General features: G+C 41.5%; 1 protein-coding gene and 2 long non-coding RNA genes across 3 annotated transcripts; all 3 read right to left on the bottom strand.

Moving 5' to 3' along the window:
- Positions 1-17419: 17419 nt before the first annotated feature.
- On the bottom strand, positions 17420-25613 carry LOC138756133 (uncharacterized). The gene is made up of 3 exons (XR_011352783.1): positions 25489-25613; positions 23234-23367; positions 17420-17505 (listed from the first exon to the last, which is right to left on the bottom strand). It is a non-coding gene; the product is annotated as an uncharacterized lncRNA (long non-coding RNA).
- Positions 25614-56053: 30440 nt separating this feature from the next.
- LOC138757236 (uncharacterized) lies at positions 56054-95675 on the bottom strand. The gene is made up of 2 exons (XR_011353443.1): positions 95357-95675; positions 56054-56231 (listed from the first exon to the last, which is right to left on the bottom strand). It is a non-coding gene; the product is annotated as an uncharacterized lncRNA (long non-coding RNA).
- A 36584-nt stretch (positions 95676-132259) lies between these two features.
- Positions 132260-134299, bottom strand: LOC138757235 (C2 calcium-dependent domain-containing protein 4C-like). The gene is made up of 2 exons (XM_069924231.1): positions 133175-134299; positions 132260-132453 (listed from the first exon to the last, which is right to left on the bottom strand). Exon 1 carries the CDS (start codon positions 134197-134199, stop codon positions 133360-133362), a length of 840 nt encoding a protein of 279 aa, XP_069780332.1. The 5' UTR covers positions 134200-134299; the 3' UTR covers positions 132260-132453; positions 133175-133359.
- Between the last annotated feature and the right edge of the window lie 9880 nt (positions 134300-144179).

Genomic DNA, 144179 nt, shown 5'->3' with positions numbered 1-144179 from the left:
TTCTTTTTATGAAGTCCTTCCTCAAAACTTAATTCTTGTGATAATTTACTTTGAGCACCTCATAACACTAAGGTTTCTAATTGCATGTCAGTTCCAGTTAGCTTGGCTTCGCGGACGAAGATTTATGGAGGGGGTAAAAGTCCACGTCAGCTGCAGGCTCGTTTGTGGCTGACAAGTCCGATGCGGGACAGGTTGGTTGGGGTTGGTTGGTTGGTTGGGGTTGGGTGTTGGGTTTTTCCTCCTTTGCCTTTTGTCAGTGAGGTGGGATCTGCGGTCTTCTTCAAAGGAGGTTGCTGCCCGCCAAACTGTGAGGCGCCAAGATGCACGGTTTGAGGCGATATCAGCCCACTGGCGGTGGTCAATGTGGCAGGCACCAAGAGATTTCTTTAGGCAGTCCTTGTACCTTTTCTTTGGTGCACCTCTGTCACGGTGGCCAGTGGAGAGCTCGCCATATAACACGATCTTGGGAAGGCGATGGTCCTCCATTCTGGAGACGTGACCCACCCAGCGCAGCTGGATCTTCAGCAGCGTGGACTCGATGCTGTCGACCTCTGCCATCTCGAGTACTTCGACGTTAGGGATGAAAGCGCTCCAATGGATGTTGAGGATGGAGCAGAGACAACGCTGGTGGAAGCGTTCTAGGAGCCGTAGGTGATGCCGGTAGAGGACCCATGATTCGGAGCCGAACAGGAGTGTGGGTATGACAACGGCTCTGTATACGCTTATCTTTGTGAGGTTTTTCAGTTGGTTGTTTTTCCAGACTCTTTTGTGTAGTCTTCCAAATGCGCTATTTGCCTTGGCGAGTCTGTTGTCTATCTCATTGTCGATCCTTGCATCTGATGAAATGGTGCAGCCGAGATAGGTAAACTGGTTGATCGTTTTGAGTTTTGTGTGCCCGATGGAGATGTGGGGGTGCTGGTGGTCATGGTGGGGAGCTGGCTGATGGAGGACCTCAGTTTTCTTCAGGCTGACTTCCAGGCCAAACATTTTGGCAGTTTCCGCAAAGCAGGACGTCAAGCGCTGAAGAGCTGGCTCTGAATGGGCAACTAAAGCGGCATCGTCTGCAAAGAGTAGTTGCCCATTCAGAATTGCATCTGACCCGGCCTCATTAACAGCAATCTTTTTTCATCCAGTTCCTGTTGCTTTTTTTGCCTTTTTAGCTGCATTTCCTCTATTTTTGGCTGCTCCTCCTGTAGCTCATCTTCTCTTCGACACTGCACCCTCTGCAGCTCCTCTTCTCTTTGTCACTGCACACTCTGCAGCTCCTCTTCTCTTCATCACTGCACCTCCTGCAGCTCTTCTTCTCGTCATCACTGCACCCTCTGCAGCTCCTCTTTTCTTCGTCACTGCTCCTCCTGCAGCTTCTCTTCTCTGCATCACTGCTCCTCCTGCAGATCCACTTCTCTCCGTAACTGCTGCTCCTGCAGCTCCACTTCTCTTTGTCACTGCTCCTCCTGCAGCTCCTCTTCTCTTCGTCACTGCTCCTCCTGCAGCTCCTCTTCTCTTCATCACTGCTCCTCTTCCCTTCGTCACAGCTCCTCCTGCCGCTCCACTACTCTTCTTCACTGCACCTCCTGCAGCTCCTCTTCTCACTGTCACTGCTCCTCCTGCAGCTCCTTTTCTCTTCATCACTGCTCCTCCTGCAGCTCTTCTTCTCTTTGTCACTGCTCCTCCTGCAGCTCCTCTTCTCTTCATCACTGCTCCTCCTGTATCTCCTCTTCTCCGTCACTGCTCCTCTTCCCTTCGTCACAGCTCCTCCTGCCGCTCCACTACTCTTCTTCACTGCACCTCCTGCAGCTCCTCTTCTCACTGTCACTGCTCCTCCTGCAGCTCCTTTTCTCTTCATCACTGCTCCTCCTGCAGCTCTTCTTCTCTTTGTCACTGCTCCTCCTGCAGCTCCTCTTCTCTTCATCACTGCTCCTCCTGTATCTCCTCTTCTCCGTCACTGCTCCTCTTCCCTTCATCACAGCTCCTCCTGCCGCTCCACTACTCTTCTTCACTGCACCTCCTGCAGCTCCTCTTCTCACCTTCACTGCTCCTCCTGCAGCTCCTTTTCTCTTCATCACTGCACCTCCTGCAGCTGCTCTTCTCTCCATCACTGCTCCTCCTGCAACTCCTCTTCTCTTCATCACTACTCCTCCTGCAGCTCTTCTTCTCTTTGTCACTGCTCCTCCTGCAGCTCCTCTTCTCTTCATCACTGCTCCTCCTGTATCTCCTCTTCTCTTCGTCACTGCACTTCCTGCAGCTCCTCCACTTGGTCGCTGCTCCTTCTGCAGCTCCTCTTCTCTCAGTCATTGCTCCTCCTGCAGTTCCTCTTCTCTCAATCACTGCACCTCCTGCAGCTGCTCTTTTCTCCATCACTGCTCCTTCTGCAACTCCTCTTCTCTTCATCACTGCTCCTCCTGCAGCTCTTCTTCTCTTCATCACTGCTCCTCCTGTATCTTCTTCTCTTCATCACTGCTCCTCTTCCCTTGTCACAGCTCCTCCTGCCGCTCCACTACTCTTCTTCACTGCACCTCCTGCAGCTCCTCTTCTCACCATCACTGCACCTCCTGCAGCTGTTCTTCTCACCATCACTGCTCCTCCTGCAACTCCTCTTCTGTTCATCACTGCTCCTCCTGCAGCTCTTCTTCTCTTTGTCACTGCTTCTCCTGCAGCTCCTCTTCTCTTCATCACTGCTCCTCCTGTAACTCCTCTTCTCTTCGTCACTGCACCTCCTGCAGCTCCTCCACTTGGTCGCTGCTCCTCCTGCAGCTCTTCTTCTCTCAGTCATTGCTCCTCCTGCAGTTCCTCTTCTCTCAATCACTGCACCTCCTATAGCTCTTCTTCTCTCCATCACTGCTCCTCCTGCAGCTCCTTTTCTCTTCATCGCTGCTCCTCCTGCAGCTCCTCCACTTTGTCGTTGCTCCACCTGCAGCTCCTCTTCTCCTCATCGCTGCTCCTCCTGCAGCTCCTCTTCTCTTCCTCACTGCACCTCCTGCAACTCCTCATGTCTTCATCCACTGCACCTCCTGTAGCTCCTCTTCCTGTTGTTGCCCTCCTCCCGCATCATACTTACCCGCTCCTCCTTATCTTCTAAGTCATTACTTTTCCCACTTTAAGAGCTGCTGCATCTTTACACATGTGGATGTAGTACTCAAAACTCTAGAGGTTGATCTCAGACTTCTCTTACTTCACTTGCTTCCCGTATTCGACACATTAATTTAGGTCCTGTACATCACATGTTGCCTTAACTTCTGTCCCTTTCTCCATTTTGTGGTGTAGCTTCACCCATTATCTTGTGGCTGATCTCAGTTTCTATTAATGATTTTTGGGGTCATTCTGTTGGATGTGCATCCCTAACAACTGTAATTTCTTCTTATCTAGATCCTCCCTCAATCTTGCTTGAAGAGTCGCTTTGTTCCTATTTGTCTCTAATTGCTGACTTTCCAATCCTTCGATAAGTTCCTTTTTCTTCATCTTGTCGGCACATAGCTCCTTAGCAGCTACAGCAGCTGCTTCTTCCATTCAGTCCATCGTCACACTCAGACACCAAACATGCACAATCATACCAAAGTTATAGCAGTCCTCAGAGGCCAAGTGGCAATTTCACCAAACTGTGTTCTAATTTGTAATAAATTTCCATCAAGGGTTTTTGCTTCTTCAGTGGCCTTGCTGTGGCTGATGTTTGTTCCTCTTTTATCAATCTGCTCTAAACAGACCCCAATCAATCTAGTTTTCTCTTCCAAATCCAATTTCTGACTTTATATGTCTGTAATTCCATTTTATATTGACTAACGAGTCAATAGTCCAAATTCTTTTCACTAAATTTTGTGACTATCTTCCTTTATAATCGCTCGAACTGCATGGAGACCCTGTTGTTTCGACTTATTGAATAAAAAGTCTGTTTTAAAGTAGCATTGAGTTTTTCCACTGTTTATTAGAACTTTATGTTTTAAGAACTTTAATGAAACAATTAAACTATACTTCAAACAGACAATAAAATGTTAATCCATTAATACATACAAAAGAACAGTCAAAATAATTATCTGGATCCTCTTCATGGCCCCTGGTTCTAAACAATAAATTTAAAACTAAAAGAAAATCTCTCTAAGATGATGGAAAACCCAGCTATAACCTTGGGTTGAAGTCTGTGACCATGGAAACACTCTTCGAGCATCCCAGAAACATAATCTGCTTGTAAGAAATTAACCCTTACAGATGGCATCAATATTAACCTCCAATTATTGATAAACCTCTCCCTAATCCCCTCCTACTCTAATATATTTTTTATTTTCCTTCTATTTCTCCTATCCATTATCCACACCTTCATTCCTCTAGCTCCTCTCCACTCCCCTTCCTACCATAATTTACAGAGCACCTTGCTCAGTCATTTGCTCCCGGCCCCTATCAGCGCCCTGCACCCTTCCTACCTTCCTCCACCCACCGGCATTCACGTATCACCTGTAATCCTATCCACTTACCCACTCACCTTCTTATACCAGTGTTTGCCCAATCTAAGGCAGATCTGAAGAAGGGCTCAGGCCTGAAAAATTGGCTGCCTATTGCTTTCCATGGATGCTACGTGACTTGCTGAGTTACCCCTGAACTTTTGTTTTGAACTCTGCAACTTCAGGTAACTTGATTTTTGCACTTTATCAGTCTCCCATCTCAGTCCTGCTGGGCATTTTGCAACTCCTACATGTTTTTGTCTCTGTTCTCCCATTCTACTTGGTCATTCCTGTGGCTTCCTCCCCTCCACCCTTTCTGCAGTTCAACAAGCTTCTTTGATCTCCTTTCCAGTTCTGACCAAACATCTCTGACCTAAACCACTAACTGTTTCCCTTTCTGCCAATGCAGCCTGACCAGCTGAATGTTCACTATATTTTTCACATTTTACTTTAGATTTCCAGTGTCTACAGCTTTTTAAAAAAAATTCTTGCTCTCCATCCTTCATAATATATTTCCACTAATTCAACAAAATTCTGTTTTATGAGATACTTATCAAAATCCTTCTGAAAATCCATGCACATTATATTACAATTTACTGGGTTGCACTTGTACCTTTAATGATGATTTCCTTGAATATTCTGCAAAATCATAGCACAACATTCATTTCCAGAATTCTCCTGCATTTCCCTGATAAGAGTTTAGCCATGTAAATAGATATACAGAAGGTAACATATTTAATAAGATTTCAAGCTTCCTGGCTGTTACAAAAGTAAGGCTAATGGGCCTAAAATCGCCTGATATTGCCTTATCAACTTCCTTAAAAATTAGTACTATGTCAGCATCTTCTCTATCAAAGAGAACTGTTCTCAAATACAGTCAGCTTTTATTGAAACAAGCAGAGAACTTGTACAGCTGCTTCCATCCCCTGAAGGCTCCTCAATAGGCTACCATCTGGAGAGACCCACTGATGACATTAAGTTAGTTTAGCTTTTCTCATGTGATTTCATCATATCATTGGACCTCACAGTCTCGGTGCACATTTATCATAGCGGTTAGTGCAATGCAGTTACAGTGCCAGTGATCGGAATGGGGGTTCTGTAAGGAGTTTGCACATTCTGCCCATGTCTGCGTGGAGTTTCCCCCGAGGCTCTGGTTTTCTCCCATCCTCCAAAATGTACTGGGTATTGTGTAATGTACTGGAGGTTAATTGGGTATAACTCTTCCACATGGGCTCAGGAGCCAAAATGGCCTGTTACCGTGCTCTATGTCTAAATTTTAAAAAAAATAATTCATCTCAACATCAGGCATGTGACACTGCCAGGTGAGCAAAGTCTTTGAGAATAAAGGCCAATGCATTTCACATTCCCATTCAACTTTGCAAATGCTAATGGTGTTATGTGACATAAGAAGAGGACCTCTATTTATCTTTTATTTCTTGCTCTGTTTAAGTTTATTTATCTAAATATCTAGTACAGTGAGAAGGCTTATTTTGCAATCAGGCTAAAAGAAGATTTATCTTTGAAATGTTTCCTGGACCTGTACTCACTTCATGCAACTTGTTATCAAAGAAAAGTCTGAACACATTTAGTAGTAATCCAGATATATTGCTTTTCACTACTAAACTCATCATTCTTGCAACAATTATAATAGCAAAAGATGCCTATAATTTTGAAAAGTCTCCCTTCAGATTTTAGTTTTCAGATTTATTATCAGAGAACTCTTACAAGCCCAGAGGCCCCCCAAAACCCAGCAGCAATACAAATTCACCAAGACAAGTGGTTACTTAAACAAAAATTGCTTTTAATTTTCTTTAAACATAAAAACAGGATCAAACTATAACTTATCACTATTAACTTATCTTAACCTAACATAACCCCCTTCTAATTCTAAGCACGTGTTTATATAATGTGCATATATCAGAAAAGTTCTCTGTTTCACAGTGCAATCATTCACTTCTCACTCTTCCAAGTTCACAGGTATCAGGCAATTCTCATACTGTGCACAGAATTTAATGTTTATGAATCTTCACCTGGCTCTGGTGCTTGAAGTTAAATGGTTACCACTCAGGAAGGTTCTTGTTGGTTTCAGCAAAAGAATTGTTGCTCGTTTGACACACACAAACTGATTTCCTCCAATCAGTCATTTCAGTATCTTGCCAAAGAAACTTGCCCCATTGTGGATTTTCCAAATGATAACCTATTCTTCCAGGTCAGAACCAAGTTCCTCTTGTTTCCCTTATTTCAGGAGAAACACTCTAACCAGTAATTTTCTCTTGTAAAGACTGTAAGGAGTTTGAACAGGCTGAACCCAGAACTTATAACCCATCTTCAAAATGGAGTTTCCAACAAGCCTGCCAGCTTGCCATGTTGTAGCCTCAAAATCTGTTACAGAACTGATTTCTCTCTCTCTCTCTCTCTCTCTCTCTCTCTCTCTCTCTCTCTCTCTCTCTCAGAGAAATCCTGTTTGTTTATTTTCTCTCTCTTTCTGTGTAAAAACCAAAACTTCTTGCAGGGCTCCAAACTAATCTTTGAAGAATCTTATCAGCATCTGCCTGTACATTGTTCCATTTGCACCTACTTCTGAAGTTCCTTCCAAAGCAGTTACATTTTTTTTTTGCAAAGCCACTGGTGCCTGAATATCTGGCTTCTGCAAAGCTCTTGCATTTTAAATGAGATGTCAAATGTAAGTATCTGTTTATAAAGTGACCTACACTAAAGCCCCCACATACTATCTCTTTTAAAGACACATTGTAACAGTACACATATGGCATCATATGGAACCCTGAGATTCCTTTATCCTGTGCACACAGAAGAATTACCACTAATTGGTAGTGCAAAAAATAAATTCTACACAGTGTAAAACATGTAAACAAACAAAATAATTGTAAACAGATAACAAAAGTAAACAAACTGACAATAATACAGAGACAACAAAAAGAAAATCAATAAAATGCACAAGAGTCTTTAAATGAGACCCTGAATTTGTCGTTGTGGTGTCTGATGTTATTGTGGAGGGGTAGCAGCTGTTTTTGAACCTGCTGGTGTGAGTCTTGTGGCATCTATACACCTTTCCTGATGGCAGCAGTGCAGGTGTTTGATGAATCCTGTTGCTCTTCAATGACAGCATTCCCTATAGATGTACTCAAGAGTGGGGAGGGTTTTCCCTGTGGTGTCTTGGGCTGCGTCCACTCCCTTTTGGAGGGCTTTATGTACAGGGGTATTGGTGTTCTCATACCAGACCATGATGTAACTGGTTAGCACACTTTCCACCACACCTCTGTAGAAATTTGCCAGGGTTTCTGATGTCATACCAAACCTCTGCAAACTCCTGAGGAAGTAGAGACATTGACATGCTTTCTTCACCTTGCCTTTGGTGTGTTTGTTCCAGGAAAGATCCTCCAAGATACTGACCAAAGAACTTAAATTTTCTCACCCTTTCCACCTCTGATCGCCCAGTGATCATTTCATTGTATACCATTGGCTTTCCTTTCATTAAGTCAATATTCAGAAGCTTCTTAGTTTTGGTCACATTGAGTTCAACGTTGTTGTTGGTGCATCTTTCAGCCAAGGTTTCAATCTTCATCCTGCGTGATGACTCATCCCTTTCCTTCATACAACCCACGGCCATGGTTCATCAGCAAATTGGTAGATGGTGTTGTTGTTGTACCGAGCCACCCAGTCGTAGGAGTAATATGAATAGAGCATAAGGGCTAAGAATGCAGTCCTGTGGTGGTCCAGTACTGACAGAGTTTGTGGAGGAGAACTTCTTACCGATCCTCACTGATTGTGGTCTAGAGGTGAGAAAATCCATGAACCAATTACACTGTGGGATGTTAACTCCCAGGTCTTGCAGACTGCTGATCAGTCTTGAGGGGACGATGCTGTTAAATGCTGAACTGCAATCGATAAAGAGCATCCTGATGTATGCATCTTTGCTGTCCAGGTGTTCCAGGGCTTAGTGTAGGGCCAATGAGATGGCATCTGCTGTAGACCTGTTACTATGATAGACAAATTGGAATGTATCCATGTCACTGCACAGACAGGAGCTGATATGCTTCCACACCAGCCTTTCAAAACAATTCACCACTGTTGATGTTAGTGGTACTGGACAATAGTCAAGGGAGATTATTAAACTCCTCTTGGCAACTCATATAGGAACATAGGAACATAGGAAGTAGAAACAGGAGTAGGCCGAAAATGGCCCATCGAGCCTGCTCCGCCATTCAATACGATCATGGCTGATCTAATTTATGACCTAACTCCACCTACCTGCCTTCTCCCCATATCCCCTAATTCCTCTATCATGTAAAAATGTATCTAACCAAATTTTAAATATGTTTAATGAGGCAGCCTCAACCACTTCCCTTGTTAGAATATTCCAAACATTCACTACTCTCTGGGAAAAATTATTTTTCCTCATCTCTGTCCTAAATCTACTCCCCCGAATCTTGAGACTGTGTCCTCTCGTTTTAGTTTCCCCGGCCAGCTCAAAAAACCTTCCTACATCTATCCTATCCATACCCTTCATAATCCTATATGCTTCTATAAGATCTCCTCTCATTCTTCTGAACTCGAGCGAATACAATCCTAGACGATTTAATCTTTCATCATAAGTCAACCCCTTCATCCCAGGGATCAACCTAGTAAACCTCCTCTGGACCATCTCCAAAGCCAGTATATCCTTCCTCAAATATGGTGACCAGAACTGGACACAGTACTCCAGGTGCGGTCTCACCAGTACCTTATACAGTTGCAACATTACCTCCCTACTCCTGAATTCAATTCTTCTAGCGATGAAGGCCAACATTCCATTTGCCTTCTTAATTACCTGCTGCACCTGCAACCTAACTTTTTGCGATTCATGCACAAGCACTCCCAAGACCCTCTGCACAACAGTATGCTGTAGTTTTTCACCCTTTAAATAATATTCAGCTCTTTTATTTTTCTTGCCAAAGTGGATAACCGCAAACTTACTAACATTGTACTCCATCTGCCAGACCTTTGCCCACTCATCCAGCTTAACTATATCCCTCTGCAGACTTTCCACATCCTCATTACAATTTGCTCTTCCACTCAATTTGGTGTCATCCACAAGTCATCAATGTAAATGATGAACAGTTGTGGGCCTAATACTGACCCCTGCGTCACCCCACTTAACACACTCTGCCAACCTGAAAAACTCCCATTTATCCCAACTCTCTGCCTCCTGTCAGACAACCAATTTTCAATCCAGGTCAATATACTTCCCCGGACTCCACTTTCCTGTAATTTACTGAGAAGTCTCTTGTGCGGCACCTTATCAAACGCTTTCTGGAAATACAAATATACAACATCAACCTGTTCCCCTCTATCCAATGCACCCATTATATCCTCAAAGAATCCTAACAAGTTTGTCAAACAAGATCTTCCCTTTCTAAAACCATGCTGCGTCTGCCTGATTGAACCCTTATGTTCCAAAAGTTTCACTATTTCATCTTTAATGACGGCTTCAAGCATTTTTCCAACTACAGACGTCAAGCTAATTGGCCGATAATTTCCAGTCTTCTGCCTACATCCCTTCTTAAAAAGTGGCGTGACATTTGCTGTCTTCCAGTCTGCGGGGACATGCCCAGAATCCAAGGAATTTTGGTATATGACCACCAATGCATCAACTATAACTTCTGCCATTTCCTTCAGAACCCTTGGATGCATATCATCAGGACTAGTCCCATTAGTTTCTCCATCACTACTTCCTTTGTAACAACTATTTTATCAAGGCCCTCCCCAACATTCGCGCCCTTAACTACGCACTTGGGCATGCTGGATGTGTCTTCCACCGTGAAGACTGACACAAAATATTTGTTTAATGCCTTAGCCATTTCCTCATTTTTTTGCTACCAGTTTTCCTTTCTCATCCTCCAAGGGTCCTATGTTAACTCTGGCCACCCTCTTCCGTTTTATATACTTATAAAATTTTTTGCTCTCTGTTTTTATATTTTGTGCCAATTTACTTTCATAATCCTTTTTCCCATTTCTTATTACCCACTTTGTAACCCCTTGTTGTCTCTTAAAGTTTTCCCAATCTTCCAGTTTCCCACTGCTCTTTGCAGCTTTGCACTTGCGCCTTCAATTTTATACTCTCCTTTATTTCCTTTGTTAACCACGGTTGAGTTTTCCCTCTCTTGCTGCCCTTTTTCGTGACCGGAATATATTTTTGTTGAGCATTACAAAATATTTCTTTGAAAATCTTCCACTGTTCCTCAACTGCTTCCAGTCCAATCTGCCCACTTCCTCCCTCATCCTATGGTAGTCACCCCTGTTTAAGCATAATATATTAGTTTTAGATCTAATTATTTCCCCTTCCATCTGAATGAGAAATTCAATCATTCTATGATCGCTATTTCCCAGATGGTCTCTGACTATTACACCATTTACTCTACCTATCTCATTGCACAACACTAGATCCAGGAGAGCATTTTCTCTTGTGGGTTCCTTCACATGCTGCTCAAGAAAGCTATCGCGGATGCATTCTATGAAGTCCTCTTCCAGACACCCACGACCAACTTGATTTTCCCAATCTATGTGGAAGATAAAGTCCCCCATGACTACTGCCGTATCATTATTACATGCCTCACTTATCTCTATTTATTTCCTGTGCCACTAAACTATTGTTATTTGGTGGGCGATAGATAACACCCACCAATAATTTTTTCCCTTTGTTATTCTTTATCTCTACCCAAATGGACTCAACATTATGCTCTTTAGATCTTATATCATCCCTCACTACTGCCTGGAGCTCATCTTTGATTAAGAGTGCAACTCCACCTCCCTTACCATCCTGTCTATCTCTTTGCACCACCTGATACCCTTGAAAGTTTAATTCCCATTTAGGGTCACCTTGTAGCAATTTTTCCGTGATGGCTACCAAATCATAGGCATGGGTACCGATTTGCGCCTCAAGTTCACTAACCTTATTTCTAATACTGCGGGCATTCAGATAAAGTGCCCTTATGCTCTTTGTCCTTTTAATATCTAGTGACTTCTGTAACCTTTGTTTTTATTTTTCTGCCCACTATTTTTCTTTGTAATTTTCTTAAGACTATCATTGACCCAAGAACTCACTGCACCATCTGATTCTTTACTTTCTCCTCCCAACATTACTTTTCCTATTTTACTTTTCCTGGCCATTACTTTATCTTCCCTACCCTTTTCCCTATCACTCTGGTTCCCATACCCCTGCCAAATTAGTTTAAACCTTGCCTCACTGCTGTATCAAACATACTTGCCAAAATGTTGACACCTTTTGGATTTAGGTGCAACCCGTCACTCTTGTAAAGATCATGCCTTCCCCAAAAGAGATCCCAATGATCCAAGAAGCGAAATCCTTGCCTTGTACATCAGCACCTCAGCCATGCGTTCATTTTCCTTATCCTTACATTCTTTTCATCACTTGCATTTGGAACAGGTAGTAATCCCAAGATCACCACCCTAGCATTCCTGTCTTTCAGCTTTCGTCCCACCTCACTGTAATCCCTTTTCATTACCTCCTCCCTTTTCTTGTCAATGTCGTTTGTACCCACATGTACTAAGACATCAGGCTGCTCTCCCTCTCCTCTCAGAATATTTTGGACCCGATTTGTGATATCTCGTACCCTTGCACCAGGGAGGCAGCACACCATGCGGGTAAACTTATCTGGCTCACAGAACCTCCTGTCTGTACCCCTGACAATGGAGTCCCCAGTAACTACTGATTGACACCTGTTTGAAACAGGTGCATACCACGGCTTAATAGATTGAGATATTGATGATATCTGTGAATACCTTGGTAGGTGGTCAGCACAGATTTTTAATACTTGGCCATGTATTCCATCTGAGCCAGATGCTTTCTTCGGATTCACTCTCCTGAAGGCTGCACGCAATTCATCCTCAGATATGTACACGATGAGATCATCATGGGACATTGGGTGCGTAGGGGTGTGGAGGGGTTGTCAAATCGGGCAAAAATGGCATTGATTTCCTCTGGGAGAGAAGTTTTGCCGTCTGCTACTTTATCAGATTTGGTTTTATAACAAGTTGTGGTATTTAGGCCCAGATACAGCTGTCTGGTGTCCCTTATTGTTTTAATTTTCATCTGGAATCTCTACTTCACCTGGAAGATAGCTTTTTGCAAGTCATACCTGCTCTCAGGTATGGATTTGGCTCTCAGCAGGTTCTGGATTTAATTGTTCATTCAGGGCTTCTGGTTGGAGAAAACCCTGAATTATTTCATGGGGACACCCTCACCCACAGATGTTTTGATAAAATGAGTGACAGCCTCAGTGTAATCATTCAGATTCTTAGCAGATGCCATTAACACCGCCCAATCTGCTGAATCGAGGAAGTTCTGTAACCATTCTGTGACCACCTTCTAGCTGTCCTGACCTCTGGAGCCTTTCGTTTTTGGTTCTGTCTGTATGAAGGCAGAAGAAGCACAGCCAGATGATCAGACTTGCTAAAGGGAAGAATGGTAGGCCTTCCTTATCTTGGTGAAGCAGTAATCAAGTATACTTGGTTGTGGGAGTTAGGCCGAGTTTTCTTTACAAAGGCCTGGTTAAAGCTGCTGACTAAAATTTGTAATACATCGGGCTGGGCCATCTCTTGTTTCTTCTTCTTTCTTTGGCTTGGCTTCACGGACGAAGATTTATGGAGGGGTATGTCCATGTCTGCTGCAGGCTCGTTGGTGACTGACAAGTCCGATGCGGGACAGGCAGGCACGGTTGCAGCGGTTGCAAGGGAAAATTGGTTGGTTGGGATTGGGTGTTGGCTTTTTCCTCCTTTGTCTTTTGTCAGTGAGGTGGGCTCTGCGGTCTTCTTCAAAGGAGGTTGCAGCCCGCTGAACTGTGAGGCACCAAGATGCACGGTTGGAAGCCATATCAGCCCACTGGTGGTGGTCAATGTGGCAGGCACCAAGAGATTTCTTTAAGCAGTCCTTGTACCTCTTCTTTGGTGCACCTCTGTCTCACTATATATCACAATCTTGGGAAGGCGATGGTCCTCCATTCTGGAGACGTGACCCACCCAGCACAGTATGGTCTTCAGCAGCGTGGATTCGATGCTTGCGGATTCTGCCAGCTCGAGTACTTCGATGTTGGTGATGAAGTCATTCCAATGAATGTTGAGGATGGAGCGGAGACACTTTTGTTTACTGACTACATAATGCAGCTCCACAAGTACCTGCTGCTAATCAGCATCAGGATGGATGTAAACTCTGGTGAGAATCACTGATGAGAACTTTCGGGATAGATAATGTTTCAACCAAAGTCATATATAGATTGCTTTTATATTTTAGCACTGGTAATAAGTCACTTCTTCTTCATCCCCTTTTCCATTTTACCTTCTTTCTTTCCCAAATATTGTACCCAATCTGCCCTGAGAAACCAATATTTTACTAATTGACATGTGCAAGCAGAGTTACAAAACTGCAGATGCTTTTTAGACCAAATGCTGACCACTGTAATTGGAGATAGAAGTTGGAACTAGGCAACGTTAAGGACATCCTGTTCCACAATTATGGGCTAAATTGGTTTTTAAATGCACTGACATGACTGTAACGGCGCATGATTAACTTGCGCAATAAAATCTGCTCCAAATTTTATTTGCCAAATCTATTTTTATATTGTTTAGCAAACTTAACGAACATTGACTCACATTGACATAACATATGTTTGTTGTCTTTTGGTTTATATACTTAGTTCACTGGACATTATTAAGCTGCTTGTGTAACATTTTATCCTGAAAGGAAATGAATAATTTAAAGGGTACAGGCAGTTGATTTTCTGATTACCTAGCTCACACATTATATATTTATACAAATTCAGTCCTAATATTAATTAAAAAACTGTAATGATGTACATCAGCAAATTACAAAATTAAGCCTTGATTGCCATAGATGCTGCTTGTATCTTTTGCCCGATGACTCATATCTTTTATATATTATTGAAATTCTACTGAGATAGCAGCTATCAAACTTAGATTTTCCACCCAAACAGTAAAATCAAAAGGGAACTTCCCCTCCTACTATTCCACATGATCAAGACCATCAAAATTCATTAAATTCTCAGTAGAATTCTGGCAAGTACTTGACTGAAAGTCACTGTATAAAATACAAATTGTTGTTGTTGTTTTCTGGAACATTGTATAGTTATCTTTGTAAAAGGTGAACTGCTTGCTCTTCTGTCTCATTCTTTCAAGAGAAGCAAAGTTCTCTCACAAGCATCTGGACAAGTACTGTTATTTGACTTATTAAGGCATAGTCAGCTACTGAGCAGATGCTGTTAAATGGGATTAGTAAAGATGGGTATTTCATGTCGTAGTGGTGAGGGTTGAGATAACAGATTCAAAGGGTTCAAGTAATTACAACCCTGGACACGTGTTAGTACCAAAATGCGAATTTTATTTGCAACTAGAACAAACAAGGAACCAGAAGTAAAATCTCCATGCGCAAACTGATCTCACTGACATGCAAGTTCAGTCATCCACAAATATATCGAGAATGTATTTAGATTATTAAAGTTAGAACATTCAGCACCTGCCATCCTTCGATATACAGGCATGGCACATGGATTAAAGAAACTATCTGGCTACAGATTCAAATACACAATTTAAACTGCATGAACCACAGTGGTTTCCCACATGCATGCCACAATTGAGCCCTCAGCAATTACAATTAGTCCTTGAACTCTGCCCAGCAATCACAACCAGGAGCAGGGTCAGGGTATGATCAAGAACAGCAGGATTCATTAGATTCTCGCTACAACTCTGGCAGGGACTTGACTGAAAGACACTGTATAAAATTCAAATTGTAGTTGCTGATATCTGGAACATTTTATAGGATGACATGGTTGCCGTAGTGGTTAGGACTTGACCTGGGTTAAAATCCCACACTGTCTGTAAGGAGTTTGTACATTCTCTCCCTGTCTGCCTGGGTTTTCTCTGGGGGGGTTCCAGTTTCATCCCACCTTTCAAAAACTTACCAGAGGTGTATATTAATTGGGCTGCTGGACTCATAGGGCCGAATTGGTCTATTATACTGCTGTATATCATTTTTAAAATTAAACACAAAGAGAGAGTTAAATTTGTGCTGCTTTTTATTTTCCTGGGGCTAGAGGCTGGTACAGGTAATGAGTCAAGTGACTTCAGCTCAGGAGGTAACCAAATGGAAGGTGTCTTTTTCCGGGTCTGATTTTGATCAACAAGGAGAAATGACCTTCAACCAGTGAGGCATTTCCTGTTTGGCCATTGAGGTAATCTCCTGTATTACAGGTGTTTGACATGGTCTAGTGGGCTGAAGGGATTGTTTCAGTCATGAAGCCATGCAGCATTGAACAGTCCCTATGGCCCAACTTGTCAACATTGAGAAAGTTGGCATACTGAACTAGTCCAATCTGCTTACTTTTGGACCATTCCCTTCTGACCCCTTCCGACCTTATAGTATATGTCTCTAAAACCAAAGGGCTCTAAAACCAGAGGTTAGGCTGAGGACTCCTATTGTTTGAAGTTCAGATGTTCGACTCATTTGGTACCTTATGTTGAATTTGGATCTAATGTCATAAGAAGAATATTTCCATCTGCAGCATAGAAGAAGCTACAGAGAAGGAAGAATGGGCTGTACAGGACATCAAATGAAAATCACAAAATCTCTTGCATAATTAATCAAAACAATCTTCATTACTTAAACCCCATTACGTAATGAAGATGATTGAAGATTGCATGGGGTCTGAAAAAGGGAGCTGATGCCTCATAGCACCAGTGACCTGCATTTTATGCTGATAACTCAGGTGGAGTTTGCATGTTTTAATCATGATCTTTGGGTTTTCTCAGGGCATCCAGGTTTTCCTTCTCCTTCTAAAGACATGTAAGTTTGTTGGTTAATTGGCCCTGGTTTGCGGTTGAGTGATGGAATCTCAGGGGAAAGGTATTGCTAATTGATGGGAATCTGGATAAAATGGATTACAAGAGAATTAGTTGCAAAATAAAAATGGTCTGATGAGAGTTAGGAGGGATGCAATGGGCTGAATAGCATCCTTCCAAATGAAAAATATAAAATCTCTTCAAAAGGCATTCAGGAGTCATTTCTAAAATGTGCCTGGACAATTGACAAAATGGCAACTCTGAGAGTAGCAGCTTCATTGTACAGGCATGATCTCACAGGGACCTTCCTAATTCTGGTGGCGACAAAAACAGAGGTCACAGTGAGTGCAATCTCTGTTCAGATGTTCAGGTCGTGGGTTGTCAAATTTCACAATCTAATCTCATGTTAAACCATTTTTACACTATGTACAAAGTGTGACATATGCACATGACACAGTGAATTCCTATTGACTTGCTCTGTATGATGTTATAAGAATGATGAGATGCAGCCTTCCCTATCTCCTTCCTCCATTCTGATCACAGAACAAAGTGCTAATGCTCTTTTCTTTCTTCTTTGGCTTGGCTTCACGGACGAAGACATATGGAGGGGTAATGTCCACGTCAGCTGCAGGCTCGTTTGTGGCTGACAAGTCCGATGCGGGACAGGCAGGCACGGTTGCAGCGTTTGCAAGGGAAAATTGGTGGGTTGGGGTTGGGTGTTGGGTTTTTCCTCCTTTGTCTTTTGTCAGTGAGGTGGGCTCTGCGGTCTTCTTCAAAGGAGGTTGCTGCCCGCCGAACTGTGAGGCGCCAAGATGCATGGTTTGAGGCGATATCAGCCCACTGGTGGTGGTCAATGTGGCAGGCACCAAGAGATTTCTTTAGGCAGTCCTTGTACCTCTTCTTTGGTGCTCCTCTGTCTCGGTGGCCAGTGGAGAGCTCGCCATATAACACGATCTTGGGAAGGAGATGGTCCTCCATTCTGGAGACGTGACCTACCCAGCGCAGTTTGATCTTCAGCAGTGTGGATTCGATGCTGTCGGCCTCTGCCATCTCGAGTACTTCGATGTTGGAGATGAAGTCGCTCCAATGAATGTTGAGGATGGAGCAGAGACAATGCTGGTGGAAGCGTTCTAGGAGCCGTAGGTGATGCCGGTAGGGGATCCATGATTCGGAGCCAAACAGGAGTGTGGGTATGAAAACAATATTCCTACAAGATAAAAGCTCCATTAAACTAACAAGTAAAAGAAATATCTATATTTAACTATTTGGCAAAAAAATCCATTAAAATGTAAGAATATTACTGCAAATTAGCATAAGCAAATAGGTTGGCTCATTTAGCTGATTTAATATTGACCTTGCCATTTGGTAATGACAATGCCCATTCCATTCCTAGCTTAACTCATTTGCTAATGTTTCTTCTCCACATAATATTTCAAAGGATTATGGTTTGCATCTCTTACTGAGAAATGCAATGTTCTGAAAGGGATTGATAAAAGCAGATGCCAAGAGAATGCTTTCTCCACCTAGAGATACAAGAGCCAATGGCTCAGTATGGGGTCTGCTGAACAATGGACAGATCAAATGCACATTTGGTGACTGTACTGCAGACCATTTTCAATGAACAAGTACAAATCATTCCCTTCCAGTTAGATGTCATTTTAATTCTGAATGAATGGGCTTCATCAGTGTTCTAATGAAGCTTGAGTAATATCTTCTCATCTGTCATGTTATCAAGTATGCAGGCCTTCTGCAGTCAACATTATTTCAAACCATTTTCAGATAATCAGGTTTTAAAACCATAAGATATAGAAGCAGAAGTAAGCCATTCGGCCATTGATTTTGATCCGTCATTCCATCATGAGCTAATCCATTCTCCCACTCAGTCCCACTCCTCTGTATTCTTTTCATAGCCTTTGATGCCCTGATTATTCAGATACATAGAGATCCCAGCATTAAATACACCCAATGATTTGACCTTCAAAGTCATCTGTGTTAGCGAATTTCAAAGGTTCGCCACTTGCTGTCTGAAGAAATTCCTCTGCTTCTCTATTTTAAATGGACACCCTTCAATTCTGAAGTTGTGCCCACTTGTCCTAGACTCCCCTTCCATGGGAAACAAGTATGCCGCATCTACTCTGTCCAGTCCCTTTCAATATTCAAAATGCTTCTATGAGTTCCACCTCATTCTTCTGAACTCCATAGAATACAGTCCAAGTGGCCTCGTATGTGAATCCATTCATTCCAGGAATCATTCTTGTGAATATTCTATGAAACCTCTTAATTGCCAGCACATCCTTTCTTGCATAGAGCCAAAATCTGTACCCCATACTTTAAGTGAAGCCTCACCAGTACCTGATAAAACCTCAACATCACATCCCTGCTCTTATATTCTATTCCTCTAGATATAAATGTCAACATTGCATTCACCTTCTTCACCACTGACTCAACCTGGAGGTTAACCTTTAGGGTAGTGGTCCTTAACTTTTTTCTTTCCACTCACATACCACTTTAAGTATTCCCTCTGCCATAGGTATTCTGTGATTCTCAACCTTCCCTTCCCACTCACATACCATCTTCAGCACCCCTTACTAATCACAGAGCACCGATGACATCGGGCACACATGTCAACCTCAAGCCCGCGGGCCAAATTTGGCCCGTGATATAATTATATTTGGCCCGCAAGATCATATCAAATATGTATTAGAGCTGGCCCGCTGGCCGCCGTGCCAGTATAGCACATACACAACTAATACTACAAATCCCAGAATGCTTTGCAAATGCGTTGGCGCCGGCCCCTCAGCCCGCTAATCGCCCCCACCTCCTCTCTTTACTTTCATTAGCATCTGCGACCTGTCGCCCAACTCACACGTAATAAACCCCTTATGAAAAATGGCCAAACGAAAGACAGAAAACAGGACCTTTCAAGACAGGTGGGAGGCAGACTATATGTTCATCATTTTAAAAGTCAAACCTGTTTGTCATTGAAGCAAGTTGTTATTTTTTTGACTTGTTGGCTTGTGAAAAAAAATACATTTAAAAGGAGCTTAAAGGCTATAGAGAAATATTATTTATTGAATATTTTATTTCTCATTTGTTAATGCTTCTTCTGGAAAGAGTTTAACCAAAACTATTATTAAACATTTATTTTAATAAGAAAAAGTTTAACATTACATATGTTGAAAGAAGAGAAAACATGCAGATGCTGTTGAAAATTTTCAATAAATATTTAGTTTGGCCCACGACTTAGTCCAAGTTTTTAATTTTGGCCCTCTGTGAATTTGAGTTTGACACCCCTGACATAGGGATTACTTGCAGTGCTATGTGAGTGGAAATAAAAAGTTGGATAACCACTGCTTTAGGGTATCCTGCATGATGACTCCCTGTGCTTCTCCAAATTTTGAAATTTCTCTCCATTATAGTCTGCCCTTTTATTCCTTCTTCCAAAGTGCATGACCATACACTTTCCAACATTGTATTTGACTTGCCACTCCTTTGCCTATTCTCCTAATCTATCTATATCTCACTGCAGCCTTTTTGTTTCCTCATCACCATCCTACCCTTCACCTTACTTTGTGTTATCTGCAATCTTAGCCACAAAGCCATTTATTCTGCAATCCGAGCCATTAACATACAATGTAATAAGAAGTGACCCTAATATCGACCCCTGCAGAACACCACTGAGAGCCAATGAGAATAACATCACTTTATTCCCTCTCTGTTTCATGCTTATCAGCCAATGGTCGACCCATGCTGGAATCTTCCCTGTAATTCCACGGGCTTTCACCTTAATAAGTAGCCTCATGTGCGGCACCTTGTCAAACATTTTGAAAATTCAAATATATGACATCAGCTGTATTTCCCTTATCTAGCCTGCTTGTGGTTCCCTCAAAAAATTGCAGTAGGCTTATCAGGCAAGATTTTCTCTTAAAGAAACCATGCTGACTTTGGTCTGTGTTGTTATACACCTCCATGTACTCCATAAAATCATCCTTTTTTTAATATTATTTTATTTTTCACACTATGAACCATATTAACCAAAATACACACAAACATTTCCCTCTTGAATATACACAGTGTCATTTTCTCCCCTTTTTAGGTATGTTGCTTTTTGTGATTTTATTTAATACCTGATTTAGATCTTCCCAAAACTTTTCCACTTTCTCACAAGCCCAAATTGCATGTACTGTTGTTCCCCTTTCCTTCTTACAGCAAAAACATCTATCTGATACTGTTGGGTCCCATTTATTTAACTTTTGGGGCATGATGTTTAGCCTGTGTAACCAATTATATTTTATCATGCGTAACCTTGTGTTTATTGTATTTCTCATAGTTCCGGAGCATAGCTTTTCCCATATTTCATTTTTTATCTTTATGTTTATAACTTGTTCCCACTTTTGTTTGGGTTTACAGCTTATTTCATCATTCTCTTTCTCTTGCAGCTTGATGTACATGTTTGTTATAAATCTTTTTATTATCGTTGTTTCTGTAATCACATATTCTGGTAAGCGCAGCCTGCTTCCCAATTTGTCCTTTAAGTAGGTTTTCAGTTGGTGGTATGCAAACATTGTACCGTGAGTTATTCCATATTTGTACTTCATTTGTTCAAAAGGTAATAAATTATTTCCCAAAAAACAATTTTCTATTCTTTTAATCCATTTTCTCTCCTATTCTCAAATTCATCCTTAATAATTGACTCAACAACTTCCCAACCACCAACGTTGGGCTAACGGGTCGATCATTTCCTTTCTGCTGCCTCCTTTTCTAAAGACCAGATGGACTTTTCCAATTTTCCTGTCCCCCAGAAGCATGAGCCTTGAAAGATAATTACTAATGCCTTCACAATCTCCACAGCTATTTTTTTGGCAAATAAATGATGCATTCTATCTAGTCCGGGAGACTTCTCTACCCTTATACCTTTCAGTTTCCCAAGCACCTTCTCTCTGTTGATCATGACTGCATTCAACACACTTCCCGGACACCCTTGAAAGTCAGGTATACTAATAATGTCTAATGTCTTCTCCAATGAAGACTCATGCAAAATACTCATACAGTTCCTCTTCCATCTCCTTGTCTCCCAATTTCTCCAGCATCATTTTCTATTTGTCCTACATCTACTCATGCCTCTTCTTTACTCTGAATGGATAAAAACATAATCAGCAGAATCTTCATTGTCTAAATTCAATTTTACTGAAAACCCGAACAACCGGCAAAAAAAATTATCAAGGAAATAAATAAATATTAGATTTTAGAATAAGAATAAATAAAATTTAAATTAAAAATTTTTAAATTATAAAAGTAAATATTTTCCGAACCAGCATGCAACATCTTGGTGAAGATGGGAGCACACATTGAGCCAGCGGAGGGCCCCAGTCTTGCCCCACCAGCAGGAGCTGTTAGAATAAAGTTTGAATAAAGTTGCGACTCTACCAAAGTTTCTCCCTATCCCTACCTAATATCAATCTTTATCTTTATTAGGAAGACTTTCTCTGTAAACTTGGAGGAGGGTGGGTTAATTATGATCATGGCACAGTTAGTGTGGCGGCTAGTGTAACATTGTTAAAGTGTCAGCACTTGGGATTGAACTTAAATTTTGTAAGTTATGGGAATTACCTGATTAATGTACATAATTAAATACTACAATACTGTTTTTTTTTTACAAATTGCTTTACATTTTTAACTGTCTTTTGTCTTTTAAACTGTGATTTCTTAAGGCAAGTGCATTTGTTAGGCATTGTAAAAGTATGTTTTGGTCAAGTGGAAAATTTGCAAATGTAGCATCTGCGATACCTGTAAATACCAGATAATGGAGATTCTACTGTACTTAAAAAAAAAAGCTTTATGTATCCAGCTATCCAGTTCTTGTTAGTGGAAATAGTAGTTTTTCTGGTCAACACTGATGCTCCTGATGTCCTGAGTACTTCTGGCTTTTTCTGCTTCCTTTCCCGAACCTCAAACATAATTTTTCTATAAGGAACTGGCCATGAATGAGTATAAATTTCCTTATCTAGGATGTAGATAGTTGGATTGTCTACCTCAGATGGCATGAATGCTCAATCACTGAATGAACAGGTTTTTTTTGGACTGAGAGAATCACAGAATATTGAGATCAGTTGGAAAAGAGGAATTAAGGGGTCTGCATCAACCATAATATTGAATAGCAGAGTTGATTATGGCCATTTCCTCTTCCAAAATCTCCTTAACAATTGTTTTTGACTAATGTATTCTAATATTTCCACAAATATTTAACTGCACTGCATTTCTAGCTAAGATTTGCACTTGAGTCTCTGGGTTAAAATATAAAGCATCAAGTCACTGGGTCAAAGAGAGGGGTGCTACTGACTGAATCATGAATGAGAAAGCCGAACATACTTATGCAAGGACAGATATGGCTACTGGAAACATACACCATATGCTAGGTGCTGAATAAATGTTGGTAAACCAGAAAATTGGCAGATGCTGGGGTTCAATGTTGTACACAAAAGTACTGAAGAAACTCAGTAGTTCAAGCAGCAGCATCTATAGAAAGTTAAAGGCAGTCAATGTTTCAGGCCTGAGATCTTCATCAGGAATGCTGAAAATCTGGCAAAGCTTGAATAAAAATGGTGTGGGAGGTTGGAGGGTCAGGAAGGGGCAGGAGCATTAGCGAGCGAGGTAAGGGTTAATGGATGAACACCGTGCTCCTCCCTGTTTCCTCTTTAACCGCCCCCCACCCCCATGCTTTTATATTCAGGCATCTCCCTGATTTTCAATATTCCTGATAAAGGCTCGAAACATCGACTACCTTTTACTTCCTGTGGATGCTGCGTGACCTGCTGAGTTTCTCCAGCACCTTGCACTTCTGTGCACTGCTGAATAAATGTTGAGTGGAACCAATAAATAAGAAGAGAATTCTCTTTGGCTGGATTCTCCTCTTTCATGTTCATTTATGTAATTACCTGGCTCAGTGAACTTCTTGGATAGTTATTCGATGGGAAAAGAGCTTGGTGCAGGTCATTGATGCATGAAGTAGGGACAAGATCCAAGACATCTATTGATACTCTCTGACATGATTGTATCCAAGGTCTGCACACTATGGTCGAAACACATTTGTTACAATTGGTATTTCATGCAGTCTTTCCATTTAAGAAGATATCCTCATACATCAACACATTCCTATTTGAGCTGGTATCTTTCATTTTCTTAGCAAGCATTTACAGTGTGATTGTAAGCCCTATAGTACTTTGTTGGTTTTCTTATGCACCTCCAGCAATGAATGCTGGTAAAACCCAAAAAAGTACATAGTGGGGGTGGCTCTGAGAATAGAGTTGAATTGGAAAGCCTTTAACTTTGCCTCAGAATGTTTTATCTAATCTGGTCTATTGCAATGACTGTACATTTGGCAGGTGGTCAAGTTTCGTATTCACTTGCCCTTAGGCAAGATAGACAATGTCACGAACACTAATAACTGTAATCAATATTAGTGTGGTGTTTAACTGCTAGGAGAGACTGTTTTCATCCTTTGTTTTCCACCAAGCTTATATTAAAATATATGCTCTTTGTAGTACCCATAATTCATGAATATGTAAACTTCAATAATTTTAAATATTTAAACATATTTTAATATTCAGATGGATCAGTGCAGAACATATGAAAAGGTACATTTATATCATAGTTTACTCATATAAGTAACGTACTGTGGGAGAAAAGTCAAATTATTTGTTATAATTTTGGATATCTTTAAACTTAATGGACCTATTCATATTCAGCTTTTGTTTTGCCTGTGGTCCATGAGATGAAAAAAGAGTTTATTATCATATACATAAATACCATCTATTGATGCAATGCCATTCTTGCTTGCTGCAGCAACCCAGGACTGGGTATCACACAAATGATAAGTTTAAATTAAATTTAACAGAATGCACCAGAGGAGAAAATATTGTAACAGGTCTAAGGATAGATAAATATCCAGAGTTGCTGTAGTTCAAAAAACAGGGATATTGCAGGATCTTTGACTGTCCTGGAATAATATTATGGTTGGGGTCATATAGTGATGTTCAAGCCTAATAGCAGATGGAACTAAAACTGTTCTTGAACCTAAAGGAGTCGGACTTCAGGCTTTTGCAGCTTTGTATAGAAGTCACAGTGAGAAGAGGTTGTGACCAGGGTGATGGGGGTCAATAATGATGTTGGCTGCCTTCTTGAGGCAGTACTTCACGTGGAGAACCATTAGCAAAATGTACTATGCTGAGGTGAGAGATGCACCCCTCCGCACCAACTATGACTGGTGTATGTAGTGCAAACCAATTGTTTTGAAAGACTTTGACTAAAAAGATAGGTAATTTATTTTTCTTTTAACTAATTGATAGAATTTCCAAATGTTTTAGGACATTTTTTTTCAATTCTTAAACCTATTTGAATTATTTTAAAACATCTATTTAAGAAATATACAAAGAGTTCCAAGCTTTCAAATGACCATAAGGGAGTTCCATTTGTAGGGGATCTGAATCTGATTCCTAAGGTCTAGCTTGCTGTTTGCAACAAGTTCCATCTCACTGGAGCAAGCTTCAACCAGATGTTCAGTTCACAAAGTCTCATACATCTGAAGAGAGTATGAACATGGGAATGTGAATGAAATCATATTATGAAAACATACAAAATTATGAAAGGAATAGATATGATTGAAGGGGGAACATTATTTCCTCTGGTAGGTGAGACTAGTCACTAGGTCTAGGGGACATAGCCTAAAGATTCAGAAGAGTAGATTTAAGACAGAGATAATGAGGAATGGCATCTCCCAATGAAAGGGGGGGGGGGGGGGTAAATGGAACTGAGATCAGTCATGATCTTATTGAATGGTCGAGCAGACTCAATGGGCCAAATGGCCTCCTCCTCCTCCTATTTCTTTTGGTCTTATTATAATTGATGCAGCCCTGTTGATCATTTAATGCATTTCCGTTTCATGTAATTTTTGTCACTGAAAGCAGAAATAGAAAATTCTGGTATATTCTCCCCTTTGTAATTTTCCATTCAAACAATTACCAGGTGCTTTTAGACATTGAAAAACTCCATTTGAAATTTATCAACCCTATGTTGCCCAAAAATGTTAGAGTTAGTGAGCAAATAAGAGCATGATGTTGACAATCTTCACAATTAATAGAAAATCTTTGAGACCCATACCATCAATACACGTTTACAAAATGACCTTGAATACCTTTTAATTTTACATGCTTGTCTCCATTGCTTCATAGTTTCAGATATGTCAATACATTACAGCACACATCCTTTTTCTTGTCATTAAACACCTTTAAGTGATTCAATGTAGATATCTTGCACTTTCCTTTTGTACAGTTCTAAAAATATAATGCAGCACTTGAAATGTAAATACATTTAGTCTTCAGTTTCAATGTCCATGTCCACTAAGAACTATTAAAACAAATGGAAAATTCAATCAGCACTTATTCTCTCTAATCTAAATGCATGAGTCAGAATATTTCTTTACAATAGACTACATTACTTTCTACTTTCTCATTGCAGCCATGCACTATTTACTTCCAGTATCTAATCATAAGGTCATAGGAGCATTGTTGCCAGTACAAGGGCTGGAGCATGAAAAAAGAATCTAGTCCACAAGACCTTCAATATAGGGAAATAAGATATAAATTGTACATGTGCTCATTTAAATTTAATTTAAACAAAGTATTTGAGGAAATTTTACATTTGGATAACCTCCCACCATTTTATAAATGAAAATCTTTGGGAAAAAGAACATCTCCAATCATTTTTTTTCTCAGGAATCTGACATTCTCTCCCTTAAAGGGCTCAGCCAGTTAAGATATCCAGAGTGACAGGACCATTTGTTTTCTTAGTTAAAGATATGAAGAGTGTAGAGAAAAGGTGGGTAAAATGCTGCCAAATATGTTTATCCCCAAACTCCAGGAATTTGGCCTTAGCACTTCCCTATGCGATTAGATCCACAACTTCCCATCCTGCAGCCGCAATCAGTGATGTTTCATGACAACATATCCTCCGCCATCATTCTCAACACCAGGGCATGACAAGGCTATGTACTCAGCCCTCTATTATACTCCCGTGACTGTGTGGCTAAACACCATTCCAACTTATCTATAAATTTGTGGATGACACTACAATTGTACAAAAGATCTCAAACAACTACAAATTGAAATGTAAAAGAGAAATGGAACTAGTGTATTGTTGTCAGATCAACAATCTTTCCCTCAGTGTAAGCAAGATTAAGAAGATGGTCATAAACATCCAGGAGAGGAGTGGATCTCACTCACCAGTCCACATCCATGGTGCTGAGGTGAAGATAGTAGGCAGCTTTAAGTTTAAGGACCAAATATCACCAGTGACCTGTTCTGGTCCCAGCACATTGATGCAATGGCTAAGAAAATGCATTGGCACCTCTTCTTCCTCAGAAACCTGCAGAAGTTTGGTTTTCACATGCATGTCATTTTAACAACCTCTACAGTTGCACCATTAAAAGTATCCTGTCAGGGTGCATCACTGCATGGTCCAGGAGCTGCTCTGCCTAAGTTCGCACAAAGGTGCAATGAGTTGTGAATGCAGCTCAAACCATCACTCATATACCCATCCCCTCCAGCAACTCCATCTGCACTTCCCACTACCTTTTAAAAACAACCAACATATTTAAAAGACTCAATCCACCCTGATCTCACTCTCTTTTCCCTCAACCCACAAGAGTGAGATTAAATTAGCCAGGTTTCAAGGACAGATTTTTTCTTGCTGCTATCTGACGATTAAATAAAACTCACAGCAGTAAATTATATGGCATTTGCTCTCCATGAACTAATTTCTGTCTGGGAGGAGTCACGTGATGGAGTAGTGGCCGGACGGAGAACTCCAGCCCTCTCCAGAAAAGTCGGGAAAAACAAGAGAAAATACAAAGGCACAGAAATAAAAGTTAAAGAAAAGTGAGTATAAAGGTGGAAAGAAGATGGAGACAAAAGAAGAAAAATCAAAATCAACGGTAAGAAGAGAGGAAGAGAAGACAACGGAGGAAAAAGGTGAAGGCCTTACCTGTCCGAAGAGGCCCGCTGTGGAGAGAGGAGCCCGCTACCTCAGGTCGGTAGAAAAAGAACTACAACAATGGCTCACAGAGCCGAGTAAAAGTGCGCAACCGCGCATGAAAAAAAACACACCGACGGGAGGGGGGACCAGCTGGGGAGTCGATCTCCACAGCCGGCAACGACAGCTGCAGAACACCTGCAGCAAGAAGAGACCACAGAAGACAATAGAAACAAAAAAGAAGAGAAGGAAAGGGCAACAAAGAAACAACAGATGGCCAACCCAGAGGAAGAAGAAGAGGAAGAATACAGTGAAATAGATGAAGGGAAAGGCAAGGTAAAGGATATACTTGCTCTTGTTAGAGGATACATGGAGTCATTTAAAGAATGGCAAACACAGGAATTCAATGATTTAAGAAGAAGAATAAACAACACAGAAGAGAAAGTGAATAAAATAGATATGACCTTAACAGAAATGGGGAAAAAAAATGGACAAGATGGAAGAACGGGCAGTAGCAGCAGAAATGGAGGTAGAAGACTTAAAAAAGAAATTGGAGGAATCTAATAAAAAAACTAAAGAGACACAAGAACTACTAGCTCAAAAAATAGATATAATGGAAAATTATAACAGAAGAAATAACATAAAGATAGTGGGCCTTAAGGAAGATGAAGAAGGCAAGAATATGAGGGAGTTTATAAAAGAGTGGATCCCTAAGACCCTAGGATGTCCAGAACTACAGCAAGAAATGGAAATAGAAAGGGCACATAGAGCATTGGCCTCTAAACCACAACCACAACAAAAACCAAGATCTATTGTAGTAAAATTCCTAAGATATACTACAAGAGAAAAGGTACTGGAGAAGACAATGGAAAAAGTAAGAGAGGGCAACAAACCACTGGAGTATAAAGGGCAAAAAATCTTCATTTATCCAGATATAAGTTTTGAACTCCGAAAGAAGAGAAAAGAGTTCAATACAGCAAAGGCGATTTTATGGAAGAAAGGGTATAAATTTATACTGAAGCATCCTGCGGTATTGAAAATATTTATTCCAGGACAACAAAACAGACTGTTCTCGGATCCAGAAGAAGCACGAAAATTTGCAGATCAATTACAAAAATAGACTGAGGGATGAAGACGGGTAATGAGGGTAAAAATGACCACGATTGATATGTATGCGGGTAAAGAGGTATAAGAGTGAATAGAGATAATGGGCATACGTGAAAGTATCTGTAATTAGAGGAAAACATAGATAGTATAGACAAGAATTAATAAGGGAAGGTAATGGAATAGAGAGAATAAGGAGGGAATTAAAAGAGTGACCTTTGTGACATATGAAAAGTGAAATCTTTTCTGGGGGGTCTGGGTGGGGGAAAAGAGCGGTCACTGCAAAATCAGTTGACGCTTGCGAGTGGATTCGCAAATCCAATTGGAGAGGGGAGATGTGGTTGTCCGACAAGGGATAAAGGACAACTCAGGAGGGGAAGGGGAGATTGGGGAGAAAGAAGATAGAAATAGGAGAATAAGGAAAATGTTGGATGTTGTAGGAATGTTGTCTTGTAAAGAGTTGAAAATAAGAAAACAGAAATGGAAAAGGAGGAAAGGTAATGATGGAAAAATGGAAAGAGAAGATAAACAAAATATAAAATGGCTACGCTGAACTATATGACTTTAAATATTAATGGAATACATAACCAAATTAAAAGGAAGAAACTACTAAATTTACTGAAAAAGGAAAAAATAGATATAGCATTTGTCCAAGAAACACACTTAACTGAATTGGAGCACAAGAAATTAAAGAGAGATTGGGTAGGACATGTAACAGCAGCATCGTATAATTCAAAAGCAAGAGGAGTGGCTATATTAATTAGCAAAAATGTGCCATTTAAAATAGAAGAGGAAATAATAGATCCAGCAGGGAGATATGTTATGATAAAATGTCAGATATATTCGGAGCTTTGGAATCTACTTAATATATATTCACCTAACGAAGAAGATCAAAAGTTTATGCAAGATATCTTTTTGAAGGTAGCTAATACACAAGGGAACATACTAATAGGAGGGGATTTCAATCTGAATTTGGATCCAAATATGGATAAAACGGGGAAAAAAATTAACAGGAAGAACAAAGTAACCAAATTTATAATTAAATCAATGCAAGAAATGAAACTTGTGGACATATGGAGGAAACAAAACCCAAAAGAAAAGGAATACTCATACTACTCGACTAGACATAAAACATACTCAAGAACAGACCTATTTTTGTTATCAGCTAGTATGCAGGATAGAGTAAGAAAAACAGAATATAAAGCGAGAATGCTATCGGACCATTCACCCTTAATACTGACAGTTAAGCTAGAGGACATCCCTCCAAGAATGTATAGATGGAGATTAAACCCCATGCTACTTAAAAGACAGGATTTTAGAGAATTTATTGAAAAACAATTAAAAATGTATTTTGAAGTAAATACGGAATCAGCGGAAGATAAGTTTATACTATGGGACGCAATGAAAGCATTCATTAGAGGGCAAATAATAAGTTATGCAACCAAGATGAAGAAGGACTATAATCAGGAAACAGAGCAGTTGGAAAGGGAAATAGTAAACATAGAAAAAAAATTAGCAATAAAGGAAGATACAACCAAAAGAAGAGAATTGGCGGATAAAAAAATAAAATATGAAACATTACAAACATATAAGGTGGAGAAGAATATAATGAAGACAAAACAGAAATATTATGAACTAGGTGAAAAAACACACAAAATCTTAGCGTGGCAGCTTAAGACAGAGCAAACTAAGAAAATGGTATTGGCAACAAGGAAAAAAGACAAACAAATTACATATAATCCAAAAGAAATTAAGGAAAACTTCAGAGAATTCTATGAACAATTATACCGAACTGAAAACGAAGGGAAAGAAGAGAAAATAGATGAATTTTTGACTAAAATTGAACTACCAAAACTACAAATAGAGGAACAAAATAAATTAACAGAACCATTTGGAACAGTAGAAATACAAGAGATAATAAAAAAATTACCAAATAATAAGACACCAGGAGAGGATGGACTCCCAATAGAATTCTACAAAACATTTAAAGACCTATTAATACCGCCCCTCCTGGAGGTAATCAACCAGATTGATGAGACACAAAACTTACCAGATTCATGTAAAACAGCAATAATTACAGTGATACTAAAACAAGGGAAAGATCCACTCTCACCAGCGTCATATAGACCAATATCTTTGCTAAACACAGATTATAAGATAATAGCTAAACTATTAGCAAACAGATTAGCAGAACAGGTACCGAAAATGGTAAATTTAGACCAAACTGGATTTATCAAAAAAAGACGCACAACAGACAATATTTGTAAATTTATTAACTTAATTCATGCAGTAGAAGGAAATAAAGCACCTGCAGTAGCAGTTGCTTTAGACGCAGAGAAGGCCTTCGACAGAGTAGAATGGAATTATTTGTTCAAAGTATTGCAAAAATTCAGTTTACCGGAGAAGTATATTAATTGGATTAAAGCATTATATAAGGGACCGTTAGCGAAAGTGACAGTAAATGGACATGTATCAAAGCAATTTAACTTAAGCAGGTCAACGCGGCAGGGATGCCCACTATCACCATTATTGTTTGCGCTAGCTATAGAACCACTAGCAGAATTGATAAGAATAGATAATAATATAAAAGGAATAAAAATAAAAGACAGGGAATATAAAATCAGTCTATTTGCGGATGATGTGATAGTGTACTTAACAGAACCAGAACTATCAATAAAAGAACTATATAAGAAATTGAAGGAATATGGAGAAGTGTCGGGATACAAGATAAACGTAAATAAAAGTGAAGCAATGCCTATGAATAACGCGGATTTCTCAAAATTTAAGAAGGAATCCCCATTCAGATGGCAAATGCAGGCAATAAGATACCTAGGTGTACAAATAAACAAAAATCTAGGCCAATTATATAAACTCAATTACAATCCACTAATGAAAAAATTACAGGACGATTTAGAGCATTGGAAAGAGCTACCACTAACACTGATAGGAAGGATAAACTGTATTAAAATGAACATTTTCCAAGGATACTATACTTATTTCAGGCATTGCCAATACAACTGACAGAAAAATTCTTCAAAGAGTTAAAGAAAATAATAAGGAAATTTTTATGGAGAGGGGGGAAACCGAGGATAGCACTAGATAAATTAACAGAATGGTATAAACAAGGAGGCTTACAATTGCCAAACTTCAAAAATTATTATAGAGCCGCACAATTAAGGTACATATCAGATTTTTATCAAACAAGGGAAAAACCAGACTGGACGAGATTAGAATTAGATAAAATAGGGGAAAAGATACCTGAACACATATTATATAAATGGGACAAAAAATTGGTACAACATAGAACTTCTCCAGTATTACACCATCTCCTCAATACATGGAAGAAGATTCATTTAGAAAGAAATAAAACAAATTATCAATTACCAAAACTAATATTGACACAAAATAAGCTACTCCCTTTTACAATAGACAACCTTTCCTTTAGAAAATGGCAAAAAAAAGGGATTAAAAGAATAGAAAATTGTTTTTCAGGAAGTAGATTCTTATCCTCTGAACAAATGAGAGATAAGTACAATATAACTGGAGATACAGCGCTGGCAGTTGGATAATCATGTTGAGGAACTTTGGGGGACATCCGATGCGCTCTAGTATTTGCCTCAACATGATTATCCAACTGCACGAAAACCAACAAGGTCGGGTCAGATACAGCAATGAGCTCTCTGAACCCTTCTTCATTAACAATGGCGTGAAGCAAGGCTGTGTTCTCGCACCAACCCTCTTTTCAATCTTCTTCAGCATGATGCTGAACCAAGCCATGAAAGACCCCAACAATGAAGACGCTGTTTACATCCGGTACCGCACAGATAGCAGTCTCTTCAATCTGAGGCGCCTGCAAGCTCACACCAAGACACAAGAGAAACTTGTCCGTGAACTACTCTTTGCAGATGATGCCGCTTTAGTTGCCCATTCAGAGCCAGCTCTTCAGCGCTTGACGTCCTGCTTTGCGGAAACTGCCAAAATGTTTGGCCTGGAAGTCAGCCTGAAGAAAACTGAGGTCCTCCATCAGCCAGCTCCCCACCATGACTACCAGCCCCCCCACATCTCCATCGGGCACACAAAACTCAAAACGGTCAACCAGTTTACCTATCTCGGCTGCACCATTTCATCAGATGCAAGGATCGACAATGAGATAGACAACAGACTCGCCAAGGCAAATAGCGCCTTTGGAAGACTACACAAAAGAGTCTGGAAAAACAACCAACTGAAAAACCTCACAAAGATAAGCGTATACAGAGCCGTTGTCATACCCACACTCCTGTTCGGCTCCGAATCATGGGTCCTCTACCGGCACCACCTACGGCTCCTAGAACGCTTCCACCAGCGTTGTCTCCGCTCCATCCTCAACATCCATTGGAGCGCTTACACCCCTAACGTCGAAGTACTCGAGATGGCAGAGGTCGACAGCATCGAGTCCACGCTTATGAAGATCCAGCTGCGCTGGATGGGTCACGTCTCCAGAATGGAGGACCATCGCCTTCCCAAGATCGTATTATATGGCGAGCTCTCCACTGGCCACCGTGACAGAGGTGCACCAAAGAAAAGGTACAAGGACTGCCTAAAGAAATCTCTTGGTGCCTGCCACATTGACCACCGCCAGTGGGCTGATAACGCCTCAAACCGTGCATCTTGGTGCCTCACAGTTTGGCGGGCAGCAACCTCCTTTGAAGAAGACTGCAGAGCCCACCTCACTGACAAAAGGCAAAGGAGGAAAAACCCAACACCCAACCCCAACCAACCAATTTTCCCTTGCAACCGCTGCAATCGTGTCTGCCTGTCCCGCATCGGACTTGTCAGCCACAAACGAGCCTGCAGCTGACGTGGACTTTTTATCCCCTCCATAAATCTTCGTCCGCGAAGCCAAGCCAAAGAAGACAGCGCTGGCATATTACCAACTGAGATCCTACTTGAAAGATAAATTAGGAAGCAATTTGAGTTTACCAGAGGGAAGTAACCTTGAATATGTGATTACAGATACAATGTTAATCAAAAGATTTATAACAAATATGTATATTAAACTGCAAGAAAATGAGAATGAGGAAACAAATGGTAAAACTAAACAAAAATGGGAACAAGATTTAAATATAAAGATAAAAAAGGAAACATGGGAGAAATTATGTTCTGGAACGATGAGAAATACAATAAATACGAGGCTGCGTATGATACAATATAATTGGTTACACAGACTATACATTACACCGCAAAAGTTAAATAAATGGGACCCAACAGTATCTGATAGATGTTTTCGATGTAAAAAAGAAAGGGGAACAACAATTCATGCAATCTGGACATGTGAGAGAGTAGAAAAATTTTGGGATGATCTCAATCAGATATTAAATAAAATAACAGAAAACAATATACCAAAGAATCCAGAGATCTTTCTCCTAAGTAACATAAAAAATAAAGAATTTGGAATTGACTTGGAAGATGCACAAAAAAGATTTGTTAAGATAGCACTAGCCGTAGCAAAAAAATGTATTATGTCAACCTGGAAATTGGAAGATAATTTGAAAATACAACATTGGTATATAGAAATGAATAAATGTATTCCATTAGAAAAAATAACATATAGTTTAAGAAATAATATTGAAATATTCGAACAAGTATGGGAGCCTTACATTAAATACAATAGCGAAAACCTACCGGGAACAAACATTACCTAAGTTGATGGAAGGAGAAGAAAAGAAAAGAATGGACTCAGTAGAATTTCTGGTGTATTTTTGTTGAATGACAACATTGTCTGACTGGCTTAATGCAACCTAGATTGTATACCTAAAATGGATGAGAGGGGGGGGGGTGGGGGGGTGGCTTGGGAGGAGGGAGGGGGGGGGAGAAAAAGTCACTGTATATGTGTGAAAAAGAAAAAGTGTATATCATGGCTAACGTGATTTATGGTGTGAAAAATAAAAAATTAAAAAAAAACTAATTTCTGTCTGTAACTCTCCACGTTTTATGATGTAAACGGAGACTAGCTAGACTGCTTGCAAAACAAACATTCTCACTGCATCTCAAAACAACAAACTTGAACAAATGCATCAGACTGTGTGGAGCAGGGGTGGGCAACCTATGACCTGCGGGCCAAATCAGCCTGGGATCCAAATTTATCTGACCCGGTGTGTGGCTGCCCACCATGGTGTGAGTGTCCCACAACACAACCACCCCCCCCCCCACCCTTTGCGTGGTTCCCACCTCCGGTGCACAACTACCCAGCTCTCAGCGCATGGCTCCAAGCTCTCTGTACACAATGCATGGCTCCCCCACCCTCTGTGCATTGGAGACCCCCCCACCCTCTGTTGTCGATACAACCCCCTTCCCATCTCGTGCACAAGGCTTCCCCCCATCCTCAGAGGTAGAGAGTCCTTTCTCTCTGCACAAGACCTACCCCCATGATGTTCTCCCCACTCTCACAGAATCGTTCGCCCTTCCCTCACAGTGTTGTTCTCACCCCTCTCACGATGTTGTTCTCCCCCCCATAGTGTTGTTCTCCCCTTCACATAGTCTTTCTGAGAACCTTCTCCTCTGTGTGAGACCCATCTCTTCTGTGAGAGACCCGTGTCTGTGAGAATCCACCTCTCACTCTCTCTCTGCAACACTACCTCTTTTTGTAATGCTCTTTCAACTTAACTCTGTGTGGCATCCCTCTCTCACTCTCTCTCTCTCTTTCTCTGTCTCTCTCTCTCTCACTCCCCAGTTCTGCATGTGAGACTTTTTCTGTATGTGTATCTCTCAGTGTGACTTCTCACCTCCCTGCAATCATCTGCCTCTCTGTGTTGGACTCCTTCTCAGAGTGTTGCACCTCCTCTCCTGAGATTGGACTCCCAACCCCCTCTCACTGTGCGTGGCTCCCCCTATCTATGCATAAATCCCTCTTTTTCTGTCAATTCTTCTCTCTGTGCATGACTCATCCTCTCTCTGTGACACATCCTCTCTTTGTGAGAGGTTCACCTCTTTGTCTAACAATCTCCTCCTCCACTATCACGTTCACCCCCTCTCACTTCTGTCTGTTTTGGGGTTAGTTATTTTGTTATCATTGTAACTCATTTTTCTCCTTTTCGACCTTATATTTATTGTGTTAGTTGAGTGACTAACTCATGATTTTTAGGACATTTCCAGATTTGAAGATGCCTTCTCTGACCTGAAATGGATCATCGTATTCAACTCATTTATCTATTTATTTATGGTAAAAAAAAGTGCAGCCTGCCATTCAACCACTGACATCCAGCCCACACATGGTAAAAGGTTGTCCACCCCCCGGTGTAGAGCACCAGATTTCCTGTCTTCTGTGCGTGTTGTGAATGGTGAGCAGAGTCGAAAGCTTGATCTAACTACAGGTTACATATTATAATCCATCCTTGGCCCCTGAATTGCAGATTCACACTCAATTCTACTACTTTTATTTGAAAAAGACCATCTACAGCAGGCACAAATAGAACTTAATGCCTTTAACATCAGAATGCTTCATGGCCCATGTATTTTTTAAACTTGGTGAAAGGGCTCAAGGAAACATTATTGTCCACTGGAAAGTGGTCTGGAAACACAGTCATAGTTTCCATGATGTACAGGGTATTTGTATTTTGTCATTGAACAAATAGGTAAAATAAAATTCATAAGTGGAATTTGCACTTCCAAATACACATACCTTATGGTCTGAAATCAATTCACTGCCCTCTGTTCATGGAGCTGCTGAGGACACAGCCATGATGTTAAATTGCATGTAATACACATTCATCATTACTGCTGCATCAATGAAATGTGAATAATCTGAAAAAAAGAATACGTGAGCAATACTGTAAAGCAATGACATAGGCAGGAGTGGGATAGAGGTCCTGCAAAGTATGTTTAGGGAGTTTGGAAAGAGATTGAAAAGAAGAACCTGCAAGGTGGTAATTTCTGCATTACACCTGGTGCCAAGAGCCAGGGAAGGTTACAACAGGAAGATGGTTCAGACAAATGAGTGGTGGATTAGATGGTGCAGAGTTTCAAGTTTTTGGACCATTTGAAACTTTTCTAGGGAAGGAGTGATGGGTTGCATCTGAATTGGAGGGAAATTAATATTCTGGCAGAGTGGTTTGCTGTGGGGGTTGGGTTTAAACTAGATTGGCAAAGGGCTGGGAACAAAAGTGGTTGGTGCTCAAGTAGAGGCAGCTGGTAGGGAGATTGTGATAGTACAGATTCTATCACCAATGTGTATATGTCCTGCTTTGCGGAAACTGCCAAAATGTTTGGCCTGGAAGTCAGCCTGAAGAAAACTGAGGTCCTCCATCAGCCAGCTCCCCACCATGACTACCAGCCCCCCCACATCTCCATCGGGCACACAAAACTCAAAACGGTCAACCAGTTTACCTATCTCGGCTGCACCATTTCATCAGATGCAAGGATCGACAATGAGATAGACAACAGACTCGCCAAGGCAAATAGCGCATTTGGAAGACTACACAAAAGAGTCTGGAAAAACAACCAACTGAAAAACCTCACAAAGATAAGCGTATACAGAGCCGTTGTCATACCCACACTCCTGTTCGGCTCCGAATCATGGGTCCTCTACCGGCATCACCTACGGCTCCTAGAACGCTTCCACCAGCGTTGTCTCTGCTCCATCCTCAATATCCATTGGAGCGCTTTCATCCCTAACGTCGAAGTACTCGAGATGGCAGAGGTCGACAGCATCGAGTCCACGCTGCTGAAGATCCAGCTGCGCTGGATGGGTCACGTCTCCAGAATGGAGGACCATCGCCTTCCCAAGATCGTGTTATATGGCGAGCTCTCCACTGGCCACCGTGACAGAGGTACACCAAAGAAAAGGTACAAGGACTGCCTAAAGAAATCTCTTGGTGCCTGCCACATTGACCACCGCCAGTGGGCTGATATCGCCTCAAACCGTGCATCTTGGCACCTCACAGTTTGGCGGGCAGCAACCTCCTTTGAAGAAGACCACAGAGCCCACCTCACTGACAAAAGGCAAAGGAGGAAAAACCCAACACCCAACCCCAACCAACCAATTTTCCCCTGCAGCCGCTGCAACCGTGTCTGCCTGTCCCGCATCAGACTTGTCAGCCACAAACGAGCCTGCAGCTGACGTGGACTTTTACCCCCTCCATAAATCTTCGTCCGCGAAGCCAAGCCAAAGAAGTGTAGGATGACGGTGATTGGCTGAGAGTGTAGCCACACCTACTGGCAAGTCTTAAAGGATTGCTCCAAGCCAGAACAGGTCATTCTGGACTGGTCGACCTACTTGTGATATGCTCCCGTCTTTTAGTTAATAAAAGCCTTGGTTTGGATCAACAAGTCTCTGGTTCTTTCAACGCGCACTGGAATGACTGGCAGGTAGTACAAAATTGCATCAATGGGGATGAGTTGCAATGCAACAAGGACACACTCAAAGAAGTAGCACATACAGGGCTAAAGGGATTGTATTTAAATTTATGTAGCATAAGAAATAAAGTGGGTGATCTTCTAGTACAGATACATATTGACAGGTATGATGTGACCATCATGGAGGGTTGACTAAAGGATGGATGTCATTGGGAGCTGAATGTCCAAGGATACACAGTATATGGAAGGCATAGGCAGATAAGCAGAATGGTGTGGAATAAAAGGAACTAAAGAGGTTTGAGAAAAGAACTGGCAAAATTAACTGGAAAGGCATGCTAGCAGACCAGCAATGGCTGGATTTCAGATTTATTGTCAGAGTACATACATGACCATCTCATAAAACCCTGAGATTCTTTATTTTCTCTGCAGGCAAGGAAAAATTACAACTTTTTGAATATGCAAAAAAAAAAACATGGTGTATACATATAAACAAATAAAGAACTGTAAACAAATGTAAACAAACTGCAATACAGAGAGAATAAAAAAATCAATAAAGTGCACAAGTAAGAGTCCTTAAATGAGACCCTAATTGAGTTTGTTGCTGAAGGTATAGCTGTTCCTGAACCTGGTGATATGAGTCTTGTGGCACTCGTAACTCTTTCCTGATGGCAGCAACAAGAATGGAGCATTTGGTGGGTAGTGTGGATCCTTGATGATTGTTGCCACTCTCTGATGGTAGCATTCCATGTAGATGTTCTCGATAGTGCAGAGGGTTTTGCCTGTGATGTCCTGGGATGTGTTCATTACCTTTTGCAAGGCTTTATGCTCAGAGGCATTGGTGGCCCCATTCCAGACCATGATGCAGCTGGTCAGCACACTTTCTACCATAAGTCTGTAGAAATTTGCCAGGGTTTCTGGTGTCATACCAATCCAAGTAAAGTGCAGGACAGGTATAGTCCAAAAAAGAAGAAATATTTGAATGGTAAAATGACACAACTGTGGATGACAAGAGAAGTTAAAGCCAAGGTAATGGCAAAAGAAAAGGACAAACAAGGAAGTATAAAATAGTGGGAAGATAGAGGACTGAAAAGCTTTAAAAGCATACAGAAGGCAACTAAGAAGGTCATTAAGAAGCAAAAGAATAGCTTTATTAATAATGAAAAATGCTTTTCTAAGTATATTAAGAGGCAAGAGTAGATATAGGATGGATAGAAAATGATGCTGGAGAAATTATAATTGGAGACAAAGAAATGGCTGAGGAACTGAATGAATATTTTACACCAGTCTTCACTATGGAAGACATTAGCAGTATACTGAACTTTTAAGGCTGTTATAGAAAAGTGGTGAGTTCAGTCACAATCACCAGAAAGTAGGGTTTTGGGAAGCTGAAAGGTCTAAGGGTAGATGCCTCCCAGACCCAGATGGAATGCACCCTAGGGTGGTGAAAGAAAGGTACAACTACACAAGCCAAAGAGGCATTAGAGATGATCTTCCAAGAAGCAGAGGACTGGAACTTTGCAATGGTTACTCTGCTATTTAAAAAGGGAGGGAGGCAGCAGAAAGGAAATAATAGACATATTAGCCTAGCCTAACATTGGTGGTTGGAAAGTTGTTTGAGTCAATTCTCAAGGAGATGGGGGTTACTGAGTACCTGGAGGTTCATGACAAGATTGGCCAAAGTCAACATGGTTTCTTTAAGGGAAAATCTTGCTGGACAAACTTACTGTCATTTTTGAGGTAACTACAAGCAGGCTGGACAAAGGACATGCAGTGGATGTTGTATATTTGGACTTTCAGAAGGCCTTTGACAATGTACCACACATTAGACTGGTGTGAGTTGCCCATTCAGAGCCAGCTCTTCAGCGCTTGACGTCCTGCTTTGCGGAAACTGCCAAAATGTTTGGCCTGGAAGTCAGCCTGAAGAAAACTGAGGTCCTCCATCAGCCAGCTCCCCACCATGACTATCAGCCCCCCCACATCTCCATCGGGCACACAAAACTCAAAACGGTCAACCAGTTTACCTATCTCGGCTGCACCATTTCATCAGATGCAAGGATCGACAATGAGATAGACAACAGACTCGCCAAGGCAAATAGCGCCTTTGGAAGACTACACAAAAGAGTCTGGAAAAACAACCAACTGAAAAACCTCACAAAGATAAGCGTATACAGATCCGTTGTCATACCCACACTCCTGTTCGGCTCCGAATCATGGGTCCTCTACCGGCACCACCTACGGCTCCTAGAACGCTTCCACCAGCGTTGTCTCCGCTCCATCCTCAACATCCATTGGAGCGCTTTCATCCCTAACGTCGAAGTACTCGAGATGGCAGAGGTCGACAGCATTGAGTCCACGCTGCTGAAGATCCAGCTGCGCTGGATGGGTCACGTCTCCAGAATGGAGGACCATCGCCTTCCCAAGATCGTGTTATTTGGCGAGCTCTCCACTGGCCACCGTGACAGAGGTGCACCAAAGAAAAGGTACAAGGACTGCCTAAAGAAATCTCTTGGTGCCTGCCACATTGACCACCGCCAGTGGGCTGATAACGCCTCAAACCGTGCATCTTGGCGCCTCACAGTTTGGCGGGCAGCAACCTCCTTTGAAGAAGACCGCAGAGCCCACCTCACTGACAAAAGGCAAAGGAGGAAAAACCCAACACCCAAGCCCAACCAACCAATTTTCCCCTGCAACCGCTGCAACCGTGTCTGCCTGTCCCACATCGGACTTGTCAGCCACAAACGAGCCTGCAGCTGACGTGGACTTTTTACCCCCTCCATAAATCTTCGTCCGTGAAGCCAAGCCAAAGAAAAAACACATTAGACTGCTTCACAAAATAAGAACCCATAGAAATACAGAAAAGACACTAGCATGGTTAGAGCCAAGGCTGATCGGCAGGAAAGAGAGAGTGGAAATAAAGGGATCCTATTTCTGGTTGGTTAACAGTTGTTAGTAGTGTACTGCAGGGATCAGTGTTGAGGCCATTTCTTTAGATGTTTTATGTTCATGATTTGGATTGTGGAACAAATAGTTTTGTGACTAATTTTGCAGATGATTCAAAGATAGGTGGTGTGGCAGGTAGTGTGGAGGAAATAATGAGGCTGGAGAGAGATGTGATACATTCGGAGAATGGCCAAATAAATGGCATATTAAATACAATGTTGTAAAATGTACAGTCATACACTTTGGTAGAAGGAATAAAAGGACAGACTATTATTTGGATGTGCAGAAACTCAAAATTCAGAGATGCAAAGGAAATTAGGAGTCCTCATGCAGGATACCCCAAAGATTAACCTCCAGATTGAGTTAGTGGTGAAAAAAGCAAATGCAATATTGGCATTCATATCTAGAGGAATAGGATATATGAGCAGGGATGTGATGCTGAGGTTTTACAAGGCACTGGTGAAGCCTCACTTTGAGTACATGGTACAGTTTGGGGCTCCTTATTTAAGAAAGGATGTGCTGGCATTGGAGATGGTTCAGATAAGATTTACAAGATTGATTCCTAGATAAAGGAAGATGTGAAGATGTGAAGATTATTTGATTAGTTTTGGACTATTCCTTGGAATTCAGAAGAATGAGTAGGACCTCATAGAAGCATTTCAAATGTTGAAATGGCTGGGCAGAGTAGATGTGGCAAAGTTGTTTGCCAAGGTAGGGGAATCAAAGACAAGAGGAGACAACTTCAAGACTGAAGGGCACTGTGTTAAAACAGAGATGTGGAGGAATTTCTTTAGCCACTGAATGGTGAATATCTGGAATTTGCTGCCACAGTTGGCTGTAGAGGCCAAATTGTTGGGTGTATTTAGGGCAGACATTGATAAGTATCTGAATAGTCAGGCTATCAAAGGTTATGGGGAGAATGCAGGGGAGTGGGGCTGAGTGGGAGAATGGATCAGTTCATGATGGAATGGTGGAGTGGACTCGATGGGCCAAATAGCTTACTTCTGCTCCCACATCTTAGATTCTAATGGTCTAAATCTTAAAAGGAAGATGAAAATCTGGTGTAGTCTGTGTTAAAGGGCTTAACTGCTGCTGTCGGGGAATCTGCCCCAGAAAACATCCATCATATTTTCATCAAAAGGACTGGAGGCTCAAAATGTTTCCTTTTTATTCCTTCTTCATCAGGTTTGAAACATTTTGTTTCTTTCTTTCTTGGTAGCATTTATTTGCTAAGCATTTGCAACATTTTCTTCATTGTATTATGTGAATCATTTTCTGAGTATAATATGGAGAAGATGTGCTGAGCACTCTTGGTTCAAGGGTTCTTCTGTAGGCAATATCAAATTTTAAAATTCCATGTTTTTCTTCCCACAAAGAATACGTGTATTGTCAGCTATTCATTGTTCTTTGTAGTAATTAAGCTTAAAATATAGGATTTGGGTAAAATTTGCTCAAAATTAGCTCTCTTCAAAATGCTGAAGCAAATGACACATTAACAGCCAGAGAGAAATAGCTGTTACATGATACAATAATCTGTCTGTTCATCTGCTTTATGTTCTGACCTCAGAGAAGCGTTTCATTCTACATGAATTTGCAGGCGCTGTCTGTGATAATCCCCAGTGGGGTAACCTTAGAAACCATTTAATTTACAAACAGTAAGTAATAGATCAGCTATTGGAAATATTAAACAATCAAAATCAAAAGTCATTGACAATAAAAGAATATGACAAGCAGGAAATGAGAGAAAAGCAATCCAGAAATGAAGACAAGTTAATCACAAATAAGAGACGACACGGTTACAGTCACAGTTAGTGCAATGCCAGAGACCTGGGTTTGAATCCGGCAGTGACTGTAAGAGGTTTGTTATCTTCTCCCTGTGACCATGTGGGATTCCTCTGGGCTTCATAAAGGAGAGATGATGCAAACTGGAAGAATAACACATTAATTTCCAACAATGTAGTCTAAGATCAAATGATAATGCTGTAAAACACTATAATTCATCATAAACTCAATTTCCTTTCATTGATGATTACTCTATATGCAAATCTGCTGTGGTTTGGCCAATCTACTCACTAATTTATAGAATAAAATATTCAAATTTTAAAACCTGAAATAAGGGCCGCTAAAATGAAAGCATGTAAAATGAACATAATTAGATTTGTGGGATTACAAAGGAAGGGCTGATTAATAATAATTGCTGCTTTTCGAGTGGGTGTATTTTCATAAGGCTTCTGTAAATTAGTGCGAAATGTCAGAGAAAACCAAAGATTGCAGGTCAGTATAGTGCCACAGGTGTGAGAGAAGGGTTATTATTCAATGGATCTCATGCATGCTAGTTCCTTTACATCAATATATAAATAAAACACAGCTCACTTTCCAAATAATGCTGACAGTTTCATGTTTGCAGAACAGCTAAAACCTGTATTCCAGTCTCTGTTTTAAAAGGGCCCTGAAATAATGGGGAAACCGATAAAGATCAGCATCAAGAAAAAATGGAGCCTGAAATATTTAAACAATAAATTTATCACAAATGAATTTATTACATGAAAAATATAATTTTCAAAGCATTGTTGATGTGTCTGGAAAGAAGTCCAATGTGATCTTCTAGTCCACAAAATTTGCTGAAGGTGCTACATAATGGAGTGATAGTTGTGGAAGCTATTAACATGCTACATTGGCGAAGTTGTTCCTTTTTCATTTTTACTGTCCTTCAAATGCTTGCCAGCAATGTAACTATGATTGATGAAAATTCAGTGATGCATTGTGTTGAATTAAGGGAGCAATACTAATGATCTTGGCCTATTACAGAATAATAATTCTCCCTAATATTTCTGATCTGTTTAGAATGAGCCCTGCTCAGATTGAATTTCTGAGACTGATGTGAATTAACATATTGATGTGAATTAAAGTGTTAATTCACAAAGCATTTCCAACATCAACACTCTAGAGTTATAAAATTAGTATAGCTTAGAAAATGGCCCTTCTTCCTACCACATATATGCCAACATTTTTACCCATCAATATGAATCCCATTTTCTTCAATAGGCACCATAACCCTCTACACTTTCCATACTGAAGTTTTTGTCCAAATGCCTTCTCAACATGATATCAGATTCCTTCAACATCTTTGGCAACACAATCTAGATATAGATATTAACCAATCCCTTTTACATTTTTGATACCTTACCATGGGGATAATATGCTGTCAACCTAGCCCATCAATGTCTCTCATAATATGATACACTTCTACCAGGTCATCCTTCAGCCTCCTTTGATCCAGGGAAAATGTGATGATTTCTCCCTATAACCAAAATCCTCCAATACAAGCCACATTCTGGTGATACTCCTCTGCACCTTCTTCATGGCATGGTGACCACAAGTGCACACGTTATTCAAAGTGAGCTGAAAAAAAAACATTTGTAAACTTGTAATATAAAATTCTACCTCTTAAGGGTGCTATAAGTTGCTCTTATTGTAGCATTAGGGAAGCCAGGGACAGCACATTTATTCCTGATGACTACACCTGAAAAAGGTGCATCTGGCTACAGCTCCTGACAAACCAAGTTAGGGAACTAAACCTGGAGCTGGATCAACTTTGGATCTTAGAGGAGGCAGAGGAAGTGATAGACAGGAGTTTCAGTGAGGCAGTCACCCCTAAAAGTCAGGAGACAGATAACTGGGTGACTGACAAGAGAGGGAAGGGGAAGAGGCAGAAAGAGCAAGGCACCCCTGTGGCCATTCCCATCAACAATAGGTATGCCATTTTGGATACTGATGGTGTGGACCACCTACCAGGGACAAGTTGTAATTGTCACATCTCTGGCTCAGCTCAGAAAGGAAGGAGGGAAAAGAGGAGAGCAGTAGTGATAGGTGATTCCTCAGTTAGAGGGACAGTTAAGAGGTTCTCTGGGAGAGATTGAGAATCCTGGATGGTCTGTTCTTCCCTGGTGCCAGGGACTCCTATATCTCGTATTGAGTTCTCCCTATTCTTTGGAAGAAGAGTGAGCAGCCAGATGTTGTGGTCCATGTAAGCACTAATGATGTGGGAAGGAAGGGTGAGGAGGTCCTGCAAGGAAAGTTTAGGGGGTTAGGTGCAAAGTTGAAGGACAGGACCTCCAGGGTTGTGAGCTCAGGATTACTACCCATACCACATGCTAGTGAGGCTAGAAATAGAAAGAAAATGCAGCTAAATACGTGGCTAAGGAAATGGTACAGGAGGGAGGGCTTTATGTTTCTGGAAAATTAAGATCTGTTCCAGGGAAGTGGGGACCTGTTCAAATAGGATGGTTTCCACTTGCACTGGAGGAGAACTAATATCCCTTTTGGTAAGATTTGCTAGTACTGCTCTGGGGGGTTTAAATTAGATTTTCAGCAAGAGGGGAACCAGAGTGTTAGAGCAGATAGTGAGGTAGGGGAGGATAAGAGTCATGCGAGGACTACATATATATAGACAGAAATCAGAGGTTTATACATGATACAAATATTCTCAGGTGCATCTATTTCAATGCAAGAAGTATTGTTGGTAAGGCAGATGAGCTTAGGGCATGGGCTGGCAGTAAAATTATGGCATTATTGCTATAAATGAGACTTGGTTGCAGAAGGGCACGGCTGGAAGCTCATTGTTCTGGGGTTCTGTTGTTTCAGACTTGATAGAAGTGAAGGGATAAAAGAGGGAGGAGTGGCATTGCTAGTCAGGAAAAATATTATAGCTGTGCATAGACAGGAAGCCTGGAGGGCTCATCTATAGAGGCTATATGAGTGGAGCTGAGGAACGGGAAAGGTGTGACCACACTGATAGGGTTGTATTATAGACCGCTCACTAGTCAGAGAGAATTGTAAGAGAAAATCTGCAGAGAGATAGCAGACCAATGTAATAAACGGAAAGTTGTAATAGTAAAAGATTTTAACTTTCCACATATTGACTGGAACTCCCATATTGTAAAAGGGTTGGATGGCTTGGAGTTTGTCAAATGTGTTCAGGAAAGTTTTCTAAATCAATATGTCGAGGTACTAATAAGAGAGGATACAATTCTTGATCTCCGATTAGGGATCAAGACAAGTCCTGTGACAGAAGTATGTGTAGGTGAGCATTTTGGGTCCAGTGACCATAATGTAATTAGCTTCAAGTTACTTATGGATAAGGATAGGTCTGGTGCTCGAGCTGAGGTTCTAAATTGGAGAAAGGCCAATTTGTGGAAATGGGAAAGGATCTAGGAAAAGCATATTGGAATAAGTTGTTTTCTGTCAAGAATGTGACCGGCAAGTGGGAGACCTTCAAAGACAAAATATTGAGGGTGCAAAGTTTGCATGTTCCTATCACGATTAAAGGCAAAAATAACAGACATAGGGAACCTTGGATTTCAAGGGATATTAAGGATCTGGTTAAGAAGAAGAGAGACATGTATAATAGGTATAGGCAACAAAGAACAAATGAAGTACTTGTAGAGTATAGAAATATAATAAAATACTAAAGAAGGAAATCAGGAAGGCAAAAAGGAGAGATGAGATGTCTTTGGCAGATAATGTGAAGGTAAATCTGAAGGGTTTCTACAGGTATATTAAGAGTAAAAGGATAGTAAAGGATAAAATTGGTCCCCTAGAGGACTGGACTGGTCAACTGTGTGTGGAGCCTTATGAAAATGGGGAGATCTTTAACAATGTTTTTTTGCATCAGTATTTACTCAAGAAATTGACATTGTGCATAGTGAAGGAAGGGAAACAAACAGAAGTGTCATGGAACATATGGAAATTAAGAAGGAGGAAGTTCTTGCTGCCTTATAGTGAATAAAAGTAGACAAATCCCACAGGCTGGATATGATATTTTCTTGGACATTGAGGGATAAATTGCAGGGCCCTGGCAGATACACTCAAAATATCCTTAGCCACAAGTGAAGTGCTGGAGGATTAGAGGGTAGGTAGATCATGTTGTCCCATTGTTTAAAAAAGGATCCAAAAGTAAACCAAGTAATTATAGGCTGATGAGCCTGACATCAGTAATAGTAAATTATTGGAAGGAGAACTGAGAGATAGGATATATAGGTATTTGGTCAGTGGTGGGCTGATTAAGAACAGTTAACATGGCTTTGTGCATGGTAGGTCATACTTAATGAATTTTGTCGAGTTTTTTTTGTGGAAGGTAGATGAAGGAAAGGCTGTGGATGTTGTCAGCATGGACTTAAGTAAGGTGTTTGACAAGAGCCCATGTTCAGAAGGTTATGACAGAATGAGGGGAGATTTGATCGAAGTTTACACGATTATGAGAGGTATGGACAGAATGGATATGAGTAGGTTTTTTCCACTTAGATTGGGGGAGAGGACATGGTTTTAGGGTGAAAGGGGAAAGGTTTGGGGGAATATGAAGGGGAAATTCATCACTCAGAATGGTGGGAGTGTGGAATGGGCTGCCATCTGATATGGTGAATGTGGGCTTGATCTTAAGTTTTAAGAATAAATTGGATACATACATGGATGGGAGAGGTTTGGAGGTCATTGGGGTTAGTAGAATAATAGTCACACAAATCAGGCAATTTTGACTCAGGATGGGTTTGATCACATTTCTATGTGCAAATGTTTCCATTTAGAAAGGTTTTCAAACGTTACTATATGTAGTTCATCAGCAGTTAATTGAAAATTAAGTCTGATTTTCTTTCCAGTGAGACATGAGGTCGGTAGAACTAGGCAAAAAAAAAAATGGTTTGGGACAGACTAGAGGGAAGGGCTGTAATGTTCTATGATTCTATGTAGGATGATCAGTTGATACATTGTGATGACAGGCAATCTCCAGGTTATCACAATTCAAAGTTCACTTCAATAAATGAATCAGGAAACCATTTGCCAACCTCTAATCAATTAGGCACGTAAGCTTTTGAATCTTTGATTACATTCACTTGTATCTTTCAAGCAGGTCATACACAGAACTGAATGGCAAGCTAAAAATATTACATGATTGAAATTTTGAAGTCACATTTTTTAAAGCTTAAATTACATTTTATGGAAAATAACATAAACACAGGAAGAGAACATATTAGTTGACTTTTGTGTGCTTGGCAATTTAACAAATTATTTTGGAAAATCTGACAAAAGGAGGATGATTTAAACATACAGAAAATATAAGCCAAATACTGCACCTGTGTGACTATGAATCATGGCACTTACAGTTAGAAATCTGATGTGAAGATGGTGAAAATGCACAGCATGTTGCCTACCAACTAAATGTGAAATGTCAAGTTTTGTAATATGTTTCTTGTGTTTTTATCAAAAAAATAGATGAAATGCCAAAATTTGCTTGCTTCTGTAAAACATGCTAAGTGGTGTCACTGTGTTTTATTTGCCGCCTCTGTTTTGATTTTGGAAAACCCTGTACCAGCATTTGCATTTTATTCTATATTAGACTTTGCTGTTAAGTTACAGTTACAGATGCCAAGAATTGCGAGCCCTTTTTTTGGTCCGTATTTGTGAATGAAGAAGAGAGTACAGTTCGGATATACGGTGAAGGAACAAATTTGCCGATAACACCACAGTTGTCGGCAGAATCACCAACAGCAATGAGGAAGCGTCCAGGAGGGAGATGGATCAGCTCGTTGAATGGTGTCACACCAACAATGTTGCACTCAATGTTAGCAAAACCAAACGGATGATTGTGGACTTCAGAAGGAAGTCCTCATAGAGGGCTCAGTAGTGGAGAGTGTCAAGAACTTAAAATTACTCGGGTCCACATCTGTGATCATCTGTCCCAGAACTTCCATGTTGATGCAATCACGGAGTTTGAGGAGAATCCATATGTCACTGAAAAATCTATAAAACTTCTACAGGTGTACTGTGGAGAGCATTCTTGGTGTTGCATCACTGTATGGTATGGAAGTGCCAACGCTCAGGACAAGAAAAAACTCCAGAGGGTTGTTAATTCCACCTGTGACAACACGGGCACCAGTCATCACTCCATCGTGGATATCTATGAGAGTCTTAAGAAAGCAGCCTCTATCCTTAAGGAACCCTTCCACCCATGTTATACCCTCTTCACTCTAATACCATTAGTAAAAAGGTTCAGGATCCTAAAGACAAGCACTCAGTGATACAAGGAAAGCTTCTTCCCCGCTGCCATCAGATAACTGATTAATCAATGAAACAAAGTCACTGCCTTACTTTAACTTTTCATACACTATTTTATTTAAAAGGGCACCAAAATGCTGGAGGAACTCAGCTGGTGTTTTCAGCATCTGTAGGAGACCAAGATATTGCCAATGTTTTGGGCCTGCTCCCTTCTTCAAGGAATAAGCAGAATAAACCAGAAGCAGGAAATCTCAGAAGGTCTCAGAATTCAAACAATGGGGGAGGAATCCAGACCAACAAAAGGTGTTAATTGAATATGATAAGGGACAAGGTAAGAATTTATCATGTTTGTGTGAAATGATACAAGGAAAGGAGAGACAGATAGGGAAAGGCAATGGGGAAAGGGCGGGGTGTTTAACAAAAGCCAGGGAAGTCAATATTAATGCCATCAGATTGGAGGGTGCCCAGTAGGAAGATGAGGTGTTGTTCTTCCAATTTACGGGTGGTCTCAGTCTGGCTGTGCATGAGACCATGGACAGACATGTCAGCAAGTGAATGGGAAGGAGATTTGAAATGAGCGGGGTCTGGGAAATGTATGCAATTGCAGAAGACAGAGCCAAAATGCTCAACAGTGATCTCCCAATCTGCGTCCAGTTTCTTCTATGTAAAGCAAACCACAAGGGGAGCACCCGATGCAGTAGATGACCCCTGCAGATTTACAAGTGAAATGTTGCTTCACTTAGAAGGACTGATTGGGATCGCAAATAGCGATGAGGAAGGAGGTGTGGGCACAAGTGGAGCATCTCCTGCAGTAACAGGGGTAGATCCCATGGGGACAATTTGTGGGGAGGGAGGAGTGGACAAGAAAGTGACAGAGGGAGCGTAAAGCAGAGAGGGGAATACATGCCAAGTGGAGGGATCTCCATTATTTCTTGAAGAAAGGCTCAGGCCCGAATGGTCACCGATGTATCTCTGTTTCCTATAGAGGCTGAATAGACCTACTGAGCTTGTCTAGCATTTTGGTGTGCTTTTACTACAATCACAGTGTCAGCAGACTTTCATATTTCACTAATTTTTTTAAGGTGATTTATATGAATGTTTACACTGTGATGCTGTCGTAGAACAATGAATTTTGTGACTTGTTCATGATAATAAATTCTGATTCTTATTCTTTGTGCGTGCAGTGGAACACACAGGATTCGCTGAATGCGCTGACAGAGAGGCTGAAATGAAACAGAATAACGACTGTCAGTAAAAAAATGTAACCAGATTCTTAACCACCACTTACTCAAATAGGTGGTGATTAGAGCTGGAATGTGTCTAGCATTTAACATAATCTTAGAAAATCAGGAGAAGAATGTGAAGAAATAGTTAAAAAAATAGTTAAACTAATACAAAATTATTCAGAGAAATCCTGAGTGACATAAAGTATTACATAAGGAGTGTATTTGCCTGGAGTACTTTTCCAGATTAGAACTGAGTTTCTCAGTTCATTTAGTTTTGTGTCAAACATGATTGGATGATATTTATCAAAATATGTAACATAGGGATTAAATAATTGGCTTCATAATCCAAAGGCGAAGACTGCAGATTAGCTATTTCAAACTTTTTTTTGGCTATGTCACCCTTAGGACTCTGCTCAAAATTTATGGGCCCACATCCCTGTTAAACAGTGAAGTTTTGAGATGTTAGGAGGGTTTAGATATTCAGTATTCATGGTGAAGCAATAAACTGATTTCTGACAATGGTCATAGGGGAGAAGCCAGAGAGTAGTGGTGTATATATTTGCTTCTTAGACTGGAGGCCTATGACTAGTGGTTGCCTCAGGAATTGGTGCTGTGACTATTGTTGTTTGTCATCTCTATCAATGATCTGGATGATAATATGGTAAATTTAATCAGCAAGTTTGCAGATGACACTTAGTTTGGAGGCATTGTGGACAGCGAAGAAGGTTTTCAAACCTTGCAGAGGGATTTAGATCAGCTGGAAAAATGGCAAATAAAATTTAATGCAGACAAGTGTGAGGTGTTGCATTTTGAAAGGACAAATCAAGAAAGGACAATCATGGAAAATATTAGGGCTCTGAGGAGTGCAGTAGAACAGAGGGGTCTGTAAATACAGTTGCATAATTGCCTGAAAGTGGCATTATGGCATTGATAGGGCTGTAAAGAGAGCTGGCTAATAACAGAAGTTCTGGCCCTCCTCTTGCATTTTTCCATTCCCAGGTGCCACTCATGAATCCTTTTTGCATCATTTGTTGTAGTGATTGAGGAATGATAATTCTGCTCTGTCTGAGTAGAATCCCCATTGACAACACTCAGCTCAGTTCTGATGTTTTACTGTGGCTGGTATTCACCTCTAGGCCATCCTTCATTCAGATGCTTGAAGATCTTCTGTAGAACTGTGTCCTTTTCTGTTTCAGTTGTGGTCTTCTTAGATTTCAAGTCAGATACAGGAAGAGATACAGTGAGCAGATTCATGTGGAGATTCTCATCTGTCTCTGTGGAACTCTCATTGTGTGCTTCACTCTGCATCATTGCCCTGGATAATGCATCAGCTAACACAATAAGCTTCCCAGGTGTGTACACCAATTCAAAGTTATAACATTGTAGCTTCATCATCAGTCTTTGGATTCTCAGTGACATTTCACTGAGATTTTTCTTGATTATTGCTATTAATGGCTTGTGATCTGTCTCTGCCGTGAATGTTGGTAGATCATACACATATCTGTGGAATTTCTCAAGTCCATTGACCAGAGCTCGACACTCTTTCTTGATCAGTGCATATTGACATTTAGAAGTCATCACCATTCTTGATACTTATGCAATTGGCCTCCAATCTCCAAGATCCTGAAATAGTATGGCATCTATTCCATCTTTTGAAGCATCCATGGATATTTTTATCATTCTGGATACATCAAAGAATGTCAAAAGCATTGATTCCTGTAGTTAGAATAATCTTCAGTCATCCTCATTCTTTGTCGTGGTTGTCTGTCCACATGAATTCACATTTGTCCTGTAACAATTTCTTTTGGTACATTGTTTTGGAAGACAGGTTTGGTTTGAACTTACCAATGAAATCGATCATTTCCAGCATTCTCGATACACCCTTTTTTGTCAGTGGGTCTGGACATCACTAAAATTGCTTTCACCTTGCTCATGTCTGGCTCTATACCTGCCATTGACAATTTAACAAGTTGAAAGGTGATTTCATTCACACCAGACTGATATTTTGCTTTGTTTAGCTTTAATTCATACTTCTGGATGTGTTGCACCACATTGATGAGCCTTTGTTGTGTCATCCATGTACACACATACCCCATTTACACCTTCTAGGATGTGCTCCATTGTCCTGTGGAACACTTCCATAGCTGAGAAAATTCCAAAAGGCATCCTCAGGGAGGACTATTGGCCAAATGGTGTATTAAATGTACAGTATTTTGTGCTATCTTCATGCAGCTTTATTTGCCAAAAGACATGGATGCATCCAATTTAGTGAAAAAATTTCCACTGGTGAGAATCTGATTATGTTCTCTTTATTATGGCATTCAGGTTTTTTGGATGCATGTACATGCAAAGGTCACAATTCTTTTTGACACACACTATTGAATTCACCAATTCTGTGGGCTCTTCCACTTTCTTTATGACCTCTAGTGCCATTATTCATTCGAGTTCATGCTTTTTAAAATCTTTGTAATTTTTCACACTGTGAATCATATCAATCAAAATTCATACAAACATTTCCCTCTTAAATATACACAGTGGCATTTCCGCCCGCTTTTCCTCCTACCCTTCCCACCCCCTCCAAAACTAATAAACATTCAACATATACAATACAATAAAACCCTTAAAAAATGTCATCACACAATGAAAATAAACAAGAAAAATGTGTCATCTACTTTTACACTCTGGATCAGGTCATTTTTTCTTATCATTTTAGGGGGTGGAGGATCGAATCAAGCCCTCTCTGTTATGTTCCATGTACAGCTCCAAAATTTGTTCAAATAGTGTGACTTTATTTTTTAAATTATACATTTTTTTTCCAATGGAATACATTTATTTATTTCCATGTACCATTGCTGTATTCTCAGACTCTCTTCTGATTTCCAAGTTGACATTATACATTTTTTTGCTACAGCTAAGGCTATCATAGTAAATCTTTTTTTGTGCTTCATCCACTTTGAGGCATAATTCTTTACTTCTTATATTACTTAACAAAAAATCCAGAGATCTTTTTGTGATTTTATTTAATTCCTGATTTAGATCTTCCCAAAACTTTTTCACCTTCTCACATGCCCAAATTGCATGTACTGTTGTTCCCATTTCCTTCTTACAGCAAAAATATCTATCTGATAATGTTGGATCCCATTTATTTAACTTTTGGGGTGTGATATATAACATGTGTAACCAATTATACTGTATCATACATAACCTTGTGTTTATTATATTCTTCATAGTTCCAGAGCATAACTTTTCCCATGTTTCATTTTTATCTTTATGGTTAAATCTTTTTCCCACTTTGGTTTGGGTTTATAGCTTATTTCATCATTTTCCTTCTCTGGCAGCTTGATATACATGTTTGTTATAAATCTTTTTATTATCATGTCTGTAATCACATATTCAAAGCTGCTTCCTTCTGGTAATCTCAGTCTGTTTCCCAATTTATCCTTTTGAGCTTTTCTTTTAGTAGCAGTGGAACCCATCTCAGGGCTGTGTGTTCTCTTTTAACTGTATCTTATGGGGGCGTGGCAAGATGGCGTAAGGAATAGACGTGCCTTCCAGTCCTCTCCTGACTCCTTGTTATTGTTTTGTCTATAAGTGCCCGTTAAAACTTTTTAAAAAGTTTATAAATAGTTAGAGGTTTTGAATTAGCTCCTAATGGTACAATTGTTAAAAAAAAAGTTAAAAAAAAACGGCAACAGATCGCTAAGAAACTGTATTTCCCAAAGTTATTGGAGCCTACCTGTTTACAAGAAGCCAGGACTCAGCGTGGAATGGATCCAGGAGAAGAAGTGCAAGACTCAGCAACGGAGCTTCGCTCTATACCGGTAGGGCTCTTTAAAGATGGCGCCCGGCAGCCTTTGGAACAAAGGGCTAGCCAGACACGTGTATTTCAATCAACGCCTGCTATGAGCGCTGTCGCTGAACTTTTGACAGTTGGAACAGTTGGGATGCCGCCAGCTGAAGACCCGACTTTAAAGAGACGTCCACCGATCGATGTAGCGTGGCGCTGTGAAATGCACCACCAGTCATGAAGGCTTCAATAGATTTTGATGTAACGAAGGCTCTTGATACAATATGGGCTAAGGATAACCCTGACTATCAGTCCTCTGATATTGCTGAGGAAATTGCGGCAGGGGTTTCTACACGTAGTCATACTGCAAGAAAAGCAGTTAAACTAAGGGAAGGATTAGAAGACCCTCTGGTTATTCAGAAACAGCAGGATCCTATTGTACCTGAATCTATTCCAGTTGAAATGCTTATTAAGAATCTTGAATTTAAGTTATCTTCTTCAATAAAAGAGATAGGTAAATCCTTAGTTCAAGTTAACACTAAGCTTAATTCCTTGGTGGATATTAATACTCAACAGATGGTTGATTATGGAGCTTTTAAGCTTGAAACGAATGAAAGACTTGATGTTTGTGACCAAGGTATAGTTGAGGTACAAGATCAATTACAAGACGTAAATAAAACAATTGAAACTTTACAAATCCAGAATAAAAATTTAGCAAAAATGGTTGACTATTTGGAGAATCAGTCTAGATGGAACAACGTAAAAATTGTTGGTTTGCCAGAAGATATAGAAGGACCAGATCCAAGAAAAAATTTTACCGAATTGATTCCACAAGTGTTAGGACAAGATAAGTTCCTGGAGGGCTTAATATTGGAACATGCTCATAGAGCTTTGAGAAGAAAGCCTTTTTCAGAACAGAATCCAAGACCTGTTCTGGTTCGTTGTTTAAACTATTATGATAGAGAGACAATTTTACGTGTGGCTATTAGAAATGCGCAACAAAATAGATCTCCTTTGATGGTTCAGAATAATCGTGTTTTTTTTAATCTGGACTTAAGTCAAGAAGTTATGTCTCAACGACGTGAATTTAATCCTGTGAAAGAAGTGCTATGGAAAAAAAGGATATAAAGCAACCTTGCAGTATTGAAGATTTTTCAAGATGGATATCAACCAAAATTTTTTGATAACCCTAAGGAAGCTATGGACTTTGCTCATTCGTTACCAATTATGCAATTTCAGGAACGACGCAGTCCTCCACGGTCTCCAAAGAGAGTGGAGATGCAAGATGGGAGTCAAATTTCAAGAAGAAATGGAAGCAATGGTGGTCGGAGTGACAAAGTTGATTAAAAAAATATTTTTTTTTTCTGAGAATGATGGTTTAATGTGAAATGGGAGTTGGGAGAGGGAGCTGGGTGGGCATTATTTTCCAGAAGTCATCAGCTATGTGTGAGTTATCTCACACCCAATATTTTGTGGGAGTTATCACATTATGTGGTTAAGACAGGAGGAGGTAGTTGTAACCTCTTACCTGTTTTTTTTTCACTAATTTTTGGATTTAGGAGAGAATGTCTTTTTTAAAATTATTTCTTTTTAAAGAAAAATTAATTTTTTTTCTTGTAGTTTTAAGAGGGGATAAGGGGAGGGTTTATTTTCCTCTTTTCTTGTGTTTTATTTTCTCTTTTTTCTTTTTTGTTTGTTTGTGTTGTTGTAAGAAATGTCTAAGTTAAAATTCGCTTCTCTTAATGTTCAGGGTTTAAATAATCCTATTAAGCGTAAGAAGGTACTTGCTTACTTAAAAAAATTAAAAGTTGATGTGGCTTTTTTACAGGAAACTCATTTAACAGATAAGGAACATTTGAAACTTAAACGTGAATGGGTTGGACAAGTTTTTTATTCATCATTTAATTCAAAGGCGAAAGGAGTGGCAATTTTGGTGCACAAGAATCTACCATTTCAGTTACAGAATGAAGAAAAAAATGGTGGAAGATTATTAAAATTGAATTGTACAATTTTTAATGAGGCTTGGACTTTGCTTGACGTTTATGCTCCAAATATTGAGGATACAGCTTTTGTTGTGGATATGTCTTTATTACTTGGACAAGAAAATTCTAATGTGATGATTGGAGGAGATTTAAATGTGGTATTGGAGCCTTTATTGGACAAATATCCAAGAGCAATTAAGAAATCTAAGATGGCAGTGCAAGTGACTAACATGATGACAGATTTGAATTTAGTTGATATTTGGCGGAGACTTAATCCTACAGAGAAAGATTTTTCTTTTTATTCCTCACGTCATAATTCTTTTTCAAGAATTGATTATTTTTTAATTTCAACACATTTTCAGAATAAGGTTATATCCGTGGATTATAAGGCTAGGTTGGTTTCAGATCATTCAGTACTATTATTAGAATACCAGAGTTCGTCCCGCCGCCCACTGGGCTCATCCTTGCTCCGCTGGCAGCGCGGCTCCGTCTGAAAAAAAATAGAATACCAGAGTTCACAAGATGTTCAGAGAACTCCAAGATGGAGATTTAATACTATGCTATTACAAAACCAGAGTTTATTAGTTATTTAAAAAAACAAATTAGGGTTTTTATTAGTAATAATATTAATTCTGTTTCTAGTCAGTTTGTTTTATGGGATGCAATGAAAGCTTTTTTCATGAGGTCAAATTATTAGTTATGCTTCTAAAGTAAAGAAAGAGAGACTTAGAGAGATTGAAGATTTAGAGAAAAAAAACAACTGTTATTGAAAAAGAATTTCAAAAAAATGCTACCGAAATGCAAAAGAATCAGTTAACTAATTTAAAATTTAAATATAATGAATTACAAACATATCGCTTTGAATGTTTAATGAATCGAACTAAACATAAGTTTTATGAATGGGGTGAGAAAGCCCATAAAGTTTTATCATGGCAGTTAAAAAAGGAACAATTATCTAGGATTATACCAGCAATTAGAAAGAAATCGGGTATTACTTTTCGACAAAATGAAATTAATGAGGAATTTTGTAATTTTTATAAAAAAATATATACTTCTGAATGTAAAGATGTAACTGAAGATGCAATAGATTCTTTTTTGTAAAATATTAAATTGCCACAACTGAATCAAGAAGATACACAAGAGTTGGATAAATCTTTTACAGAAAATGAAATTGAAATGGCGATAAGAGATATGCCAAATGGAAAGGCACCTGGTGAAGATGGGTTTTCTATAGAATTTTATAAAACTTTTAATGTTGATATATCTTTTATTTATAAGGATGTAATACAGCAAATTTATAAAACTTGTCAACTACCTGAATCTTGTTCTAATGCAATAATTACAGTTATACCAAAAAAAGATAAAGTTCCTTTACAGGTTTCTTCTTATCGACCAATATCATTGCTAAATGTAGATTATAAAATTGTAGCTAAAGTTATGGCTAATAGATTAGCTCAATATTTACCTAAAATAATACATAAAGACCAAACAGGATTTATAAAAAATAGATATGCGTCTGATAATATTTTGCATTTAATTACTTTGGTAAATAAATCTAAATCTCAAATGAATTATCCAATAGTGTTTTCATTAGATGCAGAAAAGGCTTTTGATAGAGTGGAATAGAAGTTTTTATTTAAAGTACTTGAGAAGTTTTGCTTTGGTTCCTCGTTTATTGAACTGATAAAGGCTTTATATAATAGTCTGAAGGCTAGAGTTGCTACTAATGGGCAGATTTCAGAATCTTTTGATTTAACAAGGTCTACTAGACAAAGATGTCCATTGTCACCTGCTTTATTTGCTATAGTTATTGAACCTTTGGCACAATTAATACGTCAAAATGAAAATGTTAAGGGTATGAGAGTTTTGAATAAGGAATATAAGATTAATTTATTTGCTGATGATGTCTTATTATACTTGGTGGATCCTGATATTTCTTTACCAGCAATTCAAGAATCTTTATCAAATTATGGTCAATTATCGGGTTATAAGGTAAATTGGGCTAAAAGTGAAATTTTGTCAATTTGTAAAGATGATTACTCAAGATATAAAAATATTACAAATTTGAAGTGGACTAAACAAATTAAATATTTAGGAATTAATGTTAATACAGAATATCAAGATTTATATTCAATTAATTATCTTCCTTCAATAAAAAAAGATTAAATTAGATTTGATTAGGTGAAAGGATTTACTTTTAGGTTTATTAGGGAGGATTAATACTATAAAAATGAATATTTTTCCTTGGATACAATATTTATTTCAATCAATTCCTTACTTTTTTAAAAAAAAAAGTTTTTTTAAGGATTTATATAAAGCAGTTAGAGAATTTTTATGGAAGGGAAAATTTCCGAGGGTAGCAATGAGAAAGTTGATGTGGGATTTTTAATTTGGAGGTTTAAGATTACCAAATTTTCAATATTATTATGAGGCAGCTCAATTTAAATTTCTTAGTGCTCTAATGAATATGGAGGATCCACCTAGTTGGGCAAAGATAGAAATGGCAGTCATTTTAGAAAAATTTCCACATGAATTTCTGTTTCGATGGAATAAAAATTTATTACGAACTTATGATGTACCAATATTGAAACATTTAATGAATTTATGGACGAGTAAACTTAATAAATTGGGGCTTAAAAATAAGTGGTCTGGGCGATTGCCATTATATAATAATCAACTTGTTCCTTTTACAGTCTCCAATATCATTTTAAAACAATGGGAAAGGAAAGGAATAAAAAATTTATCAGATTGTTTTTTCGAAGGATGTTTTTGTTCTTTTGAGGAACTACAAAGGAAATTTGGTATTAGTGGAAACTCTGTTTTTGTGTATTATCAGTTAAGATCATTTGTAAAACAGATATGTGGTCGGCATATGATTCTATTGCCTGAAACTAGTTTTGAGAAATATGTGCTTTCAATACCAAAAAAGGGGTATATATCTGATTTATATTGTATTTTACAAGAAAATGAAAGTAAGAAAGATTGGGATAAAGATAAGTTGAAATGGGAAAAAGATTTAGGTTCTACAATAGCTGAAGAAGCCTGAAAGTAAATTTGTCAAAATAGTATTCGGAAATTGATTAATGCTAGATTAGTGATGATTAATTATAATTTTATACATCAATTATATTTAACACCAGAGAAATTCAAAAAATTTGGTCTTAGTAAGTTAGATTGTTGTTTTCGCTGTGATCAGATGGCTAATACTTTTTTACATACTGTTTGGTTTTGTGACCGATTGCAACAGTTTTGGAAAGGTATTCAATCTATATTTAATAGTTGTATATATCTATGTTGTATTACATCCTGATATATTTTTTATTAGGGAATATGCAATCATTAATTGATTTAGGATTAAATGATTATCAGATTTCTTTTATCTATTTAGCCTTAGTGGTGGCCAAGAAATGTATAGCGCTTACTTGGAAAGATCGAAATATATTAACTTTGGATAGGTGGTGCTTAGAGATGAAATCTTGTTTAATTATGGAAAAGAAATATTTTTCAATTCAAGATAAGATGTCTTTTTATAAGCTGAAGTGGACTCCATTTGTTAAGTATATGCAATTAAGTTTGACTTAAATATGTCTTTAAGTGTGATATTCTAGATGATTTTTTTTCATTATTTTTTTTGTAGGTGTTTTTTTTAATATTATTTTATATAATATTAATTTTATTAATTTTACTAACTCTTCACTCTTTATTTTGGGGGGGAAGGGTGGGTTTTTTAATATAGATTTTATTATTTTTCTTGGTGGCCATATTGGGGGGGCTTAGTTGGATTTAAGTTAGGTGACTAATGTTGTATTGTAATCTTATTATTTTATTTTTTTATCTTTTCTTTAAATGTAATTTTTCTTTTTATTCTTGTGATAAAATCTTTAAATAAAATTTTAAAAAAACAAAAAAAAACTGTATCTTATAGGTGAATGGTAGAACTCCAACACCCTTGAATGTCTAGAAATTGATTCAGTATTTCCTCTACACTGTTCTGTTCATTGTCACTGTTAATGTGGTACACCCTCTTGACAAGGCTTAGATTTTCACTTGCTTTGTCACCAAGCAGTGATTCATGTCCATCTGGGACTACTGCGAACCTGAGGTAGTGCTCTTTATCTTTAACATTCACCTTGAGTTTACATGTACTCTTTGTGTCCATGATCTCTCTATTGTAGGCTTTGAGCAGCACACGATTTGCATGGATGTATGCTTTATCTTCATTGTCCTGATGTCGCGTTCACATCAAAATTACCTTTGCCCCTGTGTCCAGCATGAAAGGAATATTTGTTCCACTTTTATACAATGACTCAGTCCACGTATCCTGCTCAACGCTGTTCACTTCCTGCACCATCATGCCCACAAAAAGTGTATCACTGAGAGCAGTTTCTTCTATTGTGTGCACTTCTACTTATGTCCTGTTTCTCATTGGGAAAACATTGATTTGGATAGTGATTCTGCCCTTTACACTTATTACAGATTTTCCCATAAGCTGGGCATTATTTTGGTGCATGTGTATGAAATGTGTACATGATCAGGAAAGTTCTTTGTTTCATAGTCCAATAATTTACTTCTCACTTCTCCAAGTTTACCAGTATCAGGCAATTCTTATACTGTGCACAAAATTTAACATTTATGAATCTCAACCACATTTTGGTGCTTGAAAGGTAAATGGTTACCACTCAAGAAGTTTCTTGTTGGTTTCAGAGAGATATTTGTTGCTCGTTGGACACACACAAACTGATTTCCTCCAATCAGTACTTCAGTGGCTTGCCGAAGAAACTTGCCCCAACAGGGGTTTACCAAATTATAACCTCTTCTTCCAGTTCACTAGAGATTTCCTCTTGTTCCCCTTATTTCAAGAGAAGCACTCTAGCCAGCCAGCTATTTCCTCTTGTAAGTACTACAATGGTTTTGAACAGGCTGAGCTCGGAACGCAGAACTCGCAACCCATCTTCAAAATGGGGGTTTTCAACAAGCCTGCCAGCTTGCCATTTTGTAACTTCTGTAGAAAGTCTGCTTTACAAGCCAGGGAACTACAAACTGGTGAGCTTAATGTCAGTCATGGGTACATTATCTGAGAGGATTCTACAGGCATATGGAAAGCAAAGACTGATTTAGGATCATAAACATGGCTTTGTGCATGGGGAATCATGTCTCACAAATTTAAAGGCATGACCAATAAAATTAATGAGGGCAGGGCAGTAAATATTGTCTACATGGACATTAGCACATATTTCAGCAAGGCCCTATGTGATAGGCCGCTCCGGAAATTCAGGGTGAGCTGGCCAATTGGATTCAGATGCTAGAAGTCAGAGTGTGGTAGTTGAAATTTGTTATTCAGATGACCTGTGGTGTCCCAAAGGGATCAGTGTTGTTTCCACTGTTTTCATAGATACTAAAGGTTTATTTGACAATTTGGTTAACATGATCAGTAAGTATGTGGATGACACCAAAATTGGTGGTTTAATGAAGAGTGACGTAGGTCATTTAAGATCATAACAGGATCTTAATGAACTGGGAAAGTGGGCCAAGGAAGAGCAAATGGAATTTAATTCAGACAAGTGCAAAGTGTTGTTCCTCACCTTATATGATTAAACCAGGACAAGATTGGCACAGTAAATGATGGAGCCAAGAAATGAATTACAAAACAATGAAAGCTAGAGGCACAGTTATGTAGTTCCATGAACTACAGAGGTATGTGGAACCACTGTATAGCCATTAGCACTATCTGTATGAATGTACTGTATGGGCTGGCTTGCCCCCTGCATCTGTGTCACCTCCCCTCAGAATCCCCAAAATATATTATACCCAAACCCCTCCCTGTACCTGCCTTGGAACGAGGCCAACAACATGTGAGATGTGATGATGTCTTATCGTGATTCAAGCCGATTAATCACAACTCTCAGTCTAATGTGGTTGATCAATAGCACTACAAGAGGTAGACCAGGTATTTTGCACAATTGCCTTCATCGGCCAGAATACTAGCTCAGGACTGGGACATTATGGTATTGTTGTGAATTGATGTCCCAGCTCTCATCATTGATGAGACAAAATTTGAAGTAATTTGTGCAGTTTTGGTAACCTGGATATTTGGAAGGGATACTGCTAAGTCTTATGACTGCCAAGCATGAAATATTAAGAGAGGGAGGACAGGATGGGTTTTTTCTCCCTGCAGAGTAAGTTGCTGATAGTTATATCTTATCATCGTTTATAAAATCACAAGGTGCATAGATAAAATAAATGATCATAGTTATTTAGCTAGGATAAGGGAATCTAAGCTTAAAGACAATCAAATTAAGGCAAGAGGAGAAAGGTTAAAAAGGGGCCTGAGGGTCACCTTTATCACACAGATAATGGGTATGTGTAAAAGTTCCAAGTATTTCCCCCAAAAAGGTGGTATTTCAGTTTCATCTCATGTGAAATCCGGCCCTTATAAGAATGGAAAAGAGAATGAAAAACTAAGCTAACTATGGCAATGAGCTATGGTAGTCTAATAAATAATTACATTAATATATTTTGTTAGAGAGAGAGAGAGAGAGAGAGAGAGAGAGAGAGAGAGAGAGAGAGAATACATTTTTCTGCTATTCATTTATCTTAAAGAATAAAATCTTCCTTCAGCTGAATATTTTTATTCAAGCAAATAGAAACAAATAATTTGATTTTACACATTATAGGACAAATGGAATATTTTATACAAATCTCTAACCGTATATTTTATACCTATCTTTAACTTTCCAAACAGCAATGATAAAAATATTTTCTATTTCAAAATTAACTTAAATTCTGGGGATTAGTGTAATCATTTTTGGAATGTAAACTTCTACGGTGGTATCATGTGTTTGTGCTAAACGTCCTCCACGCACCTCACATACCCTTGCCCAAAAACAATTTATCCCAATCCAGGCATTCTAGATCCTTTCTCATTTCCTCAAAATTGGCCTTTCTCCAACTTAGAATGTCAACCTGTGCCCCAGATCTATCCATCTCCATAATCAAATTGAAACTAATGGCATTATGATCACCGAACCTAAAATGTTCTGTCCCCTCTGCTGTCTCATTCCTTAATAGGAGGCTCAGTATTACACTCACTCCTGTTGGTACTTATAAATATTGATTTAGAAAACATTCCTGAACACATTTGACAGACTCCAAGCCATCCAGTTCTTTTACAGTAGGGGAGTTCCAGTCAAAATGTGGAAAGTTAAAATCTCCGAATATCACAACTTTATGTTTCCTGCAGCTCTCTTCTATCTTGCTACAGATTTGCAGACAGATAAAAGATTTGCAGACAGATAAGAGGACTCCATTATATAACAATGAAACAGGTCTTTTTAATTAATTTGTGGCCCTTGGAAAGAGTGGCCATCTAAGTGGAGACCAAGGGAATAACTAAAGTGAATTTATGCTTTTTATAAGTGAGAGCTTGCTTACCCTAGGATATATAATGCCCTAATATTTCTAATTTGATACCCCACAGATTAACAACAAAGATCCATAACCCATTAGTAGCAGTGAACTGCTGAAGGCACATGAGAATGATGTTGTCAGGGAACATGAAAGTATTTCTACTTTTCATTTGCTACAGCTTGACAGGTGCAAGTGGGATATGGTTGTGGTTGTTCATCAGATGGACACCAATAGAGTAGAAGCCCTTGTTAATAAATACTGCTTTCTAACTTTTTTATTTTTATTTTTCACACTATGAACCCTATTGACCAAAATACATATAAACATTTCCCTCTTGAATATACACAGTGTCATTTTCTCCCCTTTTCCCCCCTCCCTTCCCTCCCTGCTTCCCACACCCCTCCTCACCCACTAAACGTTCAACACATACGATACATTAAACCCATTAAACAATGTCATCACTAACTTTGTGGACGAATGTGCATTTTTTGGAACAGACCAATATGGATCTCTGCTTTCCTAACCTGAATGTCATTTTTCAATTTTTCACATTGACTCTTGAAGTACTGTTTCTCCATAACCATTATTATGGTGGAATATCTCCTTGCATGCTCTTACAGTCTGTATGGACATTATCTAAGGTTAAAGCAATTTGAGATTGAATTGTAGGATGACGTGAATTTTATTTCAATAAAGTTGTTAACCCAATATACAAGTAAATAGTTTCTAATTTAAATGCAACCTTCAGTCATTTGTTCTTTACTTTTGAAGCAAGGTACTAAACACACAATTTTAAAAAAAATCCAGTTTTCTATCAGCTGAATACAGTCTTTAAAAAGTTATGAACCAGAATGGAAGTACCCTGGCCAATTAGGACTCACTAGTGACGATATTAATTTTATGATTCTCAAGTGTCTTAACAACTACTTAATTGGTAGATATAATGACCAACAATATTAACAAAGCACAAGAGAGAAGGAATCTGCAAGAACTAAGGTAGAACTGTGAGTTACTCATCCTTATTCACCAATAAATCTATTTATAGTCATAATAAGACTGATTAATAAATTGTTGATATTAGAACCAAAGTAATCCCTATTATCTCTGTAATAATATATAATACATAATCATCAACATAATTGAAATTTTAAAATTGCTTGATTTGCCTGCATGTGCAGACAATTCTGAAAATTGTGCTCATATTATTTTTGTTGCATTTGCAATCATATTATCTAACCCAAATATTTTCAATTTCCCATATTTAAAAATGATCCCAGTAATGTATTGGGACCATATAGCAATTTAATGATTATCTATTGAAAGTGAGCATGGCTTACTATTCTACTGATTAAAGCGCCACTGAATAAAGTGGTTAGAGTGGAAATTTATGACCTGTTGATCTTTGCAGCTAAACAGTCTTTTATGTTCATGCAGCTGAACCGAACTTCACCAAAGAATTAATCATTTGGACCCCTTGACCCTGTTTTCAGGAAGTACCAACAAATGCATATTGTCAGTGTCCCTGTTTTCTGGGACTGGTTGTATGCCCAATCACCAGTTGGTTTGTACTGGTGTTCTCACTGTAGTTTACCGATGGACCCAGTCCGGAATATATATTATTAAAAATGGCTGGAGTCCAAAGGGTTAAAGTCTTGCCATGGAATTAACTTCTGCTCAGCAAATGAGCTAATTGCTTTCTGGACCTTTTAATTTTCCTCTTAGGAAAACTGATACATTGTTCTTTTGAAATTTCAATAGCAGAACCTCAGTGGGTCTTAACATGAGAGCAAATAGATCAGTAAAAAAATATTTATTGCCCATTTCACATTTCAATTCATGTTGAAATCTGAAAGGAAAGCAGAATAAACAAACTACTTGTGATTGATGCCTCTTTTAATATCTATCTACCCAAATCGTACCTCAAACAATCAACCATAATTCTGTGCCATCCATTGGTCTGCTTTTAAATTTGTATCAATGACCAGAGTCAAGAGTATATTAAAGTCATAAAATCAGGTTAAGATAGCATTCGCAACCAGACAATTTAAGTGTAATATTCCCATGTGTTCTATTATAATAGAAGTTTTAATCTTCATTAAATTACCAATGAAATTGATATTGTGTTTTATAAACTTTTGTTAATATACTCACAGTTTCACTTCAAAGCAGGGGTGTTCTTTTATATTTCTTGACTGGACATCCCTGGCAATTTTTCAGACTGACTGAATGAAAATGCAGGTGTATGAAATGTATAACTGTTCTTCGGACATAGTTATTGATCTCACTGGCTTCCGTGGAGAAAGAGAAATCTAGCAATCATGTAGAAATAAAAAGTTGTAACAACGTAAAGTTGTTTCAGTTACTGGATCACCTTTCTCTGAAAGGTCTCCTTATGTCCTTTTCCTATCGAGTTCCATGTATTGAATTTTGCTTGCTCCCACCAAGAAAATGATTGAGAAATAACCTCTGCAAATGATTTATCTGTTTCATTTATTTTCCATGTAATTTCAACTTTCCTTAATTCAAAACCCACAGTGTGTGCTGTAATTTTGATGTTTAGACGATAGAATTTACCAGAGTCAGGAAAATCATGCTTAGCAAATCTACTGGAGTTCTCTCAGGATATGTGTAGTAGATTAAATGTGGGGGAACCGAAAGATATGATGTATCTGAATTCTGAGAATGCTTTCAATAAGGTCATATCAAGGAGGATAGTGAACAAAAAGTTACAGCATATTGTAACAGAGTATACAGCTATGTTTTTGGGAGATAAATTGGGAAAGGTTTATTAGAGTAGGTCACATACAATTACATTAAAACAGATCTTATTTGAAATACTGGAGCTCTGTTAATGCTAATGCAAGAGCTTTGGAGAGTGCCCAAGAGATTTCACTAAAGGATTGTTGTTTACAAAAGGCAACAGATGAAAGAGCTTGCCAGAGGGACCTTCCATCTGGAAGGGTACTTGCTGTTCTAAGGGGGTCATGTGGTTTTGCAAGCAGAGAGAGTCAAACAGGCTTTCTCTCAGAGAGAGACTAACGGACAGACAGACAGACAGAGATCACTTATACAGTGTTACAGCCAGCAACAGCAGCTGGGACTGGAACAGGACAAGCTGGAAAGCTTGTGGAAAGCCCCATTGTAAGACAGGTTTGTAAGTGGTTTGTTCAGCCTGATCAAAGCCCATGTAGTTCATGCAAGAGGAGAGGACTGGCTGTCTAATGTTTCACTTGGAAAAAGAGAAACAAAAAAAGAACTCTGTAGTGACTTGAAAGAACGAGGTTATCATCTGGAGGACCCTGAAGGGGACTAGTTTCATCAGCAAAACACTGGAGTAGCTAATTAAAGAGGAATCAGTTGTGGATGTCCTGGAACAACAAATCTCTCTCTGAAAACTGATGAGAGCCTTCCTGAGAGGTAACCATTTACCTTTCAAGCACCAAACCCTGGTAAACTTTATAAATGTTAAATTCTGTGCACAGTATAAGAATTGCCTATAACCAGTGAATTTGGAGGAATGAGAAGTGAGATTGTAAACCAAAGAAGTTTTCTGAACTTACACACACATTACATACACATGCACTTAGAATTAGAAAGGGGTTAAGTAAGTCAACAGTGACAAGTTAAAGTTTGATTCTATTTTCATGTTTAATGATAATTAAAAGCAACTTTTGTTTAAGTAACCATTTATCTTGATGAATATCTATTGCTGCTGGGTTTTGGTGTCCTCTGGGCTCATAAAAATATAATATAGGGATTATATGCTAGCATGGAGTAAGAATTTCCATTTGACAGAAAACAAGAATAAATTCTTTCTTAGGTTATCAAATTGACTATTTTAGCATTGGAAAATAATGTTTGGTTCCCTGATAGTCACAATTTGGCTGAGGGACCCAATTTTCATCTTTCCAAGTGTTTTGATGATGTAAAACTAGGATGGATGAGTAGGAAAGAGAATGTAAAGATGTTTTAAGAAAACATAGACAAGTAATTTGATGAGAATATAACTTGTGAATACATAGCAGAAAGATGTGATGACACAACCAGAAAAAAAATGGTTAGATGCCTTCAACGGGCCACCAAAAGTTGTGTGGAAGCACATATATTAGTGTAATGATAGAGTGTCAGTGATAATCTAGACCACAAGAGGGAGTTGTTGATGAGTTGTCGCAGCTCGGAGTAGATTCAAAATGGATGAAAGTATGAGGTTGGGAGTGCTGTAGCTAGTAAATTATAGTTGTGATAAAAGAATCCAAGTTTTTTTATTACAATAAAAGAAACATCACATTGTGCCATGAGTAGAAAAAACACAAGGACTCTGCAGAGTGAGAATCAGTCGATAGCAGCAGAAAACATGGAGACTGTAAAGGATTCTGATACTGTAAATTGATCTGGAAATGTCAACCACAAGTGGACGTTGTTCAAACAATGACTTATGCTGAACCTGCAAGCCATTGGACTCGATAGCAAACTTGATGCGTGGAAGATTGCATTTCTACTTATGATGGTGTGACCTCAAGCACTGGAAGTTTTCAACACATTTTCTTTTGCTGAGGCAGAAGACCAGGGCAAGTTCAACAAGGTTAGCAAGATGTTTGATGAACAGTGTTCATGAAAAAAAAATAAAACCTTTGAGGGTTATGTATTTTGCTTACACCCACAGCTGCAAGGGAGAGAGCTTTGATACATTTTTAATGCACTTGAAATTAAAAGCAATAGCATGAAATTTCAGACCACTGCAAGATTCAATGATCCATGATCAAATTGTGTTTGGGATTATTGATAAGAAAATGAGAGAGAGGTTAGCTGGAGTTGTAAAGTTATGCCACACCTTGAAATAGCAATGCAGCATGCGATAAAGCTTGGTGTTAGTGCAAAAGCCATTGAAAATGAAGGCATAGTCATAGCCACAGTGTCTGTCATAAGAAACATCAAAAAGATTGAGAGACATTTCAATTGTTAACGATGTGGCACTCAACATGCATCAAAACAATGCCCAACCTAAGGAAATGTCTGTAATAAGTGCAAAGGGTAGAATCATTACGCAAAGCAATTTTTTTCCAAAGGGAAACAAAACAGGAGTGAAAGCATGCACACTGTACACACTAACAGACATTGAAACAGTCAAACATGAACAGAGACCACCAGGATAAGTGGACAGTGTCATTGCATACAAATGCAACAAATATTCTTTTCAAGCTGGGCACAGGGACAAAGGTCAATTTGATCTGTGAGTGCAACATCAGGGCAATGAAGATAAAGTCATACATCCATGCAAATCCTGTGTTGCTCAATGAACAGAGCATTGACTTGAAAGGTGCATGTAAATTCAAGATGAAAGTTAAACAACACCACCTCAGTTCACTGTATGTGAAAGCTTAAGCCTAGTCAAGTGGGCGTACCAGGAGTTCCCTGCTGGTGGTGCATGGAGTGACATGCTTTTATAGCCTAACCTTTTTAGCTCCCGCATCTTACATACTTAATCTATTTTTTTCTTAATGTGGAGTTATTTCTTAGTTTTAGTTCTTTTCCTTTCCCTGTTTATGTTACATTTGTACAATATGACCTTCCACTAGTGGAGCTAAAGCTGACAGAAAGGAAGAAGATGCCACTAGTTTTGAAGATTTTGCCTCTGAAGGAATACATTAATGACTTGAGTAAAGATGTTAAAGAGTTTAAAAAGAATTCAAAAGATATGCAAGCCTCTCTTGCTCAAGTTGTTGAAAATTTGGACAAATTACAAGATTTCTTCAAAGAACACAATCCCAAAATTAAGGAACAGGGGAAAAAAAATCATAATTCCATGCTGGATGATGTACAAATGGATAATCTGGAATTTAAACAAAATGTAATGACTTATTATTGAAGAAGGTCACAGATTTGGAAGTGAGAAACAACTTGAAAATCATTAATTTAGATGAGGGAACCGAACCAGAACAACTTTCCGAATTCTTCGCTGAGTTTCTCCGCGAAGTTTTTGGACATGATCTATGCTATAAATATCCAATCCTAACCATTCAATTCCACCTATTCTGCTACTTCACAGGCATATTGGTCAGTTTTCAGGCTCTAAATTAAATCTGCAGAAGAGTGAAATATTCATCTTGAACTCTTCCTGTTCCTTAGATTCCTCTGTCCCTTTTAAAATTGTTAAAAATAAATCTAACTATCAGTAAAATTAGCATGACTATTATTAAAAAGTTTAACTGAAATCCCTATCTCAATCGTCTCCTCCTCAGAAGACTTTAAAATGAATATTTTTCCTAAATGTTTATGTATTTTCAAAGCTATACCAGTTTTTGTTTCTAAATCCTGTTTTGATTCATTAGATTCTCTCATCTCTTTTATTTGGAAAAGCAAGCGCACCTGCCTCAAAAATATTTTTCCTTCAAAATACTAAAAAAATGGTTTGGCATTACCTAATTTTAGATTTTATTACTGGACAGCAAATATTAGGTACATTACTATTTGGATTCATCATAATGAATACCAAGGTTCTTCAAGATGGATTGACCTAGAGGTTAAGTCTACGAAAAAGAAAGAAAAAGTTTTGAAACCATTGCTTTAATTGTACCTAATTGACTCGTTATGTGCACAGTTTCATAACTCCAAAGGAAATGTGCCAATGAGAATTTTTCTCAAATAAAATATTTCAGTAATAATTGGGTCTTGAGCAATGATTCTGAACCTTCCCTTCCCGCTCACATACCACTTTAAGCAATCCCTTACTAATCACAGAGCACTTATGGCATAGGCATTACTTAAAGTGGTGAGTGGAAAGAAAAAAGGTTAAGAACCACTGGGTTATATTCAATGGCTAAGTTTGGGTATCCAATCTTTTCTAGATCTATATAACTGACCAACATTTTGTTTATTTTTAACAATTATCTATTAAATTTAAAATACCTAAACATCTCTTTTTTTCATTATTTACAGATTAGGAGTTTCTTAAATTCATTAGCATAGAAGCTTTCCCAGGATTTAGATTTTATCCTTATTTGGGAAGTGTATAATTTTAAACCTAATCTGGATTGCTTTCTGCCCTTTATGAATTACTTTTAAGATCTAGAGATAGTTCCCTGGGTGTTATGACATTATGGGAACAACCATTTGCCAAAACTACATGTGAGTCTATTTTGAATCTATTTTGTTCACTCATCTTTCCTTTATGCTAGGCATTCATTAATACAATTTAAAGTAGTCCATCAAGCTCTCTTTTCCAGGTTTCATCTCTTCTAAATGTGATGAATGCACAATTGTGTCATATGTTTTGGTGATGTCCCTCTCTCATTAATTTCTGGCAAAATCTATTTTCCACTTTATTGTTGGTTCTTAATGTTAACTTGACTCCTAGCCCTTTAATTGCTATTTTTTGGAGTGAATTGGGCAATGGATTTAACATAGTTTTTTTTTCTCACAATCTCATATAGTGGCTTTTGCTTTCCTTATTGCTAGAGGGCCATTTTGCTTAGATGGAAAGATACTGTCCCTCCCACTTATACTCAATGGTTGTTGGATGTAATGCCATGTCTGTCTCGAGAAAAAATTAGGTGTTCTTCTACTGCAATGAATCATAACTTTCTTTCTTTTTGGTATTCTTTTCTCATTTACTTTCAAAACTTGTAGATTAATTATATCGGTCTTTTTTATATGACCCAATAGTTATTATTAGTTGTAGTGGACCCTTTAGCTTGGTTAGCAACCCTTATAGGGAGGAGTTTCATTCATAGTTTTGGAAATTACGTCTTTTTTTATTTTCCCTTTTTTCCATTGAATAACATGGGTTCATATCCACCTTGTTCTTTGTTATTTGATATTTGTAACTTGATACTAATTAACTTTATTACTATATGTACCTATGTATTTTGCATATGTTAAAACAAATGAAAAGATTGAAAAAAAAACTTGCCTTGCCAGTGAAAGAGCTCTGCAGCATGAAAAAAATGTTCGACGAGAGTGCAAAAGCTGGTGAAAATGAAGGCCTAGTCATGGTCATGGTGTGGGACACACACACGCACACACACACACACACACACACACACACACACACACACACACACACACACACACAAACAAAAAAGTGAATTATAGGATACATCAAAAAAGTGGAGAGAAATTCAATTGTAAATGATGTGGAACTCAACATGCACCAAAACAATGCCCATCTTATGGAAAAGTCTGTAATAAGTGCAAAGGGCCAGATCACTACACAAAGCAAAGGGGGAAGAAAACAGAAGTGAAAGTGTGCACACTATACAGACTAGAGAATAAATGGCTCTCAGTGATGCACTCTTCATTGACAGGAAAACTATAAACCAATGGTTGTCATTTCATGTCTGGCACTAGAATCATAGAGTTATAAAATCAGAGACTTGTACTGCCCAGAACCAAACCATTCAGTTCACCATGTCTCCATGTCAAATCCAGGGAGGTATGGTTGTCTTACATTACCTAGCATGACACTTACTCACCCTGCTCAGTTCCTGACATTGAATATGCTTGTAAGCTTCCTTTATTTATTTTGCACAAGGAAGTCTGGTTCACAAAACCATGCAACAGTGGACAAATAGATAAATAAACAATACTTCTGAATTGCCTTTACCTAATAGAGCTGTAATTTTATTGTTTTTGTCCATTAGATTGCAAACAAAAGCTCCAGACATTTATATCCTCTTCTCACAAACTCTCACATAGATAAATAATAATGACTTAACAAGTGTTATTGTGAACCTTTGCAAGGATAGATTTCCTTCAAAGCAACAGATGGCAACTGTTTCACCCTGTCCCACTGCTTATTTAAAAACAAGTTAACTGTTTGCCAATGTAGATATGAAAACAAGGATACATTGTAAATATCATGGGTTATAAACAGCAGAGATAGTATTGCACAGTTTTGCGAGCACGGACCAAAACACCCCCTCCACACACACACACACACACACACACACACACACCCTTCATATACCACTAATTTGGAGACATACTGAGGGTGAAATGTAATTCCAAATAAAAATTCCCACTTGCTAACCATGCTAAATCCTAACGGTTGGATGTGAGAGAGATCCATTGTGGCCAGAAGCTTGATGAAGTCGAGACTGTTGGGGGTCTCTACTGGGAATTGAGATGACGGGGAAATTAGGGAATAGTGATATTATGCAATCCAAGGAAGATTTCAGGGTAATTGGATTACTAGAAGTGCAGGAGAATAGATTTAAAAAAATATATTTAAAATGTCCTTAGCAATGGATGTGGTGCTGGTGGATTGGAGGGTAGCTCATGTTGTTCCATTGTTCAAAAAAGGCTCCAAAAGTAGCCCTGGAAAATACAGGGAGGTGAGCCTGACCCCAGTACTATGTAAATTATTGGAAAGTGTTCTAAGAGATAAGACATACAATTATTTGGATAGCCAGGGAATGATTAGGTATAGCCAACATGGCTTTATGCATGATAGGTTGTGTTTAACCAATCTTATAGAGTTTTTTGAAGACATTACCAGGATGAAGTAAAGGGTCTGGATGTTGTCTTCATGGACTTTTGACTAGGTTCCACATGGGAGGTTAGTCGGGAAGGTTCAGAAGCTTGGTACTCATAGTGAGGTAGTAAATTAGATTCGACATAGGCTATATGGGAGAAGACAGAGAGTGGTTATGGATGATTGTTTCTCAGACTGGAGGCCTGTGATTAGTGGTGTGCCTCAGGGACCTTTGTTGTTTGTCATCTACATCAATGATCTGGATGATAATGTGGTCAATTGGAGCAGCAAGTTTGCAGATGAAACAAAGATTGGAGGCATTGTGGACAACAAGAAGCCTTTCAACACTTGCAGAGATGTCTGGACCAAGTGGAAAAATGGGGTAAAAAATGGCAGATGGAATTTAATGCAGACAAGGGTGAGGTGTGGCATTTTGGAAGGATAAACCAAGAAAGGACATATATGGTAAATGTTAGGATACTGAGGAGAAATGAGGGAATACAGATACATAATTCCCTGTAAGTGTTGTCACATGTAGATAGGGTTGTAAAGAGAACTTTTGGCATATTGGCCTTCATAAATCAAAGTATTGAGTATAGGAGTTAGGATGTTAAGGAAAAATTGTATAAGACATTGGTGAGGCCAAATTTGGAATATCATGTGCAGGTTTGGTCACCTAACTACAGGAAATTTAACAATAAGTGAAAGAGTGCAGAGAAGATCTACTAAAATGTTGCCTAGACTTCAGGTACTGAATTACAGGGAAACGTTAAACAGGGTATGTCTTTTTTCCCTGGAGGGCAGCATACAGACCACTCGACAGATGCTGCAGACCAGCCATGAAACAGGTAAAGACATGGCCAATAGGAGCCATCTCTACCCTTCAGGACTGCTTTGAGAGCACTGACTGGCATATGTTTAAGGAGGCAGCAAACAGACAGGGATTGGATCAAGTTAGAGGTGTATACAGTGTCAGTGATCAGCTATATTAGCAAGTGCATCAATGACATCACTGTGCCCAAGACCATCACTACTCACCCCAACCAGCAGCCATGGATCCCATGGATGCAGAGGTGCAGGTGCTGTTGAAGAACAATGACTCTGCCTTCACAATGGGCGAAAAGGCAGTCTTGGCCAATGGAAGTGCCAAGTTGTCCAAGGCCATCAGGGAGGCAAAAAGGGCTCATGACTGGAAGATTCAGAGTCACTTCTGAGACAGTAGTGACCCACGGCACATGAGGGAGGACATCCGTACCATCACCAACCACAAACCCACAGCTGCCTGTGCCAGGATGCTTCCTTCCTGGACACTTTGAATTACTTCAACATGTGCTTTGAGGTGAAAAATGATGTAGTAGCAAGGAAGTCCATACCCCTGCAATAAGAACAGGAAATGCATCTCATGGAGGCTGAAGTGAGAAGGATGCTGCTCAAGGTCAACCCTTGTAAGGCTGCTTGACCAGATAACATCACTGGCAGAGTACTCAGAGGATGTGTGGACCAACTTGCTGACATCCTCACAGACATCTTCAATATGTCCCTGAGCAGCACCATCATACCAATGTGCTTCAAGGTCGCCACTATCAGTTCTGTGCAGAAGAAGCCCTTAGTGTTCTTTCACACTGACTACCATCCTGTCTCAGTCACGTCCAGTGTTATGAAATGCTTCGAGAGGCAAGTCATGGAGTTCATCAAGCCTCAGCTGCCCCCCTCACTGAATCCCCTCCAGCTTGCATAACATTGCAACTGACCTACAGACGACACTATTGCCACCATGCTCCACACACCTCATCCACCTGGAAAATAAAGACTCGTATGTTCGAATGGTGTTCATGGACTTCAGCTCAGCACTCAACACAATCATATCACAGCACCTGATTAGGAAGCTGAACCTGCTGGGCCTAAACACCTTCCTCTGTAACTTCCTGACTGGAAGACCTCAGTCAGTCTGGATCAGAAACAACATGTCCAACACCATCACACTGAGCATGCCCCCCCCCCCCCGCCACCCAGGGCTGCCTGCTCAGCCCACTTCTGTCTACCCTGCTGACCCATGACTGTGCAGTGAGATACAGTTCTAATCACATCATCATGTTCACAGAAGACATGATGGTGGTGGGGCTTATAAGCAATAACAATGAGTCAGTTTAGAGAGAAAAGATGCAAACACTAATTGACTGGTGCAGAGACAACAACCTACACCTGAATATCAACAAGACAAAGGAGATGGTGGTCAACTTTAGGAGACCCCAGGGGATCACTCTCCACTGACCATCGAGGTAGTCAAAAGCACCAGATTTCTTGGCGTGCACCTGGAGGACAATTTTTCCATGTCCCCCAACACCAGATCCATTGCCAAGAAGACCCAACAATGCCTTTACTTCTTGAGGAGTTTGAGGAAATTACAGCGTCCACCCTCCACCCTCACTACATTCTATAAGGGATGCATTGAGAGCATCACTGCCTGATTCAGGACCTGCACCAACCCAGAACACAAATCTCTGCAGTGGGTAGTAAAGACTGCTGAGGGGATTATTGGGGTCTTTCTCTCTGCCATGATGGACATTTATAACAGCCATTGTTTCCCGAAAGCCATAAACATTGTGAAAAACTCCACACAGCCCTCCTGCAATCTGTTTTCTCTCCTGGGATCCAGGAAGCATTCGGGCCCGCACGACCAGATTGCAAAACCATTTTTTCCCCCCAAGTATGAGGCTTCTAAACTCTGGAGACACAGGACTAGCATATGCAGCATGACATCACCCTGTACAAAAACAAAGGCGAGAAATCAGACTGCTCAAACTACAGGGGAATCACGTTGCTCTCCATTGCAGGCAAAATCTTCGCTAGGATTCTACTAAATAGAATAATACCTAGTGTCGCTGAGAATATTCTCCCAGAATCACAGTGCGGCTTTCGCGCTAACAGAGGAACCACTGACATGGTCTTTGCCCTCAGACAGCTCCAAGAAAAGTGTAGAGAACAAAACAAAGGACTCTACATCACCTTTGTTGACCTCACCAAAGCCTTCGACACCATGAGCAGGAAAGGGCTTTGGCAAATACTAGAGCGCATCGGATGTCCCCCAAAGTTCCTCAACATGATTATCCAACTGCACGAAAACCAACAAGGTCGGGTCAGATACAGCAATGAGCTCTCTGAACCCTTCTCCATTAACAATGGCGTGAAGCCAGGCTGTGTTCTCGCACCAACCCTCTTTTCAATCTTCTTCAGCATGATGCTGAACCAAGCCATGAAAGACCCCAACAATGAAGACGCTGTTTACATCCGGTACCGCACGGATGGCAGTCTCTTCAATCTGAGGCGCCTGCAAGCTCACACCAAGACACAAGAGAAACTTGTCCGTGAACTACTCTTTGCAGATGATGCCGCTTTAGTTGCCCATTCAGAGCCAGCTCTTCAGCGCTTGACGTCCTGCTTTGCGGAAACTGCCAAAATGTTTGGCCTGGAAGTCAGCCTGAAGAAAACTGAGGTCCTCCATCAGCCAGCTCCCCACCATGACTACCAGCCCCCCCACATCTCCATCGGGCACACAAAACTCAAAACGGTCAACCAGTTTACCTATCTCGGCTGCACCATTTCATCAGATGCAAGGATCGACAATGAGATAGACAACAGACTCGCCAAGGCAAATAGCGCCTTTGGAAGACTACACAAAAGAGTCTGGAAAAACAACCAACTGAAAAACCTCACAAAGATAAGCGTATACAGAGCCGTTGTCATACCCACACTCCTGTTCGGCTCCGAATCATGGGTCCTCTACCGGCACCACCTACGGCTCCTAGAACGCTTCCACCAGCGTTGTCTCCGCTCCATCCTCAACATCCATTGGAGCGCTCACACCCCTAACGTCGAGGTACTCGAGATGGCAGAGGTCGACAGCATCGAGTCCACGCTGCTGAAGATCCAGCTGCGCTGGATGGGTCACGTCTCCAGAATGGAGGACCATCGCCTTCCCAAGATCGTATTATATGGCGAGCTCTCCACTGGCCACCGTGACAGAGGTGCACCAAAGAAAAGGTACAAGGACTGCCTAAAGAAATCTCTTGGTGCCTGCCACATTGACCACCGCCAGTGGGCTGATAACGCCTCAAACCGTGCATCTTGGCGCCTCACAGTTTGGCGGGCAGCAGCCTCCTTTGAAGAAGACCGCAGAGCCCACCTCACTGACAAAAGGCAAAGGAGGAAAAACCCAACACCCAACCCCAACCAACCAATTTTCCCTTGCAACCGCTGCAATCGTGTCTGCCTGTCCCACATCGGACTGGTCAGCCACAAACGAGCCTGCAGCTGACGTGGACTTTTTACCCCCTCCATAAATCTTCGTCCGCGAAGCCAAGCCAAAGATTATTTATAAAAATGTTTCTGATGTCATTTAGCCATGTAAATTATCAGTTCTATGGTCTGGAGAAACAATATCTAATTTTCACTGTTCACTACAATGGTAATGGTATGAATGACAAATAAATGCGACTTGACTTGAATGAGGGGATATTTTATATAGGCATTTAAAATTATGAGGGATATAGACAGAGTTGGATAGGCTTTTTATTTCACTGAGTGTAGGTGAGATACAAGTGAGACAACATGAGTTATGGGTGAAAGGGGAAAAATTTAGGGGAAAAATAAGGGGAAACTTCTTTACACAGTGTAGTGGGAGTGTGGAATGAGCTGCCAACTGAAGTGGTAAATGTGGGCTCCATTTCAGCGTTTAAGAAGAATTTGGACAGGTACATGGATAGGAAGGATATGGAGGGCTATGGATTGGTGCAGGTCAGTGGGATTAGTTAGAATAATAGTTTGGCACAAACTAGAAGGATCAAAGGATCTATTTCTGTGCTGTAATGTTCTATAATTCTATTGGAGGATCAGGAGAATTAAATTATTGGAGTATCGGAGAATGGGTCAGTGGAATTCAAATGATAATTTTTTTAAATTTAAGTTTTGACATACAGCACGATAACAGGCCATTTTGGCCTACAAGTCCATGCCATCCCATTTACACCCAATTAACATACACTCTCGGTATGTTTTGAATGGTGGACAAAACTGGATCCCACAGGGAAAATCCCAAGCAGACACAGGGAGAACATACAAACTCTTTACAGATGGGATGGGATTCGAGACTTCTGTCTCGCATGCAGCCATCTTCAGCACAAATTCGAGGAGATCCAAAATGAGTGATGGACTAGCCTCACCAAATGAACCCAGCTTAGCACCGACATTGGTGACTTCAGGGGTTTTTATGAGAAACTAAAGGCTGTGTATGGCCCCTCACCCCAAGTCCAAAGACCTCTGTGCAGCTCAGATGGCGAAGTCCTCCTCAGTGACAAGATCTCAATCCTCAATCGATGGTCAGAACACTTCCAATCTCTTTTCAGTGCCAAGCGCTCAGTCCAAGAATCCGCCCTGTTCCAGCTCCCTCAACAGCCCTTGAGTCTAGAGGGGGATGAGGTCCTTACACAGGAAGAGACATATAAGGCAATTGAACAACTGAAAAGTGGCAAAGCAGCAGGTATGGATGGAATCCCCCCAGAGGTCTGGAAGACTGGTGGCAAAACTCTGCATACCAAACTGCATGAGTTTTTCATGCTCTGCTGGGACCAAGGAAAGCTGTCTCAGGACCTTCATGATGCCGTCCTCATTACCCTGTACAAAAACAAAGGCAAAAAATCAGACTGCTCAAACTACAGGGGAATCACGCTGCTCTCCATTGCAGGCAAAATCTTCACTAGGATTCTCCTTAATAGACTAATACCTAGTGTCGCCGAATATGTCCTCCCAGAATCACAGTGTGGCTTTCGCGCAAACAGAGGAACTACTGACATGGCCTTTGCCCTTAGACAGCTCCAAGAAAAGTGCAGAGAACAAAACAAAGGACTCTACATCACCTTTGTTGACCTCACCAAAGCCTTTGACACCGTGAGCAGGAAAGGGCTTTGGCAAATACTAGAGCACCCCAGGTTCCTCAACATGGTTATCCAACTGCACGAAAACCAACAAGGTTGGGTCAGATACAGCAATGAGCTCTCTGAACCCTTCTCCATTGACAACGGCGTGAAGCAAGGCTGCGTCCTCGCACCAACCCTCTTTACTATCTTCTTCAGCATGATGCTGAAACAAGCCATGAAAGACCTCAATAATGAAGATGCTGTTTACATCTGTAACCGCAAGGATGGCAGTCTCTTCAATCTAAGGCGACTGCAAGCTCACACCAAGACACGAGCAACTTGTCCATGAACTACTCTTTGCAGACAATGCCACTTTAGTTGCCCTTTGAAAGCCAGCTCCCCAGCGCATGACGTCCTGTTTTGCGGAAACTGCCAAAATATTTGGCCTGGAAATCAGCTTGAAGAAAACTGAGGTCCTCCATCAGCCACCTCCCCACCATGAATACCATCGGGCACACAGAACTCAAAACGGTCAACCAGTTTACCTACCTCGGCTGCACCATTTCATCTGATGCAAAGATTGACAACGAGATAGACAACAGATTCGACAAGGCAAATAGCGCCTTTGGAAGATTACACAAAAGAGTCTGGAAAAACAACCACCTGAAGAAACACACAAAGATCAGCATGTACAGAGCCATTGTCATAGCCACGCTGCTGTTCAGCTCCGAATCATGTGTCCTCTACCAGTATCACCTACGGCTCCTAGAACACTTCCATCAACGCTGTCTCTGCTCCATCCTCAACATTCACTGGAATGACTTCATCACCAACATCGAAGTACTCGAGCTGGCAGAGTCCGCAAGCATCAAATCCACGCTGCTGAAGACCCAACTGCGCTGGGTAGGACACGTCTCCAGAATGGAGGACCATCGCCTTCCAAGATTGTGTTATATGGCGAGGTCTCCACTGGCCACCGAGACAGAGGTGCACCAAAGAAGAGATACAAGGATTGCTTAAAAAAATCCCTTGGTGCCTGCCACATTGACCACCGCCAGTGGGCTGATCTCGCCTCCAACCGTGCATCTTGGCGCCTCACAGTTCGGCGGGCAGCAACCTCCTTTGAAGAAGACTGCAGAGCCCACCTCACTGACAAAAGACAAAGGAGGAAAAACCCAACACCCAACCCCAACCAACCAATTTTCCCCTGCAACTTCTGCAACCGTGTCTGCCTGTCCCACATCGGACATGTCAGTCACCAATGAGCCTGCAGCAGTCGTGGACATACCCTTCCTTAAATCTTAGTCTGCGAAGCCAAGCCAAAGAAAGAAGAATGGTGGACAAAACTGGATCCCACAGGGAAAAACCCAAGCAGACACAGGGAGAACATACAAACTCTTTACAGACGGGATGGGATTCGAACCCCGGTTCTGATCGCTGGTGCTGAAAAGGCATTGAGCTCATCACTAATCCAACTGTTCTGCCCCACAAAGGGACAAATGTTCATCAGGGTTTCAAGGGAATAAGATCATCAGGGGATTGAAGAATTAAGAGATCAAGGTCATTGAGGCCTGGTGGGGATAGGGTCAGAGGCTTAAGATCTTTGGAAGATTGAGGAATTAAGACTACTGAATTTTGAAGGGATACTTTGGGAGATGCAGGCCAGTGCAGTGAAGACAGGTGGGGCAAAGAATTAAAAATAAATATCGTGGTGGGCCAATACACAACAGTATTCCTGGGTTAACGAGGACTGGTCGGTACTTAGAGGGTAGACTGCCTAGGAATACAAGGTGCTGTGGATTACTTTTAGAGGTGGTGGGCAAAGTGGCTACTCTCTGTCTGCCTTATGATAGACAAAAGTTAAAGAATGTCATGGATGTTATATTCTAAATGTAGTATTACACGGCAGTTATAGAATCTTTAACTTTATCTAATTTATTTAGTGATGATTAGGGAATATGATTATCTGCTGAGTACTCCATTGGGCAAGCAAGGGAGACTCATACCAGGAAGTACGTAACCTGTTAATTTCTGGAGTGTTGTAAAATAATCCAGCAATGGCTAATACTGTCTCCCACTCAGTACTAAATATATTTTCAATTGCACATTGCAATAATAATCAATGATACAACATTGACTTCTAAACTCAATCTTATGAGCAAATATTTAAGTCATTGTGCCCTGGTGTAGCAAATCCTAATGTATCCTGGTAAAAGCAAAAAAAAAATCACTTGAAATTAAACCAAATGCTATCATTACTTCCCTTTGTGTGCATAACTAAGAATCTAACAAAATATATATTAGAATGTTCCTCAAACTGTATGCACTCAAATTTATTTTGTTAACTGCTTAAATTCAAAATTAACTGTTTCCCAACAAATGACTTAGTTTCATTTTGTTATTGAATAGTTAGAGAATGATTCTTCATATCACTGATTTTTTAAAAAATTTTAGCTGTAAATATGTGGAGTAAATAATAACTGCACATTTCCTTTTGGGCCCATTACCGAGATCTACTTCTGTGAAAATACCAGAGGCTCATTAGCAAATAGCTATCTAGTCTCAGAAATCACTGACTAATGTTGTAAATTAAATATATGTCTCCGATAATTGGATATCTTGAATATATTTTATGCAAGGTGTCCTCTTATTAAAAGATTATAAAATGATTACAACATGTTAAATGAATGTACTTGAGACAGATATATGAGTCCTGAGTGGACAATTCAAAAAATAATGTAAAACTCACAAAAATAGCTGGAACCAGATAGTTGCCGAGCTATTTATGCCATTAAGTTAAAAGAAATGGCCATAACCCTAATTTTGCTGAGGCCAGTGTTCTCCTTGGAACCTGAACAATTGTTTTTGCCTTGAAATTCTTTCGAAACCATTAATGTGCCTTCTGCAATCTTCAGACGTCATTGCAACCTTGGAAACACTATTGACATTTTAAGTGGTAATGCAAGTTCAGATTCCGTGGTATTTAGTGACTTGAAAGCAGTTTATATACAGAATTACACTATTTAATTTTGTGAACAAGGATTTGCTGAGAATTATGCAGAATTTACAGGATTAAAACAGACCATTCAGACTGAATGCATTGCTAGTGTTTAAACCACAGAAAACCATTTCAAACTTTATCTTGCCGGCATCTTTTTTTTCCACTTTGTTTCACATATATTTATTCAGCTTCTTCTTATACAGTTCTCTACATATTGTATGGGACAAATACCCTTTTTTGTCCTTAATTTGTTCCTGTGCTCCACAGTTTTACATTTTTAATTAAACAATTCACATGTGGTTAAAGTGCACATTCCAGAGTTTATTCAAGGTTATCTGTGCATATTTTGATTTGACCACGCAGAAATGTAAACTTTTTATACATAGTTCCTCTCATTTCAGGGCACTAAAATATTTGGGATATTTGGTTTCACAAGAGTTTCTGAGTACTCAGGTATGTTTAATTGCTTTATTGGTGCAGATATAAGAGAACTCGGCTTGCTTCTAAGCTTTTTATCATCTTTGGAGACTCAAGATGCCAGTTTTCAAAATGAAGACTAGACTTGTGCCAATGAAAGTCAAATAAGCCATTTTGAGGCTGATAAACAAGAATAAAACAGTAAGAGACATCACCAAAACCTTAGGATACCAAAACCAACAGTTTGGAACATCATTAAGAAGAGAGCTCAGTAATCACAAAGGGACAGGTATGATGACAGGAGAATTCTCTTCATAATAAAGGAAAATCCCAAACCTATGTCCAACAGATCAGAAACACTCGAGGAGGCAGGTGCAGATCTGTTGATGACTATTGTCCACAGAAGGCTTCATGATTAGAAATACAGAGGGTGCACCTCAAGATGAAAACCACTAGTTTGCCACAGAATCAGGATGGCCAGATTACAGTTTGCCAAGAACTATTTAAAAGAGCCTGCAGAATTCAGGAAAAAAGGTCTTGTGGAAAGATGAAACCAAGATTAACTTGTATCTGAATGATGGCAAGAGCAAAGTGTGGAGGTCTATAAAACTACCCAAATTTAAAGCATTTTACCTTTGCCATGGTTTGCATCTTGCAGTTTTGCCTCTGTATTTCTCTTAATGAAATCTATTGACACATCCATATCTGCCTCCTGAAAAATATTTCTGATCTGTTGCACATATGTTTGGGGAGTTTTCTTCATGACGACGAGAATCCTTCTGTGTGTGATTACTGAGCTCACCATACACTTGTTCTTCTTAATGATGTTTCAAACAGTTGATTTTGGTAATCCTAAAGTTTGGGCAATGTCTCTTATTGTTTTAATCCTGTTTATCACCCTAGTAATGGCTACTTTGACTTTCATTGGCACAACTCTGGTCTCCATGTTGAAAAATGGCAACTACAGACTCCAAAGGTGATGAAAAGCTAAGAAGCAAACCTAGTTCTGTCATACCTGCACCGATGAAGCGATTAAACATACCTGAGTAATCACAAACACCTGTGGAGCTAAATGTCCCAAACATCATGGTGTCCTGAAATGAGGGGACTATGTATAAAAAGTGTGTAATTTCTACATGGTTAAAGCTAAATGTATATAAATAACTTTGAATAAAACCTGGAATGTGCACTTTAATTACATATGAATTGTTTGATTACAAATTTAAAATTATGGAGCACAGGGACAATAAAAGAAAAAAAAACTTTGCCCCAAGCAATTCAATTTTAGCTGCACCGTGCTATGAAAATTCACCTGAATTTGTCTTTGAACGAATATTGAGGATCTCTTCCTAGTGTCTAATTTTGACCTTCATTTGAAGTGAAAATATTCTCACTTTCTCATTTTTATTCATGATCTTAAAGACCCAAATCCTTTGAGTGAAGATATTAACTTTGATTTCCCTATACTATCAATATTTCATATCTTTTGCCCATTCTTTGACATTAGGAATAAAAGTCAGGAATTACCTGTTAGATGTAGTTGCTCACTACTATAACTTTGTGTCATGACATTTTAGAGTAATTGAAAACTAGTCTTTCCCCCACCCCCCTTTCTACCCTATCCACACTGACCATCAACTGTCCATTGCAGTTAACTGGGATTCACTACTAGTGTGTTGTGTTGATGGCTGTCACCACCCCCATTGGCTCACATGTAACCCTGGTTTCCCGCTTAAACCCAGAACCCTTCTGAAGACTACTGTGAAACCCTACCCATAGTTATAAGCTAATAAAAGCATTTGTTCTCCCTCCAGTCGTGAGAGCTTTCATTCACGCTACAATTTTATTAGCTTATTCCCTAAATGATGGAAGCGCTAATCAAGCCAGGTATGCTGTTGATAGACCCTCTGTCCCTCAACATGGCTGAGGAGTTCATGTACTGGCTAGACTATTTCCAGGCCTACCTGAATGCAACCAGAGACATCTTCCACACCAATGAACTCAGGAGGTTTGCACTCATTTTGAGGGTAGGAACGAAAGGGTATGCAGTCATCAGGGACTGCTCTACATATGATGCTGTCAATGAGGCTTTGAAAGCTAGGTTCCTGAAGTTAAAAAATGAGGTGTCAGTGAGGCACTGATTCGCTCTGCACTGCCAATGGCCAGGAGAGACCATCGATTACTACCTGCTGGATCTGTGGACGCTTGTCAAGAAGTTAAAGTATGAAGTGGCTACAGGCTGCATTCGTGAGGAAGAACAGATCCAGGACACTGTAGTTGTGGGGGTCCACTCAAGGTTCCTGAGGCAGCGGCTGCTCGAGTCAGGAAAGAAGACTGTCAAACTGACCCTGAAGCCGAAAGGCCTTCCAGACTCACGCTGACAGGAAGTCCTCCCTATGGTGCTCCATTTCATCCGTTCGCTACTATGTATCATGACCAACGCTACTCCTCACGAACTACTATTCCATTTCAAAAGAAGGTTGGCATCAGGAACTACACTCCCAACCTGGCTCGCCACTCCTGGTCCAGTCCTTCTCAGGAAGCACGTGAGAAGAAGAAAGACCAGTGGAAAGGGTAAAACTGTTCTACACAAATCCCACGTACATATATGTGGAGTACCTGGATGGCGTGGAGGACACCGCCCCCATCAGGGACGTGGCACCCACCAGAACAGAGGGTCCATTGCCTCAAGTGCTCTGACAGGGCTTCAGGGGATCCGGTTCAGGAGAAAAGTGCTTCCCCCTTCACCATTGAGTGGGAAACCCAGCCCACCTCTCCTCCCTCACAAGGGGACCAGGAGACCACCAGGATCTCCATACCCCCGGGCTCCTTAAATCTGTAAATTTGTAAATAACTGTATATATTTCAGCTTTTTTTTTCTGAACCCATGTTCTCTGTCTTCATTCACAGACCCTGAATTCTACAGGAAGGGGTGAAGGCAGTGAACTGGGATTTACTGGTAGGGTATTGTGTTGATGGATGGAACCACCTCCTGGCTCCTCCCCCATCTGCTCACATATAACCCTAGTTTTCCACCTAAACCCAAAAACCTTCTGAAAACCACTGTGAAACCTTACCCATAGTTATAAGCTAATAGTAGGATTTGTTCTCCCTCCAGCTGTGAGAGCTTTTATTTGCACTACACTCATCCATACTGATCCTATTTACCACCCTTATGTGGATAATTTCTGGGAGTTTTATCTTGCTGAAGATAGATGTGTAATGTTTGCTTTCCATAAACATGGCATTCCTTGCAAATGAAATGGTGGTGAACCACTGTTATGTTATGATTGGCTGCTGCCGGCTGTATACACCTCCCTAGACCGATCCTACTCTCAGCCCTTTGCATGCTCCCCTTCATTCTGCCTTTCTCATTCAATGAGGTGGACGGCTGTCCTATTCTACAGGTAATAAAAGCCAATGAGTTTCACAACTTCAGTCTTTTGTGATTATTGATAGTGCATCAGTTTTATTAACTATATATTTTCAAGAAAGATGGAACAATACCTGAAAGCCAAGAAGCTCAACATAGACCTTCGATCATCTGACACTCTGAACACATTCAAACTCTGGCTATGCTGTTTTGAAGAATTTCTGATGGTGGCCGCGGACGTTGTCACCATGTATGAAAATTGATTGAAGATCCTCTTCTCGCGAGTTGGACCCCTGGCATTCCTGATGATCATCGATGCCTGATCATACATCACGGCCATGGAGATATTGAAGGCCCAGTATTGCAGGAGGTTAAATGAGGTCTATGCCAGGCACCTCCTGACCACTAAAGAGCAGCGACCTGTGAGTCAAGCGCTGAGTACCTGCGGGCCCTCCTGAACCTATGCAGAGCCTTTGACTGCAAGGCCATGATGTCCATTCAGAACACTGAAGATCTCATCTGGGATGCTTACATAGCTGACATCCACTCCAGGTACATAAGGCAGAGACCCCTGGAACAAAAAGTACTTGATCTACAGAGGACAGCTGAACTGACAGAGATGCTGGAGGTGGCCCTCCAAAACTCAGATGATTATTCGGCCTCCTCTTAGTCACCGCGGGTGCTGGTATCTTGGGATGGAGGATCTTTCTGTGCCATGAGCGACTGGTCACTGACACCATCCCACTCCTCTAGTGACCAGACCTCAGCCACTGTTGTGGATGATCATCCTAAATGCAGCTTCTGCAAGCAGGGTAAGCACCGAGGAAATGCTGCCCTGCCAAGGAGGTGAGATGCACTAGGTGCAGGAAAAAAGGACATTAAGCCAAAGTGTGCCAGTCCAATCTATGAAACCTAGCAGCACCATGAGCAGACAGTTGCCACTCCGGACAGCGCAATTGACAATTCTCCATGTGCGAGTCATGGGGCCACCACCTTGGGCCGTGCAGCAAACACCATCTTTTTAGTCATATGGCACCAGGAAGGAACATTGAACGCAGCCATCTTGGTATCGTGAACACTCATCGGACTCAGATAACGAGTCTATACTGGCCTCCATCAGCCTGAATCAAGAGGAACCACACAAATTCACCAGGTCCTTGATGGACCATGCCATGTTACGAACTGTTTATTTGATAGCTGGAATTCAGAAAGTTTTATTCACCCATATACCGCTAAGCACCTATCCCTTAAGGTATGGCCTACCAAATACAAGATATCACTTGCGTCCAAATCCCATGCGGTGGCCATCCATGGGTCCTGCGTAATGACCCTGACCATTGGCGAAATAGTCTAAAAACATTTCAGGTTATGCATCATGTCATAAATTTGTGCCCCCTTGCTACTGGGGCTGGACTTTCAATGCCATATTCTGAAAGTTATATTGAAATTCGATGGGCCCCATTCACCCCCCCCCTCCCCGTTTGCAAGGAACAGTTCACACATGCAGTTCTCTGCATGCAACCTGTGGCTTCTCGACTCTCAAGGTTGAGCCCCTCCCCTTGCGGTTTGCCAACCTTACCTCCGACTACAAGCTGGTAGCCACCAGGAGCAGATGGTATTTTGCCGCAGACAAAATATTCATTAAATTGGAGGTTCAGCATTTGTTGGGCGAGGGTATAATTGAGGACAGCAATAGCCCTTGGAGGGCACAAGTGGTTGTGGTAAAGAACGGCGAAAAGAATAGATGATCATCGATTATAGTTGGTTCGCACAGCTTGATGCATACCCCCTTCCCCGCATATCTGATAAGGTCAGCCAGATTGCGCAATATTGGGTATTCTCCATGATTTACCTGAAGTCGGCGTATCACCAGCTCACAATCCACCCAGAGGACCGCCAGTATACTGCATTCAAGGCGGATGACTGCCGCAATCACTTCCTCTGGGTCCCTTTCAGTGTCACCAATCGGGTGGTGGACCGCATTGTGGCTCACTATAAACTGCAGGTCATTTTCCCACACGTTGATAATGTGACCATCTGTAGCCACAACCTGCATAATCACAATGCAAATCTCCATAAATTCCTCCAGTCAACAAAACTCCTGAACCTTACAATGAGGACAAATGTGTGTTCCAGACAGCACAACTCGTCATCCTCGTCTGCATAGACAAGAACGGTGTCATTGGCCCTGATCCCAAACACTCACAAAGCATTGAAGATACCTCGGGTTCTTCTCATAATAGGCTCAATGGTTTCCTAACTATGCGGACATGGTTCGACCATTGGTCAAAGCCTCCATGTTTCCCCTGCCTGTACAGGCCCAAGCTCCATTTAACTATCTCAAGGATAACATCACCAAGGCAACCATGCATGCCATAGACAAGTTCACACTGTTCCAAGTGGGGAGCAATGGGTCTAACTTTGCCCTGTCTGCCACACTCATCCAAGCGGGAAGACCTGTTGCTTTTTCACCATTCTTCAGTCGAAAGGGAGACCCAGACCATTGTGGAGGCCATGTGCCACTGGAGGCACTACCTCACTGCAAAATGATTCATCCTCCTCACAGATCACCAAGTGGTCATATTTATGTTTAATAATAAGCATATGAGTAAAATCAAGAACGATAAGATCCTCAGGTGGAGAATCAAACTGTCCGCTTACAACTACGACATCCTCTACCGGCCGGGCAAGCTTAATGAGCCCCCAACTGTTCTATCCCATGGGACGTGCCAGTATCCAAATGGACAGACTGCAGACCCTCCATAATAACCTCTGTCACCCCGGAGTGAACAAGCTTTTCCATTTTATTAAAGCTTGGAACCTACCATACGCCACTGAGGAATTATGGTCAATGACTAAAAACTGCCAGGTCTGCGCCAAATGCAAACCACAATTCTACCAACTGGACAAGGTGCTCCTGATCAAAGTTACCCACCCCTTCAAGTGCCTAAGCATTGATTTCAAGGGCCCTTCCACTCCAAATGGAATATCTACTTCCTTACAATCATTGACTAGTTTCCCCCTTGCCATCCTGTGCCAGGCCATGACCACACATACAGTTATCAAGCCCCTCCACACAGTCTTTATACACTCTTTGGGTACCTCAGCTTCATCCACAGCGACCAGGGACCTCATTCATGAGCGATGAGGTGCGACAGTACCTGCTGGCTAGGGGCATTGCCACAAGCAGGACCATCAGCTACAACCCTCGAGGGAATGGCCAAGTGGAAAGGGAGAATGCCATGGTCTGGAAAACATCCTCCTGTCACTGAGGTTACGGGGCTTCCCCATCTCCCAATGGCAAGAAGTCCTCCCAGATGCACTCCACTCCATCCAGTCACTTTTATGTATGGCCACTAACAACACTCCTCATGAACAGATGTTTGGTTTCCCCAGGAAGTCTGAGTCAGGGTCTACACTGCCCGGCTGGCTTATCTCCCCAGGACTGGTATTGCTTTGAAAACAAGGCAGGCAATCTAAGACTGATCCAGTGGTTGAGAGGGTCTGCCTTCTCCACGTTAACTTCCAGTTTGCCTATGTTGTCTTCCCTGATGGGCATGAGGACACAATCTAGATCTGGGATCTGGCTCCATTGGGCACCCCTCCAATCACCACTGACCAACAACAGACACTCTCCTCCCCCCACTACTACCTTAGGGGTCCCTGAGCCTGCAGCTGACTACTCTCCACCCCTGGCTTCTGTTATTACCTATGATGCACCAGCACCACACTCCCTTATCCCTTCACCTGTCTCCCCACCACCCCAATAAACTGTAACCGGTGATGACAGATTGATCCCTCAAGCTGCTCAGGGCACCCCAACCATTACCATGTCAGCAAAGGAGACCCCCTGACAGATTTACTCCATAAAATGTATATATATATATATCTGTTTCATTTTCTTTTCTTCTCACCCCACAGGATCCTTCTTAAAAAGGAGGGGTGAATATGGTAAACCACTGTTATGCCATGATTGGCTGTTACTGGCTGGACATGCCACCCAAGACCGAGCCTACCCAGTGTGACTTGATCAGTCAATGAGGTTGATGGTTGTACCAGTCTCTAGTTAATAAAAGCCGATCAATTTCACAACTTCAGTCTTTTGCGATTATTGATGGTGCATGATCATTATTGTGTGCTTTATAATGAGTCAAGTCGGCGGGTGGGGTAAACCAAACAAAAGACTTTAATAAGCATAACCAAACATGACAAACAAGGATAGAGGGAGAGAGAGCCCATAGAGGTGTCTGCTCCGCACAACCAAACATGACAAATAAGGGTAGAGGAAGAGAGAGCCCACAGAGGTGTCTTCCCCGCACAACCAAACATGACAAACAAGGGTAGAGGGAGAGAGAGCCCACAGAGGTGTCTGCTCCGCGCAACCGAACATGACAAACAAGGGTAGAGGGAGAGAGAGCCCACAGAGGTGTCTGCTCCGCGCAACCAAACATGACAAACAAGGATAGAGGGAGAGAGAGCCCACAGAGGTGTCTGCTCCGCACAACCAAACATGACAAACAAGGGTAGAGGGAGAGAGAGCCCACAGGGGGAGGGGGGGGGTCTGCTCCGCACAACCAAACATGACAAACAAGGGTAGAGGGAGAGAGAGCCCACAGGGGGGGGGGGGTCTGCTCCGCACAACCAAACATGACAAACAAGGGTAGAGGGAGAGAGAGCCCACGGGGGGGGGGGTCTGCTCCGCACAACCTAACATGACAAACAAGGGTAGAGGGAGAGAGAGCCCACGGGGGGGGGGGGTCTGCTCCACACAACCAAACATGACAAACAAGGGTAGAGGGAGAGAGAGCCCACAGGGGGGGGGTCTGCTCCGCACAACCAAACATGACAAACAAGGGTAGAGGGAGAGAGAGCCCACGGGGGGGGGGGGGGGGTCTGCTCCGCACAACCAAACATGACAAACAAGGGTAGAGGGAGAGAGAGCCCACAGGGGGGGGGGGGGTCTGCTCCGCACGACCAAACATGACAGCATCAGGAGCAGAGCAAGCAATACCAGTGGCTGTCTACATGCCCTTTCTTGAGTTACCCCCTGCAACAATATATATACAGTCAACTCAGTTCAGTCCCCGTATTTTGCATGCATTTTGCAAAAGCCGTCTGTTGATGTGGAGGCTTGGGGTACCTTGGCCTAATTTTCTCTACTGTCCATAGTGTCGTCCATCACATCTCCTCTGGTTACCAGGGGAGATCCCGTCAATTCCAGGCTCACGTTCCAAATCCAAGAATGCCAATTTGTCTGGGTTGGTTTGAGATGGGGGGGGGGGTGGGTCTTTTACTGGGAGGATGTGTCATCTGTTGCTCCTGCATATTTTCCCCCTTGAACAAACCAGGTATGATCTAGGTTCCTGGCAGCTTGTTTCCACTATACCCGGGTGGCTGTAACCTTATGGCATCTGCATCCAAAGAATTTGCCATTTGGTCAATGGCACAAGTGGATGGCTGGGTTTATTGTAACTTTTCTTTTGTACCACCCTTCTGTTTAGCAGCTGGGCCTTGACATCCTAGGGGTCCTTTGGTTAGGGTTTCAGAAGTCTCCTTGCCACTGACAGGGTAGTCCTGGCCTGCCTCGACATTAACCATTGCATGACAAGCCCAGGGTGGTATTGCAAGGGACATTTCTTAAGTTGAGTAGGCTGAGGAAGACGTCTGTTTCTCTCCATGGGACTTTTCCATTAGTTTCTTGGCACTTCTCACCACTCTTTCAGCCAGCCCATTTGATTGTGGGTGCTCTGGGCTGCTGGTAATGTGATGAAATCCCATGCTGTCACAAAGTCGTGGAACCTCTGACTGGTAAACTGTCTGCCATTGTCCAAGAGAAGTGTTTTGGGTGCCCCATGTACTGAAAAGTAATGTTTTAGTTTGGTGATGAAGGCCGCAGTAGCTGCAGTAGCTCTCTCTGCTGGTGTGGCTTGGTACTGTTGCACAACGAACAGGAATGTACCTCTTCACCTATGTTCTCTGTCATACCTGGCCAGAAGACAATGTCCCTCACTCTGTGTTTCATCACTTCTGCGCCAGAGTGCCCTCTGTGCAGGATCTCCACGTACGTATTCTGCAGTGTGCTCGAGATGACTGCCCTTTGGCCTTTCATGATCTATAAGCTGTTTGTCACAGTCAGGAGAGAAGGATTGCACTGCTGGCAGCAGGCTGCACTGCTTGGCCAGCCAGCCACCCTTAATGAAGGTGCCCAGGATGTATAGGGTTGTGTTTTCTGCTGTGTGCTATCTTAGTTCATCCATCTGGGCTGAGGATATTTGGGTTACCATCATCACATTGAAAGTGTCCTCTTTCTCAACCTGTGGACCGTGCATTTTCTGGGATCCTGCGATAAAGCATTGGCTAAGTGCATTTCTTTGCCGCATTTGTGTACAAGGGTAATGTGGTATTTCTGGAGCCTGAGCATCCTATGCTGCAGTTTTTCCAGCGCTGCGTGAATTGGCTTGTATATTATGGTCACCAGCGATAAGTAGTTGGTTTCTTCTATGGTGACCGGCCTGCCATAGACATAATCATTGAATTTCAAGCAGGTGAAAACCACCGCCAGTAGCTCTTTTTCAATCTGAGCGAACCTTGTTTCTGTGTCTGTAAGTAATTTGGAAGTGTATGCCACCCGTCCTGCAGGCATGCTGCCCTAGCCTATACTGTGAGGCGACACAGGTCAGCATCACCAATCTATGTACATCATAGTAGGTGAGGACTGGAGGGCAAGTCATGTTTCTTAAGGGCATGGAAGGCATTTTGTTGTTGTTTGTGCCAGATCAATTCAACATCTCTATGAGTCAATTGTCTGAGTGGGGCCATCAGTTCACTGGAGTTGGGGATGAACTTGCCCAAGTAGTGTGCATGGGGTAATGTGGTCTTTTTAGGGCCGCATTGAGGTCCTGTGGATTAATACAAATTTGGATTTCCTGTCCATCTTTTTTCTTGGCGGTCACCATAGAGGATACCCAATCGGTTAGTTCCGAGACTAGAGCGACGATGCCCAAGTCCTGCATTCTGTCCAGCTTGGCCTTGACTTTATCCTTCATTGCTACTGGAATATGGTGCACCAGATGCACTTCGGGTCTTACCCCTGGATTGAGCCACATGGAGTATTTCACCGGCAGCCTCCACGGATCATCTTTGAAATGTTCACCATACTCAGAAAAGATTTTGTGTGAGAAATTGTCCTCAGTTGGGCTTAACTGATGGACCTCTGTGCTGAATGAAACAAGCACTATGTCCATCCATGCACTAAGGCCTAGCAAAGGCATGGCGTCCTCGCAGACCATGAAGAAGGTTAGCACATGGAGCCATCCTTGTATGAAACATGGCAGCCATGCCGTGCCATTGGTCTGGATTCTGCTGCCTCCAAAATCCACTAGGTTTGTAGCCTTGATGTACGGTTAAATCTCCTCAGTGACTTTCATCTCGCCCATCTATCCATTGACTTCCATGGATACAAACATCTCGTTGTTACCTCTAATCCGGATTTCTGCTGGGTTGGCTGCCATTCTCCTGATGAGCCCACCAACGTAGTACTCATCATCGTCGTTGCTCACTCTCTGCTCCAGTTCCAAATGGTCGATGTTCCTCCTGGGTCTTGTCCATTTAGTGGTCTGCTGCCTGGATCTGCAGCACTTTCCACAGTTCCAGCACTGCTAGCCAAATGCTGGGCACATCTCCCTTCTCAGCATGTGGTCTCCGCAATTGCCACATCCTGTCCTGGGTGTGGGGTGGCCTCCTTCCACTGTCTGCTCACTGGACCCACCTGTGTTGCGACGATGCTTGTGGCCTGCTGTTGTGGAGATGCCAGCCTCGGTAGTTTCATAAACCAAGCACATTGCAATTGACTTTGCTAGTGTTAGTTCGCTGTCTTGCAAGAGCACCTTCCACAAATGATTGACGTAAATGCCACAGACCATTCTGTTTTTAATTAGTTTGTTGCGAAGTGTGCCAAAATTGCAGGTTTTCCTCATGATTTTTAAATCATGAGGATTTTTAAAAAGTATCGTCTCACCAGGCTTTTGGTCTCTCATGTTGAATTTGTCCCTTTCCATTGTCACTTTTCTCTAAATTTACGCTTTAAACATTCAGGGTTCTCTCTTGTCTCAGCTGGAGTGGTAACAAGTTTCCCATCATGCACTTTGCCTGCATACCTGTGATAGTACAGGATACTACCACCAATGTATATATTTGTATATATTTACATATATTAATAGTGATTGGCTGAGAGCCGTAGCCACACCCACTGGCAGGTCATAAAGGGATGCTCCTAATCAGACCCAGATCAGTCTGGACTGGTCGACCTCAATGTAATATGTTCCCGTCTTTTGCTAATTAAAAACCTTGGTCTGAGTCAACAAGTCTTTGAGTCATTCGGCGCGCTACAATTTTATTAGCAAAAATTTCAATGGATGGAGTGAATGCTGTGACCAGAATGCTTCAGCATTGACCCGCAGTCAGCTACTGCCCAGAGTGACTTTAGGCACTGGGTGAGGTGCTTCAAGGCATACCTGCAGTGATCAGACCCCATCATGGAGGAAGACACAAACGAGCTATTAGTCCTGATGTCCATGGTGTCAGAAATAAAACTTCTCACACATGAGTCTCTTTAAAACTGATGACACGACAAGCTTTATTTACAAGTCTGCAGAGTTGGACTCAACTGGCTTCTCACCAGTTAAGCCCCGATACATACAGTGCATTGATTTTTATACCCTTATTGTTTGCCCTTCCCCTTCTTATTAATACTGTTTTAATTGGTTAGTATTACAAAAGCATTCTAAGTATAACTGCATTTTTAATTATCACGTTCGTTACGTACGCTGTGAACTCTACATACACTAAATTCTGTTTCTCACCCTTCTTATCAATCTTTTGTCTCCTGCATGTCTCTCACTATGACCATGAAAAGATAGGTTTAAAATAACATATTCAGCTGAACCTTTTGTCCTTGGCTGCTAGTAAGCTCCCTGTCCGTTCTGGCTTCCCTTTTTATGATTAATCATCACATTTTAACTTAAGTCATTTTAACCTAAATTCTCTATATAACACATGGTATCCACGAGGGTCTATGAAAACATCCAGGAAACGACCTCCTACACGGCTGCCATAAATGTGCTGAGGGGATCTACGAGTGGCCTATGAACAAGATCTATGCCAGGCACATGCAAGCGACCAGGAGGCAGCACCTGGTGAGTCCTGCAGAGCCTACCTCCAGGCACTGAGGTTACTGGGTAGAGCTTGAGTGTGCACCAACAACATGGCGGCCGGGATCACCGATGACCTGATCCAGGATGCTTATGTGGCAGGGGTCTACTCTAATGAAGTGAGACAACGATTGCTGGAGCATGGGGGAGACAGTCTGACAAAGACCATTCAAATCACTGAAACAATGGAGGCTGCAGCTCTAAACATGGATACCTATACGCAGGGCTGGGCCCCCTGTTACAATGTGAGTAAAATGCCTGTATTTAACCCAGTCTCCCCATGCCCCGTTGATGGCCTCGCCGCCTCTGTCACACTACCAGACGCAACCCCGAAGTGTTACTTCTGAGGGAGGGAGAAGCAGAGTCGATCCCTGTCCACTGCGAGGAAGGCCCGATACCAGAAGTATGAGAAGAATGGCCACTTCACCACTGTCTGATGGTCCAAAATGGCTGCTGCCAAGCACAGTGCCTCGTGGGAGGCCCAACCTCCTTCCCCAAGTTCAAATCACTCGTCCTCAGACCTCTCATCCAATGAGAGTGAGGAATCGATTGCGTGGCAATGCTTGACGTCACAATGCAAGCACCGCGCGCGGAAGGCGCCTCCCTCGCAACTCTCCATTCTCACCGCTGTGATGCAACACTCCACCCTTGCCGCTGTGACGCTGATCCCTGACATGGATCTCCCCCCTCCACCCAACGGGGCTTGTGAGCCAGCAGGCCCCAAGGGACTGCCTGCATAGACTGCACAGCAACGGTCGCTGCCTCCATAGCCTGCCACCGCTGCCGACTACGATCGGGCCTCAGCACCAGAAGGCCCCACTGACCTGGCTACACCACGAGTATCACAGCCTTCGCAGCTGACTCCGACCGAATGCTGCCACCTCTGAAACTCGCCGCTGACAGCCCGCCCATCCCGATGACGTCAGCGCGTGAGTGTAGCATGCACCACACCAAGGCCCCACGATGCTCCGCCACAACACCAGCGATGCGAGGATCCACCGGGCGGCCCACCCAGCGACGAGTGATGTCATTACATCAGCCCACACTGTCGATACCACAAGCACCAGCCTCACTCCCTGTAATGGTTGCTGCTTCAGTGACATTAAATTAGGATCCGCAACATTCCCTAGCTAAGGCTATGGAAATGATTAAGGTGAACAATCAATGTACTAACTGTCTGTTTGATTCAGGTTCAAGAGAGCTTCATTCATCCAGACCTGGTCCAACGATACATGCTAGCTGTTCACCCAACAGACCAGAAGATCTTACTGGCCACAAGAGCCCATTCAACGGGCATCAAGGGGTATTGTGTGGTGACCTTGAAAGTTCAGGGCATCAAATGTAGAGTTTAAGTTGCTGGTCCTTTCTCAATTATGTGCATCTGTGTAGTTGGGGTTGGATTTCCAATGTTTTTTCAATCAATCTCACTGCACCTCAAGGGTCCCCACTCTCCACTCTCTGTCTGCCACCACTCTACCCCAGAGACATCCTGCTAGCGACAGCCCACGCCAGTCCCTGTGCCCCAAAGCTCCAACTTGCAGCGTCTCCAGCCTCCAGGTCACTCCTCCAGCACATTTCACCAACCTTACCCCTGGCTGGAAACTGTTCACCACTAAAAGCAGGCAGAACAGGTTCTGGGATAGGAAATTTATTAAAAGCAAGGTGCGCAGACTACTGGACTACTGTGGAGGCTGTGATACTCGTGGTGTAGGCAGGTCAGTGGGGCCTTCTGGTGCTGAGGCCCGATCGTAGTCGGCAGCGGTGGCAGGCTATGGAGGCAGCGACCGTTGCTGTGCAGTCAATGAGCCCAGTGCAAGTCGCTGGAGGGCGCAAGTGGTAGTGGTGAAGAATGGGGAAAAGCTGCTGATCATGGTTGACTACAGCCAAACGGTCAACCACTTCACGCTCTTGAACACTTACCCTCTTTCATGAATCACAGATGTGATGAATCAGATCACCCAATACCATGTGTTTTCCACCACTGACCTCCGATCAGTCTACCACCAGCTCCCAATCAGCAAGGAAGACCGTCCTTTCATGGCCTTTGAAGTGAACGGGTGTTTGTACCAATTCCTCAGCATCACGGTTCCAGCATGTAAGGGACCGAATGGTAGACCAGAGTGGCCAAACTGCTACATTCCCGTGTCTGGACAATGTCATCATCTGTGACCACAACCCGCAAGAGCACGACGCCAACCTTGACAAATTCTTCCAAACGGCGAAATGGCTGAATCTGACGTACAATTTCGAGAAGTGTGTCTTCCAGACCATTCGCCTCGCTATTCTAGGTTGTATGGTGGAAAAAGGGATGGTAAAGCTGGACCCAGACCGCATGTGCCCTCTCGTGGACCTTCCACCGCCCCAAACCTAGAAGGCACTCAAATGCTGCCTGGGGTTTTTTTTCCTATTACGCCCAATGGGTCCCACAGTACACTGACAAGGCATGACCACTCATCAAGTCCAATTCCTTCCCCCTGTCAGCAGAAGCCTGAGTGGCCTTCGACCGCATCAAGTCAGATATCACTGCGGCCACTCTGCACGCCATCTACAAATCCATACCCTCCCAGGTGAAGAGTGATGCATCCGACTTTGCACTGACGGCCACCTTAACCAGGCCAGTAGGCCTGTCGCCTTCTTTTCTGGGACCATCCAGGGCCCTGAAAGCCGACACTCCTTTGCCATCGTAGAACCTCAATGGAAGGCGCTTTACACTACTGACCAACCAACACACGGTCTCATTTATGTTTAGCAGCAACCAGCAGGGTAAGATCAAAAACGGCAAGATTGCCAGGTGGAGAATTGAACTCTCTACCTCCAACTACAACATTGTGTATCAGCCTGGCAAACTCAATGACCCGCCTAATGCCCTTTCTCGTGGGACATGCTTCAGTGTACAACTGGATAAGCTGCAGAGACTCCATGAGGAGCTCTGTCATCTGGGGGTCATCAGGTTCGCCCACTTTGTAAAGGCCCGCACTCTGCCCTATACCCTCGTGGAGATCCACTTCATGACCCGAGCCTGCCCAATATGTGCTGAGTGTAAACCCAATTTCTTCTGGCCCAAAAAGACCCACGTCATCAAAGCCACCCAGCCCTTCGAACGTCTCAGTGTAAACTTCAAGGGGCCCTTATCATCGATGAACTGTAATACTTACATTCTCATGGTGATTGACGAGTACTCCCGCTTTCCGTTCACTATCCCTTGCTATGACATGACCGCTTCCTTAGTCATAGATGCACTGCATGGCATCTTCACCATTTTCAGGTACCCTAGTAACAGCCACAATGACTGGATGGGGGGTCCTCGTTTATGAGTGCGGAGCTGAGGCAGGACCTTCTGGAGTGCGGTATTGCTTTCAGCAGGACCACTAGCTATAACCTGCACAGTAACGGGCAGGTCGAAAGGCAGAATACCACTGTCTGGAAAGAGGTCACGCTTTCCATCCAGTCCAAAGGCCTCACCTCCACTCACTGGCAGGAAGTCCTCCCAAATGCCCTACACTCTATCAGGTCCTTGTTATGCACTGCTGTGGTGAGCTGTCGGCCAGAAGCAAACACACAAAACCAAAAGACTGTACAACAGGCTTTATTCAATATAAAACTCCACAGAGCCAGCTGTGAGGATGTGCTGCTGTGAGCTCTGAGAATGACTTCGAAGGGCCGGCTCAGGCTTATATCCTGGAGGGTGATTGATACCTGACCAAATGGGGCTTGGTCCATTCAGGTCTGCTGATTGACAGCCGGCCAGGTGTTGTCTTGTCCCCATGCTCTTCTGCAGGTATAGAAGTTGCCCCCTGCAGTAGGCCAGTGGTGTAGCACCACATTCACCCTCTTTTTTAAAATTGACCTGGGGAGGGGAGGAGTTGCAGTAAAAGCCCCAACATATACACAATATTTACAGATTAAGACGGTCCGGCAGCAGTCAGAGTCTCTGCGACCGTTGCAGGACTGATTTTGTGGGTGTGGGAGGACTGGGAGCAGGGGCCGGAGCAGCTTCCACGGTGCCGGGGAGGCCGGGGTCGAGTTGTGTGCATCGCATTGGATGTGCGGGTTGGCGGGTTCATCCTCCAGAGTTGTAGCAAGTCCTTGGTGCCCAAAGAGGTCTTGAGTGCCCCATAGCTGTTCGGGGTCAGGCGTATGTGTCAGGCCAACGGGATCCTGGGCTGGAGGATACAGTGTTGTAGTGGGTGCTCCTGCCAGTGTCAGGTCCCTGGTTGAGATGGTGTCCTCCCTCCCACTACTGAACCTAACTTATGCATAGTTGTGGTTCACGTGTAGGAGGAATACCTGCTTGACCAAGGGTTCGGATGTGCACGCCCGCACATGTCTACGTAGGAGCACCAGTCCTGGGGATGCAAGCCATACCGGGAGGGACGTTCCCTTCGCCAATTTCCTGAGGAATGAAAACAGTTGTTCGTGAGGGGTCACGTTGGTAGCCGTGCACAGAAGGGACCGAATGGCATGGAGCACCTCAGGAAGAGCATCCTGCCAATACTCTATGAACCACCCTTTTGACTTAAGAGCCAAAAGAACTGCCTTCCAGATTACCCCATTCTCGCGCTCCACTTGCCCATTACCTCTCGGGTTGTAACTAGTCGTGCAACTAGTCGCGATGCCCCTTGATGTCAGGTACTGATGCAGTTCCTCACTCATGAAGCTAGACCCCTGTTCGCTGTGGATAAATGTGGAGTAGCCAAACATGGTGAAAATCTGTGTCAGTACCCTGATAATGGTGGTCATGGAGGTATCTGGGCAAGGGATGGCAAAAAGGAAGCAGAAGTACTCGTCTCTGACCGTGAGGAAATAGATGTTGCAATTCCTGGAAGTCAGGAGCCCCTTGAAATCCAAGCCAAAGTGCTCAAAGGGCCGAGTGGCCTTCACGACATGAGCCTGGACTGGGCAGAAAAAATGAGGTTTGCATTCCGCGCAGACCCGGCACGCCTCGGTCATGGTCCTGACATCGCTGATAGTGTACAGGAGGTTGTGGGACTTGATAAAATGATATAAATGGCTGACGCCCGAGTGGCTGAGGGACTCGTGCAGTACCTGCAGCTGGTCATTGTGGAGCGACATGCAGGTCTGCAAGATGCGTTGGGGGAGTCGTTAAATTTCCAGGGAAGATATTGGATGTCGTAGCTGTATGCTGCCAGCTTGATGCTCCAGCACAATATCTTGTCGTTCTTAATCTTGCCCGTGTATGTTGTTGAACATGAATGCCACTGCCCACTGGTCGGTGAGGAGGGTGAACCTCCTGCTGGCCAAGTAGTGGCGTGAGTGATGGACCACTTCCATAATTACCTGGGCCTCCTTTTCAATGGCGGAGTGCCCTAGCTTGGAGCAATACAGGTCCTGGAAAAGAAGGCGACCGGGTGCTCCCTCAGTTGAGGATGGTGGCGAGGGCTACATCTGAAAGGGGGAATCCTCATCCACTGCATGCATCATGGCATCTGTGACATCCTGCCTGATTCGTGTGAAGGCTGCCTGCGCCACGGGTGGGAGGGGAAATGTGGTGACCTGGGCCAGTGGGCGGACCTTGTCTGAGAAGCGGGGAGCCCACTGGGAGTAATAAAAGAACAAGCCAAGGAACCTGCAGAGGGCTTTGAGTGTGGTGGTGAGGGGCAGCTCCATTAACAGGTACATCCGTTCTGGATCTGGGCCAATGACACCATGTGCCCCAATGTACCCCAGGATGCAAGGCGGGTGGTGCTGAACACGCACTTCTCTTTGTTGTACGTTAGCTTCAGCTCCTCGACCGTCCAGAGAAATTTCTATAGGTTGGCATCGTGGTCCTGCTGGTCGTGGCCGCATATGGTGACATTATCCAGGTACGGGAAAGTCACCTGCAGCTTGTGCTGCTCTATCATTCGATCCATCTCCCGCTGGAAGATGGAGACCCCATTCGTGACCCCAAATGGAACCCAGTGAAACTGGTACAGGCACCCATCCACCTCAAAGGCTTGTCACGCAGGTGGATGGGGAGTGAGTGATAGGCCGACTTCAGGTCAATTGTGGACAAGACTTGGTAATGGGTTATCTTGTAGACCATGTTGGCTATCCTTGGCAGGGGTAGGCATCCAGCTGGGTGTACCGGTTGATGGTCTGGCTGTTGTCCATGACCATTCTCGGCTTGCTTCCCCCTTTGACCACGAGGACTTGGGCTCTCCAAGGCCTGTTACTGGGCTCTATGACACCTTCCACCAGAAGCCGCTGCACCTCCACCCTGATGAACTCTCTGTCTGCTAGGGGGGAGTGGCAAGATAGCATAGAGGGAAGATGTGCAGTTCCACCTTTCCCCAGTTAGACTTATATATACCCGATTTTAAAAGTTGTAAAAGTGGTTAAAAATAGTATTTACTGGCTTTGGAATACTGGATGATTAAAATGGCTACAAATGTGAAGAAATCAAAAATTCAGTTACAAAAGATATTACCTTATAAAAGTGTTGAAGAATTGAGACCTACCTACCAAGTTGTAGCCACGGAGTCGCTGACTGGAGCTCCCAAGCCTCAAAGGACCCCTGCTCAACTGAATATTACACCGACGCTGATTGCGCATCCGCAAGATGGCATGGTTCTGTGATGAGCTTGGCCAGCCCTGACTCACGCCCCCATGAGCCCGGGCACACGGGTGGATTAGCTGATCGGGGACCAATGCGCAAGCCTGCAGTAGCGCCTGATGGTCTAGGGGCGTGCAGTGTAGCATCGGAGGATGCACCTGCATGGTTGATGACTCTTCTGGGCATGTGTGGTGCGTCACAAGTTTGGGAATTGTTAAAGAAGGTGTGGGCTGTGGGAGAACCCAAAAGATGGCGGGTTGATGAGGTTGGCACGCTGTCAACAGGTATCCAGACCTGCACCCGCACTGGAAGAGGAATCATCATGTCAGAAGAGGAAGAGAGCCCAGCGCTATTGGGAACACAGGAAGAATATATGGGGGCTGGGACCAGAGAAGGCAGGCCTCAAGGGGAAGTGATGGAATCTGGACTGGATTCTCTGTTTACCATACTGGAAGGGATTGCTCATCTAATGGAAAATATGTCAATGCAGATGTCTACACAGATAAATCAAGGGTTTATGGAAGTGAAAACTACAATGAATAATATGTGTGAAGAGATGACTTCTATGAAGAAAGATATGACTGTAGTTAAAAGTGATGTTAGTAGATGTATAAAAACAGTGAACACTGAACAGGATATTTTTTTAAAAATTGAAAAAGCCTTTTTTGAATGTAAGAACCAAGTGGATCGTAATAGAGAAAAAATGGAAAAAGTGGAGTATTCTTTCATGGATTGGGGGATTCAGAAGAAGGAATTATTGAAGAAGATTGCCTCATTAGAGAATCAAGATCGAAGAAATAATGTAAAAATATTAGGTCTTCCAGAAGATATGAAAGGTTCAGATCCGGTAAAGTTTTTTAAGAAATGTATTCCTGACTTACTGGGCAATTAATTTTTTCCAGGTGGTTTGGAGCTAGACCGGGCACATAGAGCACAGAGGAAAAAAACATTTCCAGGTCAACCGCCATGAGCAGTTTTGATTTGTTGTTTGAAATATCATGACAGAGAAATGATGTTTAGAATTGTGAAGCAGAAGGTGCGGCAAAATCAGACTCCAATGATGGTTCAAAATAACAGAGTGTTTTTCTATGCTGATCTGAGTCAGGAAATTATTAGAAGGCACCGAGAATTGAATTCAGCTAAAGAAGTATTGTAGCGAAAGTGTTATAAATTTGCTTTTCATTACACAGCTGTATTGAACATTTTTTATGGGAATTTTCAATCTCAATGTTTTGAAAATGATCAAGATGCATTAATTTTTGCTAATTCATTGCCAGATTTGTGAGGAAATGGACGATCGCCATCATCGTCACCTAAAAGGAGGGTAAATGGAAATGGAGTTGGTTAGAATGGGAAACACAGAAAGAATGGAAAGAAAGTTGAATTGAGTCAAAGTCTTCTTGATATTGAGGACCTGGAACAATCATTGGGACTGGAATCACTGGGTTGACTGTTTTTGTATAAGTACTTTGTGAAAGTCTGACTGGGGAGATGGATGACACTGAAACCTTTAATATTCACCTGCCACTAGTGGGTTTTACCACACCCATATTTTTAGGGAGTTACTACTTTTTAGTGGTTTGTTGGGGAGTCGTATATTTTTTTTCTAAATCTCTTACTGTTTTGAATTTTTATATAGAGGAGAGGGTTTAGAATATTTAGGGAATTAGAAAGGGGAGCAATATTTTATAGTAGTGTGAAATGTATTATTAAATTAAAGAAATGTCTAATTTGACCTTTGCAACTTTTAATGTTCAGGGATTGAATAACCCAATTAAGCATAAACGAGTATTGGCCTGCATAAAAAAAAAAGAAAGTTGATATTGCTTTTTTGCAAGAAACGCATTGGACTGAAAAAGAACATTGGAAATTGAAGAGAGAGTGGGTTGGTCATGTGTTTTATTTTTCTTTTAATTCTAAGGCAAGGGGTGTAGCGATTTTAATTCATAAGAAATTACCATTTGAATTGGAATAATTTGAAGGATATGCTGGGAGGGTTCTGATGGCGAATTGTAAAATAACAGTAAAAAATCAATTTTTTAATATATTTTTTTATATCTCTCCTCCTCATTTCTTTTCTTTCTTTCCCTTTTACCCACCTCTAGGTCAGTTCCTAAAGAAAGGGTGAATGTGATAGTATGGGATACTATCACCAATGTATATATTTGTATATATTTACATATAGTAGTAGTTATTGGCTGAGAGCCATAGCCACATCTACTGGCAGGTCATAAAGGGATGCTCCTAACCAGACCCAGGTCAGTCTGGACTGGTCGACCTCAATGTAATAAGCTCCAGTCTTTTGCCAATGAAAGCCTTGGTTTAAGTCAACAAGTCTTTGAGTCATTTGACATGCCAAATTACCTCTCCCTTTCAATGGCTTTTGGGCCTGCCAAGTTTAACAAAATGTAAGCCCTGGTATGGGCAGGCTTGTCGCTATGTGCTGCTGCTATGAATATGTCATATTCCTGTTCCAAATACACCAGTTTTCTGCCTCATTTCCATCAAACATGAGTGGGTCAGGCTGCCTGAATCCATCCGCCATTATGGAAACTGCAAAATGTGGTTGTAGTTACGATTGGAAGGCTTCAAGCTTGGGATGCTCTTGATCCCACTTCTGACACCGTGTTCATTATTGTGTGCTTAATTATGAGTCAAGTCGGTGGGTGAGGTAAACAAAAACTTTATTGAGCCCAACCAAACTTAATAAAGAGGGTAGAGGGAGAGAGCCCAAAGCATGGCATCTGCTGCCTGCTAGCACTTGATTCAACTAATGCACCCTTACGGTGCTCATGCATGCGCAGTGCACTGTTGCGTGTTCAGTGGCTGCAATACGACGGCAGCGGGTGCAGAGCAAACAATGGCAGCGACTCTCTACAGTGCATCAAAAATCATTCTCACTCCCACCTGAACATTGAAGGAGAGACAGCTTTCCTGTTTAGGGAAAGCTCTGGGTTATTGAAGGGAGGCACCAGGGGCTTGTAGTCATTGGAAGGAGAAAAGCTGACAAATCTCAGTGCCCTAGATGCTGTACTATTGTCAATGTAATAAATGTTGATGCACAACATCGAAGGCTGAAGGGCTTGCAATGTGCTGCATTGTTCTATGTTCATCTCTCTGTGTATGCAGTACATCTCTCTGATGCTATGCAAACTTTAAATTAGGAGCTAAGCAGAGATATTTTGCAGTGATATAAAGAAGTGAGCCATGGAATAAAATGATGTACAGTATTTCTAAATTCGTCTGATCATAAGTTGGAGCCTAACTTATGTTAATAAGGGAGTGCAACTTTAATATTTATATTTTAGCAGTAGAGGTTAGCATATCGTTGACCAATCTAAATATTCATTGCGCCTGCAGTTAACATTTTGTGATGAGTGTGTGGGGGTGCTTTGTTTGCACCATTTAGAAGCATTTTAAAATTGGACTGTATTCTTAATTACTTACTAAGCTAGGTAACTTCTCTCTTCCTCACACTTTTTACCATCGGCCATTTTTGTGCCCTTTCACATAACAAGTCTATATCCTTTTATAATTCTTTCCCATCTAGGCTGTGAGGGTCCCAAGAGTAGGTTTGCATCTCAACAGACATGGATCCATGACACTTGGTTCCCTCACCTTGGTCATAAATACAGATTGTAAATAGTGTCTCCTTGCAGGCCCCCACTAATTGCAGCAGGAATAACCTGTTTATTGTTAACCTGTCTGCAAACCATTCCTCAATTTATGATAATAAATTATTCCCAATCATATATGCCTTAATTTTGTGTAATATCCTCTTGGGTGGCATATTGAATGTGTTTTGAAAATCTTTAATATTTTTCAATCAAACTGAATAGACAAATGCAAATTTAATGTGGCAGCGAGGTTTCTGTAAGTGATTTCAGTGGAGGATGATCCCAGACAAGAAAGTCATTTGCTCAAGTGAAATAGTTCAGTTCCTGTAGCCAAGTCAATTATATTAAACATATTACATTAGAGGCATTTTCAAATGCAAGTCCTTGTGATTCCTTTACTTCTTGCTTTACTTTCTACTTCAACATCTTATTGATGTCCTTCAATAGCAAAGAAAATTAGGTCCATTTTGGTAACCTGCTCTGGATGATTGTTGAGACGAGAAAGGATGAGCATTAACGCGTGACTCCCTGAAAGGCTTCCAGCCTTGTGCTTCTGTCTTAAATTTTCCAAATATAATTTACACTGCAACAGAAAAGAAAATGGTTAAGTAATATCCATCAGGCCATAATATATAATCACAGTTCTAACCAGCTGTTATTGCCTTTGTGTGTGTCAAGCCACACAACAATCTGAATTTAATAATTTAAGTTCTTGTGTTAATGGAATAAAATCTTTTTTTTTTGCTGAACACATGGAAAGCTTAAATATGAATTAATGCTCCAATTTCTAAACCAAAAATAACTAAGTGCAAAGCATCATGAGCTTGAACAGATATTTTGCCATCACCAGATATTTTGGTGAGCAAACTGGATATATTTTTCCATTTATAATCAACCATCATCTTTTTTCTTTGCAATTATAGATGTTATTTGCTTGAGTGTCACATGTAAGAGAGATAGATATGGCTCACATGCCTTCTTCACCCATTCCAGCAGAGCATTTTCGAGACAGATGTTCTGTTTGACCATCATTTCTGTAAGCCATTGAGTCATATAGCTATTACAGAAATACTGGGTTCAATTTTAAGTAGCGTGAATGGGTGGGTTGGTAACCATATAACCATATAACCACTTACAGCACAGAACAGGCCAGTTCGGCCCTACTAGTCCATGCCATAACAAATTCCCACCCTCCTAGTCCCACTGACCAGCACCCGGTCCATACCCCTCCAGTCCTCTCCTCTCCATATAACGATCCAGTCTATCCTTAAATGTAACCAATGATCCCGCCTCAACTACGTCTGCCGGAAGCTCATTCCACATCCCCACCACCCTTTGCATAAATAAATTTCCCCTCATGTTCCCCTTATAATTTTCCCCCTTCAATCTTAAACCATGCCCTCTAGTTTGAATCTCCCCCACTCTTAATTGAAAAAGCCTATCCACATTTACTCTGTCTGTCCCTTTTAAAATCTTAAACACCTCTATCAAGTCCCCCCTCAATCTTCTACGCTCCAGAGAAAAAAGCCCTAGTCTGCACAACATTTCCCTGTAACTCAAACCTTGAAATCCTGTCAACATTCTCATGAACCTTCTCTGCACTCTCTCTATTTTGTTTATATCTTTCCTATAATTTGGTGACCAAAACTGTACACAGTACTCCAGATTTTTCCCTAGCGAATACCGAGGCAAAGAAATCATTCAAAATTTCCCCCATTTCCTCTGACTTCTCACTCAACCTACCTTCGCTATCTACAAGGGGTCCAATTTTATACCCCACTAATCTTTTACTTTTAATGTACCTATAGAAACCCTTTGGATTTATTTTTACTCTGTCTGCCAAAGCCTCTTCGTGCCTTTTTTTGGCCTTTCTAATTTCTTTCTTAAGATTCCTTCCACACTCCTTGTAGTCCTCCTTCAAACTCTCAGCTCCCTGCTCTTTATACCTCTTGTACACCTCCCTTTTTCTCCTAACCAAATTTCCAATATTCCTCGAAAACCAAGCCTCCTTATGACTTCCAGCCTTTCCTTTGATCCTCACTGGGACATATCTACTCTGTACCCTCAAAATTTCTTTTTTGAATATCCTCCATTTTTCATTAACATCCTTACCTGAAAATATCCTGTCCCACTCAATACGCCCCAAATCCCTTCTTATTCCTTCGAAATTTGCTTTTCTCCAATCCACAACCTCAACTTTAGGCCCCTCCTTGCTCTTCCCTAAAACTACCTGAAAACTAACAGAGTTATGATCACTAGACCCAATTTTTTCTCCAACATTAATGTCCGATACCTGACCTAGCTCATTCCCTAACAGGAGATCTAGTATTACACCATCCAGAGTCGGTTCTTCTACTAATTGATTTAGAAAACAATCTTAAACACATTTAACGAACTCTAGCCCATCCAGCCCTCTAACTGTATGGGTATCCCAATCAATGTGAGGAAAGTTAAAATCTCCCACGATCACTACCTTATGATTCTCAAACATATACGTTATCTCCCTACAAATTTGTTCCTCTAATTTCCTTGGCCCATTTGGTGGTCTGTAATACACCCCTATTAGCACCCTCATGCCTCCTTCACCCCTCAATTCCACCCAAACAGCCTCACTGGACGATCCCTCCAGACCACCCTGCCACCTCATGGCAGTAATGTCCTCCTTAGCAAGCAGAACTGCTCCTCCCCCTTTTTTACCTCCTGCTCTATCACATCTAAAACAAATGTATCCTGGAATATTAAGTTGCCAGTCCTGCCCCTCCTGTAGCCAGGTCTCACTAATTGCCACAATTTCATGACCCCAAGTATCTGTCCATGCTCTAAGCTCATCTACCTTGTTCACTATGCTTCTTGCATTAAAATATATGCATTTCAGAGAATGACTCTCACCTATATTCTCTTTTCTACCTTTTACCCTAATCTTCATCCTACCTTTGTTATCGTTATTATTCCTATCTAGGTGGCCATGCTCCCTTGATACTGCACTCACACTCTGTTCCCCACCCCCCTGCCAAACTAGTTTAAGCCTTCCCCCACAGCTCTAGCAAATCTGCTTGCCAGCACATTGGTCCCCCTCCAGTTCAAGTGGAGTCCGTCCGTTTTGTACAGGTCCGACCTTCCCCAGAAGAGATCACAATGATCCAGAAATCTTATCCCTTGCCCCCTGCACCATCTCTTTAGCCACGCATTCATCCTCCACATCCTCCTATTTCTACCCTCACTATCATGTGGCACCGGCAGCAATCCAGAGATTACTACCTTGGAGGTCCTGTTTTTAAACGTCCTACCTAATTCCACATAATCCTGTTTCAGGACCTCATCTGCACTTCTAACTAAATCATTGGTCCCCAGATGGACCATGACTTCTGGCTGTTCTCCTTCCCCTTGCAGAATGCTATGAACTCGATCAGAGATATCCCTGACCCTGGCACCAGGGAGGCAACAGACCAACCTGGATCCCCGATCTCATCCCACAAACCTTCTATCTGTCTCTCTGACCAATGAGTCCCCAACTACAAGTATCCTGTTCTTATTTCTCCTTCCCTTCTGAACCTCAGGGGCAGCCCCTGTGCCAGAGAACTGACCCCCATGACTCGTCCCTGGTAGGCTGTTCCCCCCAGCAGTATCCAATGCCAAATACATGTTGCTGAGTGCCACTTCCACAGGGGTACTCTGCACAGGCATTCTCCCTCCTTTCCTCACAGTCAGCCAATTCCCTGACTCCTGCCTTCTAGGGGTGACTGTCTCCCTGTAACTCTTCACTGACCATCACTGCCTATCACTGCCTCTGCTTCCCTTATGATCCCCAGTTCATCCAATTGCAGCTCAAGCTCCCTAACACAGTCACTCATTATATGCAATTGGATGCACCTTTTACAGGTGTAGTCATCAGAAACAGCTGTGCTGTCTCTGATTTCCCACATCACACAACTGGAGCACTTAACTACCCCAACTGACTCCATTTCCTCCTTTCTTACTATAAATATGTTATTTCAAAGATACCTTTTCACACAAGGAGCTCCTTCTTAGCCCCTGCTCACCGAAGTCCCTCGAGCCAAAGTCCCCACTCCCTCGCTGGCCGCCCCTCGCTGGCCGCCCCTCGCTGGCCGCCCCTCGCTGGCCGCCCCTCGCTGGCCGCCCCTCGCTGGCCGCCCCTCGCTGGCCGCCCCTCGCTGGCCGCCCCTCGCTGGCCGCCCCTCGCTGGCCGCCCCTCGCTGGCCGCCCCTCGCTGGCCACTCCTCGCTGGCCGCTCATCCGACCCCAAGTCCGACCTTTCTAAGACCGAGCCCCGGTAAGTCCTTCTATTTATGCTACTCACCTCTCTGATGCTGTCTCCTGGCTCCTCCTCCTGTCACATGACATCAGGCGCTGACTCACTGCCTCCTCTGACTCTGAGTCTGACCTTTCTAAGTAGATAGATAGAGATAAAAGAGGGTGCAGTTATCAAACATCTAAAATTATCTGTATATCACGAAGATGACCAACAAGATCTTAGTGGGACTGTATGGAACAAAGCGTACAGAAGAGGTGGGTTCCCATTGTCAACATGATAATCACTAAGAATACTATTATATTAAATAGAAACTGAGTTTAATTGAGCATCCAATGGTTTCCCAATGATTCAATGACTTATTGAGCACATGTAAGCACAGAATTTCAACAGCCGATAATAATTTTCTTTTTCTGCTCAGGAAGATTGATTTGCCTTACTCTTTTTTTCAGAGAAATTCAAAATACACATAAAATATTTTTATATACTGTTTGGAAGTTTTAGAAAATCAGGGTGCCTTAAAATTAACATTGTAATGAACGGCTAAATTAGAAGTACCATGTCTGTTCACATATCTGTGATAGTTAACCATTGACAATCATCCATTGTAGATATGTATTTGTCACATGTCCAGGTAGTTCCGAGGCAAAGTTCATATGTACATCGATTGGCCATAATATGAAGGCAAAAACCACTTTGGACCGTGCAAGATCATTATTGATACAAATAATTGCATAAGCATGGGAAATATGCTTATATATCTACCAGTAAAACTGAAAAAAAAAAATTAGGAAAGAGCAAACAGGTTAAGAAATAACCAAAAGGAATATCCCCAGTAACTTTACAAAGCAAAGATATAAGTTGCAACGTAATGTAAAGTTTTAAAAAATTACTTTTTAAAAATTGATTCAAAATCCTGGTGCAAATTTGATATCAAGGAAAGATTAATACAGCAGATGCAAAAACATGGACCAAAATGAGAAATGTTGCTGACATGTTGGGCTTACAATCAATTACACTCCTAAGCTTTCTAAAAATTGAATGCATATCTTTCTTCTCTTCACTGTAAAATAGCAGCATGGAGAAGCATATACCAAGTGCAGATGGATAGTATGCCTTAGCAAGCGAAAACCCTGAGCCCCTTCAAAGGAGCAATAATAGAGACCATTGAATAGGAATGAATGATGTTCATGCTGGGTTACACAATGTCTCTGCTGCTAGGCATGACTGAAAGTGCTGGCTTTATCTGTGCAATTGTATTTCAACAGATGTGAGGAATTGGATGTGGTTCAGAGTAAGATATGCCAAGGAGTGTCCATTCAGCTGAAAAATTATAAAATAGCCAAATAGTTTGATTGTTTTTTTTTTAAATTTCTGCTGCATATATGACTGGGCTGTAGAAAGACAAAATTGTGTTTTTCCAGTAGTGTACCTCACTCCTGTTCGGCTCCGAATCATGGGTCCTCTACCGGCACCACCTACGGCTCCTAGAACGCTTCTACCAGCGTTGTCTCCGCTCCATCCTCAACATCCATTGGAGCGCTTTCATCCCTAACGTCGAAGTACTCGAGATGGCAGAGGTCGACAGCATCGAGTCCACGCTGCTGAAGATCCAGCTGCGCTGGATGGGTCACGTCTCCAGAATGGAGGACCATCGCCTTCCCAAGATCGTGTTATATGGCGAGCTCTCCACTGGCCACCGTGACAGAGGTGCACCAAAGAAAAGGTACAAGGACTGCCTAAAGAAATCTCTTGGTGCCTGCCACATTGACCACCGCCAGTGGGCTGATAACGCCTCAAACCGTGCATCTTGGCGCCTCACAGTTTGGCGGGCAGCAACCTCCTTTGAAAAAGACCGCAGAGCCCACCTCACTGACAAAAGGCAAAGGAGGAAAAACCCAACACCCAACCCCAACCAACCAATTTTCCCCTGCAGCCGCTGCAACCGTGTCTGCCTGTCCCGCATCGGACTTGTCAGCCACAAACGAGCCTGCAGCTGACGTGGACTTTTTACCCCCTCCATAAATCTTCATCCGCGAAGCCAAGCCAAAGAAAGAAGAAGAAAGAAGAAGACCTCACTTCATATAATTTTATACAGGCTCCTACTCAAATTCCTACACTGGAAAGTTGAACTAATTCAGAGGAAAAAAGCACAAACAAACATTTTTTGACGAGTTCGATGTGAAGCACATGCAGTGGGTTCTTCTGTGCTTCCAGACAAGGTGCACAATTGTAAAATATACACAGCCCTGTAAATGCCCTGGAAGTCATTGCTGTCCAACATAAAATAATAACAAATAAATAACAAATGGTAGGCATGCAGGTGGCTGCATCTCTCTTGAGTGCTCTCAGTAGAGATGTTGAAACAATAAAATCCAAGTTTGAATTGCAACCTTCGGTGCATTTGGAGCTTCATAAGGAAGACATTTATCATCCTTATGGTGGTGCATAGCATATGTTTGCATGGTTACCCCAGACTATGTTTTCTTGTGGGTTATGTGTGAAAATTATAACTCCCTTTGGTGAACTAGTATTTTGAATTGGGAAGAGGATTTTATTCCTTGCATTGCTTATCAATGATTAAGCCAGGCAGTGTTCTTCTGTTCCGGTAATTTTGTGCATGAGATATTCAAATTTGCTGTCACTATTTGGCTCCTCCACATGTTTTCATTTACCTACAGCCAATCGGGTCCTAAAACAAGTTGTTTATCTCTTATACAAAGAAGCAAATAACCAACAATCAAGATTTGTTGTCAAGAGCAAGTAATGGAATTCAATGTTTTGTGGCAGCCTCATAGGGCAAACATACATTATCATAACCATCTTATGACATAACTAAAAAAAATAAAATAAAATAATAGAATAATAACCATAATGGTGTACAAAAAGTAAGGCAATGTCTTTGGCTCATTGATTATTCAGGGATGTGATGGCAGTGGGGAATAAGCTGTCCCTGTGCCGCTGAGTGCTTGTCTTTAAGCTCCTGTACCTTTTCCCCATTGGTAGCACACTGAAGAGGTCATGGTCTGGGTGATGGGGGGGTGGGGGGGTTGGCGTTTGAGGAGAGAGGCTGCTTTTTTAAGACACCACCTCGTAGATGTCCTTGATGGAGTGAAGTCTGATGCTTGTGATGTCGCAGGCTGAGTTAACAACCCTCTGGAGTTTATTCTGGTCCTGATAGTTGGCGCCGCCATACCAAGGAGTGATTCACCCAGCCTGAATGCTCTCCACGCTACACCTGTAGAAGTTTACGTGAGTCTTCAGTGACATACTGAATCTCCTCAGACACCTCACAAAGTATAGCCACTGGCGAGCCTTCTTTATGATTGCATCAAACATGGAGACTCCGGGACAGAGCCTTGGTAAGGTTCACACCCAGGAATCTGAAGTTTTTAGCCCTTTCCACAACTGAGCCCTTGATGAGGACTGGGTCGTGTTTCCCTGACTTCCTCTTGAAGTCCATAATAATTTCTTTGGTTTTGCTTGCGATGAGCGTAAAGTTGTTGTCGTTACACCATTCCAGTGAGCTGATCTATCTCCCTCCTGTACACTTCCTCATCGCTGTTTGTGACTCTGCCGACAAATGTGGTGTCGTTGGCAAACTTGTAGATGGCATTGGAATTGTGCCTGGCCACACAGTCATGGATATATAAAAAGTAGAGCAGTGGGCTAAGCACACATCCTTGGGGTGCACCAGGATTGATGATCAGTGAGGAGGAGACTTTGTTTCCAATTTGTATTGACTGTGGTCTTCCAATGAGAAAATCAAGGATCCAGTTGCTGAGTGGGGTACAGAGACCTAGCGTTTCTAGGTTCTTGACCAGCACTGCTGGAATAATGTTATTGAACGCCAAACTGTAGTTGATGAAGGGCAGCTCTATGTATGAATTGCTGTTTTCACAGTGATCTAGAGCTGAGTGGAGAACCGGAGATACTGCATCTGCTGTGGAACGATTGTGACAATAGGTGAATTGTAGTGGGTCCAGATCTTTACTTAGGTACGTATTAATTCTGGCCATGACCAGCCTCTTGAATAATTTCCTCAGAGTAGAAGTTAGTGCTGCTGGGTGCTAGTCGTTGAGGCAGCTCACACTACTCCTCTCGGGATGATTGATGCCCTTTTGAAGCTAGTGGGAACCTGTGACTGCCACAGTGAGAGGTTGAACATATCCATGAACACTCCGGCAAGTTGGTTGGCTCAGATTTTGATGGAGAAGGAAGAGTGACTGAGTTTTTTAAAAATTTTTTATTTTTCTCGCTATAAATCATACTGACCAAAATACATACAGACATTTTTTCTCTTGAATATATACAGTATCATTTTCTCCCCTTTTTCCTCCCTCCCTCACCCCCTTCCCATTTATTTAAGTTCAATCTATAAGATACATTAAACTCATTAAACAATGTAATCACTTAATAAAATAAACAGAATTTTTCATACTGAGTCAGTTCATTTAGTTGTCTTCTCCTTCTGTCATTTTAGGTGGTGGAGGTCCGTGGTAGGATTTCTCTATTGTATTTCATGCATGGTTCCCATATTTGTTCGAATATTGTGATATTATTTCTTAAATTATATGTTATTTTTTTCTAATGGAATACATTTATTTATTTCTATGTACCATTTTTGTATTCTCAAGTTGTCTTCTAATTTCCAGGTTGACATAATACATTTTTTTGCTACAGCTAAGGCTATCATAATAAATCTTTTTTTGTGCTCCATCTAAATCAAGTCCAAATTCTTTATTTCTTATATTACTTAGAAGGAAGATCTCTGGGTTTTTTGGTATATTGCTTTTTGTGATTTTATTTAATATCTAGTTTAGATCTTCCCAAAATTTTTTCACTTTCTCACATGTCCAAATTGCATGTATTGTTGTTCCCGTTTCCTTTTTACAGTGAAAACATCTGTCTGATACTGTTGGATCCCATTTATTTAACTTTTGGGGTGTGATGTATAGCCTGTGTAACCAATTATATTGTATCATGCGTATCCTCGTGTTTATTGTATTTCTCATAGTTCCAGAGCATAGCTTTTCCCATGTTTCATTCTTTATCTTTATGTTTAGATCTTGTTCCCATTTTTGTTTAGGTTTACAGTTAGTTTCTTCGTTCTCCTTTTATTGCAGTTTGATGTACATGTTTGTTATAATTTTTTAAATTATCATTGTGTCTGTAATCACATATTCAAAATTGCTTCCTTCTGGTAACCTCAGACTGTTTCCCAATTTGTCCTTCTGTTGGTGGTATGCAAACATTGTATCGTGAGTTATATTTTATTTGTCCTTCATTTGTTCAAAAGATAATAATTTATTTCCCGAAAAACAATTGCCTATTCTTTTGATCCCTTTACTCTCCCATTCTCTGAAGGAAAGGCTATTTATTATGAAAGGGATTAGTTGATTTTGTGTCAATATTAATTTTGGTAGTTGATAATTTATTTTATTCCTTTCTACATGAATCTTCTTCCAAATGTTGAGCAGATGGTGCAATACTGGTGAATTCCAACGTTGCACCAATTTATCATCCCACATGTATAGTATATGTTCAGGTATCTCCTCCCATATTTTATCTATCTCTAATCTGGTCCAATCTGGTTTTTCCCTTGTTTGATAAAAATCTGATAGGTATCTTAATTGTGCTGCTCTATAATAATTCTTAAAGTTTGGTAGTTGTAAACCTCCTTGTTTGTACCATTCTGTTAATTTATCTAGTGCTATCCTCAGTTTCCCCCATTTCCATAAGAATTTCCTTATTTTCTTTAGCTCCTTGAAGAATTTCTCTGTTAGGTGAATTGGTAATGATTGAAATAGGTATTGTATCCTTGGGAAGATGTTCATTTTAATACAGTTTATCCTTCCTATCAGTGTTAGTGGTAAGTCTTTCCAGTGCTCTAAGTTGTCTTGTAATTTTTTCATTAATGGCTGATAATTTAGTTTATATAGATAGCTGAGATTATTATTTAGTTGTATACCTCGGTATCGAATTGCTTGTGTTTGCCATCTAAGTGGTGATTCTTTCTTCTTCTTCTTTGCCTTGGCTTCGCAGACAAAGATTTATGGAGGGGGTAAATGTCCACTTCAGCTACAGGCTCGTTTGTGGCTGACAAGTCTGATGCGGGACAGGCAGACACGGTTGCAGCGGTTGCAGGGGAAAATTGGTTGGTTGGGGTTGGGTGTTGGGTTTTTCCTCCTTTGCCTTTTGTCAGTGAGGTGGGCTCTGGGGTCTTCTTCAAAGGAGGTTGCTGCCCGCCGAACTGTGAGGCACCAAGATGCACGGTTTGAGGGGATATCAGCCCACTGGTGGTGGTCAATGTGGCAGGCACCCAAGAGATTTCTTTAGGCAGTCCTTGTACCTTTTCTTTGGTGCACCTCTGACACGGTGGCCAGTGGAGAGCTCGCCATATAACACGATCTTGGGAAGGCGATGGTCCTCCATTCTGGAGACGTGACCCACCCAGCGCAGCTGGATCTTCAGCAGCGTGGACTCGATGCTGTCGACCTCTGCCATCTCGAGTACTTCGACGTTAGGGATGAAAGCGCTCCAATGAATGTTGAGGATGGAGCAGAGACAATGCTGGTGGAAGCGTTCTAGGAGCCGTAGGTGATGCCGGTAGAGGACCCATGATTCAGAGCCGAACAGGAGTGTGGGTATGACAACGGCTTTGTATACGCTTATCTTTGTGAGGTTTTTCAGTTGGTTGTTTTTCCAGACTCTTTTGTGTAGTCTTCCAAAGGCGCTATTTGCCTTGGCGAGTCTGTTGTTCTTAAACTTTGTGAAATCCGCATTATTCATTGGCATTGCTTCACTTTTATTTGCGTTGATCTTGTACCCCGATACTTCTCCATATTCCTTCAATTTCTTATGTAATTCTTTTATTGATATTTCTGGTTCTGTTAAGTATATTATAACGTCATCTGCAAATAGACTGATTTTATATTCCTTCTCTTTTATTTTTATCCCTCTTATTTTATTTTCTGTTCTTATCAGTTCTGCTAGTGGTTCTATAGCCAATGCGAATGGTGAGGGAGATAGTGGACATCCCTGCCTTGTTGATCTGCTTAAGTTAAATTGTTTTGATATATATCCATTTACTGTCACTTTTGCCATTGGTCCCTTATATAATGCTTTAATCCAATTAATATATTTCTCTGGTAGGTTGAATTTTTGTAGTACTTTGAATAAATAATTTCATTCTACTCTGTCAAAGGTTTTCTCTGCATCTAAAGCAACCGCTACTGTTTTTTTTCCTTGTACTGCATGGATTAAGTTAATGAATTTACAGATATTGTCCGCTGTTCGTCTTTTTTTAATAAATCCAGTTTGGTCTAGTTTTACTATTTTTGGTACACAGTCGGCCAATCTGTTTGCTAATAGTTTAGCTACTATCTTATAATCTGTGTTAAGTAGAGATATTGGTCTCTACGATGCTGGTGTTAGTGGATCTTTCCCAGTCTTTGGTATTACTGTAATTATTGCTGTTTTGCATGAATCTGGTATGTTTTGTGCTTTTTCAATCTGGTTCATTACTTCCAGGAGAGGAGGAATTAATAAGTCTTTAAATGTTTTATAGAATTCTATTGGGAGTCCATCCTCTCCTGTTGTTTTATTGTTCAGTAGTTTTTTTTCAATATCTCCTGTATTTCTTCTATTTCAAATGGTTTTATTAATTTATTTAGCTCCTCTGTATGTAATTTCGGTAGTCCATTTCACAATTTTAATTAGAAATTCATCTATTTTGTCTTCTTTCCTTTCGTTTTCAGTTTGATATAGTTGTTCGTAGAATTCCCTGAAGTTTTCGTTGATCAAACAGTGCTGAGTGATGTACAATTTACAACCATAGAAGACATAGAAAAGCGCAACACAGGAAGATGCCTTTTAGCCCAGGATGTCTGCACAACACACAATGCTAACTGAAAATCAACATCTTCTGTCTGCGCATGATCTATTATACCTCCATTCCTTGCATATTCATATCCATATAAAATTGTCTTAATACAACTTAAATAGCTGCTTCTAGCACTACCTTTGGCAGCCAGTTCCAGGTGTCTACTCTTCTCTGTGTAAAAATGCTTGCCCCACCAGTTAAAAGAATAAAGAGTGATAGAGAATGGGAAGGCACAGAAATTCCCTCCATTTGGATAGAATATTTCTCACTCCTTTAAACCCACATTTGACAAACTAAGCGACTCAGTGTCTTATGTGTCTTGACATTGGTTTTTTTCAGATGCTCTCAAAAATATAACTCAAATTCTGCACACAGAGAACTGATCTCCACAAATATGTGTACAAACACTGTTATACGGCTGGATTGTTTCATGTCACCTTTTGATAAATTGTTCAATTCGCATCCCAGTCAACAGATGCGAACATGCTTTGTAACCTTAGCAAAATGGACCATCTCCAAATGAAATGTTTCCATTGAATAGTTATCATAAACATCCACTAATGTACAATGTCACCACAATGGTTCTTGTCCTCTATCCTAAAGTTCATGAACTGAAACAATTATTTTTCTTGTTTTTCATTTGCTTTGTGGTTATGATTTACTTTCCCAGAGGACTATTATTATTAGATAATATCCCTCTTAGCCAATACTATCTGTTTATATTCTGATATATGGTTGAATGAGGACTGAATCTCATTCACATGACACATTGCACCTATTAAATCTCCATGCTTCTATTATTTGTGCAGTCCCTTAAAAATTATTATATTTTGGATTACTTTACCAGTGTTATTTCTATAACAGATCTGATACCGAGAAATAAATGTAGTCTTTAAGTAGAGTCAATGAAAAAATATTTCACTGAATTTAGTTGATGTTTGCTAGAATAGCAGGGTTGAGGATCAAAGAGCATATCCTTAGAATAAAAGGATGTTCCTTTGGAAGAGAGATGAGGAAAAAGTTCTTCACCCACAGGGTGGTGAAAATGTGGAATTTGTTGCCACCAACAGCTGTGATACCCAAGTCATTGGGTAGATTAAAAGGGAGTTTAATTGGATTATGATTAGCAAGAGTGTCAAAGATGATTGGGAGAAGGCAGGAGGATGGGGTTGCGAGGAAAAATGCATCAGCCATAATTCAAATGGTGCAACAAGCTCTATGGGCTAAATATCCTTATAAGGTGAATATTGAGAGTCTCATTCCTAGAGTAGGAAAATTGAAGTCAAGAGGGCATAACTATATGGTAGAGAGGTGGACTTTAGGGGAACATGAGGAGACAGTTCTTCACTGAGAGAGTGGAGGGTATATGGAATGGGCTGTAGATAAAGTGATAAAGACATATCTTTGGACAAAACAAAAATATGATAAATGTGTTGGAGGGATATGGGCCTATTCCAAGCAATTAGGAATAAAGCAGGAAGCTACATGGTTTTACATTGATAATCTGGGACTGCGAGCTCATCACTGTGTTGTAAGACTATATTTAGGAAAGATTTTCAGTGAAACTTCTCTGAGGATTTTTTTTTACCTTTTGAGTTTCTGCGAGAATGCAAATTAGCATTCAGTTTCATATTTGTTCCTGGTTTTCTGGTATCATCCATCTTGAGATCCTCATCACTATCTCCATCAGCACAAGAGCACTACATAAAAAAGAGAACTACATAATTATCCCCTGCTCTACTCGGTTTTCACTTATGGCTGTGTGGCTCAGGATGACAACACCATTTATAAATTTGCTGACCACCCCACAGTGGTGGAATCTATAAAAAGGGGCAATGCTTCAGCCCACAGGAGGGAGATTGAAAACTTGGCCAATGGTCTACTAACCACAACCTCTCACTCCATATCACCAAAACCAAGGAGCTGATTGTGGATTTCAGGAAGGGAAAACCAGAGTTGCATGAACCAGTGATCATTAGGGGATTAGAGGTAGAGAAGGTGAGGAAATTTAAATTCCCAGAAGTCACAATTCGGAGGACCTTTCCTGGAACCATTAGAGAACAGCAAGATCCATCACACCCAGGATATGCTCTGTTCATGGTGTTTTCCTCAGGAAAGGGGTATAGATGCCTCAAGACCCATACAATCAGATTCAGGAACAGTTGCTCCCACTCCACCATCAGGCTACGAAACAACAGACTCAGTCAGAGACTTATTTAAGGTCTCTTATGGGGCACATTATTTATTATGGAACTTTTTTTCTGTATTTGCATGGTTGTTTACAATGTTTTTGTTTACTTTTTTCTCTTTTGTATACTTATCTTTTTCTTGAGAACTGATAAGAAGAAATTCAGCATGGGCTACATGAAAAAAAATAATCTTAGTGGTCAATGTGATGTCTGATGATAAATTTGAACTTGACTTGAACCTGACTTGACCTGACCTGACCTGGCCGCCAGGTACAGGTGACCAGATAGCAAGGAGAGTAGTCATTCAGAAGCTGACTGAACACTCACGTGCAGTTGTGACCAATAAGGATAAAGAGCATGTGGCATGACATCAATGCTGAAGTTGGTGGAGTTAACTTAAGTAGGTCAAACTTTAATTTGAATTGCATTCAACTAAGTTGTGCTAAGCTCAAGCCATAGTGGTCACAGGGAGAATTGGTGACTGATTATTAACTGTAAGAATATTGGTGTTTATTGTGAATTCTGTATTGTAATAAATTGTGAATTCAACTTACCCATTGAATTTTTGGCCAACGCAAGATATTCAACTGTCTAATCTGAGAGAGTAGGTTCAACAGTTCAATACTAACACCACTAGCTATGTCAATCAATATCAGAATGATATCTTTATTAGAGCCTTGAGGATCAGTTTGAGTAAGGTTGAAGGGGGATGAGGAGATAAGCTGTGAGCAATAATGCTTTGGCTATGAACAATAATTATAGTCTGTGAAAATGTTCCCATGTTGGAGGAAGCATCAAGAAGCCACATTAATGTCAATACTTGCTAAGGATTTTAGGAGATTGGCATACCATTGAGTACTCTGGTGTATTTTGGATAGCATACTTATAACTTGCATCACAGCCTAGTTTTTGAAACCTAGATGCCCAGGAATGTAGATGGCTGTAGAAAGACTTAGCCAAGTCCATCAAAGGCACTGAGCCAGCTATTCAAGACATCTTGTGAAGCGCTGTCTCAGTAGGTTGCCAACATCATAAAAGATTCAAAATCTTAAGATCATAGATTCCTTTACTGTCAAATAATAGTGCCATCAAGAAGGAGGTATAGGTGCCACAAGGCTCACACCACTAGGTTCAGGAACAGCTACTACCCCTCCACTATCAGACTCCTCAACAACAAACTCAATCAGGGGCTCATTTAAGGACTCTGACTTGTGCAATTCATTGATTTTCTTTTTGTTCTCTCTGTATTGCACTGTCATTTTGTTTACATTCTTTGTTGTTTATGTTTTACACCGTGTACCATTTATTTTTGTACGATCAATCAAAGGTAATTCTGCTGTGCCTGCAAGAAAAGGGAATTTTAGGGTTGTATTGAATGTCATGTATGGATTCTGACAATAAATCTGAAATCTCAGAACATGCAATATTGCATGAAATTTCCTCCTGTCTGCAGTGAGCCAAAGAGTTGCCATTAGTGTAACCAAAAACCCCTTACAGGAAGACAGAAAGAGAAGCAAAAGAGAGTCTTTTCAGTCAACAGAATGTCTGTGGATTCACCTCCAATGCTCCCACAGCCTCCATAACCATACAGACTCCTGTTCAATCAATCGGCAACCTCAGCTTCAGATCCAAACCTCAGACACAATCAGGAAGCCTTCAATGGACTGAGGCCCTTCTTGATCTCTTCTTTCTCACAGCAATCTCTCGAATACCGGCTCTGATACTTAGTTCCCATGAGCTAATCTGCAGCAGCCCATAACCCATGAGGGTATTTCAACCACAAGTCACTTGCAGCCTGTGCTGGTCCCTCAGCTGCTAAGCCCCTTGCTGGTTCGCTGCCATGGTCACTGTCGTCTCTTCTGCTTTTCCTTCTAAATAGGGGATATACTCCCCAATTCTGGTGCCCTGCACTGGCCCGCTGCTCCCTGGAGTCTGCAACACCTCGTGGTTATTGCTGAGCACAGGTGCCACCATCTTGGGCAAAGACCTTCGTGACTGCAGGATTTTACTTAAAAACAGTCGGTTCTTTTAATAGGCTGTTTAAAGCCTATATGGAGATGTCGGCATTAGGACCATGCAGTTGAACCCTTCAGAGCAGTGCTGTGTCTCACTCCCCACTCTCCCAGGTATACACCAGTGGCAGCACTGCCATTGTAGCACCTCTGGCAACATGACATTTTAAAATGCCCCCTTCACATTGGCCACATTCTCTTCTCATTGACACCTTCAGGCAGAAGGTGCAGAACCCTGAAGTCTGTGTGATGCACTGCTGCAGCAGTAAGCAGACACAAAACTTGAGAAAGAATATACAACAGGCTTTATTCAGTTAAAAATCTCTGCTACAGTGGTAGCTGTACTGGTAACTCTAGCATGACTGCTCAGGAGGGGCCAGCTCAGAATGATCTCCCGGGCGGTTGATTGAAACCCGACAGGGTGTAGTTAGGTCTATTCAGGTCAGCTTATTGACAGCTGGCCAAATGTGGACTGTCCTCCGGTTATCTTCCTGCAGGTACAGAGATCACCCCCTGCAGTAGGCTAGTGGTGTATCACCACAGTCTGGCACTTCTAGGTTCAACAGCTATCAGGCTTTTGAACCTCCTTGTACTACCCTTACCGAAAGATTACTTCAAGACTACTGAAAATGTGTCTGCTCAACTACGTCAGCACAGTTTGTCGCTAAAATTTATTTTTAACTGAGAATTTTTATTACTACTTATGGTTCCTTTTGCTTAAACTTTATTATTGTTCATTTCTCCCTTTTTCATGTTTTATTATGTGTGGTATGTTTTACGTACCTGAGAAGCTTCACCAAATAAGATCTCCACTGTACTGATAAGAGCAATTGAATTCAACAGTTGAAGACAAAGGGGGAGGCGTTAGTCATGAGAGTGGGCTGAGTCAAATTCATGAGGCTTTGGCGAGAACAGGTAAGAGGTGAGGACTAGTTGGAAATGAAGTCAGAAAGGGCCACCCTATTCAAGAAACAAAAATGATTCAGCAGGTTGGCATAGGTAAGGGCAGATTTTAAAAAAATCATATATTTTATTAATCTAGTCAGACAGTGGGAATGGTAGAAAAGGCAGGTGAAAGCTCTTCTTGCAGAATGTGGGTCGACAGGGAAGCCAGCAGTATCCTTGATGACTTCATCTGCATGAAGTGCATTCAGCTGCAGCTCCTGACAAGCTGAGTTAAAGAATTGGAGCTGATCAAAGCCTGACAGGAAGTCTCCAGGTGAAGATAGGGTTATGCTGAGTTTTATAAGAAATTTCAAGACTTATTGATACCTTTACTGATAGAGGTTCTTAAACAAGCTCTGAAATTCATTCTTTACCAGATTATTTATGTCAAGTTATTATTACAGTTCTTATAGACCTATATCCTTGTTAAATTTTGATTATAAAATTGTAACAAAGGTTCGAGCCAATAGACTTCCCGGATTTTTACCTTCTTTGATTCATATAGATCAAGCTGGATTTATTAAAGTCCATTATTCTGCTGATAATATTACAAAGTTAATTAGTTTGAAAATAATTTGCAGAAGATATCTAATTTACCAATGGTTTTATCATTAGATGCTGAAAAGGCATTTGATAGAGTGGAATGGGGATTTTTATTTAGTATTGAAAAAATTTAAATTTGGACCAACTTTTATTAGTTGGATTAAGGCAATATATAAAAACCAAATGGCTAGAGTTGTGATGAATGGTCAAATATCATTGCCATTTATATTGGAGAGGTCTACTAGACAGGGTTGCCCTTTGTCACCGGAATTGTTTGCATTAGCTATAGAAGCTCTGGCTCAATTATTAAGATGAGATAGTAATATTAAAGGTAATAAAGTGAAATATGATTAATTTATTTGCGGATGATGTTTTGATTTATTTAACAGAACCAAAAGAATCTTTGAGATTTTTATAAGACTGATTGGAACAATATGGAGTAATATCTGGTTATAAAATTAATTGGGAGAAAAGTGAAATTATCCCATTGATTGAATATGATTATACCCCTTGTAAGAATATTGTTAAATTTAAATGGTCAGATCAAATTAAATATTTAGATATTAAGGTTGACAAAAATTTTAATCATTTATATGAATTAAACCCCGTTTAGGCTGTTTGAGTTCTTATGGATGCCTTTCAGACTTAAAAACGTGGCCCAGACTTTGCAGCGCCTCATGGACTCAGTGGGCAGGGACCTGGACTTTGTGTTCCTATACCTCAATGACATCCTTATCACTAGCCTTTACCACGAGGAGCACAAGGTCTACCTCTGCACCCTTTTTGCCCATTTGGCAGAGTTTGGCCTCACAGTCAATGTGGCCAAGTACAAGTTCAGCAAGCAGGTGCTGCAGTTCCTGGGGAACACCATCTCGGCGGCGGAGCTGCCTGGGCACCAGAGGAAGTCATGGCCGTGCGTCAGTTTCCCAAACCCACCACCATCAAGGGCCTGCAAGAGTTTATTGGTATGGTGAACTTTTATCATCGCTTCATCCCCGGCGCGGCCCACATCATGTAGCCATTATTCTCCATGCTCGCTGTGAAAGATAAGGTCCTGACTTGGTCGGAACAGGTGGAGGGCGACTTCACAGCAACAAAGGACACACTGGAGAGTGCCACACTCTTGGCTCACCCGTGCCCAGAGACCCACACCGCACTCTTGGTAGACGCCTCAGCCACGGCCATTAGGAGCATATTGGAACAGTGGGTCAATGGTCAGTGGTGCCCGCTGGCTTTCTTTAGCAGTCACCTTCGATCCCCAGAACTCAAGTACAGCACTTTCGACCGGGAGCTCCTGGCCCTCTACATGGCCATCCGACACTTCCTGTACTTCCTGGAGGACAGGCCTTTCACCGCATTCAATGACCACAAGCCACTTGCACAAGCCCTCCCTATGACTAAAGATCCGTGGGTGACCCGCCAGCAGTGCCACCACTCCTACATGTCGAAGTTCATCACTGACATCCGGCACAGAGCAGGTAAAGACAACATCATGGCGGACGCACTCACTTGACCCGCAATCCACAGCCTCGCCCCTGGCCTAAACTACACTCAGCTGGTGTAAGCACAGAGAGGTGATGCGGAAATGCAGGCCCTTCATACCATCATTACTGGGCTCCGCCTCCAGGACATTTGTTTACCGGTCAGCCTGGACACACTGCTCTGCGATGTTTCCACCGGTTTGTCGTGACCGGTAGTCCCGCTGCAGTGGAGGTCATGGGCTTTCAGCATGGTCCATGATCTAGCACACCCCTCAGTCAAAACGTTGGTGCGGATGGTGGCAAAGCAGTTCGTGTGGCACGGGCTCAAGAAAGAGGTTGCCCAAATGGCCACAAACTGCACTCAGTGCCAGGCCTTTATTTAAAATGATATGATGGCCCTGATTCAACAGTTCGATCAAAATATTCCAGCACATCCATGTTGATATCATGGGCCCCCTACCGGTGTCCAGGGAGGCGCGCTACCTGCTGACGGTGGTTGACAAGACCACGAGATGGCCGGAAGCCATTCCCATCAAAGACTCTTCCACTGAGACATGCGTTAGGACCTTGATCACCCACTGGATCACCAGGATCGGAGTCCCAGCACACATCACCAGCAACAGTGGCGCTCAGTTCACCTCCGTTCTCTGGACTCAATTGGCGAGCTTTCTGGGGATTAAGCTCCACCACTCCATGGGGGATCACCTGCAAGCCAATGGACTACTGGAGCAGTTTTACCGCCACCTAAAGTCAGCCCTCATGGCTCGCCTCACAAGACGAGTTGCCCTGGGTCCTCCTTGGCATCAGGACGGCTCTAAATGAGGATCTGGAGGTATCATCCGCAGAGCTGGTTTACGGCAAGCCACTGTCACTACCTGGTGAGTTCATCAGCCCGGACAAAGTCTCCATGACTAACCACCCGACCTTGTTGTCAGACCTCCATAATAGACTTTCCTCAAAGGCCCCCCCACCTCCTACGCACCACTGCACCTGATCAACCCAACTGCCCAAAGAGCTGGATGAGGCTGAATTTGTCTTTGCAGCAACCTTACAAAGGCCCATACAGAGTCTTCCAGCGGTCCAGCAAAACCTTCACATTGTACATCAGGGGTAAAAGTGAACTGTTTATGGTAGACCGCCTGAAGGTGGCACACCTGGACCTCGCAACTGATCCAAACGGCTCAGCCTAAGAGCCAAGGCTGTCCACCCAAGCGGTGGGATGCATAAGCCAGTTCTGGGGGGGTTGTGTGGCAGCACACATACTTGTGGCAAACCAGCCCCACTTGTACTGCCGCACGGCGTGGAAACCAAGAGAAGATGGTGCCTTCGGGGGACATTCTTGTCTCGTGGCTTTAACCCAGCACGCGCCTAGGGCAGCCGTTATGACGTCACTGCCCACGCAGGGGCAGAGCTCACAGTGCCCTTAAAGAGGCGCATGCGGGATTTGAAATAAACAGTCATTGATAACCCCCAACAAGGTGACTGTAAGTCTCTTGCTTAGTAGCTGCTGCAACAAAAGAACATTTTTACATTCAAGATGGCCCTGTGAAAAAGTGAAACATTTTTGGATGTGGTTTAAGGAACTTTTACAAAATATTTTTAAAGTTATATTCCCAATGGATCCATCAATATTTTCGCTAAGTAATATTAAAAAGATTTGTTTGGAATTAAGTATAATAAACTTCAAATAGCATTTTTGAGATTAGCATTAACAGTAGCGAGAAAATGTATTGCAATTCCTTAGAAAAATGATATAGCGTTGAATTTACTTGGATGGCATTTACCATTGGGAAAAATAACTCACAGTTATTTCATGAGATATTTATCTTTTTTATCAGAAAGTTTGGAGTCCTTATTTGGATTATATGGGTTTTACATTTTAAAGATTTTGAATATTTCTGCCTTGATGTGGTGTAACTGCCTCAATTCACAATATATATTTATGTCATTATAGTTTACATCTCCTTTCTTCTTTTCTTTTTCTTGACGATAGAGGGGTTTTTCTGTTATATGCCATGTATACTTACTAATGTTATATATTTTGTATTAAGTTTTTAATAACTTTATGTATCATGATTTTTAAAATTTTAAATAAAGTATTAAAAAAAAAAGAAATTGGAGCTGAAGTTGGATGAACTCCAGATCATTCAGTAGGCAGAGGGGGTGATAAACAAGTGTTACAGGGACATTATTGCATCTAGGAGGATGAAGGAGGGTAGGAAGCAGGAGAGGGAAAGGGAACAAGTAGTCAGTGCAGGGCGTCCCTGTGGCCGTTACCCTCAATAATAAATATACCATTTTGGATATTTGTGGGGAAGTGGGAGTATGGCCTACCAGGGACAAGCCATGGAGATCAGGCCTCTGGCATGGAGTCTGATCCTGTGGCTAAGGAAAGGGAGAAGAGGTGAGCTGTAGGGATTCCATAATTAGGGGGGATAGGTAAGAGGTTCTGTGGAATAGAGTTAGTATCTCGGATAGTATGTTGCCTCTCTGGTGCCAGGTTCAAAGATATCTCAGATTGAGTTCATGGCATTCTCAGGAGGGAGGATGAGCGGCCAGATGTCATAATCTATGTAGGGACCAAGGATGTGACATAGAATGTTACAGCACAGAAAACAGGCCATTTGGCCCCTCTAGGTTGTGTTTACCATCATCTCCCTGGTCCCACTGACCTGCTCCCAGTTCATAACCCACTAGGCCGCTCCCATCCATGTGGATAGGAAGGGTGAGGAGGTCCTGCAAGGAGAGTTCAGGGAGTTGGGTGCTTGAATGAAAGGCAGGACTTCCAGCATTGTGATCTCAGGATTGCTACCCATGCCACATGCTGGGAAGATTGGAAATTGGAGGATAATGCATGTTAACATTTGGCTAAAGACATGGTGTATGAAAAGGGGCTTAGGTTTCTGGATCATTGGGCTCCCTTCCAGGGAAGGTGCGACCTGGTCCAACAAGATTGTTTGCATCTGAACTAGAGGGGTACTAACATCCTTGCAGGAAGGTTTGTTAGTGCTGTTCTGGAAGGTTTAAACTAGATTTGCCGGGGGATGGGAACAGATTGCCAGAGCAGATTGAGGAATGGAGGAGGGAAAAGATGATGTGAGAATTACACACACCATTATCAGTCAATGGGTGGTATCTGATGGAAAATTTCTAAAGTGCATCTATTTCAATGAAAGGATTATTGTAGGAATGGCAGACAACTTTAGAGCATGGATTGACATGTGGAATTATGACATTGTGGCGTTAGTGAAAATTGGTTGCAGTAGGGGCAGTACTGGAAACTCAATGGACAATTGCTCATTAGGGTGGAGTTGAGGAATGGGAAAGGTATGACCACACTCATGGAGTTATAGACTGCCCAACAGTAAATGAGAATTGGAGGAGAAAATTTGAAGAAAGATAACAGACAGCTTCAGGAAACATGAGGTTGTTATAATAGGGGATTTTAATTTTCCACATATTGACTATCAAATTGTTGGATGCTTGGAGTTTGATAAATGTGTTCAGGGAAATTTTATGAATCAATATATAAAGGTACCAACTAGAGAGAGTGCAATACTGGATCTCCTATTAGGGAACGAGACAGGACAGGTGACCGAAGTATGTGTAGGGGAACATTTTGGGTCCAGTGATCATAATGCTGTTAGTTTCAAGTTAATTAAGAAGAAGGATAGGTCTAGGTCTTGGATTGAGATTTTAAATTGGAGAAATCTCAATTTTGAAGAAATGAGGAAGGATTTAGAATGTGTGGATTGGGATAAATTGTTTTCGGGCAATGATGTGCAAGGTAAGTGGAGGACCTTCAAAGGTGAAATTTTGAGAGTATAAAGATTGAATGTTCCTGTCAGGATTAAAGGAAAGGTTAGCAGACATATGGAACCCTAGTTTTCAAGGGATATTGGGGATCATGTTCAGTAGGTGTATAGCAGGTATAGGAAACATGGAACAAATGAGGTATTGGAGGAGTATAAAAATGCAAGAAAAAATTGCAAGAAAGAAATCAGGAAGGTTAAATGAAGACATGAGGCTACTTTGGCAGACAATGTGAAAGAAAATCCTAAGGGTTTCTACAGGTATATAAAGAGCAAAAGGATAGTAAGAGATAAAATTGGTGACCTTGAAGATCCGAGTTGTCGGCTTTGTAAGGAGCCAAAAGAGATCAGGGAGATGTTGAATGTTTTTTTTCATCACTATTCACTCAGGAAAAAGGCACAGAATTGTGGGAAATAAGGAAAACAAGCAGTGAGGTCATGGAACATATACAAATTAAAGAGGAGGAAGGGCTTGCTGTCTTAAAGCAAATAAGGGTGGATAAATCACCAGGGTCTGACAAAGATATTCCCTCGGTCCTTGAGGGAGGCCAATGTAGAAATTACAAGGGCTCTGGCAGAAATGTTTAAATTGTCCTTAGCCATGATGCTGGAGGATTGGAGGGTAGCTCTTATTTTTCCATTGTTTAAAAAAGGCTGCAAAAGTAATCCTGGAAATTATAGGCTGGTGAGCCTGATGTCAGTAGCATGTAAATTATTGAAAGGTGTTCAAAGAGATTGGATATACAATTATTTTGATAGCCAGAAACTGATTATGTGTAGTCAACATGGCTTTGTGTGTGGTAGGTCATGTTTTCATCAACCCAATAAAATTTTTCAAGGTTACCAGGAAAGTTGATGAAGGAAAGGCTGTGGATGTTGTTTACTTCGCTAGGATTCTACTAAATAGAATAATACCTAGTGTCGCCGAGAATATTCTCCCAGAATCACAGTGCGGCTTTCGCGCAAACAGAGGAACTACTGACATGGTCTTTGCCCTCAGACAGCTCCAAGAAAAGTGCAGAGAACAAAACAAAGGACTCTACATCACCTTTGTTGACCTCACCAAAGCCTTCGACACCGTGAGCAGGAAAGGGCTTTGGCAAATACTAGAGCGCATCGAATGTCCCCCAAAGTTCCTCAACATGATTATCCAACTGCACGAAAACCAACAAGGTCGGGTCAGATACAGCAATGAGCTCTCTGAACCCTTCTCCATTAACAATGGCGTGAAGCAAGGCTGTGTTCTCGCACCAACCCTCTTTTCAATCTTCTTCAGCATGATGCTGAACCAAGCCATGAAAGACCCCAACAATGAAGACGCTGTTTACATCCGGTACCGCACGGATGGCAGTCTCTTCAATCTGAGGCGCCTGCAAGCTCACACCAAGACACAAGAGAAACTTGTCCGTGAACTACTCTTTGCAGACGATGCCGCTTTAGTTGCCCATTCAGAGCCAGCTCTTCAGCGCTTGACGTCCTGCTTTGCGGAAACTGCCAAAATGTTTGGCCTGGAAGTCAGCCTGAAGAAAACTGAGGTCCTCCATCAGCCAGCTCCCCACCATGACTACCAGCCCCCCCACATCTCCATCAGGCACACAAAACTCAAAACGGTCAACCAGTTTACCTATCTCGGCTGCACCATTTCATCAGATGCAAGGATCGACAATGAGATAGACAACAGACTCGCCAAGGCAAATAGCGCCTTTGGAAGACTACACAAAAGAGTCTGGAAAAACAACCAACTGAAAAACCTCACAAAGATAAGCGTATACAGAGCCGTTGTCATACCCACACTCCTGTTCGGCTCCGAATCATGGGTCCTCTACCGGCATCACCTACGGCTCCTAGAACGCTTCCACCAGCGTTGTCTCCGCTCCATCCTCAACATCCATTGGAGCGCTTTCATCCCTAACGTCGAAGTACTCGAGATGGCAGAGGTCGACAGCATCGAGTCCACGCTGCTGAAGATCCAGCTGCGCTGGGTGGGTCACGTCTCCAGAATGGAGGACCATCGCCTTCCCAAGATCGTGTTATATGGCGAGCTCTCCACTGGCCACCGTGACAGAGGTGCACCAAAGAAAAGGTACAAGGACTGCCTAAAGAAATTTCTTGGTGCCTGCCACATTGACCACCGCCAGTGGGCTGATATCGCCTCAAACCGTACATCTTGGCGCCTCACAGTTGGGCGGGCAGCAACTTACTTTGAAGAAGACCGCAGAGCCCACCTCACTGACAAAAGGCAAAGGAGGAAAAACCCAACACCCAACCCCAACCAACCAATTATCCCCTGCAGCCGCTGCAACCGTGTCTGCCTGTCCCGCATCGGACTTGTCAGCCACAAACGAGCCTGCAGCAGACGTGGACTTTTACCCCCTCCATAAATCTTCGTCCGCGAAACCAAGCCAAAGAGTAAGCCGACCTCACTGACAAAAGGCAAAGGAGGAAAAACCCAATACCCAACCTCAACCAACCAATTTTCCCCTGCAACCGCTGCAACCGTGTCTGCCTGTCCCGCATCGGACTTGTCAGCCACCAACGAGCCTGCAGCTGACATGGACATTTACCCCCTCCATAAATCTTCGTCCGCGAAGCCAAGCCATAGAAAAGAGAAATAAGTAAGGTCTTTGACAAGGTCCAACATGGGAGGTTGGTCAGGAAGGTTCTGATGCTTGGTATTCTCGGAGAAATAGTGAACTGGATTTGATGATGGCTGGAAGGGAGAAGCCAGAGTGTAGTGGTAGATAATTGCTTCTCATACTGGAGGCCTGTAACTAGTGGTGTGCCTCAGGGTTGGTTGTTTGTCACCTACATCAATGATCTGGATGATAATGTGGTAAATTGGATCAGCAAGTTGGCAGATGACACTAAGAATGGAGGCATTTTGGACAACAAAGATGGCTTTCAAGGCTGGCAGAGGGATCTGGATCAGCTGAAAAAATGGGCTGAAAAATGGCAGAGGGAATTTAATGCAGACAAGTATAAGGTGTTGCATTTTGAAAGGACAAACTAAGAAAGGACATACACAGAATGGTAGGGCACTGAGGAATGCGATAGAATAGAACAGGTGGATAGGGTAGTAAAGAAAGCTTTAGATATTGAACTTCATAAATTAAAATATTGAATACAGGAGCAGGGATGTTATGATAAAGTTAGTGAGGCCAAATTAGGAGTATTGTGTCCAGATTTTGTCACCTAACTACAGGAAAGATATTAATAAGATAGAAAGATCGTAGGGAAGATTTAATAGAATGTTGCCCAAACTTCAGGAACTGAGTTAAAAGGAAAGGTTAAATAAGTTCGGACCTTCAGAGATTCTCAATCTTTTTCTTTCAACTCGCATACCACTTTAAGTATTCCCTATGCCATAGGTGCTTTGTGATTAGTAAGGGATTGCTTAAGGTGGTATGAGGGTAGAAGGAAAAAGTTTGAAAACCACTGTTTTAATCGTACCTAATTGACTCGTTATGTGCAGTTTCATTACTCAGATGTATATGGGAAAAAATATTTCCATCTAGAGCAGTTGTTCTTAACTTTCTCTTCCCACTCAAATACCATCTTAAGCAATCCCTTACTAATCACAGAGCATCTATGCCATAGGGATTACTAAAGTGGAAAATGAGTGGAAAAAGGTTGAGAATCATTGAGTTAGGACTTTATTCCCTGGAGGGTAGAATGAGGGGAGATTTGATGGAGGTATTTAAAATTATGAGGGTGATAGACAGAGTAAATGTAGATAGGCTTTTGTCCACTGAGGGTAGGTGAGATACAAACCAGAGAACATGAGTGTGGTGGGAGCGTGGAACCAGCTGCCAACTGAAGTAGTGAATGTGGGCTCAATTTTAACATTTAAGAATTTGGACAGATACATGGATGGGAGAGAATCACTAACAGTACAGCATGTTTCTCCAATGTGCCAATGTCAAATTCAATTCAAATAACTACACATGATTCTGAATGTGTCTTTCTCATGCTTCAAAGAGGACAACTTTTCAAATTCCCTTTTTTTAAAAAAAAAAGTTCAGTGCTGTAAATATTGCTGACAATTCTGGAGGCAGTTAAAAGACAACGTACGTGTCAATATATTTAATGATTTTTATGGAAACCTGATGGTTTCGGGATTATTGTTACTGACACCATTTTTTAAAAACTATCCGGATTAATTTACTTTCCATTGCGAGCAGCACTGCTGTATTTGATGGACAGAAACTGGATCTCTCCACTTGGATCCTTCAATTCTCGGAGAATTTCTGTTAGTTGTGCTTATAGCAATATTCCAGGTGAGTTCATCGTCTAAACCCCTTTATCCTGCCCCCATTGTGTATGATTCGATCTTGTTCTGCAGTCACATAGCAAATTCACCTTACAGGAAACTTCGTCTTTGTCGCAACTCATTTAACGAAGAGATGCACAGCTCAAGTAAAGCGCAATCGAATCAAGTTTTATTTGATGCAAATAAATAGTTTATTGAATGATTGATACACTCAGATTTCAATGTCAATTCGTGGCCATGGAATCCGTGCAACAGCCATGTCACTCTTTGGAAACGGGCAACGCTGAATGAAGGGGCAATGAACATTGCCGGTCATCCAAAGAAATTCATTTGCTTGGGTCCTGGAAGAGAGAGAGAAAGTAACACAAAATCACTATTTGACCAGTCACTTAAGAAGTTATGGTAAAGCCCAGGCTTAGATTTTAAATGATAATGGGGATTTTTGTTAAATTTGTTACAGTATGTTACATTTTGCTACAGTGTTATCAATTCCTGGACCCCCAGTAACCCACAGATTTTAAATGATAATGGGGATTTTTGTTAAGTTTGTTACAGTATGTTACATTTTGCTACAGTGTTATCAATTCCTGGACCCCCAGTAACCCACAGATTTTAAATGATAATGGGGAATTTTGTTAAGTTTGTTACAGTATGTTACATTTAGCTACAGTGTTATCAATTCCTGGACCCCCCCCCCCCCACCCATAGATTTTAAATGATAATGGGGAATTTTGTTAAGTTTGTTACAGTATGTTACATTTTGCTACAGTGTTATCAATTCCTGGACCCCCCCCCCCCGACCCATAGATTTTAAATGATAATGGGGATTTTTTGTTAAGTTTGTTACAGTATGTTACATTTTGTTGCAGTGTTATCAATTCCTGGACCCCCGTGACCCACAGTTAACGCTGCGGGAAGAGTTAACGCGTTTCTAGTAACATCAATGTTAAATGAGCAGATATGTTCCTCAAAACCCAGTAACTACATTAGTGGGTGAACTTCACATTCAGGTCGCCCCCCCTAAAATCAGCGCTTCGCTATCGCGTAGACTACGGGATTTACCTGGTTCACGGCATCCGATGGAAGGGCATGGTCGTGAAGCGCTCCCTCGGATTCTCCCTCCACAGAGGCTGCCTGAAGTGTTGGCGGCGGTTTTTCTCCGGCAGCCGCACTTTTGATGCTGTGGGTTTCCCGCCCAGAACTTTGAGGGAACTTGGCCGACCCCCGCTCAGTGGAGAGCGGCGGGATCACGCACGGACACCGTTCATTGCCCGGTGCCCCGGCCACGTCGACGAACTGCTGGACTTCATGCGTTTAATGCTGGCCAAATGTTTCTTGATGAGGATCTGAAACTTGCTCTCGTCTTTGACTGAACTGGACAGGGAGCTGGGAGCTGGCGACGGGGAAGGTGGGAGGCAGGGGCCGGTGATGGCTTCCCAGGACGCCGACCTGTTCGCCCGGGTCACTGCGCAGGTCCCCGAGGGCACCTGAAGCTTGGGGTCAGTGAGCGGGCTGGAGCGGCTCCTGCCCAGTGCCCGACCCTGCCTCCTGCTTTTCAATAGGCTCCTGATCCCGGCCACGTCGCGTTCAAAGAAGAGCGATTCCTTCCTCCGGATGTGGGGGATTTCCCCCAGGGCGGGGAAACCGTAGGGAGTGGTGATTTTCTGGAAATGGGGCAGGGAGAGCGCGGCTCTGGTGGCTGGGTCTGAGTGGTCGGCCGCCTTCTCCATCTCACCCCAGAGAAGAGCCCCTTCCCCGGCCCTGGCCGCCGGCTTCAGGGAGCGCAGGCTCTTGGTTGGAGACTCCGACCCTCCTTCGGCGGACAGCAGCAGCAAAGCAGGTGCCGGGCAGCCGCCACCCGCTTCGGGACGCTGCTCGCTCTGGCTGTGGACATCCAAGGAAGGGATGAAGAACTTGGGGATGCGGTCGGGAGTCACCATGACGCTGAAGATGTCCTTGGACTTCTTCGGCGCCGCGCTCTTGGCTGCCGTCCCGAGCTGGCCGCCTGAAGAAGTCCTCACTCCGGCCCAGGGCAGCATCCCTTCTATCGTGCTCCTGAACGACCCGCCATTGGCCGTGAACCGCATGTGTGCACCGGCTCGGGCTCGATCAGAGCCGATCTGAGGCGAGCGGTGGGCTGGAGCGACCTTTAAGTGAAGCTTGCAGGTCCACGTCACTGAGGGAATTGTGCGTCAGTGGCATCCTCGCCGGCCCCCCGCATCCCACAACACAGGTTCGCTGACGAAGCACCAGCCGAAATACCGCGCTGAGAACATCGGGGTGCAATGGAGGAATAAAGCCCAGCGTTCGCCACCCCCCCTGTATCCAGTTCTGATCCAGTCGTGAATCGCTGCTTCAGAATGAAGGGGTGCAGGATTGCACACGTTTGCCCACCCATCGACTTTGTTCAGCAGGATCCGGATGGTCAGTGAAGCCCACAAATCAATTCGAGAGCGTGAACTTTTAAGATGAACGAGTTCATGAAAACCCCGATGGGTTGGAAAGCCTGGTTGTGAAATGTGAAGTGAACAGTCACAGAGTGTACAAACATTTAATGTGGCCTGAATTTATGTTCATTTCTTTGTGCCTGGAGGTTCTCAGTTAACCAAAAGGTCGAGCATCTATGAACAAAAGAGAAATTGAGCAATAGCCAAGGAGAGTAGTTGGGCCAAGGTTGGTGCATCTGGGTATGTTATGTTCAAGCTTTGCAGCATCCAACAAACCCCTGTCCTTTTGAAACACCATTTGAAATAAAAGCTGACCAAACTACCGACATTGTGGGCTTCACTGGCATCTGCTCTTACTCACAATGCAATCAAGCTATTTAAAAAGAAGCAAGTTTGAAGCGTGTTTCTTATTGGTGCCACTGCCTTGCCACTGAAGGGAGTGAATAATCAGTAAGTAATTGACTCCTGAACAAAGCATGCAATTTCAAACGAGATACAGGGGCCTAGATTTTGCAGTCACAATCACACTATCATCTTTGCTGTAAAGGGTGATGAACCTCTGGAGTTCTCCACCATAGAGGATGTTGGAAGCCAAGTCTCTGGACATATTCAAGAGGAAAGTCAATGAATGATTAGATATAAAATTTATCAATAAGTATGTCATTGAGGATCAGATCCTAGTAAATGGTGGAGCAGGCCCAAAGGGGCAATGGCCTCATGTTAGTTTTGGTTTCCATGTGAAACTATTCACATTCATTGTCATTTTTTTGGAGAACTGATCAAATTTAAGTTTTCCATGTTGGCATATTTGAACTCAGATATCCCCAAGTGATTCAGTAACAGTCTTCTCCTCTTTGATCAAAGGAAATTACTTGTACATATGCATTTTAAGCTCTTTATGAATTATATACTTTATTGCCTGAAGTGAAATTTTAATGTTATCCCACGCACATTGTCAATGCTAATGCGGCTAATATTCTTTCCTAAAATAATTCTATGATTGTGTATTTTAATTCTTCCACATTAATATTCCAAAACCTAACAGATTTAAGAAGTTATTTATGCCATGATAATTCCCACATTTAATATATATATTGATGGGACCATATGGCACAGAAACAGATCCCTTCATCTCATCAAGTCTGTGACAACTCATTTACTTAAATTCTCCATCAATGCCATTTTATTCTCCCCACATTCCATTCATCACCCCACTAGATTCTTCCAGTCTTTTACCCACTCAAGGCAATTGATAGTGGCTGATTACCTTATTGACCTGCATAACCTTGGGATGTGGGCGGAAATGAAACCACCGGAGAGAGAAGCAGGTTCATGCCAGCAGGTTCAGAGATTGGGGATGAACTTGGTTTGCTGGATCTGAGGCAGCAACTTTACTAGATATGCCTCTGTATATGTTTCAAACTCCATTTAGGTTTCTGTATGAGTGAAAAACAAATAATTGTGTGTTTAAAAAAAAAAAAAAAAAAAAAAAAAAACCCAAAGCTCAAATAGTCCATAAAATGAAGTGCATATTGCTGGAATTCTGTTCTTTTTTAGAGACCATGATTCAGGTGTTAGCAGAGGAAGCCGAGATTTCAATATTTGGACTCATAGAAGCATCCAGCACAGAAAGAGGCTCCATTATGGAAGAAAATCTGTGCCAGAAACTGAGCACCTATTTACGCCAATCCCATATTAACCCAAATTTATTCACCCAATATTCCCATTAATTATTCCTCTCCCATTCTAATCCACATGTAGATACTAGAAGGAAATTACAGGGGCCAATTGACCTACCAATCTGCAGGTCTTTGGGATATGGGAAGAATCCAGAGCATTTGGAGGTAACATGCAGTGGCAGGAAGATTGTTCACACTATACACAGTCAGCACTGAAGGTCATTGAACTCAGGTAGCTGATGTTGGTGAAGCACAGCTCTGCAAGATATGCCACTGTACTATCATCCCAAACCAGTTAAACAATTATTGCAGACTATTATTGTGATTTTAGATGCAAACAACTGAATTTATTTTAACTGTTATTTACCAAATGCAGCTAATAATCTTGGTCACAGTGAAATGTTAGCTGTTTATTCTTAGTACCTGGTAGTGGTGATAACCCTATAACCTTGGTCACATTATTCGTTAAAAAAATATATCTTCCACCCTTTCCGTGCCAACATGAAAAGCTACCAAAGTTTTTATCCCACTATCATCAACAATTAGAGCGCTCTTCTGTAATGTTTTCTTCCCATTGTTCAAGAAAATGCTCAGTTATAAGCTCACCCATCCTGCTTTTGGTTAAACATTGTGCAGTAATTTAGTTTCAACTTAAGGCATCCAGGAAAACAAAGATGGCTGGTTGTTCATCATATCCAAGATTAGTGCAATGCTGTTGGACACATTTGGGCTAAATCACAGTGAAAGGGAGAATTAATAAATTTGCAGTGGCAAACAAAATTGAAAAAACAATTGTGACAAACAACATAGAAAACCTGATTCCTGAGGAGGAAGAACTTTGATTTTAATGGATATTATAGAGATGTCCTGAGAGAGAAATAAGCAAGGATTAAGTGCATCCCCTCAGAGATTCAAACTGAGCCGGATCATCTGTGGCTGATCTCTATTCAGTAATACAATATCAGCATCAGTCAGTAAAGCACATTGAATGTTATGTCAAGTAGGCTGCTTTTTGCACGGCTAAATCCAAAGCAACATCTGTAAACCTGCAGCCAGATAGCAATGCATAACATCAGGCCACCATCTCCCGCACAATCACTGACCTCATCTCTTCCAGTCCACTCCCTACCACAGCATCTAACCTCATTGTTTCCCAAACCTACACTGCCAGTTCTATCTCCTACTCAAGATCCACAAACTTAACTGCCCCAGACCTGCATCTCCTCTATTTCCAACACATCTAACCTTGACCCTTCCCCACAACCCTCCCCACCCCATCCTGACACATAAGGAGGACAGGAATCCTCTTGTCTTCCCCTCCCACCATACTGGTCTCCATATTCAATCTATTATTCTTTGCAATTTCCACCACTAGGTGCATTGTCTCTACATGCTCCTGCCCCACTGAAGTTGCATCATCACATCTCACCTCCATTTGTCTCCCTTGGTCCAGTCCCTTCCCAGCTAACATCTGGGCTACCTCTCATTGCAATCCATCTCTTAGACATCTTTAAATTCCCTTGGATGGACCACCTCATTTCACCATGGATATCCAATTTCTATAAACTACCATCCCCATATAGATCAGTGGTCTCTGCTTCTTCCTTAACAACAGGCCTAACCAGTCCCCCTCCTCCTTCACCCTTCTCCACTTGGCAGAACTTGTACTCACCCTCAATAGCTTCTCCTTTGATTCATCCCACTTTCTCGAAATCAAAAGTATAGTTATGGGTGTATGTGCATGTGTCCCAGGAAAATCCTATCAAGACTCCTCAATTATTTCTCCTATATATTGACAACTGCATTGGCACTGCCTCATGAACCCATGATAAGCTTGACAAATGTATCCACTTTGCTGCTATTTTCCACCCTGATAAATTCACTTGGTCTATCTCTGGGAACATTCTCTCCTTTCTTGATCTCTCTGTCTCATCTCCAGGGACAAACTATCTAAACCCACTAACTCCCACAGTTATCACAACCATACCAATTCTCGTCCTTTCTCCTGTAAGGGCCTATTCCTTTCAGTTCCTCTGATTCCATTGCATCTGTTACCAGAATAATGTTTTCCAATCCAGAACATCTGGGATGTCCTCTTCAGAAAACATTGCTTTCCCTCGACTTGTATTAACTCAGTCATCACCTGCATCTCCTGTATTTCCAACACATCTGACCTTGACCCTTCCCCACAACCCTCCCCACCCCATCCTGACACATAAGGAGGACAGGGATCCTCTTGTCTTCCCCTCCCACCACACTGGTCTCCATATTCAATCTATTATTTGCAATTTCCACTACTAGGTGCATTTTCTCCTGCTCTCCGCTCTCTCTGCTTTCCATAGAGATTATTTCCATTGTGATCCCTTTGTCCATTCATCTTTTCCCATCAATCACCCTTTTACTACCTACACCTGTGTACCTGTGACTTTATTGTTGCACTTGCACAAACACCTCCTCCCTCACCACGATTCAGAGCCCCAAAGCAGCACTTCACCTGTGAATCAGCATCTGCTGTTTCTGATACAGCCTTCTTGACACAGGAGACTGGACACAGTCTGGGGCATTGTTTTGTTGACTATCTTCACTCTGCCTGATTTTCAACACAACTGAAGAGTGGCTCAAGCCTGAAATGTTGACTGCCTTTTACCTTGAATGGATACTGCATGGCCTGCTGAGTTTCTCCAGCACTTTTGGGCACCACAATTTGATAGTCATTTGGAAATAGCTCCTTTGCCTTGGGAAAAGGTGATATCATATTATATGACAGAATTTCAAGGCCTTAGTACCTTCGCTGTCTTTTATATCATAGCAAATTTACCTCTTTGTCCATTGGTTCTTGCACAATGAGTAAATGGTGAATACAAATTAAATCAAACAAGGTAAAAACACAGCTGTTCCACAGAATTTCTGTTGCTATTTGAACATAGCCATTGATCTGTTTAAAATTACTGGAATAACAAAGTAAATCTGAAAGCTGCATGGATTTCATTTGAATGCTCTAACCCGCTTTACCGTACATAAATCAAATTTATTTGAAGGATTATTTTGTTGTGTTATACTTTCCATAGCATTATTTGAGTGAAGACATGATGTGGTGGTAATCTACACATTAAGAATTGCTGCTCTGTATAGAATGTACCAACATCAAATTTCATTGTTTCATAGGTGTCAATGGAGCAGTTTCAGAATTTTCCTTAAGCATTTTATATTTTCAGTTGTTATTGAGATTCCTCAAATGTTTGTTCCCCAGTAATATTTTTATGAGCACTTACTGTTACCAGAGAGCCAAAGAACCACAGAGAACTACAGTACAGAAACAGATCTTTTGGCCCATCTCATCTGTGCTGAACTGTTATTCTGCCTAATCCCTTCCTCCTGCACTCGGACTATATCTCTCCATACCCCTCCGATCTTTATTGGAATCCATATAGACAACATCTATAGTCTGCTCTTGTCAACCTTCTTGTTTACATCATCAAGAAACTCTATCAGATTTATAGGACATGACATCCCCAAAGAAAACCATGTTGACTATCCTTAATCAGCTGCTAACCACCTATGTTCATGTATACCATATTTTCCATAGAACCAGAGAAGCATAGAATACCTCAACTCAGAATCAGGCCATTAAACCCATCTAGTCTGTGCCAAGCTATTATTCATTCTATTCCCACTGGCCTGCACCCAGTCCATAGCCATCCATACCCCTCCCATCCATGTACCTATCCACATTTTTCTTGTGTCAATATTGAGCCTGCATTCACCACTTCAGTTGGCAACTCGTTTCACACTCTCACCACTCTTCGTGTGAGTGGAAAGAAAAAGTTTGAAAACCACTCTTTTAATCGTACTTAATTGACTAGTTATGTGCACGGTTTCATAGCTCTCACGCAAAATATTTCACTAAAAATTGAGTCTAGAGCAGTGTTTCTCAACCCTTTTTTCCCACTCATACCACCTTAAGTAATTCCTTACTAATCACAGAGCACTTATGGCATAGGGTTTAATTAAGGTGTTATGTGAGTGGAAAGAAAAAGTTTGAAAACTACTGCTCTAGTTTTTTTCCTATGCCAAAGATGTGTTGGTTGGTCAATTTAATGGCAAAAAGAATCAATAACGTAAGCTAAGGGTGTGTGTGAGAGAGAAAATATGTTGGGAAATGAGGAGAAAATTGTTCCCCTGGAGTTAGCCCAGTTACAATGAGCCAAATGGCCTCCATCTCTCTTTTCATTGGAGCAAAGAAAGTTGAGGAGGGATTTGATAGAGGTATATAAAATTATGAGGGGGATAGATAGAATAGATGTGAATAGGCTCTTCCCCTTGATGGTAGGTGAGATTGGAACTGAGGGGTCATGAGTTAAGTGTTGGGGGCAAAACTTTAGAGGTAACATAAGAGGAAGCTTCTTCACTCAGAGAGTGGTGACAGAGTGGAATGACCTTCTGGAAGAGGTGGCTGCAGCAAGGTCAATTTTGTCATTTAAGAGAAGGTTGGATGAGTACATGCATGTGAAGGGATTGGAAGATATGGGCAGGGAGCAGGTAAGTGGGACTAGTGGAGTACACTTAAATCAGTGTGGACTAGAGGGGCCAAGATGGCCTGTTTCCCTACGATAATTGTTAAATGGTTATATGGTTGAAAGATGCAAATATGTAAATTTTGTTGTTTATTTGATACATTTTAAAAATGGCCTACTCTCATATTTATTTTAATTTGTGTTCCACAATTAATTCTTGTATTACAACTTTGGTTGCAATTAAAGATATTCAAAATTAGCTAGAAAACAATTATCTTGTGTGGTTGAGAAAGGTAGTATGGAAAAGCAAGTTTTACTTTTCTTTCTAAATTTGTTCATTACAGCATATCTTTAAGATTAAACCATTGCTTTTTAAAAAAAAAACACAATGTAGAGATTGCAGAAGCATTCTGTTTTATAATTTGCAACATAATGTAGGCTATTGTAACACTGTTGATAAAGAAAGCCCATTTGGTTGAAGCATGATGATGCCAACATCGAATATTGTGACGCAATGTGGAAGTTTATTTAGTGATAAGCATAGTTGATTGCAAGGAAGTAACATTGTAAATGCAGTATATGGCACACCAAATAACCTTGTAAATATTGTACTTCTGAGCCAAGCATGGCAGCATTTAGCATTAATTGCTTTTAAAGAGACATTACAAGAATAGAATCAGTTAAGAAACATTGCTAACTTCTGGAAATGTGGAGTAAATAGAGAAAATACTGAAACTACTTGGATGGGCAAACATTTAAAATGGTATCAGCAAATTATATCTTTAATTCAACATAAGGCTCTTGTTTTCAGAATTTCATGCAATTATTATTTCCCATTGAAATATTTCCTTCTCTCCCACTCACTCTGATGAAGATATTAATTCTTGTTCCATTCACCAATAGCTTATTAAATTAAAAAATACAGTAAAATTCCTATCCAGAACTCAAGCATCAGGCAGCCTCAAGCAACTGGCAAAAAAAATTGCAGAAAATAAATAACTAAAAATTGGTGCATGTCTCCGTTATTTTGCCATTGATGCCACATGAAGAATCAAGCAACCAGAAAATTCACTTATCTGACGTGTGTCAATCCCCATAGGTGCTGGATACCAAGGGTTTTATTTTATTAAATGTGCTGCCAACCACTTATTAAAAGAATTTTTTGGCATAACGTTTGTGACTTTTTAAATGTTGCGAGAAACATCTCCACAAATTTACAATGTACAATGTGTACATAGGAACATAGAAAGTGGGAACAGGAGTAGATCAAAAATGGCCCATCGAGCCTGCTCCACCATTCAATATGATCATGGCTGATCTAATTTATGACCTAACTCCACCTACCTGCCTTCTCCCCATATCCCTTAATTCCTCTATCATGTAAAAATTTATCTAACTGAATTTTAAATATGTTTAATGAGGCAGCCTCAACCACTTCCCTGGTTAGAGAATTCCAAACATTCACTACTCTCTGGGAAAAAAACTATTTTTCCTCATCTTTGTCCTAAATCTACTCCCCCGAATCTTGAGACTGTATCCTCTCGTTTTACTTTCCCCGGCCAGCTCAAAAAACCTTCCTACATCTATCCTATCCATACCTTTCATAATCCTATATGTTTCTATAAGATCTCCTCTCATTCTTCTGAACTCGAGCGAATACAATTCTAGACGATTTAATCTTTCATCATAAGTCAACCCCTTCATCCCAGGGATCAACCTAGTAAACCTTCTCTGGACCGTCTCCAAACCCAGTATATCCTTCCTCAAATATGGAGACCAGAACTGGACACAGTAATCCAGGTGCGGTCTCACCAGTACCTTATACAGATGCAACATTACCTCCCTACTCCTGAATTCAATTCCTCTAGTGATGAAGGCCAACATTCCATTTGCCTTCTTAATTACCTGCTGCACCTGCAACCTAACTTTTTGCAATTCATGCACAAGCACTCCCAAGTCCCTCTGCACAACAGCATGCTGTAGTTTTTCACCCTTTAAATAATATTCAGCTCTTTTATTTTTCTTGCCAAAGTGGATAACCTCACACTTACTAACATTGTACTCCATCTGCCAGACCTTTGCCCACTCATCCAGCTTAACTATATCCCTCTGCAGACTCTCCACATCCTCATTACAATTTGCTCTTCCACTCAATTTGGTGTCATCCGCAAACTTGGCTACACCTCATTTTGTCCCCTCCTCCAAGTCATCAATGTAAATGATGAACAGTTGTCGGCCTAACACTGACCCCTGCGGCACCCCACTTACCACTCTCTGCCAACCTGAAAAACTCCCATTTATCCCGTCTCTCTGCCTCCTGTCAGACAACCAATTTTCAATCCAGGCCAATATACTTCCCCAGACTCCACTTTCCTGTAACTTACTGAGAAGTCTCTTGTGCGGCACCTTATCAAATGCTTTCTGGATATCCAAATATACAACATCAACCTGTTCCCCTCTATCCACCACATCCATTATATCCTCAAAGAATCCTAACAAGTTTGTCAAACAAGATCTTCCCTTACTGAAACCATGCTGCGTCTGCCTGATTGAACCCTTACGTTCCAAAAGTTTCACTATTTCATCTTTAATGACAGCTTCAAGCATTTTTTTGAACTATAGACGTCAAGTTAATTGGCCGATAATTTCCAGTCTTCTGCCTACATCCCTTCTTAAAAAGTGGCGGGACATTTGCTGTCTTCCAGTCTGCCGGGACCTGCTCAGAATCCAAGGAATTTTAGTATATGACCACCAATACATCAACTATAACTATTGCCATTTCCTTCAGAACCCTTGGATCCATATCAGCAGGACCAGGTGATTTGTCTGGCTTTAGTCCCATTAGTTTCTCCATCACTACTTCCTTTGTAACAACTATTTTATCAAGGCCCTCCCCAACATTCGCATCCTTAACTCCGCACTTGGGCATGCTGGACGTGCCTTCCACCATGAAGACTGACACAAAATATTTGTTTATTGCCTCAGCCATATCCTCATTTTTTGCTACCAGTTTTTCTTTCTCATCCTCCAAAGGTTCTATGTTAACTCTGGCCACCCATTTTATATATTTATAAAATTTTTTGCTTTCTGTTTTTATATTTTGTGTCAATTTACTTTCATAATCCTTTTTCCCATTCCTTATTACCCACTTTGTAACCCCTTGTTGTCTCTTAAAGTTTTCCCAATCTTCCAGTTTCCCACTGCTCTTTGCAGCTTTGTACACCTGCGCCTTCAATTTTATACTCTCCTTTATTTCCTTTGTTAACCACGGTTGATTTTTCCCTCCCTTGCTGCCCTTTTTCCTGACCGGAATATATTTTTGTTGAGCATCACAAAATATTTCTTTGGAAATCTTCCACTGTTCCTCAACTGTTTCATCAATTAGCCTGTGCTCCCAGTCCACTCTGCCCAATTCCTCCCTCATCCT

The sequence above is a fragment of the Narcine bancroftii genome, chromosome 3 (assembly GCF_036971445.1).
Source record: "Narcine bancroftii isolate sNarBan1 chromosome 3, sNarBan1.hap1, whole genome shotgun sequence".
NCBI classification, from domain to species: Eukaryota; Metazoa; Chordata; class Chondrichthyes; order Torpediniformes; family Narcinidae; genus Narcine; species Narcine bancroftii.
The sequence above is the reverse complement of the archived record's forward strand: the minus strand, read 5'-3'. Positions and strand labels throughout refer to the sequence as shown.

Coding starts and splice junctions, on each gene's coding strand:
- LOC138757235 (XM_069924231.1), bottom strand. CDS start 134,199: ATGCGGTTCACGGCCAATGGCGGGTCGTTCAGGAGCACGATAGAAGGG.